The sequence below is a fragment of the Onychostoma macrolepis genome, chromosome 05 (genome assembly GCF_012432095.1).
Source record: "Onychostoma macrolepis isolate SWU-2019 chromosome 05, ASM1243209v1, whole genome shotgun sequence".
NCBI classification, from domain to species: Eukaryota; Metazoa; Chordata; class Actinopteri; order Cypriniformes; family Cyprinidae; genus Onychostoma; species Onychostoma macrolepis.
Genome location: NC_081159.1, coordinates 6,648,985 through 6,775,818, shown reverse-complemented (window position 1 = coordinate 6,775,818; position 126,834 = coordinate 6,648,985). Strand labels below are relative to the sequence as shown.

The 126,834-nt window shown below is 36.1% G+C and overlaps 7 protein-coding genes across 19 annotated transcripts; 3 read left to right on the top strand and 4 right to left on the bottom strand.

The window, feature by feature from the left end:
• The first annotated feature begins 18,975 nt into the window (after window positions 1–18,975).
• On the top strand, window positions 18,976–81,838 carry rxrab (retinoid x receptor, alpha b). Of its 2 annotated transcripts, XM_058777542.1 has the most exons (11): window positions 18,976–19,196; window positions 38,092–38,223; window positions 58,329–58,594; window positions 65,732–65,882; window positions 66,442–66,621; window positions 68,626–68,789; window positions 72,629–72,758; window positions 73,435–73,567; window positions 77,625–77,716; window positions 78,666–78,771; window positions 79,583–81,838. In XM_058777542.1, the coding sequence occupies exons 1-11, from the start codon at window positions 19,169–19,171 to the stop codon at window positions 79,728–79,730; spliced, it is 1,530 nt and encodes a 509-aa protein (XP_058633525.1). In that variant the 5' UTR covers window positions 18,976–19,168; the 3' UTR covers window positions 79,731–81,838. The 2 variants fall into 2 exon arrangements, with proteins under 2 accessions (XP_058633525.1, XP_058633526.1); XM_058777543.1 differs by lacking the exons at window positions 77,625–77,716; window positions 78,666–78,771; window positions 79,583–81,838 and adding an exon at window positions 77,015–77,190.
• Window positions 81,839–82,037: 199 nt separating this feature from the next.
• LOC131541651 (WD repeat-containing protein 5-like) lies at window positions 82,038–88,759 on the bottom strand. 3 transcript variants are annotated; one of them, XM_058777545.1, is made up of 14 exons: window positions 88,627–88,759; window positions 87,057–87,161; window positions 86,857–86,965; window positions 86,700–86,773; window positions 85,086–85,175; window positions 84,902–84,991; window positions 84,707–84,790; window positions 84,566–84,621; window positions 84,262–84,308; window positions 83,968–84,043; window positions 83,805–83,838; window positions 83,005–83,079; window positions 82,814–82,901; window positions 82,039–82,723 (listed from the first exon to the last, which is right to left on the bottom strand). In XM_058777545.1, exons 2-14 carry the CDS (start codon window positions 87,126–87,128, stop codon window positions 82,623–82,625), a joined length of 996 nt encoding a protein of 331 aa, XP_058633528.1. In that variant the 5' UTR covers window positions 87,129–87,161; window positions 88,627–88,759; the 3' UTR covers window positions 82,039–82,622. The 3 variants fall into 3 exon arrangements, with proteins under 3 accessions (XP_058633530.1, XP_058633528.1, XP_058633527.1); XM_058777544.1 differs by lacking the exon at window positions 88,627–88,759 and adding an exon at window positions 87,569–87,886 and having other exon boundaries at window positions 82,042–82,723; XM_058777547.1 differs by lacking the exons at window positions 86,700–86,773; window positions 86,857–86,965; window positions 88,627–88,759 and adding an exon at window positions 87,569–87,889 and having other exon boundaries at window positions 82,038–82,723.
• On the top strand, window positions 88,441–110,440 carry brd3b (bromodomain containing 3b). Of its 10 annotated transcripts, none has more exons than XM_058777535.1 (13): window positions 88,441–88,599; window positions 89,794–90,128; window positions 91,166–91,303; window positions 91,408–91,552; window positions 91,656–91,834; window positions 92,832–93,200; window positions 97,170–97,298; window positions 97,379–97,567; window positions 97,989–98,057; window positions 99,844–100,076; window positions 102,778–103,067; window positions 105,611–105,736; window positions 108,063–110,440. In XM_058777535.1, the coding sequence occupies exons 2-13, from the start codon at window positions 89,928–89,930 to the stop codon at window positions 108,182–108,184; spliced, it is 2,190 nt and encodes a 729-aa protein (XP_058633518.1). In that variant the 5' UTR covers window positions 88,441–88,599; window positions 89,794–89,927; the 3' UTR covers window positions 108,185–110,440. The 10 variants fall into 10 exon arrangements, with proteins under 10 accessions (XP_058633518.1, XP_058633519.1, XP_058633515.1 ...); XM_058777536.1 differs by having other exon boundaries at window positions 92,829–93,200; window positions 108,066–110,440; XM_058777532.1 differs by having other exon boundaries at window positions 92,829–93,200.
• Window positions 110,441–110,446: 6 nt separating this feature from the next.
• LOC131541653 (putative uncharacterized protein BRD3OS) lies at window positions 110,447–112,087 on the bottom strand. The gene has a single exon (XM_058777549.1). The coding sequence runs from the start codon at window positions 111,621–111,623 to the stop codon at window positions 111,369–111,371; it is 255 nt and encodes an 84-aa protein (XP_058633532.1). The 5' UTR covers window positions 111,624–112,087; the 3' UTR covers window positions 110,447–111,368.
• A 148-nt stretch (window positions 112,088–112,235) lies between these two features.
• edf1 (endothelial differentiation-related factor 1) lies at window positions 112,236–114,327 on the bottom strand. The gene is made up of 5 exons (XM_058777548.1): window positions 114,141–114,327; window positions 113,834–113,885; window positions 113,594–113,754; window positions 113,411–113,504; window positions 112,236–112,558 (listed from the first exon to the last, which is right to left on the bottom strand). Exons 1-5 carry the CDS (start codon window positions 114,213–114,215, stop codon window positions 112,497–112,499), a joined length of 444 nt encoding a protein of 147 aa, XP_058633531.1. The 5' UTR covers window positions 114,216–114,327; the 3' UTR covers window positions 112,236–112,496.
• A 1,550-nt stretch (window positions 114,328–115,877) lies between these two features.
• plpp7a (phospholipid phosphatase 7a (inactive)) lies at window positions 115,878–120,049 on the bottom strand. The gene is given in 3 exon segments (XM_058776500.1): window positions 115,878–117,283; window positions 119,340–119,702; window positions 119,705–120,049. Coding segments are annotated over 3 exon segments (858 nt in total). The 5' UTR covers window positions 119,811–120,049; the 3' UTR covers window positions 115,878–116,894.
• A 602-nt stretch (window positions 120,050–120,651) lies between these two features.
• Window positions 120,652–124,722, top strand: fam78aa (family with sequence similarity 78 member Aa). The gene is made up of 2 exons (XM_058776436.1): window positions 120,652–121,646; window positions 123,296–124,722. Exons 1-2 carry the CDS (start codon window positions 121,387–121,389, stop codon window positions 123,822–123,824), a joined length of 789 nt encoding a protein of 262 aa, XP_058632419.1. The 5' UTR covers window positions 120,652–121,386; the 3' UTR covers window positions 123,825–124,722.
• The last annotated feature ends 2,112 nt before the right edge of the window (window positions 124,723–126,834 follow it).

Here is a 126,834-nt window from a genome sequence, read left to right as displayed (position 1 = left end):
CTGTTCTGAGCGCATTCACGACAGCCGGCGTGTGATCTGTCGCGTCTATATGTCACTCATTGTTTACATCATCACGTGCCGGCCGACCAAAGCCGTGGGTCCCATTGACTGCCATTATATGACTGACAGACTGCAACGGTTTGAGTTAAAAATCTTCGTTTGTGTTCTACTGAAGAAACAAAGTCACCTACATCTTGGATGCCCTTGGGCTAATCAGATAAACATCAAATTTTCATTTTTGGGTGAACTATCCCTTTAAGGCTTCTTTCTATTCCTCTCGCAGCTTTGTGAATAGGTTTTAAGAGAAAACTCTTCGCTAAAAACTTTTACTGCTATTTAGGAGAACTCTTAGTGTTAAGATAAAATGTTTTGTGAATACAGGCCCTGGTTATTGAGTGAGTGGGTGCGTTTGTAACTAACTCAAATCTTTGGCTGGCGTTTACATTGGCGGTTCTAAATGACACTCATGCTTATCCACTAACAAATAACCAATTGTCAAAATAAAGAAACTTCAAAAAGTCTCCAATCAAGAAGGAGAATGTAACAGATTCAGTGCCAAGCAGGATCCGAAACACGAGGCAGATATGGAACTTTATTTTCGATTATAAGTTTACTTAATGTCAGAAGTGCCGAAACAACCGACCGAAAAAAATTCCATGCATCATTTTGTAAAATGATATTCCTCAAGTATTTGCAAGTTTATGTTTCCAATTGTATGGCGGTTTTTGCCTTTATTAGGGGTTGTGGCTAGAAGGAATACAGCTCCGACCGGGAACTAACAATAAAATAAAATTTTCTACCTATTAGATTGTGTTTTATTAACGTCTACACCTACCCCAACCCTAAACCTGCCCCTTACAATTATGCAAAAATTAGTAATTGTTGTACAGTGTGACAAAAATTACGCTATATTGATGTGTGCATGCCCAGTAGCCGCAGCTGTATCCCTTCTAGTTTATTAGGACAGGACAGTATTTTAGGCAGGAAGCGAAGTGGGAGAGAGAGGGGGGATGGGATCGGGAGAGGTCCGCAGGCCGACTCGAACTCGGGACACCTGAAGCGCAAAGGCTCTATATGTCGACAAGTGGTGCTTTAAACGTGTTGTTTGAAAAGTGTACCTTGCAAAAAGTGTGCTATCCTTCAACATACAATACATAAAATATATTTAGCCCTATAAATATCAATGTGATATTTTTCTCATCTAATGCAGTGACATTCATACATTTAAACTTCAATGAACTACAAAACTTGTGATGATTACTTCAAGAAAAGATGCCTAAGATATCATTTCATTTAATACCAATTAGTTTTCAGTTAGATCATTTTGGTATTCTCCAATTTCAACTTTTTTCCTAATCATAAATACAAGGTTTCTTTCAGCTGTTTGTTTCAACTAGAGTTTTGCTCAAACTAGATTTCAATTTCACAATTTTGTAGCTAGTCCAGATGACAGTACTGTATAATTGCTGATCCATGGGAATTCTTGGCTGAGAAGTGAAAGTCTATCTCTAAATGATGCCTAAATAGGGCTCAGAGCTACAGGAGATGGCAGTGTTTCACAATCTCTTGACACAGGCATAAATGTTCAACCTGACAGAATCTCTGACACAACAGAGATCGTGTAGTGCTCAGTCCACTGTGTATTCATTGTAATTAGAGCCATGAAACATGCCTGACTAGTGCAATATTTTATTAGGATTCATTCTTTGTTAGAAATCATGTTTATAATATGTAGCAATTCTTCACGTGGGTCCTTTGAAGATTTTGAAGAACATTATAAGAGCAATGGCCTGTCTTATGGTGAAAGCTCTTATGAAAATAAACGGGAAGAGATCCACGGACGCTCATGGCTTGTTTTGATTTGTTTAATCCAGCCTTTGAGAAAACACAGGCAGTGAGAGCCATCTCTCACAGAGTGGAGGAAGAAGTGTTTCATCTTTTAACTCTCCTCATGATTCATCCAGAAATTAGCAGAGAGAGATTGCGGAGACAGGTTTGAGGGCTGGCGTGTGAAATAAGACTGTGCGCTGTCTCTGAGCTAATGAGCGCTGAAGCACAAGCTGTACTCACCGTGCAGCACCTGAACTCTCTCCTGTCTTTAACTTCTGCTGTCACATGCCTCTGACACTGAAAGGACTGCTTTCACAGGCGTTTTGAAAAATGGTCTGTTGATTGCACTGAATTTGGTGAGAATCTAGAATCCATTTGGTGCTTTTGAGTGGATTTGTTTCAGTTTGTTCAATATTTGTCAATGTCAGGCCACAGTTGATGCCATGGCATGAAATTCATTCATTTGTCATAAGTCAATGTTTGTCTATTTAAAAAACAAAATGCTTTTTAAATTTCACTGTGTATGACTGAGGTACGAAACCCATGCTATGATGCTATGGTGTTCTGGCTGGTTGCCAGGTCATTGTTGTGTGATTGCTAAGGAGTTCTAGGGTGGTTTTTTTTACTGGCCTAAAGCTGTAGTTACTAGACCTTTGGCCACTGCAACAGACATGGTATGATGACACACTCTGCAGTGTCTTTTTAAAAAATATTATTCAACAAATATAACAAATAATGATAAATCAAAATTTAAACCATTAGGTCATCTAAAAATTCAGTTTTATTGCTCACTAATGTCATTCCAAACCTATAACACTTTCATTCAACTTAGAAATGCAAATGAAGATATTTTTAACGAAACCTGAAACATTTCTGTTCCTTCAAAGAAAGTACCAAAACTTTGATGCTTCAATATACAGTGGGGCAAAAAAGTATTTAGTCAGCCACCAGTTGTGCAAGTTCTCCCACTTAAAAAGATGAGAGAGGCCTGTAATTTTCATCATAGGTATACCTCAACTATGAGAGACAAAATGAGAAAAAAAATCCAGAAAATCACATTGTAGGATTTTTAAAGAATTAATTGGTAAATTCCTCGGTAAAATAAGTATTTGGTCACCTACAAACAAGCGAGATTTCTGGCTCTCACAGACCTGTAACTTCTTCTTTAAGAGGCTCCTCTGTCCTCCACTCGTTACCTGTATTAATGGCATCTGTTTGAACTCGTTATCAGTATAAAAGACACCTGTCCACAACCTCAAACAGTCCAACTCCAAACTCCACCATGGCCAAGACCAAAGAGCTGTCAAGGACACCAGAAACAAAATTGTAGACCTGCACCAGGCTGGGAAGACTGAATCTGCAATAGGTAAGCAGCTTGGTGTGAAGAAATCAACTGTGGGAGCAATTATTAGAAAATGGAAGACATACAAGACCACTGATAATCTCCCTCGATCTGGGGCTCACGCAAGATCTCACCCGTGGGGTCAAAATGATCACAAGAACTGTGAGCAAAATCCCAGAACCACAGGGGACCTAGTGAATGACCTGCAGAGAGCTGGGACCAAAGTAACAAAGGCTACCATCAGTAACACACTGCGCCAGGGACTCAAATCCTGCAGTGCCAGGCGTGTCCCCTGCTTAAGCCAGTACATGTCCGGCCCGTCTGAAGTTTGCTAGAGAGCATTTGGATGATCCAGAAGAGGATTGGGAGAATGTCATATGGTCAGATGAAACCAAAATAGAACTTTTGGTAAAAACTCAACTTGTCGTGTTTGGAGGAGAAAGAATGCTGAGTTGCATCCAAAGAACACCATACCTACTGTGAAGCATGGGGTGGAAACATCATGCTTTGGGGCTGTTTTTCTGCAAAGGGACCAGGACGACTGATCCGTGTAAGCGAAAGAATGAATGGGGCCATGTATCGTGAGATTTTGGTGAAAACCTCCTTCCATCAGCAAGGGCATTGAAGATGAAAGCGTGGCTGGGTCTTTCAGCATGACAATGATCCCAAACACACCGCCAGAACAGCGAAGGAGTGGCTTCGTAAGAAGCATTTCAAGGTCCTGGAGTGGCCTAGCCAGTCTCCAGATCTCAACCCCATCGAAAATCTTTGGAGTCCGTGTTGCCCAACGACAGCCCTAAAACATTACTGCTCTAGAGGAGATCTGCATGGAGGAATGGGCCAAAATACCAGCAACAGTGTGTGAAAACCTTGTGAAGACTTACAGAAAACGTTTGACCTCTGTCATTGCCAACAAAGGGTATATAACAAAGTATTGAGATGAAATTTTGTTATTGACCAAATACTTATTTTCCACCATAATTTGCAAATAAATTCTTTAAAAATCCTACAATGTGATTTTCTGGATTTTTTTTTTCTTTCTCATTTTGTCTCTCATAGTTGAGGTATACCTATGATGAAAATTACAGGCCTCTCTCATCTTTTTAAGTGGGAGAACTTGCACAATTGGTGGCTGACTAAATACTTTTTTGCCCCACTGTATCACATATAAACATTGATCAACGTACAAACGGAAACTAAAACAAAATGAACATGTCCCTTCAGAACTTGTATTAAACTGCTCTATTCATATGGATTTCTGGATTCATATGGAACTTTTGAAGTTTTGGCAGAATGGACATCAAATGGAGAGACAGAAATCTCTCAGATTTCACTAAAATATCTTCAATTGTGTTTTGAAAATGAACAAAGGTCTAATGGGTTTGGAATGACATTAGGGTAAATAATAACAAAATTAAAATTTTAAGGTGAACTATCCCTTTAATTCAGTTTGGAGTTCAATGAGTAACATTAAGATTCTCTGTTGGTCACCCTTTTTCTTCTCATCTGAATTTACAGGTCAGAGTTTACCAAACTTGAGCTTTCAAATGCACCTAAATGCAAAACTTCTTCCCATCAGAAAGTGCTTACAGTCTCCTGAATTTGTGTGAATGACTCTACTTTATGGTACTATATGGAGTGAAAAATCTAATGTGACCACCTTTTTAGTCACAAGAGTCCATAGAGTCCAGTCTATGCTGTTGCTTTGCATGAGTTTTGAGAGTCGCAGCCTCAGTTTATGATAAACAACAAGTATTTATGCTGTAAAGAATTATCCTGTCAGTCTACCTTATTTGTTATTACATATGAATCTCAGAGCTATCACAAACAGCAGCAGTAGGTGCTGGCAGAAAACAGACACTACAGATTAATGGCAAATTAGGGCAGATTGAAATTTTGTCACAACCTAGAGGAGGCAAACCCATGATGGCTTATATAAGCTATATTTTCATTGATTTATTTTTCCAAGGATGCCTTTTTTAAGTTGACAAGGCAAACCATTGCATAGAACAGCCAATACTATACAAATTTGATCCAACTGTTGGTGAAATATTGGCAGTTACATCATAAGATATCATGGCTTTTAATGTGGAGCAGGAGTACACTTATCTTGTCATTTGTTTTTATGGAATAACGTGTCAACCCATAACACAATTCACCTCACACAATCTTATATCCCGCAGATTCAGTGTGTACCCTCATTATATTCACAATGTGTGACTAACCTGGGCATCGCAAAAAAAATTGCGATGAAACTGAAGAAGCTAAAGATCAGTTGTTCTGCATTGTGATATACATCCGAGTCAAACTAGGCTGCAGCAGCACACTAAACCAACAAACATCAATTGTATATACAGATATTTGTATATGGTATATATGATATGATGTTTGTTGATTTGGTGTGCTGCTGCAGCCTAGTTTGACTCTGATGTAGGTCACAATGCATCAGAACAGATATATACATATATACAACAGTTTGTTCTGGTCCTCGAGTCTGATTGGCTGATAAGAGTGTGATATTCTAGTGATAACAGAACTCCAACCGTTTCACTGTTTGTATCACTCCGCTTGCATTATTTCTCACAGGGAGTGTCATGGCGGAAATCCAAATCCACACTGTAAAAAAAAAAAAGGTTGAGCGAATTAAAAAAAAACATTTTTTTACCAGCTTCAGCAGATTTTGGAGTTTGCTCAACTTATTTTTGTGGGAGATTCTAACATTTTTGTTGTATAAACTTAAAATGAGAAGTTGAGAAAACTCAAAAATCTGCTGAAGCTGGTTGCCTTAAAATTTTAAGTTGGCTCAACTTTTTTTTTTTTACAGTGTACTATAATTTTTAAAATAAAACTGTTTTTGTGTCACAAAATATAGTTTTAAGATTTTGTTAGGAGACAATGTACTTTGGAATGTACTTTAATGTAGACTTTAAATATGCAGTTTGTTAATAAAGTTTTTACCTATGTAATATTGCTCATATATACATAAACCAGGCTGTCAGTTAATCATTATGCATTTGAAAGAAACATCTGCTCCTCAATTTATTTTTTATCTTATTTTATTTTAGATTTCATACCTTCTCCATATGCCTTTTTCTATCTTCCCTTTTGATTTTCCACTGTTGTTTTTTATCTGAATGAACTAAACGAACTGAATTTGGGCAAAACCATGAAAAGATGAGAAAACGGTAATATCTTACTCTCTTCCTTTTTTCTTGCTCTCTACTTTCTCCCTTAAATGGTTCTTGTAATCACACAGCTTTTTTGATGGTCCAGTTAAAGCACTTTAAAAACACTGCGTTCTTCGGGAAAATGGTGCGTGCACATTCAGTAAACAAGGCTGTCAGAATAAATGGCATGGTTTATACCTTATATCAAAAAAAAAAAAAAAAAAATAGGAGTTGCTATGGTGATTGAATGTTGAGCTCTAGAAAGTATCAGTTAGCTCTAAACTGATGCAGAGGCATTTGGTTTTCTCTGAATGCGTTATATGATTAGGATCTTTCTATCAATAAACAAACACAAGAAAGTTACACTTCCTCACCACTGCTGTTAACAATTACGTTGTCTTTTGAAACATATGCTGGGTACAACAATTGTTTCATTGTACATCATGACTTGGCTCAATCAAACATATTCAGAGCAGCGTTTCAACCATAATGGGTAATTTTCTCCATTCTTCCCCTCCTACTCGTCTACCACAAATCTGACAGTGCTTTAGTGTTCTCAACCACTAATTGCTACATATGGTTTTATAGAATGTGGAACAACAGGGCATTCAGCTTTACATGAGAGCACATCATGGCCGTCAACTGATTGCATCCCATTTTTCAGTTTGCAAAGATCCAAACAGCAGGCTGAGTTCATACTGAGACTGTTTATCGTTGTCATTACTACATGAGTGCTCTGTTATATGGTTAAGAGGCCATCGAAAACAAGATTGTTTGATGTTATTGGATGGGAGAAGTGTGGGAACAGTTGAAGAAGTGTTTCTGTATGTCCGACACATTGTATGGGCATCGTCTCCAGGGCACGATGCCAGATAATGCTACACGACTGTAAGTACACCAGTGTAGACTTTCTGCTGCATTAAAGAGACTGTAAACGTGAAGGATCATGACAAAGTCAGGCATCTGTGCTCTGAGGTAATTTCTGTAGGGTTCATAATAGGTTCACTGAGCATTATGCAATTCTGTAGGCTTCCTTGCAGCTGAGAGCGGCCGCCACACCACATACCTACTGCATTACAGCTCAAGCACTGACTGTGTGTTGGAAAGTATATGGCAAAACTGTGATACATGCATAATAAATGGTATAGCCTTGTATTATTGTTTCATGATGTCATTTATAGATTATTATAACCTCTGCTGTCTCCTGTTTGAATGACACTTCTTTATTTACCATTTTTATTACTCTTTTAGACTTTTTGAAATTTTATATACTCTACCATTCGAAATTTTGAGTTTGAAGTCAGCTAAAATGGGCCAAATAAGGTTGCAGCATCATATCTCTTTAAATTTATACAGAAAATCACAATAACTTATCTTGCATTGTTGCTTCAACAGTTGTTGACATGTAACAATAATTTTTATTGGTCTGAGTTTTTTAAGGCGGGCAGGGCAGAGTGTTACATGAAGCTTGTCAGAGAAATTGTAAGGTAATTGAGCCTGACATAGAAAATTTCATTAATCACTAATAAAGCAATTATAAGCTTACCAACAAAACAAAGGTGTGTGAACAATGTTTTGACATGCTCTTTCAAATAAAAAAAGTTTAATTTATAAAAGAAACTTTTATTTTTGTGAAAAAGGTCATTTTAGGTAGAAACGGCTGGTTAAGCTAAAATGGGCCACAATTTCAGCTAAAATGGGATGCATTCACACACACACTTTTAGACAGAAATTGAGGGTGAACAGGTTTATAGGCCTAGATATGCATCCATACAAAATCTTAACAGTCTTTTAAAAAAAATCGCATTGCAGACCTACACACACACACCTATACAACATGATCAGTTCATTTTTAATTGCAGTTTAATTAAATATTCATTCAACTTTCTATTTAATGAAATACATTTATGGTGTTGCTATGGCACACTAAAGACAATAGTGTCAATTTACTGTTAAAAATAAAATGATTTAAGTTTAAATGACCTGTGTGGTTCTCTTATTATATTGGCCCATTTTAACCGAATGTTGTGCCGTGGCTCAAGAAGGTACCTGCTGATACTCTAACTCTCATTATTTTAAAACTTTTATACTTTTTCACATTTAAAAAATATAAATATATTTAAGAGACCCATGCTAATATATAAGAATATCATTAGATCTCATGCATAGCATATTTGATGGTATTATAAGTCATTTACCAAAACGTGGCCCATTTTAGCTGACTTCACGCTATATATATATAGATATATATATATTATACAGCAGTTTGTTCTGGTTCTCGAATCTGATTGGCTGAGAGGAGTGTGATATTCAAGTGATATCAGAGCTCCAACCGTTTTACCGGTATTTTTCACAGTGAGTGTCATGGTGAACACCCACAAAATCCACTAAAATTTTATAAATAATACTGTTTTTGTGTCACGGAATGTAGTTTTAAGAGTTTTTTAGGTGAGAATGTACTTGTTTAGACTTCAAATATGCGGTTTGCTAATAAAGATAACGTCTATTTGAAAATTTGCTTCGATGTTATCAGACATGTGTGCTCCAGGGCGTCATGAACCAGCCGAGAGCAGCCTCACCTCAGCCAGATCTTCTGGAATTTGCTACTGGCCGATGTCTCTATAGTGGTTAATCATGAGATATAATTCGTTATGGGCAATCTAACGGACAGTCTTTGGTCTCATTAATCTATTAAAAGTTCCAGAGTAAATAGTTTTGGCCGAGGGCAAAATCTCATCATGTTATATTTTGTGCAACCTCAAATTAGAATGCTGCCTTTGTACTTTTGACTGAACTGCCAAGCAACTTTTATGATGGCTGTTGTTGTTTATTAAATATTATTATTCAATAAATAAGATTTTATATAAATAATAGTAGTATTTAATAGTAGTATTTAGTAGTGCGAAACGGTCACAATATATACTTTTATATATTTTATTGAAGTATTAATTTGAAGTATTTCATTTTGATTAATCTAAGAGTAATACAAATGAATGATAACTCCATTAATTCAGAATTGGATGATAAATATTTGCATTCATATTGAAATTTCCTTAGCAAATTGGAGCACAGTTTGAGAAATTAAACTAAGAATTCAAGTTGGAGACTTAAAGGTCATTATGTTGTAAAGAATTATCAGTTTCTTCTTCAGACCAATCATTTCGCTTTATAAGATCTCAATATATCGTCAAGAGCCAGGGGTATTCATGTTCCTTGATATGATTTTTTTATTTTTTTATTCTCAAAAACCGGTAGCCGCTGATTTGCATTTTACGTTTTTTTTTTTTTCATTTTTGCAGAGTTTATATTACAGAATTGCATAATTTGCATGTTGACTTACATTTTTGGGTGAACTATATTGATGAAATCTTATTTGTGTTTTTTTTTCTTTCTTTCTTTCTACACTGATCAAAATCACAGACCTTTGAGGAAAGCTCATGTGTCTTTCTTTTTCTCTGTTTTGTATTAGTTTGAGCCGAGCCTGAGGCTGTTGACACAGGACGTAATTAACAGAAGAACTCAATAGGATCATTGGTAATGTCTGGTCTCTGTAATGGTCAGAATGATATAAGGCCAATGGCATTTGAATGACCTGCAAACAGTGTCTTGACAGTATGCCTTCAGCTCAGATGAGAAGACTTTTGGACTTCATCAAGACTGCTTTAGAAGGACTTGATGGCCAATTCTCAGAAGAAGAATATATGCTTTAAGTAAACAACTTATTTTGCGTCATTTGCAGCCTACAGGATTACAGTCACTAAAACTGTAAGTATCTGATCTGATTGTTAATTGTGGCTGTAAATATGAAAAAATGTAGGGTTTAAAATTCTGCAAATAACTCAATATCTTAATCTTTGTTATCTCTGTATCTGTTCTACTCATTTTTAACACATCCAGTTTTCCAGTTCCTCTCTTTCAACCGTCCTCTAGGACTATCAAGACTGTTGAGACGTACCCTTTGGTGTCAGTAACATGAGCTGTGAAGAAAAACCTTGCGGCTTTCTGTGCCAGAAATGGGAGAGGAGATTGGTAGGCTGTAGGTGCTGGCTAATGGCTTGTGTCATTGTAATTTAGTGGATTGTGTGGCAGGGTGGAATTAAGATCAAATGACAATGTCTGGTCAGCACTTCACCAGGGACTCTTTCAAAACACAGTTTGTATTATTATTAATACATATTAGTCATAAAAGTGAAAATCAAGGTTACGGTAAGACATTTTATAAAAGCTTTTACATTAATTCTTCTGATAAAACTTATTTGTATTATGTGAGCTGTAAAACTATTAATAATCTTTGCAGTTGTTGTAGTGTTTGTGATGTTATATGGTCATGCCAAAAGGCTATAGGTTTTTTCACACTAAAATCATATTAACACATGTTGTTTACTTTTTGTGGTGATATTAGCAAAACAATGATTATTTTAACAGTTAAAAAATTTTTTTTTTAAAGGGGCAACTAATTCAAATTAATTTATATTTTATTACTTGTATCTAATATAATATAAAATGTAGATGCCGCAAATACTGTCAAATGAGCTTAACTTGTAATGAGCTCAGAATATTTTGATACACTCAAGAATTACTTAGGATTTGACAACTTGTCCAACACTTCACTTGGTATCTGATGTTGGTATAGATTATAGCCAATGCAACATATGTTTTTGCTGATTGTTTCGTGCTTCTCCTTTATCATATTGTGATGACATTTGATTCTTCTCTCCGGGTTTCATTTTTCCAAAGCATTTGAGTCCCAAATGCCAGATAGACACAAAAGTCATGTGATCAGAACGATGACATCATGATGTGTGTTATTCTGAGCTGCTTTGACGTTGGGATCTGGGTGAGCAGTGATGTGTATGGGGTGTAAAAGGGAAGAAGAAGTGTCTTCCTAAGCAACAGCAGCAGCAGCGCTGCAGTGACAGTCACACTCGCATTATGACATCTGTGTCTCTCACATAAGGATGATCACTCTGTTACAAAGCACAATTTGTACAGACGCACTTCCTCACATACTAGAGATGTATGAGTCAACAATAGTCACAAGGAGCCAAATTTGAGTTTCACACTGAGCATTTTTGCACTAAAAAAAAAAAAGATCTATATTTGACTGTTCCGCTTGGTTAATACAAGGACTGGCCTCTATTTATATTTTTGATCAGTCATATTTCAGTAAAAGCACATATCAAAGCAAAACTGTGTGTGTGTGTGCGTGCATGCGGTTTGCTAGAGGTGTGAGGCTGGTAAGGTGGAAAGACTGTGATTTCCAGTTTTTTGGTGGATGACTTTGAAATTGTGCATCTCCAGAGATATCTGGCAAAGTTATAATCACAGCATCTGTGCCTCTGATCATTCATCATAGGGAATGTTATTTGGACACAGAGAGCGGACGTGTGTGAGAGAGAAGACACTCTCATTGTACAGTTTATTGCCATCCCTGACGAATAAGATGGCATTTGTATATGTGGTTGTTGGATGAACAGCAGAATTTCCTCTAAAAATAAAACAATTCAAGTTCAATGAAACACTTAACTGTATATCTCATGAATTACCACATTGAAACTATATTAAATATTGTTTATACAGTATATTTATGCTTACATTTTAGCATAAAAAAAGCCTTCAAAGGTCAAGGGTGTAATTCTTTTATCAGTATGCCATCACAAATCTACCAAAATCTCGCTCATATACTTCTTCCTGCTGAATTAAGTGTGCGTATCATCCACAAGTCATAAAATCACATACATTTTTTCATTGCTTTCCTTTTATATTGGGGCTTGAAGAATCTGGACACTCTTTTTATATTTCATTCACAGCAGAAGGGATACTGCAGTAGAAAAAACACAACGGCATGCAGTATTCTGGAAAAACAACAGAGGCAAGACAGAAGGCTGTAGGCTTCTTTTTTTTTTTTTTTTTTCAGCAAAGACTATATACTATACAGATGTTTTGGACACTTTAAAATGCACGAATGTCATTGTATTTTACATACATTTTAGGAAATAGTTCGTGCAAAAATGAAAATTTCCTGGAAATATACTTAGATTAGGCTGTTTCTTCATCCCAACAGATTTGGATAAATTTAGCATTACATCAATTACTAAGCAATGGATCCTCTGCAGTGAATGGGTGCCGACAGAATGAGATCATGACAGAATAACATCAAAATAAGTACAAGTAATCCACATGACTCCAGTCCATCAATTAATGTCAGATGTTTTGACTCTCATTCTGATGGCACCTATTCACTGCAGAGGAGTGATGTAATGCTAAATTTCTCCAAATCTGTTCTGATGAAGAAACACACTCATCTACATCTAAGATGGCCTGAGGGTGAGTAAATCTTCAGCAAATTTTCATTTTTGGATGACCTATTCCTTTAAAGCAAGTATTACAGAAAGAAATCAGGGAGATTAAGGAGACATTTCAATAGCTCGGAAGTGTCACAAAATATTGATAGAGCACATTATTGAAAAACAATAGCATCCATCACAACTAAATTTAAATATAATGTAACAAATTGCTATTCACATGCATTCAGGTTCAGGCTGTATTGATCTAGACAGTTAAAAATAGCAGCAATTCACTGTCAGAATGAAGAGTTTAACGGTCAAAACTGCACCCATCGCATATGAACTTTTCTTTTCATGTTTAAAATACAGATGTTCATCCAATTGTACTTGGAGTAACACCTTCACTTAAGCAGCAGACCGCACCAATAGTCCACCGTTAAGCTCCAAATGGCTCCAATTGAGTCTAATGAGCATGTTCATTGGAGGGGGCATGTGAGGGTGAGGGGTCACACCAGACTCTTGGCCTGATGATGGTAGAGTGCCTGTGTGTTGACCTGACTCTGACCCACTCTCTAGTGAAGTTCGCCTGACTGTGGCCTCTCCACACCATTACAAAATGGCAGAATCTGAGTGTGAGGGGCCGTCTAGGGGAGACTGTGATGGCCGACATACTGTAAGCAGCTGTAAATCAACCGTGGACTTGGGAAAGCTTTAAATGATAAATGTAAGACTGTGGTAAACAAGGACAATAAATGCTTTGTTGCTTCTTTTTAATTCAAATTCTCTTCCATAAATTAAAAATGAAGAAAAACAACAAAATATATGTAAGTAACAAAATACAGTATATTCAACAGCACCAAAACATTCAAACACTTAATTGTGGACACTTAAGATGTATATACATTTTACTGCGTTAGATATAAAATACCAGTGTTATTTTAGTGTCACTGAGATACTGTTTTATTTTTCTATTTTTAGTTGAAGTTTTGTTAATTGAAAAAAGTATGGTTTTAGTTTTATTCAAAATATAATAACTCTCCTTCTAATACATTAAACCATCTGGTCTCATAATTTTTAGTGGATGTATAAAGATGTTGAAAGTTGATCTTGAAAGTTGTCTTCAAGTTCAAGCAGATGTAGTTCATCACATTAATTATAAACATGATCCACAAACGTTTGACAATCAGAAGTGTCACAATGCATTTTATATCAGTTTTGAAAAGTTTATCTATAGTTTTATCATTTTAAATCTAAACTTCTTTTATGGTGAAAAGCTTGAAATTCCACTTGGTTTAGAATTTGTTTTAAAATACATTTTGTGATTTTTAAGTGTGTCCAAATACTTTTAAGAGCTCAGTTTGTCATCATTTTAAAAATGTTCCTTTTCATTTATTATCATTGTTGGCATGTTACATTTGGTTAAGAGAGTTTAAGGTGAGTCTCGCCCACTGGTCGCATCTATACCTTAAGTATTTAAGGACAGGTCGTTCACATTACAGACTTGGCACTCATATCATAGAGCCAGGTGGTTTTCTAAGCACCCTCTCCATATGGTGCCCTTTTGTTTGCCTCTGTCCCTCTGTCTCTCTTTCTCTCACTCTCTCTCTGCCTTTTACATCTTGAGAAAGTCCTAACTGTTGACAGCTCTTTGAGCAACAGCAGGCTGTTGTTGTGAATGTATATAGAGCGAGCGAGTGAGCGGGAGACAGAGAGGGAGCGTGTGTGTGCTGGATGCTAATGAAAAGCAGATGTTGGGTCAGTGTCGGAGCCTGTGGTTGTGTATATGTGTGTGTGTGTGTGTGTGTGTGTGTGGGTCCACACTCATGCACACTTGTCTGTGTGCATATGTGTGCGTGTTTACATGTTTGCCCCCCTACTGTCTCCTAACCGCTGAGTGCTCTTGGTGTCCCAGCACCTGATAGGACGGCAGTTATTGATAAATAATATGCAGGCTGCATGGTGTAGCTAGCCCAGGGAGTTCATAGTGAGTTGACCATCTGGATACACTGGTGGAGATGCAAACAGGGAGAGAGTGTGCCAAGTATCTAGGGCTATGGAGAAGTCAGCCACACTTCACTTACTAATTATTCACAGCAGTAAATCTTTCGCCTCATACTGAAGCTCATACAGCGGAACTGGGCCTCAGCACTTTGAACAATGTATTTCAGTACTATGTATTTTCGTTTCACTTTGTGTTGTGCTCTGCTGGCAAATACACACCCCTTGTCAATTTTGGATGTGGGTTTTGAATAAAACATGAATCTTATAGCATTTCTTGAAGCAAGAAAAAGAGACCTGGTAATCTAGCTGAGAGATGGATTTGGTCAAACGTAACTTTAAGCCCAAAGTTTAAGGAATACTTGAGCCAAAATATTTAAAATGACATTTAGAAATAGTATACATAATGTAAATGCTATGTTATTTTTTAAATTAGTACTATTATTCAGCAAGGATGCATTACATTTATCAAAACTGACAATGAAGACATTTGAAATGTTATGTAAAATTCCTATTTTAAAAAAGCTGTTCTTTTTCACATTCTATTCATCAAAGAATCCTGAAAATTTTTTTATCATAGTTCTCAGAAAAATATTAAGCAGCACAACTGTTTTCATTGATAATAAGAAATGTTTCTAGAGCACAAAATCAGCAAATTTGATATACAGTATATTTAAAAAATACTAATAATATTTTTAGTGTCATTTGGATAATATTATAGTTTTTATTAATATTTTGAATCAGTTTTTATTTTCTATTTTCATGTACTTTTTTAATAATAACGTTTTAATAACTTTGTTGTTTACACACACATCACACACACTTTTGTTTTAGTTGTAGTTATTTTAGTTCATCAAGTTAAACTAAAAGAAAATGAGAAAGTTTTTATAAAAATGGGACATTAAAAAAAAAGTAAAAAAAAAGAAAGAAAAGGAAACATTTCTCCTTTCCAGATAACACTGGCTGTGAAGTACCCCCCCCCCCCCCCCACACACACACACACACACACACACATAAAAGTTTGATTCGTACACTCTGTGACTTAAATTATATCCCAAGTCTTCTTGAAATGCTACTTTTGTGTGCAATTGGAAAACTAACTGCATATGGGTTTGAAATGACATGAGGGTAAATAAATAATTACAGAATGTTTATTTTTCCATGAGCTATTCCTTTAATTGCAGCCTTTTCTGTAATGCTTTCATACATTCAGCAGTTCAAACTGTTTTATATTTAGTTCATGACACTTTTTTTTCCAGAACTCTCATGATGGATGCATCGAAGAGACATGAAATGACTGATTACTTGCTGCTGTGTTGGACTTCAGCCGGTTTGTCTAAGTGTGAGTGTGTGTGTGTGTGTCCGGGGGCAAACAGGTTTAATGGGCTGTGTACGAGGGGGTTGGGGGGTATTTCTCTTGAACTGGTGATGGTGGGAGGAAGTGTAGAGATTTATGACGAGGCTGATTGCCCCTCTCTTTCCTCCACAGTGGCTGACCAGCGGAGAGAGCGAGACGCACTAAATCACTCCTGCCACTGAGCCCCTGCACTTGGCGTTGATCCTTAAGAGATCAGTCAGTCAGACACATCTCAATTTGTCTCCCCGAGAAAGTCACACTGCACAAGGATTTTGGTTTTCTATGACTAACCCCTGATAATACCACTGTTTGATGGAGTTGCTCCTGTTTTGAGGGGTGTGGTGTGCTCATTTCAGCGGTGCTGTGTGTTGGCCTGCATCATCACTGTTAGTAAATCTCTATAGGAAAGCATACTTCCTGAGAGTATAGACTTATTCTGACAGAGTAATTACAAAACCTGTAACAGCCAAGTGAAAAAGAGGCTAGGAAAACAATCATTTATCTCTCTCCCTTTCTTTGTTTTTGTTTTTTTTTAAATAAATAATCTAAATAATGAATTATGTAATTGTATTTATTTATTTATTTATATTTTTCCTTTATTTTATTTATTATCCTTTATTTTTATTTTTATTATAACTTATAAGCCTTTCTGTCTCTCTCTTATTTTTGAAGTTAACAGGACAGACTGACCTCAGGGCTGTTTCTAGCTCCTGATCGATAGTGAGGAATGTGAACCTAAGACTTCCAATGACCAAACTCAGTTCTACTGTCATACACACAGGAATGAGAAAACCCTGTGCTTGCCTCATTTTTTTCTTCTTCTGAAACTAGTTGAAATTATAGCAGTTTAAACAAGCAATTTAAACAATTTAACATTCTTGTAGAAAAATAACACGAACATAAAAACATGTTTAAAAGGATTTTTCCATACTATAGGCACCAGTGGCTACCATAAACTGTTTGGTTACCTATATTCATCAAAATATGTTTTTGTGTTCAACTGAAGAAAGAAACTCATACAAGTTTAGAACAACATGAAAGTGAGCAAAACCTGATAAAATGATATTTTTGGGTGAACTATCCCTTTAATTTCAGTGATTCATTAAAATAAAAAGGGACTGCATTCTAAAACCAAACTTATCCTTATATTGCAATTTACTAGTGATATTGATATCATATTAAAAATGAACCACATTTAGATTTATTAAGCTGGATACATTCTTTCTGTAAGGGTGCTTGAACTGAGGAAGAATTGCATTCATTCTTGGAAAGCCATTTTGGTCTCCTCAGAATAAGATGCTGTTTGAAAAGTGAGTATGCTCTCCCAATCTCACCAGCTGTTATTGTAACCTATGACTCTGTCCTCATTCGTTTTTACAGCTATGAGTTGCAGTATAGCTAGAACTCAGGAGCTGAACTGTGCCATTTGCTTTGAAAAGCTATTTGACCTCTAAACTTACAATTTAATTAGATCTGAGGCAGCATTTTCTTTGCTCAGACAAGCACTATTGGAGAGGTGTCAAGTTTGCATTGAAATAGTACAGTATAATGTGGACCAACAGGATAGAAATTTCAAGCCATTTAAACAAGCATCAAATCTGATCACACAGCTAATTACAGCTTCAAATAACGCCTATCTATAGAGCTCCAAACTATCAAAACCTACTTTTTTTCTCTCTCTGTGTCAACCTTGTGTAAAAGCTCGCTGACATCTTCACAAAGGGAAGCTCATGACACTGACCTGCGTGAAGAGATTGCATGAGTATGAGCAACATGATAATCAATTTCAAAGATCCCAGTTGCTCTGTTCAGGTTAATAAATGGACTTACTGAACATAAATAATCTAAGTATTTACATATACATGTGGATGCATTTATAGATTCATTCTTATCGCAAAACCTTTATAGATACTGTTTTTCACTTTGCAACCACACTTTCTTTATATTTCTCTTAATAGCCAACTGTCCATTTATGTCAGGTTTTAATATACCCTGCCATGAAGATGATATTAATATTATATAGCTGTTAGAAAGTGATCTCCACCTGACATCATAATTAATTCCCCCTTTGCATTGAGTAATCCCTCAATCTATATTAATCTATGCATATTCATTTAAATACTTGTTTCATAATGCTAATGAATAGTTTTTAATAAATGAAGAAGTGACACACACACACATTTAGATTTTCTATAGATAGTCAACACTGAGGTTGTCTGTTCTGTACAAACAAGAAAGAGAAAAAGTCCCGATAAATTTGATTCAGTGTAAAACAGGATTGTTTTAATTTCTCCATAAAGATAAACTAAATAATAGCTGTCAAAAATGACATAATCTAGGACCTTTATCCACCTTATTTTGCAATGCAGAAGTAAGATATTTCTCTGTGAATGTGCAAGACTTTCAAGTCATTAGCCATTAAAAAAACTAAGAACAACAAAGTTCGGTAAATGGTAAAACTATTTTCACTAAAAACCAGTTTGTTTATGAATGCGATAATAAATAAAAAAATAATTTGATAAGAAATAGCCTATCAGTTTGCAATGTCGAGCATCAAAACAGACTGGGGTTTTTTTTTAGAGCTAAAATATCTGGTTAAGGCAAGAAGGGATAGCTAATAATTTTTATCACACTTTGTGACACCAGAAGCTTTGCACATGCAAATTACAAATGACCGCGCCCTCTGTTATATTAAAAATAAGGTGTGCCATTGAAAACCATTGTATCCCTCACAGCCTCGTTTTCATTCAGTTGAATATGAGGTCTAAAGGAATAAGGGCTATTGTCATACCAGCGGGCCTATAAAAATCGCTAAATACATATTTTAATGGAATGATCTTATAGTGAAGGGGTGTTTGCAAGAGTACCGGTACCGCATTGAAAAAAAGGTAGAAGTGGCTTGTCGCTGCAAAAGTGCTGGTGGTTAGAGTCCCCCTCGGTAGGGTCCCTATGGTGAGGCAGTGCTTGATCGCTGAAGGAATACTGGGAGTGAGTGAGTGAGCGCTCTCGCGGAGTTACAAACTGGATGGAGCCGATTGAAGTAGGCTAGATACTTTAGTTATAATAAGTGGATTTTGACAGCGGATCTCTGGCTTCAGTCTGACGACGTTTCCTACTGGATCTTATAGCGTGCCCACTGGGGAAAATAAATCATTATCTGCAAGAAACATAGCTGGCATGCGCTAATATGGAAACCAAACCATTCTTGTCTCTAGGTGAGTTGGACTCTAGGGAAATGTGGTTTCTATTATGTTAACTATAATGTCATGCAGAGGTACAGACATCTACCAGTTTCTGCTGAAGTGCTGAACGAAACGAAACTCTGCATGTTTACTTTCGTATGTGTATGAGTGCCTTAAACATGTCTTCCTCAAAATAATAGCATTTCTTCATTTTTCTTGGGCAGGTAATGGGAATGAAATAGAAGTTATACGCAAGCGAGCTAATAGAGTTAATAAAATGACGATGAGCGAGATTGTCATAATTATTGTAAGTTTATATCTATGATGTAGCTATATGTTATCATCACTATACTAATTGTAATAAGATAATATTAGGTCAGTTAAGGTGTGTGACTAATAATTCATGAAGAGCAGACTCGATGACTTCAGTCAAACAGTTAATGTTAACAGTTTATTGAAGCGCGCTCATTCTTCAGTTGTGCGCTGTCACATTTATCACTCTAAAAGCTTATGGCAAGCTGGTTTAACAATTGTTTCTGTAAACTAACGAGTGTTTCTTTCTACGTCTGTAGTACCTTATGCGTTCAATGATTTATTTGCTTGTAGGCACTGTATTAACAATGACAACTAGTAGCTAACGATTCCATTGTTACTGGTAATAAGTCGAAATTTTGTCATTTAATTCAATGGGAATCTCGGGTTCAAATTTAAACTATGCACTTTAGACTAGTATTCCAGTTGTTATTGGTTGACCTAGCTATTGCAATTTTACTAGTAATTTATCTGGTGCTAGGAAGCTACTTCTAACTATTGAAATTATTGTTATTGTATTTATCCATTCCAGTTTTCTTAGTACTAATTTAATAGACACTTCTACTTATTTATTAACTGTACTTTGTATTCTTGTTGTTACTGGTAATATTTGAATCTTACCATAAAGTGACCACAAAGTAGCAATTCTGTCTAGTCTTCACATATAGCAAGGAAAAAAAGCAACTTAGTGGGATAATTGCTATTGTAGCAAATGGGATAAATACTAGTGTCTTGTGAAATATGTAAAGCTGAAATAGATAGGTTTTAATTTGAATATTTACAAATAATTCTTATATATAATGGAATAAATATGGCTATTAGTCAGAAGTGAACAGTTGATATCTGAACTACAGATCCCATTAGAATTCAATGGCAAAATGGCAACAAAATAGTTACTTTGCACTACTGGAGTATAGCAACTAGTAACAAAGGACTAGCAAAGGACAAAGTACTGTCTTAAACAAGTTAGATGCCATATTGAATTTAACAGGAATGAAAACTAGCCTGTGAGGGATAAACTTAGAGTCTTTACAATAGCAAGATGTATCATCATTAAAATTTCTGGCAAACACTTTATTTACATGGATTTACTATAGTAATAACATTAAATGATGCATAATTACAAGCAACTAACCTTAAACCAAACCCTAACCCTAATTCTATAGTAAGTACAGGTTGTTAATTAATATTACTCAGTACTTATTTGTGTATTTACGCAATTAGTAATATAAGGATTATGTATTAGTAATATGAAAGTAGTCCATTTAAAGAATTAAATGTTAAAATGACTTGCCATAAAAGCTCAACAAATCAATGCCAGGACACTTCAGTAGTTATCTCAACCACTTCAAAGGCTGGTACACCAAGCTCTGAGTCCAGATGAGAATTGAAAATTTAACTAGATCTCTCGGATTTATCAAGGTCTTTCTTTTCTTTGGTTTGCTTGGTAATTATGTGCTGCCTCATGATAGAGTGCGTTAGTAGTCTGTTCTTACCTGAGCTTCTCCTACACCACATCAGCCTCTTTTAACTCTCTGTCTCTCAAATTAGATGACGTGTGCACGATTGGAAAATCATAGTTTGACTGTAGCCATTGAGATTTAGAAAGTAATAACTCATGACATATGTGATGGTACAGAGCTTGTTGTGTAAACTTGCACTGAAATTGTATTGCAACAATATTCATTTTCCAAGCCACCTATTTATACATTCCTTCTGCATGTTGGAGTCCCACTGTAAACAGCGAGATTTGAGGCTTAATGTGCGCAACTTTACTGGCATTTTAAAAGTTTGCTCTCTATAGGTCTCTGGGGGCCACAACCTTTCCCTGGAGCGTCCCAAGTCCATGAGCGTTATTAAGAAATAGAGGGTCCCATTGTAAGAAGGCCCGTCTGTGGTAGTGAGGGGGGTGTATACGGGATGCCGGACCACCCCAATAAAAGAGAACCAGTTTGGTTTATGGCAGAGCAGTTTTGTGTTTCTGAAGAGGTGATTGGACCTTTGTGAATGTCTGCAGCTGTCAGTTTTATAAGAGCGGCTTTAAAGGGAAAGTTAATTGCTTAAAGTGACAGCGTCTCTCAGACACCCTCCAGCCACTGTCTGTGTCCAAATCAAAAGCAGTGTGGGCTGTTTCTAGACAGAATTACACAGAAGGCCAAACTGCACTTGAGAAAGTTTGTCTGAAGTGTCAGGTGATACACACACTTTGGAGGGGGAGCGTGTGTTTAGATCTCTTGTTTCTCTGTTGTACAAACTGTTGCAATTTAAGCATCAGCTCTTAAAGCCTTTTGAAAGTGATGAGTGATGGCAGAGGGGGTATATTTGATCGGCTGCCCTGTTAATCATTTGCTCTATGCAGTGTATGCATGACTCCTTGATAAAGGCAACTCTGCACCTTGTACTGTGGACCTTGTTTGGTTGCATACATTTAGAGTAAGTTGACAGTGTAAGTGGGCACCAAAAGTCAAATTGAAAATCTGGATTTTTTTTTTTTTTTAATTTTTAACCTAGAAATAAAAAGTGTTTAGGATTTTGAAACATTAAAAACGAAGAAGCATTATTAAGTTGAATAAATACTATGGAAGCCATTTTTGCCACAGAATTAAAAAAAAGAAAAAATAAGAAAGGTCTTATCTTATCTCACAATTCAGATTTTTCTCATAATTCTGACTTTTTTGAGAAAAAGAATTTGCATGAGTTTGTATCTCACAGTTCTGTTTCCAACACAGAATAAAAAAATAAAAAGGTAAATGCAACTTTATATCCCACAATTTTCTAGCAATCGTGAGTTTATATTTCACAGTTCAGGCTTTTCTCTTCAGAATTGCAAGTTTATATCTTTCAATTCTGAGTTTATATCTTGCCATTCTGTAAACAACTACAACAACAAAAACCCTCAGAATTGTAAGAAAAAAATCTGAATGGTGAGACTTTTTTGTGGCATTGAATATATGAGTCCTTGTGGAGTTCAGCTTGAGTGCTTCTTTAATTAAAGCACAAGAAGGACAAACCAATTACTAAAACAGTGATGAACATTTGTCCTTTTATGAGTTCAGCTTTTCACTTTGATTGATTCATAAAATAAAATAAAAGTGTTGTCACTAGAGGATTCAAAACATTTGGACTGCACTGTATATGTTTGTGTGTGTGTGTGTGGTTTACTGGTTTAACTAATTAACCAAATGTCCTCACTACGTATATTATGAAATACTTTAACAGCCCACTAGTGAGGACATTTGACTGGTCCTCACTAGTTAAAGAGGCTTATAAATCAGCCAAAATATGTTTTGATGTAAATCCAGTGTTCTGCACATGTTTCTGTGGTGGGTAAGTTTAGGGGTTGGGTTAGCTGATAGAACATATCATTAACCTGATAGAAAATCTATACGATCTATACAAAGTCTATACAATGTCCTCACTAAGAAGTGAAACGAACATGTGTGTGTGAATGTGTATTTGATTTGTAAAAGATTTATGAAGATGGATTATGTCATCAGCACCAAACCTCAGTCAAATTGAAAATAGCAGGCATTAACAACTTCTTTAAGAGAGTGTTTTAGGCCAGTAAAGTTCCTTTTCCTCTGGTGCGGCGTTAATGGGATTACACTTGACCTTATGCATGGCAATTCAGTTTAAGTTAATGGATTTGGAGAATCTAAAGAATGTACAATACCTTTTCCATCCCCACTTTCCATCTTTATGGCAGCATAAGTACCATGTCATTTAGAGTGTGAAGGATGTGTGTGTGTGTGTGTGTGTGTGTGTGTAGACTGTAGACTCGTCTGACTTAAATGCTGAACATTGTCTAGAGGCAGGTCACCGCCAATGTAATTATCTAATATGTTTAAGTCTGTGTCTATCTTTGTTTTTGCGTGCTGCAACAGACAAGTTAATGAGAGGTCCAGCTGTCTAATTACCAGGTGCAAACTTTTGAGGTCAACTTCTTCAGTGCACATGACACTGATATTTACAAACTGATCTCTGTCTGTGGCTGAGCTGAGTATAGTGCAAGGCCTGTTTCAGGCTGCACACACAAGCAGTATGTAAGCAAAGCAGCAGTAACATGCCAAGCTTTCATGCTGTCCTCAAAATAGTGATATGTATTCACATTCAGTCCAAATACTTTTACCAATACTTTTATTCAGCAAGGACACATTACACTTAATCAAAGAGATATTATAAAAGACATGGATACAACATATTTCTACTTCAAATGAATGCTGTTCTTTCAAACTTTCTATTCATCAAAGAATTTTGAAAAAAATATCACAGATTCCTTAGAAATAACTGTTGTCAACATTCATAACCAAATCAGCATTTTAGAATGATTTCTGAAGGATCCTATGACACTTAAGACTGAAAATGTAAAATATAGGAGTCAACATTTGAAGTGGATCAAAACCTTTCATCAAAGTTGTCCTAAAACCTAAAACCAAAAGGCGTTTTTGTCTTAGCACAACTTTGAATAACTTGCATGTATATTAAAATAGAGTTATTTTAAGCTGTAATTGTATTTTATCAAATTACTGTTTTTATTGTATTCATTAAATAAATGCAGGCTTGGTGAGAATAAGAGACTTTCAAAAACATTAAAATAACGTCTCTCTCATTTTTTTCCCGTCAGTTATGTTAAGTTAAGCTCACCCTCTGCATATGCTTTAATGCTTTCATCTGGTTTATGTGTTTTGTTCCAGACAGCACATTCTACAAAGTGCAAGTCAGAACATATCGTAACTTAAACCTCTACTGACTGTAAATACTGTCCATAAAAAGCTACTATGTCTGCTTAAGGTATCCTTTCCTCCCTTTTTGCCTTTCACTGCTCTTTTCGTCTCCTCGTCCTGTACACACTCCAGCTCTTTTGAAGGATATGTTACAGGCCGAATGCAGAACAGTCAGTAATTCAGATAAGATCTGATGGAGATATGGATCTTGCATTTCTTCTCCCATGAGAGCAGCATATTATACACACCAAAAAATTCCATTAAACAGTAACGGGGCCCCCAAACTACTGTTCATGTGATACTCGAACAGGTGTTATTTGCTGCACTTACACCCTACGGGACAGACGGATCCAATTTGCACCCTGGAGAAGACGGCAATTTGAAAGGAAGTTCAGTTCCTCTGAGTCACTGGCTTGTTTTAGAATCTTTGATAATTAGTTAAATCATTGCTACTTATTTTAGAAGAGACAGTGTGACCTTTATGATGCAAAAAGGGTGTTTTCTTGAATATACATTTGCTTTAATTTAAAGGGACAGTTCACCCAAAAAATAAAAATGCTGTCATTATTTACTCACCCTCATGTTGTTTTCAAACCTCTATGACTTTCTTTCATCTGTGGAACATAAGTTAAGATATTCTGAAGTATGTTTCAGTTGTTGATGACAACTGAGGACAGAATTTTCCATTTTCGGCGAACTGTCCCTTAAAATGACAGCAAAACTGCTTATCCACAGACTAAAGGTAAAGAATGAAGAGCAGATTAGTTATGGCAACTCAGGTCTCACCCAAATTATCGTTCCTGCTGGGCATGTTGGGAATATTTTTATGTTTAGGTCCATGCAAGCTTGAGCTTCTGTCCTCCTTCAAGCTCCATGCATGATCTCTGTTGACAGGAGACACACTTGTGCTATATGTGCCTTTAGTTCTATTACCATCATAGTAATAAGCGTCTGCCACCACATGTGTTTGCTAAATCACTTTTTCTGACATTAAAGAATGTTGAAGGCTGTTCAGACCACTTTGAAAGCTCAGTACTGATGCGACGCATGGATTTAAACATTTTGGTTGCCTTCCCTTCATGCCCATGCAAATACATCTAATATAGACCCTTTTCAAGTTTTCATGTGAGGTTGCCTCTATAGTTTTCATTATGAACTTGATATATTTCATAACACAGGCTAGGAATACACTGAAAAAAAAAAAAATTAAGGTAAGTGGTCGCAAACAATTTATTTTAGCTACATTTAATTAAAAAAAATATGTTGAAAGTTAGTCAACTAAATTTGTTTATTTAAATGTAGCTAAAATAAATTGATTGCAACCACTTACCTTAAAAAAAAATTGAGTAAATTCAATGAATTTTTTTCAGTGTAGCTTATATATTAAAGGACCTGCTAGGGGATGTAATGTAAATTGCATTAAATGGAGACCGGAGCTTTCAAGCTTAGAATAGCACACCATAAAAGTATCATAAATGTTGTCCAGATGTCTTCTTTATATTTAAAGTCTTTTAAAGCCATTTCAGTATATATACAGTTTATTATAGTATTTATTCATATTTTTAATTCACTTTTATTTTACCGTTTTCATTTAAATTATAGTTTAAGCCATTTTATTATATGCTTTTATAATTTCATTTATTCATTATTTTTGTTTAGCTTTTCTATTTATTTTTATTTCACTTTTAGTACTACAACTTAAACATACGGTTTTTGAATGTTTTCGAACGTATATTGAGATTTTGAATAGTTCAGTTCAGTTTTAGTTTAGTTACACTGAGCCGTAGATAACTTTGTGATAACCAGACGTCACAAAAAATTTTGACATCTTCTCTAGCTCTGTATGGTGTGAGAGAAGCAGTTATGTCTGATTCACGAATGATTTTTTTTTTTTTTGGTTTGAATGATTCATTTAGTAAAATATATGCACTGTTTTTACACCAAAGTATTGTTTTTTTAAACAAACAGTGGTTTAAAATACTTGTTACATTTACATGGGTAGCTAAGTGCTAAATCAAATAAATGTAATACCTTTTTGATTAAATTTGTCCTTCTACAGCTAAAGTTTACATTAATGCTCACTTATAAAGGACATATTTTCATTATAAAAGTGAGGACAAGATTTGCTTTTACATTCTCCTTTTTATATTCAGGAGCAAAATTCTTTCCTAAGTTTTCATTAAACTTTGCACTGTCGGAGAACATAAAAGAATCATTACAACAGCACTGAAAAGCGGTACTATTTTTCTCCACTTCTGTGCTGCACTGGTAATTGCACCAAATGCTGATTGCGTAAATGTGCCAGCACCATTTTGTACCTAATAACATAATTGAGTCATGACTCATGTGGCTAGATTGGTCCAATGGCTGTTGCATAACCATTTAAAAAGAGAAAAACAATGTGTTTTCCCTTCATATGGTTTTTACATTAAGTGTTTACAAAATTACATTAAAACATGCTGGACCTTTTTAAAATCAGTACTTAATGTGAGTTTTTAATGAGAAATGGAATGGCACTTGCACTGTATTCTCAACAGTGGTAGCTGTAGGTGTCACTTCACTTTAAAATGATGTGCGGCTTTGACACCTTCTCATGTACATGTAAAGTGCATGTTCGTTTGTATGTACTATGTGTTCGCCCCAAGGCTGACACGCTTTCTCTGAAAGAGAACTGGAGGTGCACCCCAAATTCACATTCAATCCAACCACTTTCTTGTTTGCCTAATTAATTAGCTTGCCCAAGTAAACTCATTAAAACAGATCCTGAAGGGCACTGCGATCTGTCCATCTTTTCTCCAGTAGGTCATACAATACTTTTTTACATTATGCATTCAGTACAATCTGTTTTTAGAGTGTGATTAGGATGTGTGATTCCCAACATGTCTGTTACTTCTCGCCAAGTCCCTACAGCATTGCGTCTTTCAAATGAAATCATGTCATCGCTTTTTGATTTCATTTGAGATGATTGTTTCCACTCAATGAGAGATGCTTTGTCCTCTTCGTCCTTGCTTTAAAACACAACTTATGTGTGGTTGGAGTGTGTTTTGTGTATGATATCATCGTAGATTGGATATAGGTTTTTGTTTTTCCTTGGGCGTGAAAGATAAGACTGAATTGTGCTATATATTTCTTTCGGCTCCTTTACGCTTGTACGTTTCCTTCCAGACTGATTTAGATGTCTCTGGGGTGAAGTTGCACTAGAGTTGCACTTTAAAGAATGTTTAGGAACGAATGAACCTTTCACCTTTGCCCTCTTCCGGTCAGATGATTTTCCAAGCCATCAGACCCGTCCGATTTAATTGTTTTGTAACGTGATACAGTATCATGACATAATGTTTATGGAATGATGTGATATTCCATCATTCTTTTCGCTGTAGTTTTCCTGTCAGAGCTTTTCCGTGTGATGCAACCAATGGCATGTTTTGCAGGATAGGACATGAAGCGTTCGCTGTCTTCTTTTTACACTTTTTTTCACTTGCCGTTATTTTCTCCCAGAGTTGTTTACATTGGTGAGTGTGTGATTTGGTACAGCAGGAAGTCATAAGAGAACAATGAGGAGGCGAGGAACAGGATGTCAGAGCGATGTGTGTGACTGGAAGGGGGGCTATTTACCTGCTGGAGACACGGCTCTAATCGACTCCTGAGATGAGAACATGCATAAACGCACGCTAATTAATGCATAACAGTTGTCTGCTTTCATGTCAAATAGCCATTTGCTATAGAATAAATAGGGCTCTAGTGTGTACGTGTTTATGAAGGAGTGTATTACAAGAGATTAGAGGTAATTGTAACTGAGACTAAATTGAAGCTGAAAATGTTGTGATTAAATGTAAGTAGCGACAGATTTTCTTTTGTATTGTATAAGTATAATGGAATGTTGGGTCCCACTTTATATTAGGTGGCCTTAACTACTATGTACTTACATAAAAAAATAAGTATAATGTACTTATTGTGTTCATATTGTATTGCAAAACACTTTTGCTGCTATTGAGGTGGGATATGGGTAAGGTTAGGGACAGGTTTGGTGGTATGGGTAGGTTTAACGGTGGGTTAAGCTGTAAGGGATGGGTCAACAGTGTAATTATAAATGTAATTACAGAAATCAATTACAGATGTAATTACATATAGGTATTTTTAAAAATATAAGTACATTGTACCAAATGATTAATTTAAATGTAAGTACATAGCAATTAAGTCCACCTAATATAAAGTGGGACCGAATGTTGAAAAATAAATAAATGTAGGAAAGGGACTTGGTTCTTTGCATCAGTTGTTTATTGGATTTTGATATGTCGGCATTGCTCAAAAATGGCTTGCAGCCAAACATCTGAAAACGCTTAAATCACTTTGCTGCATATGCGTAAAATGTCATAGACTCTCGCTGAGATGATACTGAGAGACCAGACTTAATATTATTCTTACACTATTTTTCAGGTATCATCATCTTTGTTGAAAAATATCCCACCTAGGTCGGGAGGTGCATCTAGGTCGCACTCAAAATTGTCGTTTCGTGTAGGGTTGAAAACACCACTGTCAACATTTCAAATGCAAGTAATTATTCGGTAATCTTTGCAGATTGTGCGAAGTAGTATTAGTCCTTAGCAACACTGTGAAAATGATTAGCAACCATAGATATATGGGTACAATATGAGTCACATGAGTAAACACGAGTCATTGCTTTCAAATACCTCTGTTTTCACAGTCCACACTACAATGGAAATACAGCGTTTTCAAATTGATCCACTTGGTAGACCGTCTTCAAAAGCCCCTTTTTATATTGAACAAAACGGCCACTCATTGTGGACAAAAGGCCAAAATGTAGAGAAAAAAATGTGTATTCATATTTATGAATATGTTTTTGTAAAAACTGAATTATATACACAGATGAATCATTCACAGTAAGATCTATAACATGCATTTAAAAAAAATAGATAGATTGATGTGAATTTTCATATCATGCCAAAAATCTCCTGTGCTTTGAAAGAGCAATCTCTGAGAATTAAATTTCATTTGGAGGTTTAGAGAGAGATTGTGTTGAGCAGCTTTTCCACCACACTTAACTTTCCTTCATTCTCCCTGTCAGATCTGCTCTGATGATCTACTGTATATAAAATACACCTCTATTTCTTGTAAATAATAATTATAACATCTTCTGAGGAATTTATCCGATTATTTCCAATCCGTGGTTTCCAAAACCTTTAGTGTTTCTCTCCTTCAATCCTCTGGATGTTTCCAGTTTTCCAAATTGCCCTAAATAATTCTTCCCCACTACATAATTAATGTTATGATTGCAAGTGAGCCAAATATTTCCTAAAATTTATTCTTGGTATAGCCAACATACTTTCCAAATGAACTCAACTCACAGGCCCTCATGTGTCTTACACCAGGGATATATGGACCTCATATTTTACACATCGCTAGCGAATCAGGCAGACTGAAAAAAAAAGGATGGCACATCCTGTAGCCAGCCAATCATATATCTAGAAAAACTTGTGTGCATGTGTTTACACATGTGCATGCTGGTTATTTTGAGTGCGAGCGGTCAAATGTTCAAGACTGAATTTGTTGCTCTGTATTGATGATGTCAATTATTAAAAGCCTCTCCACAGTATTTTTCCACATAATTTCGTTGAACCATTGCTGTTGAGAGGCAGACTGGTGTGTATCTATGGATAGATTAATGGACAGGATGCTCCAACAGCCATAAACACTCCATGCTGTTCCTTCCATAGGAAATAGAAAAAAATGGGCTGATGAAAATATTGGAGTAGATTTCAATAAGCTGGATGTTTTTGCCATTGGTCTGAAAGCTGTTCTCTGGTTAAACTTATTTCACTTTCTCTCCCTATTTTTCCATTTCCTCTCTCATAATTGGATTTGAGTGATCATGTTTTCAGGAAATTTCTTAGACCAGGAACTCTAAATTGGAAATGTTTAAAAACCTTATTTTCAGACTTCCCAAAATCCTTCCCATGAAATCATTTGACAAGCACACATTGAAGGACTTGTCCCTTATGTTAATAGCCAATGGCCTTAAAATGACTTTGATTTGCTACTGTACTTTAAAATCTTTTGCACGTGATGTTACATTCTATTCTTGTACTCGAGAGCATTTGATAGTACAACAATCTGTGTAACATGATGCCATTAATTGGATAGATTAACCAAAATATCTAAGTTTGAGTTCAACCAAAGAAAGAAACTCAAGTGGAGGGTGAGTAACTGATGACAGAATTTTCATTTTTGGGTGAGTTATACTTTTTATTTTTGTATGTTTTTGCAGAAGATGAGGACCTCATAATTATAATAATTTAAAAGCTCAATTAGCTGTCTTTTTTTTTTTTATTAAAGGCTCTGATTTTCACCGTGACCCACCATGCATCTTAACTGAGATACTAATGACATTAGCTCAACCTTCTCCTGAACAAGGCAAATACTATGAAGTTCAAAATTTTGATTTCCTGCATCAAAGTAAAAGCAGCTAAGTAGCTCATAAGAGATGCTTTTAGAAGGGAAGAGCAAGACCGTGAGCTGGAGTTGTTTGATGTAAAAGACCTTGAGTGCCATTAATCTATTTGTGCTTTATCAGTGTATCACATATATATATATATATATATATATATATATATACAGTGGTGTGAAGTTTTTTTTCCCTCCTTCCTGTTTTTTTTATTTTTTGCATATTTGAGTAAATATACCTGAGTAAATAAATACAAAATGCAGTTTTGAAATAATGATTTCATTTATTAAGGGAATAAAGCTGTCCAAACCTGCCTGGCCCTACGTGAAAAAGTAATTGCCCCCTAAATCTAATAACTGGTTGTGCCACCCTTTGCAGCAACAACTGCAATCAAGCATTTGCGATAACTGGCAATGAGTCTTTCACATCGCTGTGGAGGAATTTTGGCCCACTCTTCTTTGCAGAATTTTTTTAATTCAGCCACACTGGAGGGTTTTCAAGCATGAAAGACTTTGACTTGGCCCCTCCAAAACCTTAATTTAGTTTTTCTTGAGCCATTCAGAGGTGGACTTGCTGGTGTGTTTGGAATCATTGTCTTGCTGCATAACCCAAGTGCGCTTGAGCTTGAGGTCACAAACTGATGGCCGGACATTCTCCTTCAGGATTTTCTGATAGAGTGCAGAATTCATGGTTCCATCAATTATAGCAAGTCATCCAGGTCCTGAAGCTGCAAAGCAGCCTCAGACCATCACACTACCACCACCATGTTTGACTGTTGGTATGATATCATTTCTTTTTATGAAATGCTGTGTCGGTTTTATGCCAGATGTGACGGGACATGCACCTTCCAAAAAGTTCAACTTTTGTCTCATCAGTCCACAGAATATTTGCCCAAAAGTCTTGGGGATAATCAAGATATTTTTTGGCAAATGTGAGACGAGCCTTTGTGTCTTTGAGTTCTTTTTGGTCAGCAATGGCTTTTGCCTTGGAACTCTCCCATGGATGCTGTTTTTGCCCAGTTTCTTTCTTATCGCTGAATCATGAACACTGACCTTAATTGAGGCAAGTGAGGCCTGCAGTTCTTTAGATGTTGTTCTGGGTTCTTTTATGACCTCCTGGATGAGTCGTTTTGTGCTCTTGGAGTAATTTTGGTAGGCCGGCCACTCCTGGGAAGGTTCACCACTGTTACAAGCTTTCTCCATTTGTGGATAATGGCTCTGACCGTGGTTCGCTGGAGTCCCAAAGCCTTAGAAATGGCTTTATAACCCTTTCCAGACTGATACATGCAAACTATTTTGTTTCTCATCTGTTTATGAATTTCTTAAGATCGCGGAATGATGTGTTGCTCTTTAAACATGCTTCACTTTGTCAGACAGGTTATATTTAAGTGAATTCTTGATTCAACAGGTCTGGCAGTAATCATTTTATTTTGATTACTGCCAGACCTTTAACTTTAACTCCGCTTTCTAAAGTAATGTGGTTAATCACAGTTCTTTCATGATTTAATAGGAGGGGGCAATTAATTTTTCACTTAGGGCCAGGTAGGTTTGGACAGCTTTTTTTCCCTTAATAAATTTAATCATCATTTTAAAACTGCATTTTGTATTTACTTGCATTATCTTTGTGTAATATTAAAATTAGTTTGATGATCTGAATCTTTTAAGTGTGACAAATATGCAAAAAAACTAAAAAACAGGAAGGGGGCAAAAACCTTTTCCCGGGACTATATATATATAAAATATATATATTAGTGCTGTCAAAAGATTAATAGCGATTAATCACAGCCAAAATAAAAGTTTTTTTTAACATATTTACATAATGTATGTGTGTGTATTGTGTATATATAAATACATTATACATAATACATTATTATGTATATATAAATTGAAATAAATACATGTACTGTATGTATTTAAGAAAAATAAGTTATGTTTATATTTTAATATATATATATATATATATATATATTAGGGGTGTCAACGTTAACGCGTTAATGCATGCGACTAATCAAAACATTTTAACACGTTAATATTTTTTTTACGCCAATTAATCGCTTGATAAGTTTTGACCCCAACTTCTTCCCGTCATCGCAGCGCGGAAGGTTATCTATCATTGTGTGATTAAGGTACAGTGGAGCAGTGTTGCCAGGGTGAAGGCACAAGTGGGCTATTTTGATAATTCAGTCACGGGAAAAATTACAGAGCCGTTTTGGGCTACTTTTTTAAAGTACCGCGGCTGCCCAAGGTGTATATAGACAAATAAAAATTAATAAGATCCTTTTACTAATGTGTATTATACTTGGAATGTATCCCTGTCAACTTAAGAACGGAGAGGCGGTTGTAACATCAAACAACATGAGTTTCAGCAGAGCAGGAGAAATAAACATGACAACAGCCACTATAGATTATATAAGATAATAAACACACGATTACGATAGGATATCTGAATTGCTAATTTGTACCGAGATATAAAAGGCTATAAATAGCAAATTTTAACAACAGTAAACGACCAAATTCCACATGTGATCGCAAAAGGAATTTATTACAAACACTCGATGGTGGTTTGAAGTGAGTTCTGAGTAAAAGTGCACTATTAATCTCATAAATTGTCTTATGAAGCATGATGCTAATATTAGCTCTAATGCAGTTGCAGAACAGGTCCAATTCTTCTTCATAATGCATTTTGTCATAATACTTCATGTAAGGTTGCAAGAGATGTTTTGTTGTATTTATTTAGAAAAACTTTTGATAATAGTTGGGTAAATGTATACTGGGATTGTAGCGATGTGGCTTGGTAAACGTTTTATTGCCAGTTTAAAGGCGGATAATGGCTGAATAAAAACAAAAGAATAATGATAAAAGAATAATAAGGATTATGTCTCATACCTGGCGGAAGTGTGAAAGGTTCTGTTTCCTTAAACTAGTTAGTCATGCATTTCTTTATTTCAACACATTTACAGGTAAATCCTAGTATTTTAAATTTGCGATTAATCACAGTGATTAACGCGATTAATTTTTTTAATCGATTGACAGCACTAATATATAATAATATAAATTATATGAATATAAATATATACATGTAAATATATGTAAATATTTTTGAAATGTATACTGTATGTGTAGGTATTTATATATACATAATAAATGTAAACAGTACACACACATATATGAACAAAAACTGTTATTTTGGATGCGATTAATCGTGATTAATTGTTTGACAGCACTAATATATATATACAGTGGGTACGGAAAGTATTCAGACCCCTTTAAATTTTTCACTCTTTGTTATATTGCAGCTATTTGCTAAAATCATTTAAGTTCATTTTTTTCCCTCATGTACACACAGCACCCCATATTGACAGAAAAACACAGAATTGTTGACATTTTTGCAGATTTATTAAAAAAGAAAAACTGAAATATCACATGGTCCTAAGTATTCAGACCCTTTGCTCAGTATTTAGTAGAAGCACCCTTTTGATCTAATACAGCCATGAGTCTTTTTGGCAAAGATGCAACAAGTTTTTCACACCTGGATTTGAGGATCCTCTGCCATTCCTCTTTGCAGATCCTCTCCAGTTCTGTCAGGTTGGATGGTAAACGTTGGTGGACAGCCATTTTTAGGTCTCTCCAGAGATGCTCAATTGGGTTTAAGTCAGGGCTCTGGCTGGGCCATTCAAGAACAGTCACGGAGTTGTTGTGAAGCCACTCCTTCGTTATTTTAGCTGTGTGCTTAGGGTCTTGTTGTGTCTTGTTGGAAGGTAAACCTTCGGCCCAGTCTGAGGTCCCGAGCACTCTGGAGAAGGTTTTCGTCCAGGATATCCCTGTACTTGGCCGCATTCATCTTTCCCTCGATTGCAACCAGTCGTCCTGTCCCTGCAGCTGAAAAACACCCCCACAGCATGATGCTGCCACCACCATGCTTCACTGTTGGGACTGTATTGGACAGGTGATGAGCAGTGCCTGGTTTTCTCCACACATACCGCTTGGAATTAAGGCCAAAAAGTTCTATCTTGGTCTCATCAGACCAGAGAATCTTATTTCTCACCATCTTGGAGTCCTTCAGGTGTTTTTTAGCAAACTCCATGCAGGCTTTCATGTGTCTTGCACTGAGGAGAGGCTTCCGTCGGGCCACTCTGCCATAAAGCCCCGACTGGTGGAGGGCTGCAGTGATGGTTGACTTTCTACAGCTTTCTCCCATCTCCCGACTGCATCTCTGGAGCTCAGCCACAGTGATCTTTGGGTTCTTCTTTACCTCTCTCACCAAGGCTCTTCTCCCCCGATAGCTCGGCCGGACGGCCAGCTCTAGGAAGGGTTCTGGTCGTCCCAAACGTCTTCCATTTAAGGATTATGGAGGCCACTGTGCTCTTAGGAACCTTAAGTGCAGCAGAATTTTTTTTGTAACCTTGGCCAGATTTGTGCTCTTCAGGCAGTTCCTTTGACCTCATGATTCTCATTTGCTCTGACATGCACTGTGAGCTGTAAGGTCTTATATAGACAGGTGTGTGGCTTTCCTAATCAAGTCCAATCAGTATAATCAAACACAGCTAGACTCAAATGAAGGTGTAGAACCATCTCAAGGATGATCAGAAGAAATGGACAGCACCTGAGTTAAATATATGAGTGTCACAGCAAAGGGTCTGAATACTTAGGACCATGTGATATTTCAGTTTTTCTTTTTTAATAAATCTGCAAAAATGTCAACAATTCTGTGTTTTTCTGTCAATATGGGGTGCTGTGTGTACATTAATGAGGAAAAAAAAAGAACTTAAAAATGATTTTAGCAAATGGCTGTAATACAACAAAGAGTGAAAAATTTAAGGGGGTCTGAATACTTTCCATACCCACTGTATATATATATATATATATATATATATAACCTCAATCTTTTCAGATCCTTTTGAAACCTTATATATAGATAGATAGATAGATAGATAGATAGATAGATAGATATAACACAATATCATTACTAAGAAGTTGGCACATGTGTTTCGTAGATGTTATTGTGTCATTGACCCATTTTCCTACAGCTCTGCTTTTCCTGTCTGTGTCTCGTAAAGATTGTGTCTATGTTTATGTGTGCAGCTATAAGGAGGATGGTTGGAATTCTGCAGCTATTTAAAAGCCTTTCTTAGTTTAGACTGCTTCTCTCTCCATCCATCGTAACATCTCTGTGTCTCTTCCTGGCAGCGTCTCATGAAAGGTTATGGATCAGACCTTTTGTTCCAGCATACTATCTTGACTATTTCAAAGCATTGCCAAAGAAGTTATTCTCATTCCCATTTGCTGACAGGATATGAGACAGCACAACCTAAAAACAGCCTCAGGCAGTCATTATTATATCTCATCCCAGTGTTAGTGTCTTTTAAAAAATATTCTGGTTGCCTTATTGTGAATAATACCACATATGTGACCCTGGACCACAAATCCAGTCTTAAGTCGCTGGGGTATATTTGTAGCAATAGCCAAAAATACACTGTATGGGTCAAAATGATCGATTTTCATTTTATGCCAAAAATCATTAGGATATTAAGTAAAGATCATGTTCCATGAAGATATTTTGTAAATTTCTTACCATAAATATATCAAATCTTCATTTTTGATTAGTAATATGCATTGCTAAGAACTTCATTTGGACAACTTTAAAGGCGATTTTCTCAATATTTAGATTTTTTTGAACCCTCAGATTCCAGATTTTCAAATAGTTGTATCTCGGCTAAATATTGTTTGATCCTAACAACCCATACATCAATGGAAAGCTTATTTATTCAGTATTGTTAAATCCCAATTTACACTTAAGACTGGTTTTATGGTCTAGGGTCACATATGTGGCAGGTCTTCATTATTCTGACAGTCAAATCCAGCCATTGATCTTTAGCAGAAGCATCTTAGTATCCAGAACTCATTGCAAATGCTGTCGTCAAATCACACATTTTAATCAATCACAAAGAAAATAAGAAGGTGTTAAACTGAAACCCCTCGACCTCTATGCATCTCTAATGCAGCTTTCAAGGCTACTAAAAGGCAATTGAAGGTTGTCTAATGATCACATGGCTAAGGCAACAACTTCTGTCTGTGCTGTGGTCCATCCCTCAATCCCCTTTCTAAGAAGCTAATCAAGAACCTTTGAAAGAGATTTTTATGACGTTCATGATGAATTGAATTGCAGGTTTGATCTTTGACCTTGAGCTTGATTGTCTTAGAGATGAGATGGAAACCTTGAAAAAAAGAATCTCCTTTTTGTGGCATGGCCTCTCATCAAGGTCTCGTAAATGAGGTCTTTGAAAGGAGCAAATATCCCGGGTCTCATAAAGAGAGCCTGCATATTTTGCCTTTAGTCTGTGTTTGTGTGTGTGTGTGACTAGGTGTCCTTTGTTGCTCAAGGTCATAGTGAGTCGAGAGTATTGGGTGGTCTGAAAGTTCATATTCAGAGATGGATGAAAATGAGGCACTTGCAGTTTTACTAGCAAACAAATAAAACATCTTGAGGTCAAGTTATTTCCATATCAATCAGAGATATGTAGCACGGGCCACACACATTCAGTCACAAACACTCATGGGTCTTTCTCATAAAAATAATTTCCGGTTTTACATGACACTCCACAATTGTTGAAATGTTGAAAAGTTTTATTTGCATAGGACACTTGTTAATTTTAGATGTTTCAAGTACAAGTATGGAAGCCCAGTTTCCCTCCATTGAAGTTCATTCCACCAAAACTTTGACACTTAAAATTGCTTATAAAAAGAAAATGGAATCCATATGAATTAAATGTTTTAACCCAAGTTTTCTGAGGAGACACAATCACTTTATATGATGAACAGATGTCAAATGTGCTTAATTGACACAAGAGACAAACCTCATTGGTAAAAAATAAAGTAATTGTGAACTTTAAAATAAGAAATTAAATTGCAATTGTTAGAAATAAAGTCACAAATTCTTTTTTTTTTCTTTTAGGCGAAAATAGATTTGCCAGAAAACTAAAGTATACAAATAAAAGTCAATGTGAAGTTAACCATTTCTAATCAATTTCTTCCCAAATTGTTCCTTAATTTCCTAAGAGAAACATCTGAGATGTTAACCGATATCTAAACTGTAAAAATGAATTTTTGATTATGGGAGTATGTTTGACAAAAAAAGTACTATTTCAGTCTTTCTACTTCAAAATTTCACATTTAATTCAATGTGTTACTGCCCATTGATTATTTGTGAAATATATGATCAATTTCTGAGTAAAAATTGTTTCAAATGGAGACTGTATTTTCTTTTGTACTGTCATGTAAGTTAAAGCACTGCATATTGAAGACTCATCTGAGATCCATCCACAACAGTTTTGAGGAAAGTGTAGTGTGTCCTTTCACATATTGGTCTGAAATCCTCACCTGATTGCAGTGGAATTGAGTGACTCTCACCCACTTCTCTTGTGTCACACACACAGGGCTCCTGAAAAACCCCTGCTCAGTAGCACCGCCATGTTTGCGGAGCCGGCCGGGCGACGCTGGCAGTTCGCCCAATGGCTGCTCTGGCTTCATGGGTACATACCCGCTACAACAGCGCAGGATATCCACAGGTATAAAACACACGTTCACATGCACAAACACATCAGAGCACCTGCGCTTGCCACATAGACACATTCGATCAGTATTTTAATTCAGAGGAAAGGCATCTGGTTTCTGTTGAACTGACTTTGCCCTACAGTGCTGGATCATCCACGCATAACGTCAGTGATTCAACGCTGTAGGGCAAAATCAGTCTTCATTCCAAGTGTAGGATGTCTTGTCCTGTCATTCCCAAACAGAGCTCAAGGTACAGTTTCACTCATGAGAAATAGTTTCTGGTTCAAACATGTTACAACAAAGCCCATATAGAGAGCATCTCCCCTGGCCCCTGCGTTAATGGACACGTTTCACTGGTCTTATTCCTGCATGTGATGTTTCAACATGATGTATTGTCATACTGTAGGGCTCTTTGTTTTCAGTTGGTTTTCAGCTGTGATACAGCGAGTTTGTTTTTCCCCAGGTTTGTTGATTCTTCAAAGTCAGTTGTCACTTGAGGTTAATTGGCAACACTTTACAATACAGTCACATTAGTTAATGTTAACATCAATAATGAGTATTACATTTGTTACAGTATTTATTTATCTTTGTTAACATTAGTTAATAAAAACACAACTTTTCATTGCCAGTTCATGTCAGCTCAGGTCCATTAAAGGGTTAGTTCACCCAAAAATGAAAATTCTGTCATTAATTACTTACCTTGTGTCGTTCCAAAGCCGTAAGACCTTCGTTCATCTTTAGAACACAAATTAAGACATTTTTGATGATATCCGAGAGCTTTCTAACCATCCATAAACAGCAAGGGTCCTACCACGGTCAAGGCACAGAAAGGTAGTAAGAACATTGTTAAAATAGTCCATGTAACATCAGTGGTTCAACCTTAATTTTACGAAGCTACGAGAATACTTTTTGTGCGCAAAGAATACAAAAATAGTGATTTTATTCAACAAATCTTCTCCTCCGTGTCATCATTGGCGCAATTAATGAGAGTACCATGACGCAGGAGGAGAAGAATTGTTGAATAAAGTTGTTATTTTTGTTTTCTTTGCACACAAAAAGTACAAAATAAAGTACAAAATGATTGTGGTGATACCATTGCTGTCTATACAGGGTCAGAAAGCTCTCGGATCTTAATTTGTGTTCCGAAGATGAAAGAAGGTCTTACGGGTTTGGAATGAGGGTGAGTAATTATTGACAGAATTTTCAAATATTCTTAACAGATGCAAGTTTTGAGTTTGTTGATGTAGTAGTAAATGTTAAAGTCCTGCAGTCACTAATTTTATCCCTTAAAACTCATATTTGATCATCAAAATGATTTTCCCAGTGAAAATATTGTTTTCATGCCTTAAAATTGCTTGAATATGACTCTACATCCTTCATTTTTTATATGTTGAACCATGAATTTGGAATATGGAAATTAGTCCCCGCCTTTCACTTGTTATGTTTGAATATATGTTTGAATCAGAAACTGATTCCAAAGTAGAAGAGGAAAAGCAAATTATACAGGGTTGTCTGCAAGTCAGTGTATTAGCTAATGCATTTTCACTCTCTACAACGTCAGACACACAACAGTAATTCATATCATTATGACTATGTTATTAAACAGCTAATAATGTGTTGCTAATGTTACACAAACCATGTTACACACCCGCTCGCCATCTCAGACAGCTACCTTCTAGAAATCAACATCCTTAGGCGGATGTTTGCTAATGATATGAAAAGCCCCAAGCCGTAAATTGATGGGATTGGTTGCGTATTTGTGACTGCAATGGTGTTGACTGATGAATTTGCATGTTTGTTTTTGAGCATATTTAACACTGGATAGACATGTTAAAAAAAATAACATTAAAAACTTATGACATTAAAAAATTAACATTAACTAAGATTAATAAGCTATTTTTCATTGTTAGTTCATGTTACCATTTGTAGTTCATTAATGATAACGAATGGAATTTTACTGTAAAGTGTTCCTGGTTAATATGTAGCTTATTAAAGAAAGCTAGTCTTCAGTGCGATCGCTCAACGGCATGTTTAGGCGGGATTGTGTATCTCAGGCGTTTAACATGAGGACTTGTGTAAATATTGTGGTTCAGAATGCATGAAATGTGTGAGTTGCATCAAAACGACCATCCCAGAAGTTCGCAGCAGCTGTCATTTCCACAGCTGGCATAAATCTAAACAGGTTCCTGTAACTCCTAGCGAGCAGCCGCATTTGAAGTGTGAGAGAATGCTATAATACGACAATTTCTCTCTGGTTTGTGCCCGCCATAATTACAGCCTTTTGTTGCAAGTTCAGAGAGAGCGAGCAGAACAAAGAACGGGATGCTGGGAAAAGTAGGCGAAGCTCCAGAAGCAAACATAGCTCAGCTTCTCTCCAGAACCTTTGTGATGTGGTGATGGCCCTAATTCGGAGGCTTCATATTACTAGCTTGCTGTAGAAAATAACTTTACTGGAAGGTGCAGGGAGAGCTGGGAACGAAGGCCGATATGTATTTCAGCTCCATACGGTTCACTTAAAACACACTGACTGAGTCAGAAAGCGCTAGTGAAGAGGCTACACAAAGCCAGCCTTGTGCTGTAGATGCGCTTTGAGTAAAACAGGCTGAGTATGAGAGGGAGAAAGACAAGAGAGTGGAGGGATGGAAAAGATTATCCATTGGAATGTCTGGGCTGACCTCAAATGGAGCGGATGGACCCGGCAGCCAATAAGATCGTGCTGCTTAGTGCTTCGGCTAATTTCTTCCTGATGATCGAGGCAGTTGTCTCCATAAAGCAGACGGAGGTGCTGCAGCGGGCTGAGCTAACATCACATGTGTAATGTGTTGGATGACTCAAGTGACAGATGCTTGTGAGGGAAAACGAAATATTTTGCTGCATTTGAGATTTGCCAAAAAAAAAAGTTGTAGTCGATGATGAGCTGAGCCGTACTCTCACTGACATGAAAATAGTTCAACACGGCGTTGATCATTTATAATTGGGTGTTTCTTCAGCTATGGGCACTTTTGTGCTTGGGAACTTTTAGGAAATGATGTCTCTTGAAACTTTTCACACTCACACCAGTTTTTTTTGTCTACTCACAATAATAGACTTAGATCATAAGACAATTCATTTTTGCCTTTTTCTTTTCTAAAAGTCATGGTCATTTCCACCATACAATTTTTTGCCCAAACCTTATTTAGTTTCTGAGACTCGCTGGTACTGCCGTGCGAGCGCGAGGTCTTGCTGTCCCAGTGTGCACGCACACACCTCTCTCTCTCTGTCTGTGTGTGTCTGCTCTGTTCAGCGAGCGGCGGAGAGGAGCAGCGCTTTCAGTTAAACACAGATATTATGTTGCTTCTCTAATTTTACATGCAAGTATAGCCGAAATCACAGCACAGCTATTGTCATTATCTTATGTGTATTTGATTTCATCAGACGACAGCTCGATTATAAGGGTTTTTGTGCAGATTAACGTCTTGGAAGGGAGAGCTGTTATAGTCTTAATGGGTCGCGTTTCAGTCACTATTTCATATTCATTCCGTTGTCTGACGACAGAAACAGTAAAATATACCAATGAAAACCAGTGGGCACAGAGAGGCAAACAAATCTAATAATAAATAATAAATGTACATTTTGCATTTTCAGAAGAAGTGAGCTGCCCTGTCATGCAAAAATGTAAACAGGTTTGTGTCAGTAAATTGCTCAGTGCAAAGAAAGAGAAGTAATGGGAACCTGATATTTCTATTTTCTTTTTTCATGTGTCTAATAGACATGAACAAGTTCTTTGAAAAACATCTATGACCTTTGAAACATGTCTAGTCTTCATGCTCTATGTTGACTATGGTTTCAATAATAATAAACATACATTTGCATAAAGCATCCACATTTGTCCATGCCCATGTTGATTAGAGTATTAAAAACTTGAAAAGTATTAAGTTAAGGTACATCTAGAACAAATAAAAATGTGCGATTAAGTCGATTGACAGCCCTAATGTGTGTGTATATATATATATATATATATATATATATATATATATATATATATATATATATATATATATATATATGAAGAGTTCAGATGCAAAAGCCTCTAAATGCCGCTTGAAATTTTATTATAAATTAAGCATTTTCTCAGACTCCTATGTGAAGGTTCAGTAATTTCGCTTTAATGGCAAATGAATAGGTTCTTTTCTTTGCCATTAAAGTGAAATAACTGAACATAAACATAGGAGCCTGAGAAAATGCTAATCTTCATATGTGTGTGTATATATATATATAAATATATATATATATATATATACATATGTGACCCGTTCTGGCGAAATGAGTCGGAAGTCGCAACGTTCCATTTTAAGATAATGTGGAAAAACAATGAAAAAATCTATTTTTCTTTTTTTAGCTAATATCAAAGAACAGACAAAAGTTCCCAAAGTTTCGTAGTCCAGATAATTGAGTAAAGGTATTTAAATGACTATTAAAATTGACTTAAAGTTTTACTAAATTCGCTGGAAATGAACATTGCTTTTATCAACTATTGCTTTTATTTCCCTATATTCCGGGTATCCCCTGAAACAAAACTATCTCTGCTCTCCAAATATGGTGTTAAAAGTTGTATAAAACCAATCAAAAAGCTTAGAAATGTACACAAACAGTGACATAAACACTGATCATTTGTCAATGGGAAGCCCCATTTCGACTGACCGGCACGCGATTGGTCCAGCCATCATCCTGTCAGACTAGCAGCGCTCTGTGTAAACAAGCTAGCAGATCTCCTCAGAAAGATAGTTCAATACTGTGTAGTGTAGTATAGTGTAGTGTAGTATACTGTGTGTAGTTCTGTTTATTAATTTGAGAAATGTCGCTGTCAAAAGAGAGCAAAGTCGCCAAAGCGTTAAACTCACTCACTCATTTACTCTCTCACTCAACCACTCTCTCACATGCTTTCTCTCTGTGACTGCGTGCACATGTGCGTGTACGCGCGAGGTGACAGTCAAGGATGCAGACACACACACACACACACACATACACAGACACCGACACACACACACACACACCTCTCTCTCAAGCATCCTCCCTCTCTCTGTAGCACCTCTGTTCAATCTTTCTGATTTTAGTAAATCTGTGTAAAAGTGCCTTTTAAAATAATATTTATTCAAATAAATACTTTAAAATAATTTGAGCTTCAGCCTGGTTTAATAGCATTTATATATATATATATATATATACAAAGGTTTTTGGTCAAATTAAGCTGTAAAATAAATAGTTTATTCCTTCAAATGCAATGGAAAAACGGGCAAAAAACTTTAAAAGCGATTTTCTCAGGTTTTCAATTGGAAAAAGAAGGCAGACGACCATAATTCAAATGGGTATATCTTTAAAACCATTCAAGGTATGACTTTGACTAGGATATCATTTTAAAGCTTATGGTCTCCATTTATACCAAAATCTCAATTTTGAAATTTGGGTCACTGTGACTCATTTTGCTGGATCAGGTCACGTATATACATATACAGTATATATATATATACACACACCTCCGCCTGGTATGAGACATAATCCTTATTATTCTTTTATCATTATTATTTTGTTTTTATTCAGCCATTATCAGCCTTTATACTGGCAATAAAATGTTTACCAAGCCACATCGCTTCAATCCCAGAATACATTTACCCAACTATTATCAAAAGTATTTCTAAATAAATACAACAAAACATTTTCTTGCTACCCTTCGTGAAGTATTATGACAAAATGCATTATGAAGAAGAATTGGACCTGTTCTGCAGATGCATTAGAGCTGATATTAGCTATAAGACAATTTATGAGATTAATAGTACACTTTTACTCAGAACTCACTTCAAACCACCATTGAGTGTTTGTAATAACTTCCTTTTACGATCACATGTGGAATTTGGTCGTTTACTGTTGTTAAAATAAGCTATTTATAGCCTTTTATATCGCTGCACAAATTAGCATTTCAGATGTAAAATCACAAGAATCACAAGAAAATCACATACAAATATCCTATCGTAATCGTGTGTTTATTATCTTATATAATCTATAGTGGCTGTTGTCATGTTTATTTCTGCTGTGTAAAAGCCTTAACATATGCTCTGGCTGAAACTCACGTTGTTTGTGATGTTACAACCACCTCTCCATTCTTAAGTTGCCAGGGATGCATTCCAAGTATAATACACATTAGTAAAAGGATCTATTTAAATTTTTATTTGTCTATATACACCTTGGGCGTCCGTGGTACATTATAAAAGTAGCCCAAAAAAAACCCCGCAACCCACGGCTCTGTAAGTTTTCCCGTGACTGTATTTTCAAAATAGCCCACTTGTGCCGCTACCCTGGCAACACTGGCTAGCTGTACCCTCATCACACAATGATAGATAACCTTCCGCGCTGCGATGACGGGAAGAAGTTGGGGTCAAACCTTATCAAACGATTAATTTGCGTTAAAAAATATTAACGTTGACACCTCTAATATATACAGTATATATATATATATATATATATATATATATATATATAAATATGTGTGTGTGTGTGTGTGTGTATTAGGGGTGTCCCCGACTAAGGATTTTCACAGTCGAATCGGAATTTTCGAATCTTGCCTATAGTCGACTGATACTCGAATCATATGTTTGTGGGCGGGGGGCAAAATACATTACCAAGAGTCAAGTCAGACATTGGACAGTATAATTATTGACTTTAACATGCAGGGAAAATATGTAACGGACGCCTCACAGACAGTGGCACCTCCAAGGGGGGGCCAGGGGGGGCCACGGCCACCCCTAAAATGACACTGGCCACCCCATACAGAAAGAGTGGAGTTTTTTTTAGAATAATATATATTTTTTTTACATAAATTAACACGGACATTGACGAAACACTACATTAAAAATAAATATAATAAACTTCTATTATGTGTACCGTAGAATTCGCTCTCAACCCCTCCCCCTCTTTACCTGCGTTGCGGCGAGAGACTTTGCGCGCTCACACAGCCGCACTATCGAAGCATACTGCAGCACATGGTCTGTTCAAGTTCGAGAGATGCAATCAACGCGGGAGAGGAAACTTACAAGTAAAACTTTGTTTTCGTATGTTATATAAAACTTAGTTTATTCTGTCAAACTCACATAATACAATACTGTTTGGCTATAGATTAGGCATTAATTACAAACTGATCTAAGTTTTTATTAGATTAATATTACTCGGGGCTCTACAGTGCGACCATTTCAGTTGCATTTGAGGCTGAAAACTAGGCTACTGCGTGCGACTATGAAAAAAAATATTTAGGAGAAACGTGCAACTGACTCAAATCAGCATATTTGAGTTTGCGCTGAAGGAGCTTCAAAGGTTGCTAACGTACTCACAACATGTTTGGCTGCGTTGAGTAATGTAGCCTATCACTTACAGACATATCCACTCATTATAACAAACAACGCGAAGACAGACTGTAAATTAGAGATTCACTGTGCAGTGTAAGGAGCTGATTATAATAGAGTTTTGTGAGATCGCAAACTAAGATGAGTGACAGCTTTTAATGATTATTAAGGGAGTTTGCAAATGTGATGGATTTAATACAACAGTTCATTAAACAAGAAGTTAATATTAATTTAAGTGACATATATTTTCTGACTACAACAGTATTGCCTTATTTTGCTCTATTTCGTCAACGAAAATAGTTTCCGACAAAGTAACAGCTGAGCCGCTGCGCATCTCCATTCAAACACAACAGCTGCGTTTTTAAACGAATCTAATGTCAATAAAGACAGTCATGTACTTCGTTCCTGAATGAATCAGCCGTTCAAAGGAATCAAATAAATGAATGATTCAGTGATAAAATCAGTGACATGCTGCCACCTGCTGGCAGTTTTAGTTTAATTTTTAAAGTGTATTTCCTCTTATTTAAATCATTTAATATTTCTATATTCAAAATTTTATATTTAAAACATTAACCTCAACATGAATTTAATTGCACTCTCAGCTTCATTAAACACTTGAAAATACACCTACAAGCCACTTGTGTGGTCTTCTGTGCCACCTCTGTAGAACAAATTTATCCTTAAATACAGATTGCATTTGATTGATAACTTATTGTTATTCTACTTTTTATTCTGTTGTTTCAATTAGAAATGTTAAAAAGCTTATACATTTTTGAAAATGCCATTACAAAGGTAAAAACAAAATTCCCTGTAAATCACTTTAAGGAGTCAAATATCACCTCATAATGGGATTTTTAATTATTGATTAGAAGGTGCTCCTAAATTTTTGACCGTATTCCTAAAAAGAAAAGTAAGCGTAGAGCTCTGTTACTCCATGAGTTGATCTGTAAATTATTGCAGATTTGGGCAACATTTAATGCACTATCTTTGGCTCTTAAAGTCACATATGTAGAACAGTTTTTGTTACCCAGACAGACGAGTAGTATTTTATTAATTTATGTCTGACAACAGAAACAGAAAATATTTAAATTAAGCACTGACAGCATATTTCCACAAAAAATGTAGGGTTTATGATAAATAATCGAAATGAAGAGGAAAGCAGTCAACATCCACCTTCTTCAGCAAAAGGCCTGTAAATTCTGAGAACATTTAGGGCTTAATTTACTGCAACAGTCAGTGTACCAATTGTTTTGATGAAGTGATGGGTTAAACATCTATGCTTCTTGTTTACTTTTACTCTCATTTGAAATGAATTTGCACTCCAAATAAATATGGGTACTTGCAGTTGAATTGCAGAGCTACTTTTTTTCTATTTTGCTCTATACAGATTTTTTACATTTTGCTCTGTATAGTAATAGCCTACTGAACTTTATATGCTCCCAGAATTAATGGTAACACTAAAAAGTATTGTCTGCCATTAGATTTAGGCATGCAACACTTTTTTGTATTGTGCCACCCTAACATTTTATACTGGCCCCTTTCGGCCACCCTATAAAAAAAATCCTGGAGGCGCCACTGCTCACAGATAAAAAAATAATGTTTTATGTTTTGATTAAAAGATAGTTAACATTATAAACGTCAGCAAAACCCTAAGAATTCACAATATTTTTTACAATAGTGCTCTCATTACAACGTTATGTATATGACATTTATTAATGTTCTGGATTTCTGTTTTGAGCTGTGCGCGCTGAGTATGACCAGTAGAATGAAGCATTTGAAAGCAGGTTTTTAATCAATGGTATTTAACTCATGATTTATCTCATGTAGAATATGCTTCGTTATTTATACAACATAACGTTAATATTACGACTTATAGGCTATCTGCACAAAATGCCCCGAATGCATGAACGTCTGCATGGCTCTGAATGAACTCTTGTTGTGGACGCGTTCTTCACACAACAACACGCAGAAACACGGCAACTAAACTCTAAAAATTCACAGCGCTTTATTATAATAGTGTTTTCGTTATAATGTTATGTATATGACAGTCCCAGTCATTATTAATATTCTGCATTGTTGTTTGTCCTGCTCGCGCTGCACGCTGAAGAGCTGTACTACAATGAAGCGCATTACTGCAACTCAACCAAATGCATCTTGTACGAGATAAATAATACACGATATATATAAACCAGCTGAAATGTTTTGAAATCACTTATACCCTACCTGATCGAAAAAATCCAGTCTTTCACTCTGCCTGTGTCAGTTTGAGTCTTGTTAAAGATTTACATCCCTTCCACCAAGATGCTCCTCTGTCGGTCACGGATTATGGAAAGTGAAACTTAAATCTATAGGGGTGGTTGGATTTATTCACGCACGTTAAAATATTTATCTAAAGATTATTTATTTTCAGATTCTTATTTACAGTATTATCTTAATAGGCTGTATATTAACTTATTGGGAGAAAACGGGTAGTTCTATGTGAAATCAGACATTGAGCACCCCATATAGCCAAAATGGCATGATCATAACACCCCGCGAATATTCAACTGTGAGATCGGTAGTCGAATCAGTCTCCTCCTATCGAAGCATCGAATCTTCAACTATTTGGGGTCATCCTTAATATATATATATATATATACACACATATACTGTATACACACACACAAACATACATATATATATATATATATATATATATATATATATACTGTATATAGTTATTTCGTTTTTTTATCAAGTTTTAATTTTTAGTTTTAGTTTATTTATTTTTAGTAAACGAAAATGAAAAAATGTTGCCTTTATATTTGGAACAATGAAAAAAGTTTTTTTAGTTTTAGTTATTGATAATAACCTTGCATGAAGCACAGTCATAATTTGCATTGAAATTATATGAAATTATAAATTATATTATGTTTATTTCATTCTCATTGTTGATTATCATAGTTTGAAATATGTAATAATGTTTTCTATTTAACGTTTGAAAGTGATTGAAAAACAAGAATAAAACAATAACAATTCATACATAAATTTGAAAATAAATTATGATAGAATAATAAAATAAGACAACAAAAATCGTCACACAAAAATGGTCACACTTTATATTAGGTGACCTTAACTACTATGCACTTACATCAAAAAAATAAGTACAATGCACTTATCGTGTTCATATTGTATTGCAAAACACTTTTGCTGCTATTGAGGTGGGATATGTGTAGGTTTAAGGGTGGGTTAAGCTGTAAGGGATGGGTCAACAGTGTAATTATAAATGTAATTACAGAACTTAATTACAGATGTAATTACATATAGGTATTTTTAAAAATATAAGTACAGTGTAAAAACATGTATGTACACAATAAGTGCATTGTACCAAATGATTAATTTAAATGTAAGTACATAGTAGTTAAAGCCACCTAATATAAAGTGGGACCAAAAAATCATAAAAGTATGGCTAGTTAGAAGAAATACATGAATCTACTCAAAAGCAGCAGTTTCCATTTAGTGCAAATCTCAATGAGTCAGAATTATGGAATTAGATAGAATATCCAATCTAATTTCATAATTCTGACTTGTGGATATGGTGCACACATGGTATTGAGAGGAGCGGCTAACGGCACAGAAGCTGGAGGGAAGCTATCAGTCCTTGAGCTGTATCAGCATTAATCAGCTCCTGAGGTCTCACTGAGCTCTTTATGTCTCTGGCACAGTCACAATGAAATATTATCTAATTTCTGACATCCTACTATTAAACTGCACCTATCAATTTTTTTAAACTTCAGTCAAAAGGAAGAGATTGAGAAAATTAACATTATCGGCAATACATATCACTCATCTGTATCAAAACATTATCGTTTTTCATTGTGAATTCTTGCTCTTTTTGCTTTGAGAATCGGAATAGATTCTCTTGATCTTTTAACAAGAGCAATGTGACAAAGGCTTTTTTTTCAGAAGACTCTTTAGCGACTGAGGTTTATATTGGCCTTTTCACAGGACATTGATGGTCTATGAAAATGAAATGAAATGCACATGCCTCCCCCCAAAAACAGCTTGTTGGGCTCAGATTGGCAGACACACAGTATAAGCTCCAGTTCTCAGGGCACCAGGCCAGACAACCAGTCCCACCGGTGATTGTGCAATAGTGTTTCTGTGTGTGTGTGTGTGTGTGTGTGTGTGTGTGTGTGTGTGTGTGTGTGTGTGTGTGTGTGTGTGTGTGTGTGTGCGTGCACGCGTTTGAAACCTAAAAGTGGGGCAGCCTGCAATCTTACTGCAGGGATACACTGAGAGAGAATGACAGGATATCTACTGTCCCGATTTAAAGCAGAAAGAGAAAAAAGAGATCTGATTGTCAGGCATGGAGTCATAATCTACAGCACATTTCAAATCAGCAGACATGAATCTTTTATTTGTTGGTGATGGAAGTCATTCGTTATACTCAAACCTTAGGCTGTATGTGTTTTTTTTTTTATTCTTCATTTGTTCTTCTGTCTATTGGTTAATTTGATATAATGCAAGCATTGAGAGTTAATTAAATTTCAGTCTTTTAGAGATAAAATATTATTGTAAATGTAGTGTAAAATTTAAATTATTATTTAAATAATATTGCACACATTATTGTTATTTAAGTATCATTCATATAATATTTTAGATTTAATTTAATTTTTATATTTTATGTTTTCATTTTAGTTAATGTTTTATTAATTTTGTTGTCATTTTTCCATCATTTTTTTTATGTCTATATAGTTTTTATTAGGTTTTAATTTTTAGTTTCTTAAGTTGTACACTTGAAGAAAAAATATTTTTGACAGACTTTTCTGAGAGTGTAGTTATTTTCGTATTTCAAGTCAACTAAATGAAAATGAGCAATATTGTCATGGCATCTATCTGAAATAAAATAAGTTTTAGGGTTTGCACACACACACACACACACACACACACACACACACACACACACACACACACTTTAATTTATTAATTTAATTTATTTACAATTTTAATTTAATTGAATTTATTTATTTAAATACACTAATTATGATTGGACATTTTAACAGTATCTTATTTTATAAAATTCTTCAACCAGTCATATTTAAAATCAGTCATTCATGAATCAGTCATTAAAGCATTGAGTTCAAAGCATGTCAGGTCTGTGATCTATTCAGACACGTTGCCACTGTATGATAACCGTGTCAATTCGACTAATACAATGCTCTCTCACTGGCCTCTGGAGTCCTGCGAGCAGTTCTCTCCATACCGGCAGTTCATATCTGTCCATCTCTGTGCAAACACGTGTAGCCGAGTGTGTCAGATAGCGCTGGCTCAATCTCACAGGTGGCTTATAGAGAGCGAGCTTTCTCCCTGCGCTACAGAGACGCTTATCTGATTGTCTCATTCACTCTAGTCTTGTAGTGGAAACTGATAACATTTGAGTTTCAGGGACCAGCTTCCCATGCCCTGAAATCACACAGACATTGGAGCTATGCTGTGCCTGTAGCCCTTGCATTAGCATGGTTAGCATGAAGTGTGCGTTTCTGCAGATAATATAAAGAAAATGTTTCGTTTAACTTGCCAACACCATAAGGACAGCAGATGCTTGGCCTGATATCTGACACAGTCAGCAAGAGCTTTAAACAGGTGCATCACCTTGGGCTCTGCTGCTTATATTAGCTCAACTAAAACTATCTGCTCCGACTTCAAAAATGTGCGGCAGCTTCCTGGATCTACATCCTTGGTGGTACTGGGACAATAATTCTTTCAACTAATCTGATTTCAGGACTTGGGCAGAGTCATGAACACAGTTCCCACACAGTTTGTGCTATGAACATTTTTGATGAAATCCAAGAGCTTTCTGACCCTTCATAGATAGCAAGGGTACTACCATGTTCAAGGCCTAGAAAGGTAGTAAGGGCGTTGTTATAATACAATAATCCATGTGACATCAGTGGTTCAACTGTAATTTTATGAAGCTACGAGAATACTTTTTGTGTGCAAAAAAAAAAAAAAAAAAAAAAGTAAAAAAATAAAAACACATTTCCTTGATAATTTAAAGGGATAGTTCACCCAAAAATGAAAATTCTGTCATTAATTACTCAACATCATGTCATTCCAAACCTGTATGACATTATCTCCTCTGATAAAGATACTTTAAAGGTTATTGGGAACCAAACAGTTTTGGTGGTCATTGACTTCCATTATATGTAAAAATAAAAAAAACATAAGATATTTATCAAAATATCTTATTTCATGTTTGACAGAAGAAAGAAAGTTATACAATCTTGGAATGACACGAGGGTCAGTAAATGTTGACAGAATTTTCATTTTTAGGAGAACTATCCCTTTAAGTCATTGAAAAGAATGTACCTGAAGTTTTACTTAAACCAGTAGATATTTTAATATTTACTAACATGTACTTTTAAAAATAACAGTTCATGTAAAAAAAAAAAAAAAGAAAAGAAAAGATTAAAAGAATGACATGGGATAACTTTTAAGAAAGTATTTTTTTTTTTCTTTCTGTAAAGACTCTTTTTATGTCTACAGGTTTTGTGGATATCAATAAAGTCAAAGTGAAGTCTCAAGTCAATTGCTTATGAGTCAAATTTTTTGGACTACCAGACTTAAGTCACCATCTCTGCCAACAAAAGTTGTAAAATCTTGGGAATCACTGTGGGAACTTTCCGTCTTTTGAGATGCTGATTGCTATTAGTCATTCACATATGAAATTTCTCAGTGATGCTAAATCAGATGAAAGCAGTAAGATTTATATCAAGCATCCAGTTGAACTTGTTCATGAAACATTTTTAGGCTGACCACTTTGTCATATATGTGATGTACTGCCTCTGTCTGTCAGTTCTAGATAAAAGCTTGTTTAAAATGAATTCTCTCTGGAACTGAGATTGAAACATTATGGCGGTCGTTTCAAATGAAAACCCAGAGGGGGAAAGAGGATCATGAATATTTCAGATATCTCAGTGGCTGCCTGTGGTTTATACCACCAGACAAAAAGAAAAATGCAAATGCTGATGCATAGAGATCATCAGATCATTTTTCATTTTCTTCTGTGAACAGGATGAGAAGTCTAGTAAATCGTGGGTCCTGTTTTTAATTTCAGAGCAAGTCATCACAATTTTGGCATTCGTCATGAAATAATTTGCCTGAAGAATGAATTCAAAAGATTCTGATTAAACCTGTAGAGGATGTTCAGTTTCAAAAATATTTATCCTGTCTTTGTTCAAGGTTTTAATTAAAAGTGACAGCTGGAGATGAATCATATAGATTAGTTACTATGCTTTCTGTTATTCACCAAACTGCTTATTTTGCACTATTCACTGCATATTTATTTTCCTGATTATTTGGTGATTTTGAAACGGTCAGATGAATCTTTAGTCCAGACTTGCACAGTATGTCACCAAATTGGCTGTGCAATTAATTCTCAGTGGGTTGGATAGTCTGGTAGTTTGTCTGCAGCATATGTATGTGTGTGCGTATGAATATATGAAAGCGTATGTGAGCGTATATGTGTGTGGGAGTGAGAAATGGTGTGAGTGAGCATGTAATTAGTATTACTGTATGTTGACTAAATGTCCTTCCTGGACCTGATGGCCACATACTGTGTGGTACAAGCCTATGTTTGAGTAGATTTGTGAAGATCCATGAAGGAAGACGAAACAGAGAGGAAAAATAAGGTGCTCAGGAAGCGTCAGACTAAACACACTAGCGAGGGTTTGATTTAAACACTCTGTGCTGATTGAATGTAGGAAGCCACGAAACCACTCTCTTCCTCTATATTCAAATGACTCTGCAGCACTGCCAAGCACAGAGTGAATTGAAAACAGACTCATCTGGGTTGTTTATGACTGATTCACCACGCTTTTAGCTCAAGTGTCTTGTTTTTTACCTGTTTAAAGAGATCAGTCCGTAATCATCTTTGGAGTTACCGAGTGTTGACCTCATCGGCAATACTGAGTCAATAATTACTCATCACCATGCTTTTTTATTAATAGGTCTCATATGCAGGAATATGGATTTAAGCAAACTCATAACCCATAGTACTACATTGGCAGATGACGAGCTGATGATAAAACAGGTGAATAAATCCCATATGGGCTTGCATTTAAGAAGCCACCAAGATGTCATAGAGAACACAGAGAAATGCTCCAGAACAACCCTCCATAACTACATAGCAGCACATTAAAAAACACTCAGTATGTCTTAGCAACAACCTGGAAATACGCCCTTCATTGCAGTGGTGAGTATACAACCCCCACACACACACACACACAAAACATAACATTTTCTTAAGGAAATATCAAGAAATAAATAATGCTAAAATACAACATAAAGTAAAATGAAATAGGTAAGGTTTTTATATTGTACATAAATAATAAATAGTAATAATAAATAATACATAGTGGTAATTCAAAGTGTTTTACATAAAACTGATTAAAATAATAATAAATATAAAATAATAATAATATGAAGAAAAATAATAAAAGGTTCATATGAAATAAAAAATAACAGTGAAGTCAGTAAATACACAACTGTGTTTTTAATCCGGATTTGTAGAATAGAATAGAATAGAATAGAATAGAATAGAATAGAATAAAATAAAATAAAATGTAAAAAAAATTAGAAGGTTAAAAAATTCTCACTCTTACTGTGCTTCAAATTCAGTAGCATTGTGAATTGTGATCTTGTGATTGTGTGTCCATGCGGTTCAGCAGTGTGTCAACGCTCTGCTCTGCCTTCACATCATCCCTCATCCTCTGACTAATCAGGCCTGTGCTCCGCTTCTCGCCGCCTCATTAGCGAACTGTAACAATGTTTTGCTCAAATACATTTTGCTTAGGCTGGCGGTATATCCTTATCCCCTAGTCTGTTTATCTCCCACCCTTGATTTACATTTCGGTGAGTAGGTGTTTGTGGTGATTGAATAAACATTTTGTGTGGCAGTATTTATACAGCGGTCGAGTCAAGATTGTTGTGTTTACGTGATAAGACCAGATCATTTTCTTAATTGACACAGAGAGTCTACTGCTTGTCTATATTAAAATAAAACAGAGCCAAAACTCAGGGTTGAGATAGTAATGACGAGATTGTGTATTCCAAGGGTTTAGCTTTGAAACTGGCTAATTACTGGCTAATAACTGGAAATTATTAGGGTGTGTTTTACAAGAAAACACTGTTTCAGTCTTTCAAATTTTCATGTTTAATTAAATGTGTTACTTGCCATTTCTTTTGTTGTTTGTTACATTTACAGTAATAGCATGTTTCTGAGTGAAAATCATTTCGAAGTAAACCCTAGACCAGATTTTGTAGACCAATGTTTGTAAGTCATACTTATGCTGCAGTTCTCAGAGAAAGAATTTGAGCTGCAAATCTTGCTGTCAGCATGTGGTCATCTAAGGGAGAAAACCACAATTTTCTGTTCCTCAGAATAGCACCGATTCTCATTCAGAATTAGTTTTGTGGTGTGTAAGTGTGTGAGCATGTGTGTGTGTGGGGGATACACTTTGAGCCGTCTAATGATCTTCCTACACACCTGATTTATGATCTGAAATGTTCTTCCAGTGCTCTGGGAATGTGTGTATAGGTGTGTGTTGATGTTCTATGTGAATGTACTGTGCATGCCTGTATGTACCTGTGCACACAAGTTGTGTAAATCTGTGGGCTGTTATATGTTGCGTTCATGCGTGTGGTGTGTCATCAGAGACGCATATTGTCTGTCGTCATTTGTTGCAGACTCTTACTCTGTCATGTAGATGGGGATGGAAACCAGATCAAAACCCATTGAAACTGTCCAGTGAGGGCTTTCAGCCAGATCTTTGAAAGGAAACATGAGTGTGTGTGAGGTTTCTGCTCAGTTTTATTTTTTTTTTGTACTATTCAACATGTCCATTCACCACTTTTGAGTCTTCTCATGGACAAATGCTGCTGACAGTCTGCAGGGCTGGTTTGGGTTGGCGGAAAGAATTCTTGGCGTAAATCCAACCTGACAAATCTTAAACTTACTGTAGCTTCTCAGAACCTTCAGTGGTTTGGTTTCACATTGTTATGTGCATCATTAAAGGAATAGTTCAGCCAAAATGCATCATTTAATCACCTTCATGTGTTCCTAAACTGTATCACTTTATTTCTTAAGTGAAACATAAAATAAGATATATCTCAGTGTTTGTTTGTTTTTTTCCAGTGGTGACTGTTTGGCTACCAACATTTTTTAAAAAATAGCTTCTTTTGTGTAGAAAAGAAGGAGGTTTGGAATGACATGAGGAACGTAAATGATGACAGAAATATCATTTTTAAGTATAAATCTTTTTATAAATCTTTTCTAGGAGGATTTTGATATCATGGTAACAGAATCAGGCCTTTTGATAATCCAGTGAATTAAATATTTTGCAAATTAAAGATTCTCATTTTCTCCTTTTATTTAGAACTTATTTAGAACAACTGAAGTCTGTCCTAAATACAAAAACAGCTTCATTATTTTACATTTAAGTGGAAAGCAAGAAACGAAAGTCAAACTAATATTATAAAACAGATTGTACAGACTCTAATATTCAATGTACATGCACATGTTCACACATTCTTGAATTCTGCATTAATACAGCAAGTTTTGTCTTATCTGGGACCCATCCCACTGTTTTTTTTGTTTGTTTTTTTCTCACATTTTTACATGTCTTTGCCATTCTAACTTGTTAATAACTACAAGCTGATAACAGCACACGTGTATTTACCCTAGTATTTATATAAAAATGTATTAATGCCTGTACCTGTAGGTCATATATGCCTATAATGCCTGTGTATAATGCCTGTAAATCATATATATATATATATATATATATCATCATATAGCCCAGCACTATTCAGTCCATATGCATATTCTATAAACTTAAACTCACTGTAAACTTGTTTTAAGGTAACATCTGTACACAGTAGTTTCCATTTGAGTGGACTTTTCTGTAGACTTGTTAGGACGTGTGATATAAAAGACCCTGGCTGATTTCAATAGAATAACTTGATTGTGTTAATGCTTTTTCAATAGGCATGGATAAAAATCATATTACAGACTTTCTTTTTCTAGAGAAACACACTGAGTGACTAATGGCCTTCAGAAAGTTTCACAATAGACAGAGTGAGAAAATAAGCTGGTGTGAGGATAATGTTTCAATATGATATTTGCTATGACACTTGAACATTGACCTTTTCCTGAGATGTGCTGCTGCATGTATAGAAAGATTGATATTGTTTTCATTTCACTCAAGGTCTTGTAGCTGTGGGGGGAAAACAAGGATGAGTAATTAAGCCCTCTGTGTTTTCTCAGCATGTGTTTACTGTCTCTGTAAAGGGAAGGCAAGTTGTGGCTGAAGTCCACTGTGTTATTATCAGAGCAAACAGTGTCAACAAAACAACTGACTGTACTGTATATAAGTGCATATGGATACACAAACACAGAGACACACACACAAACAGATGTACAAAGAGCATAAAGAGTGTGTAAGAGTCCTCACACATAATTAGCCTGATTATACTTCATCTTAAATAGTGCTGTCAAACGAATAATTGTAATTAATGGCATCCAAAATAAAAGTTTTTGTTTACATAATATATGTGTGTGTGTGTGTGTGTTGTGTATATTTATTATGTATGTATAAATACACACACATACAGCATATATTTTATACATTTCGAAAATATTTGCATGTATGTATTTATATTAATATAATTTATATCATGTATAAATATATGTAATATATAAACGTAACATATTTTTCTTAAATATATACATGCATGTGTGTGTATTTATATACACTTGATAAATATACACAGTACACACACATTTATTATGTAAACAAAATCTTTTATTTTGGATGCGATTAATTGTTTGACAGCACTATACTTATATATGTTTTGGGAAAGAAGTCTCTTATGGCTATATTTATTTGATCAAAACTACAGTAAAAACAGTAATATTGTGAAATATTATTACAATTTAAAATAACTGTTTTCTAATGTCTTCAGTTCACTGTTTTACTGCTATCTTCAGTGTCACATGATCCTTTATAAATCAAAATCACGGTAATATTCTGTGGCTAAAGAAACATATTTTTATTATCAATGTTGAAAACAGTTGTGCTGCTTAATATTTTTGTGAAAACCTTGAGACTTTTTTTCAGATTTTTTTGATAAATAAAAAGTTTAAATGAACAATTTATTTGAAAAGCTGCTTGCAGCTGATCAATTTTTATTTATTTATTTTTGGATTAAAAAATACAAGTTTTTACTCATTTCATTATTTCCGTGAATAACTGTGATATATTTCATTTATTATCTATTTATTTGTATTATTTTCAGTATTCATTATCTTATAATATAGTTTAATATAATATAACTATGTTATTTGTCATAGTTTACCCTTTCCCTGACACCGCCGCACAGTTTGAAAAACAAAAACAAAATAATTTTTGCTGTTTAGTTTCAATATGTGGTCTTTTTGGACTAGAGTGGAAGTTTGTAGAGCGGAAGAAATATTTACATTGTACATTAAACTCTTTTGTTTCTAAAGTGATAAGAAATTTTAAAATGAACAGGTATTTGTACATTACTTTCACATTCTTAAACTTTTTTCCACATTAGTCATCCATTCAGCGGTTCTGTAAAAAGACCGAACAAAAACACAATGCCATTGTTTACCTCACAAAGCAAAATATTCCTGAAATTTCCTGTGTGGGTTAACTCTTTTTTTTCCTCTCACCATCCTGCAGACTCCTCTGGTCAGCTCTCGTCGTCTCCTCTGAGCTCCTCCACAGGTCACCGAGGCTTCAGTAACCATCCTCTCCACCCACCCCTGCTCAGCCAGTCCGCCATGAACTCCAGCCCGGGTCAGATGCATTCGCCCATCAGCACCCTTAGCTCACCCATCAACGGCCTGCCCTCGCCGTTCCCCATCATCAGCTCACCCATGGGCCACCCCTCCATGAGCGGCCCGTCCTCCACTAGCATGACCTTCAGACCCAGCCTGAGCCCACAGGTAAGATGTCACAGCGTTTACTGTGGACTTATTTAACAGCTTCAGCATGAACTCCTGTGGGCAGCAGCACCGAGTCCTATTGCAGATTCTTTCAGAGGCTTGCAGCTGATCAATATTTTTTTCTTGGGTATGCTGGGGCTGAACTTGAACTGAATTTTCCTGCTGAATTGGCTAAACTTGACCTGAACTCTGCTGGAAATTAAAGATCTATTTTCCAGAGTCTGATTGCTGAAATCAGGTTGATTGCACGAGTATGTGATGCACAAAATCACACAGAGGGACATAAACATTTATTCGAATCATTACCTGCATTATTTAATCAATCAGACAATTTAGTAGGGTTTTGAAAAATTGCTTTTAATGGGTTTTTCTTGCTACAGTGAGACATGATCATCTGCTTGTTCATTGCAAATGTAATTGATTTGGCAGTAGTGGCGAAGGCTGTCTGCATAACTCAGAGCTCAAAAATCTCTGCTAAAGTTTCTCAGCGGTGAAAAATGGCAGCAATTATAAAGTTTGGACATTCAAGGTCTTTAGAAATGCATAAATACTTTCACTACATTTTCCATATGGCGCACACATGCATATGCACACTGTTTACCTCATTAATTTTAGCAATCAAGAGTTTAGTGATGTTTTGAAAAATCACCTCAAATGAGCTTTTCTCGCACACTGCAGTCTTCTGCTAATTCACAGGAAATCTAATCAATTCAGCATCAGTGCGATTGGGTTTTTATTTAATAACACATAGTTTAAAAGGCTTTGCTGAAGCAGCGTTTCATTGGTGGAAAATGCAGCTAATTTTGTGGTGTTATTGGATTTCTGTTAAATCCCTCCCAATATGAGCTGGGTTTTATGAGACATCATACAAGAAATATTACAGTTTCCAAGTGATGTAATTCCACTTTTTTATTATTATTGTCTACATTTGGTTTCCAGGAAACTAGCTTGGTTTAATCTGTTTTATTTAAGCATATCTGTAGGTGGTTCAGGTTTTTGTTGTTGTTTTTTTTTTTTACTTTTCATGGGTACATAGATAATAAATAAACAGATAAACACTTAAAGTATGAATTTGTGCTCAAATATTTAGGGAAGAACTTTCTTTTGTACAGTTGAGTAAAACGAAAAAATGATTAGAGTGAATGCAGATGGAATTCTTTCTGATCGTGTTCTTTGTAACATTTAGCTTCGTCAAGAGTAAACTTCTTGCTGGATTTTAATAATTGTAGAATATACAAATGAACATAAAGATTATTCAATTGAAATGTTAAATTTAAAATGACTTCTTAAGATTTGAACACCAACCCTGGTGGTTTTGTACTTTGCAGAACTTTGCATACTCTCATTAACTACAGGAAAAAAATAAATAAAAAAATTAGAAAGTAAATGATTCAGATGTAATTTTTCTCATTACGATACTATCTAATATCAACGTTTAAAGGTTTGATTTTAGAAGAATTATGGAAAGATAATTCTGAATGTTTGAATACGTGTATGTTTTTCTTTTAGCATAAATATTTCCTGTTTTACCTTTTTATAGAATATGTCACGTCATATTACATTTTTGGTTGCTTGTCTTTGCAGTTAAATACAAGAAAGTAAATTAAATACTTTTTATAGTAGCCACTTGTCATTTGATGACAATATTTTGGCAGTGTAAAGTGAGGAACATCAGGGCATGTTTTATAGCAATGATAATATAATTGACTGAACACTACATTTTTTCATTGCACTGGATTTATAGAAATGCTTTATATGAGTGTGTTTGCATTACAAATGTGATCATTAACATATAACTTTAAATCTGTAGAGATAAGCGAGATGGATTTGAGTCAGACTTTGGCACAGTGAAATCAGTGCCTGCCAGAGTCATTGGAGAATCAGAAAAACCATTTAGTGTAACTCAAGTCATATCAAATAACAGCCTTTTATAAATTAATTTGAAGACCATGGGGTTTTATCAGACACCAGATGGTATATGAGAACTGAAATCCCTGCAACACAGTTCAAGATAAACCACACGCTATACTCATTATGAACATGTTATTGTGAAGGGTTTCGTCTGAACATTTTTTACCTCATATCGCCTCCCTCCCACTACCAGTAGTAAAGCGTTCAGTCGTTACTGTTGTACCCCGAAATGGAAACAAGTTCCCATTAACAACAAGTTTGGGTTGGCATAAACACAATGTACTTCATTTTGTCTTCCTCCCACCTAAGTTTCATGTCAGAGAGCTTTAATTTTGCTACTAAATGGAGAAGGGGGAGTTTCACATTAATAGTGTTGCCTTAAGTAATGGCGTATGGGCTTAAGGAGAGGCGTCTTGGAGGTGCCCTGGCCCCCATTCATCCTCATTAGCCCCGTCAGAGTGCTTGATCTCTGACCGCATGGTGTCAAACACAGCCTTAGTGTGCCACATGGGCTTTCTACTTTTTATTGGCATGCTAAATGGGTTCAGAAGAGGCCCGGTTGGGGCCTGGTCAGGGCCCAATCGCACGGGAAATGAGCTGGCTTGTTAAAAACTGCAGCTTAGCCATGTGGTGTGTGTCAGAATGAAACTCTTTTAACACCCGGCCAGTTCACTCTTTTCATACACACAAAGACAGATACACAAATGACCAGTACACTACTGTTCTGCATTTAGGCTGCATTTATTTGATAAAAAATATAGTAAAACAGTAATATTGTAAAATATTATTACAATTTAAAATAACTATAATGAAATATATATATTAACATGTCATTTATTCCTGTGATGGCAAAGCTGAATTTTCAGCATCATTACTCCGGTCTTCAGTGTCACATGATTCTTCAGAAATCATTCTGATATGCTGATTTGCAGTTCATGAAACATTTTTATTATTATCAATGTTGAAATCATTGCTTTGTATTTTAGTTGAAACTGTGATACTTTTTTTTCAGGATGAGAAAGAATAGAAAGTTGAAACGTTGAAATTTATTTGAAATGTCTTTTGTAATATTTCGTAAGTATTTACGATGTGGCTAATTCATACGACCTCACGCATTCGTTTTTGTACGTTTTCCGTCAGGGGTAGGTTTAGGGGTTCGGGGTGGTCATTCGTACGAATTTGCCACCTCGTAAAATATGCATGGTTTTTCCCAAAACCTACAGATTTGTACAAGACAGGTCATACGAAATAAAATCAAATGTAACGAACGAAAATGTAAATATGATAAACAGAGTTTTAATAACATGCTGTGACAGCCACTTTCTGTACGTGTGCTTCGGATGTGTGCACTCAGAAAACCGTATATCAGAAGTTTAAACTAATATGGTTTAAAACGCATGATTTCAGCGCAATAAACATGATAATCAGAACCAAAACAGATGTTTTTTAGCAGGTACGAGCTGTAATGGTGCAGCTCTATTCTGGAAAAGGGGGCGGGGAGCAGAAGCTCATTTGCATTTAAAGAGACAGGCACGAAAAACAGCGTGTTTCTGCTTCCGCTCAAAATAGGCATTTTCAAAATGATATAACAAATGATCTGTGGGGTATTTTGAGCTGAAACTTCACAGACACATTCTGGGGACACCTGAGACTTATATTACATATTGTAAAAAAGGGCATAAATATATAAATATTCCTGCATCATATAAATAAATGTTTGTAGCATGATTCAGAGCACAGATGATATTTTAGGGATGTTTATGGTCAGACTCTAATGTGCAAAGCATCTCATGACTGTGCAAAGAAGCAACACTAATTCATGTACAATTTAACAATTCTGAAAGCTCTACACTCAAAGCAGCAGGCATGAGATGATCACATGGCACATGTGATCTGTCTTGTAATAGCTCCTGTGGACTCTACAGTGTAAGGCACAATAATAAAACTTATTTTCTCCCTGTTCATTATGTCTGTCTCCACTCTCTGGACATGCTACTTATTTTCATTTGGACGTCATAGATGGTTCTCATGGTTATGGAAATGTCAGTTATTCACTCTTTCCACAGGACTATAAAAGAGAGTGTATTTTCCCAGCCTGATTTGGCATATGTTGTATTAAAAGTTGCACCACTTCCTAATTATTTCTACCAGAAGCGTCATGTCCACATTTTTTTCACATAACACAAAAGGGAGTTATTATGGAAATGTCAAAACTGATCTTTTCCATACAATATTTTCTGTGAAGTTCAGTTCACTGCAGAAGAAAAAAATTAGTCTGCATTTGAAACTATATTATTTACAATATAAAATGTGGTTTTGTTTTTTTTGTTTTGTTTTTTGTTTTGTGTTGGCTTGGTTTGTTTCATTTTGTTTTACTTCGTTTTGTTTTGTTTTATTTCGTTTCGTTTTACTTCTTGTTTTGTTTTGTTTTTTTGTAGGTTTTTGTCTCATTTTTTTTTTTGTTTTCTTTTGTTTTCTGCTTTGTTTATTGGTCATGCTTTTCCCCTGCCACAATGTGAGGAATTCCACTGGTTTCACGTCAGTTTAAACATATTTATGTTGCACCTCCAATTCCTACATTTACACATTTGACAGATGCTGTTATCCACTGTAATCAACCCCATAACCTTGGTGTTTCTAGAGCCATGCTTTACTTTTTAAGCTACTTTTGTGTAGATGTTTCTTATTTTATCTGGCTGGTAGCTTTTTTTATACATTTTTAGGGATGGTTCATGATTACTGATCCTGGAGTGCATGAATGAGGGGATCTGAGACTCTATTTCAGGGCTTAAAGTTAAGACTGTTAATCTGCTCTCTGTCTCTGTTCTAAATCTAGAAGCTACTATCCCATGGCACTGGCACACAGAGAATCCAGGAACATATTGAATTACAGTTTACCCAAAATAGTGGGGGGGATGTATGTGTGTGTACGCTCACATGCCCCACCAGGATTTGACAAGAGCCCCCTTAAGATAGATTATGCCATTGAACAGGACATGTCAAAAGCGCCATGCCTGCATGTGAAACGAAGCAGACGGCAGCAGGTAGATCTGTTTGTGTGCATGTGTGTGTGCAGGTGCATGTGACTGTAAACCTATGTGCAGGTGTGTGCATTTTGGTATGTATCTGAGTTCCTGCCACTCCTTTACTATCACAATTGCATCGGTAGCTCTTTTGTTTTCGATATGTATATACACGGCACAGTTTGCAAAGTACTTTTGAATTTGCATTTAGATTCATTGAATTGTTTTGTTGGAACATTATAGATTAATTCTTGACTCATAAAGTAAGCTGTCAGGATCTCATTAAACAAATTTAGGTCACATTTATATGTTATGCCTACCTTTATGAGTAGGAATTCAGGATTAAAAGCTTCATGTTAATGCATCACATTATGTAATGCTATGTCAGTAGTCTGTATGCAGGACATTGATGTAATTTAGTATCTACGCCAATAGTACTACTGACCACAGGTGCAGGCATGTGTTGTAAACCAGAAACATTTATCATGAGTCAGATTTTCTTTGATACTGCGAACAAAATAACACTGACACAATTTAAGGTGTGGAGATGCCAGGAGAGGGTTTTTGTTCAAATGAACACAGTAGTTTCTAATTCTCCATGAAGCAAATCGTCATGCTGTCTGACTGTCTCTAAATGTTTTGACATTTCAACACTGTTGGATATGTGAACTCTTGACTCATATGTCATGCACTTTTTTTGACAAAAACTATAATTATTGTTATGTTCAGTTAGGATGAATCATTTGCACTTTCTTTGGTGAATCATTTGTATGTTTTCCTCACTCCAGGAAGCTGTAAAGTTCCATTTATCTGCCTCTCAAGAATTACCAAAGAAAAACATAGCGAACATTCTTTCATCATAATGTTTCCTGTAGGTGTGTCTGTCGTGTCTTTCACAGGTCCGCTCATCTGTCATCACAGTTTTTGTGACTTCAGTGGGGCGCGGGAAGATGTTTTAGGTTCTTTTAGGTACACTAAGTAAAAATAGCAGTATTTTTTAGTGATATGCTATTTACACAGTGCAAATAGCTTTAGATTCTATTTATTCTATGTTAAAATAGCAGGATATTCTGATAATTACTTATTGCAAATAGTGGCAATTATCTGCACCTCTGCATTGTAATACATTATAAAAAAGTATGCAATAACTTATTGAGTGTAATTTTTAATTTTATTTCAAATTATTAAATGGATGCCACCTTATTGGGACAAAACCCTACCCTAACCCTACCTGATACTTTATTTTCAACTTTTTGATTATTTCCTTCATTTTTATTAAAAAATAATTGCTTTTCTGATGTGACTTGAAATTTGAAAAGGGAGAAAAAAAGTTCGCCAAAAGGCAGATTCGAACCCCGGGCGATCGTGTCAAAAGGAGTGTGACACACACTGTACCATCTGCGCCACTGAATCTAACGACTGATAATCGTCTTTTGCAAATTTGACTATCCCAATCATACGTTTGTGGGTGGAGTTAGTGTAAATAGCCTCTGCCAACAACCGGGCTATTTGCAGTTAAATAGACAATCCAATTTTTTTTTTGAAACAGTTGCCCACAGAAGAGGGTGCCCCCACTTCCCGCACGTCTGGGAGTTCTGGATAATTAAGAATAAATGCCATGTGTGTGTATTATACCATTATACCATTCATGTTTGGGGTCAGAAAGTTTTTTTTTTTTTTCTATTTCAAACAAATGCTGGCCTTTTGTAGTTTCTATTCATCAAAACATCCTTAAAAAAAAACTTTCACGGTTTCCACAAAAATACTAAGGTGCTGTTTTCAACACTGATAATAAGAAGAATTGTTTCATGAGCAGCAAATCAGCATATTAGAATGATTTCACGTGACACTGAAGACACTGAATAGCTGCTGAAAATTCAGCTTCGCCATCACAAGTGAATTACAGTTTATCATATTAAAACAGAAAACAAAAATTGATGAGCATTAGAGACTTCTTGTTTAAAATATTTAAAAAATCAAACCAGCCCCAAACTTTTGAACAGTAGCGTATGCAAAAAATCTGGAATTTGTCTTTTTATGTCATATATAAATTATGAGAGTTACACAATCACAGTGTGTTTGATTACAGGCAGTAATGATCTAAGGGAATGTGATACTCCCATTTCTAACAGTCCATTAATTCAGTTATTAACTTCATAATGGTTTGTTATCTTTTTTTATTTTTTATTTTTTATTTTTTTAGCTCAGCTCACCCATGAATGCAGTCAGTAGTTCAGAGGACATTAAACCCCCTCTGGGTCTGAACGGGGTGATGAAGGTCCCAGCGCAGCCCACAGGCACATGCCTCTCCCTCATTAAACACATCTGTGCCATTTGCGGAGACCGTTCATCAGGTGACACACACACACACACACACACACACACACACATTGGAACACACATACCTAGATGATTTAAAAATAATAATAATAATAATACTCTATGTAGTTTCTGTATGTTACTACAGAACAAAATAGCTAAATTATCACAATAACCTATGAGAAGCATTACTTTATAATAATAAATAAATAATAAGAAGTATTTATATTTCCCATCTACTTACCAAAGGAAAAAAAAATAAACCACATAAAATATTAATTTGACTGAAAATAGTATAGCATTAGTTTATTATATGAGAAGAAAGAGCCCACAGATTGATATAAGATGAACAACCATACACAATACTGTATAACCACAGAATGCTCAAACTGACCAATCAGAATCAAGTATTCCAGAGAGCTGTTGAACTTGTTAAACTGCAGTCATGAAATTGGACTATATATTCATAGTCTACTACTTCTTTCAGAGTAGTGTGTGACAAAAACAGATGTGGTGCTGTTGAATTATTGATATTAAATGCCAATTAAAGATAACCCTGCTGGGAAGAATACTAAAGCATGTGTCTGCTGGCAGGTAAACACTACGGGGTGTACAGCTGTGAGGGCTGTAAGGGCTTCTTCAAGAGAACGGTGAGAAAGGATTTGACGTACACTTGCCGAGACAACAAGGACTGTCTAATTGACAAACGCCAACGCAACCGCTGCCAGTACTGCCGTTATCAGAAGTGCTTAGCCATGGGAATGAAGAGAGAAGGTGTGTTGTTTCTTTCTTTTAGTGATTGAGCACATTTACATGCACACGCCAATACCAAATAATATCAGAATTCTGATTATGGATCGGTCATTAATTCATTAACATGAACAAACAGAGCAAATATTCAAGTGTTTTGACATTATCTTATTCTGAATATCTAATGTTCATTTTTCTCTGCCTATGTCCAAATTAAAAGTAATCATCAACGCTTTGAGACACAGGCAGTTTTGAAAAGTAACACATTTTTGGAGGCGACAGATTCTTTTTAAAGAAATAAACATGAATCAATTCACAGTACAGATGGTTGAAAGCACTAATGACCTACCATTTGCAGTTCATTGCGCTCCTGTGTGCTGTTGTCAAGAAAATGAAGGAGACTGATTAATGTGTTGATTCAATTACACATTTTAAAGTCTAGAATCATCTAAAAGTAATTACATTAAATTGCAAGAGATTGTATTTCCACTGTTTCCACCAGAAAATACTGGAAATAGAATATACATGTTTTCATTTAGAATATTCCAGCAGCTGGGAAGAATGTAAACTATTTATTTATTTCTAGAATATAATTTACACTTAAACATTTAGCAGATACTTTTATCCAAAGCAACTTACAAATAATACTCATAATACTATGAGTTCATAATACTATCCCTCATGTTCTGTTTTTTTTTTTTTATTGGGGTCCCAGTCAATGATGCAAGTGTGAAATATAAATTTTTAAAAACCTGTCTCTTCAAACTCTTTTAATATGTTCTTCTGACCTAGTTAAGGCCAGAAAATATTAAAGCTTTATGCATGCGCATTTCAGAAATAAGACTAATATTGATTCTAGTAATATGGTTTCCATCCAGGCACCACAAAATAACACACTGTAAAAAAATTATAATAATAATGCACAAGTAGAAAACACAGTACACAACCAGCAGCTGTGTATACACCAGTAAAACAAGTTTAGCATGTAGAAATTGATATATTCATTATTTATATCTAACATGTTGCATTAATGGAGGACAGTTGTTTCCAAGTTCTTTATTTTGTGCTATCAATTTAGTTTGTAATCTGTTCTCAAAAGAGCAGAAAAAAGTCATGAAGAATAAGCCCGATATGAATATGTTAGGTCTATTTTTCAAGCTATTAAAATAGTCTAGAGAACAAGGCTAGACCCCCTATACTGAGGCCTCTGAGAAAGAGGTAACCTGACACACTTCTCCCCCACGAGTCACTCTCTCTGTCTTTCTGTTTCTGAGGACAATAAAGCTAAAATAATTTCCTTGTGCCTCTCTCCTCACCTCTCAGTAACTCCTGGAGTAAAGCTTTATCCTTCAGCTGACCTCCACGGCTCCCACTCAAGAATTCCCCTCATGATCTGCTAGCGGTTTCTGTCGAACAGAAAGAGAGTCATAAAACAAGGCTTTTTACAGACAGAAGGGAAAGCTGAAAAGTTCCACAGCCTGACGGCAAGGCAGACGGGGCTCATTTCCACCAGGTCCAGACCACAGTAGACCGACTATGTGGTTTAGACTTGGCTCCCCCTCTGAACCAGGCCAAACATGCACACAGTATATGCTGTGTACACAACTCACTAAAATTCATGTACACACACACACAGACCAATACATTGTCAACCTGAGTAACCAATCATTTGACCGAGGGACGGTTTTATGGCCCGTGACTTTGTCCGTAGACTGAATAGAAGCGCTGGATTGCACCCAAATACAATATACATATTTTAAAGAGCCGAATACATATTACTAATAACGTCACTACAAACGTAGACTGACCTCCTCAACTTGCAGTCCTCTGAAGTCAGTGAATAATGGTCTGGATGCACATGCAGCTCGATGAAAAACAGCCTGAGCTGTTTTTGTGGAAACGTGTAGATTAAGAGCAAACCAAAAGCAGCTGTGTGTTATTGTGCGCAAGGTCACGGTTTTGTTTGTGTATGTAACTGTACGTATCACACATGTGAGCCGTTCTAATTTTGTTCCTGCACGTGTGCAGCTGTTCAGGAGGAGCGGCAGCGGGCGAAGGAGCGGAGCGAGAGTGAGTTCGGCAGCTGTGCCAACGAGGACATGCCCGTGGAGAAGATTCTGGAAGCCGAACTGGCAGTGGAACCAAAGACGGAGACCTACGTGGAGGCCAACCTGAGTGCGCCTGCCAATTCTGTAAGCCAATCTCTCCCTCTAAATCACACTCGGTGACATTCAACTTATGGAGAACATTTGGCTCATCTGAAATGTGCTGTTTCAGAGTTACACTTCACAATTGCTCCTCAGTGAGCGAGCCGGGTTTGATCGTTTTCTGAATGTCAAGTCTGAAGAAAGGTTCCAGCCTGCCTGCAGATGTACAAAAAGACAGGTTTAAGAGTTTTGCAGCTGTCCAAGAAAGAGTCAGATGCAGATTTGAGTATTTCTGTTTGTGAATAAGAAGGGCTATTTTTACAGTCCCACTCCCAGTGGATGGATTCGGCTGCATAGCAGTGCACTTTGACATTAAAGGCCTCTATACAGACCCCTGGAGAGGGGACATACTGCAGAAGAAGCACATTGTCATGTCACTAGATAAGAGCTTCAGCCATTAAGCATGTCAGTTAGACACACGGAGGCTAGCGCTGTGTGTATATTTATGCCTTGTGCACATTTGTCCTCTGTTTTGTGCAGCTGTAAGCTCTAAATCAGGTAGAGGTCAGGGAGAAAGAGGCATATGCTTTGTCTTCCCTACTTTGTATTTTCAGATTGTTTGTTTCCCCCACAGTTGTTTTTTTAATGGCTGTTTGTGCGTTTGTCCTTGAGCCCTGGGGAAGGTCCTGGTACATGAATAGGGCTCTAATGAATTTGAGTTCCTCTTGGGCTGATTGGAGAACTGTTAAGACATGACGATCTGAACTGAAAGATGTGTAGATTAAGAGACTTTCAAGAAAGATGTTTATCTTCTTCTCGTTATGATATTTCAGTCTGTGGGTGATATGAACTCATGATAAAGAAGTGCTTTTAAAGGGATAGTTCACTTAAAAATGAAATTCTGTTATCATTTACTCACTCTCATGTCGTTTCTAACGTGTATGACTTTTTTTTTTTCTGCTGAACACAAATAAAGATATTTTAAAGGGGTCATCGGATGCAAAATTGACTTTTGCGTGTTGTTTGAACATAAATGTGTGTTGGCAGTGTGTGTACACATCCACCCTATAATGATAATAATCCACCCAGTGTTTTTTTTATAATTCACATAAATCTTGACCCCTCATATCTCATATCAAGCCAATCTCAAGATTCTTGGCAGAGTGACGTTGTTCTGCACAGGCCCCTCCCACGATTGTTGATTGACCCTGGCGTTTTTCCTTAGACCCGCCCTGAGTGAGCTGTCATCAGTCCGCCATTGTTTCGACGCCGGAGGAGATGGAGATAAGAATGTCTCCTAAGCGATTGAGGTGTTTTGTTGTTGGATGTAATAATGAACATGGCAATTGTCATTTACTCCCGACATCTGAGCCGCTGAAGACGCAGTGGATTACGTTTATTTTTGAAGGGAATGCACCCCCGATCTACCTAAATGCATCTATGTTTGCGCAAATCATTCATGATCCAGCCTCACCTACAGAAGAAGTGAGTATTAAGGTTTTTTATGAATCTTTGCAAATTGCCTTTCCTAACAATGTGCTTGTTAGCAAGTTTCGCAGTATGGCCCGTCACCCCGAGGAAGAGAGGGGCGGGGTGAGCAGAGCTCATTAGCATTTAAAGAGACATGCAACAAAACGAGTTGCTGTGAAAAGAGCTGTTTTGACAAGGGAAAAGGGGTGTTGTTTTACACTACCATTGAGAAATTTTAATGTTATGTATGTTATAGAATTTTCATTAAGAATCATATCAACCTTTGGAAAATGGGCATCCGATGACCCCTTTAAGTTCTATCATGACAACTCTCAGAAGATTTTATCCTGCTAATGGATATGACAATGTTAATATATTTGATCTTGGCAGAATTAGTGCTTTCCTACGCTGTTGCTGCTGAATTTCTGCTGCTGTTGGTTATTGCTGTTGTTGTAGATTATTGCTGCTGCTGCAAAGCAAATACAGGCACTGGCTACTGCCAATACATACGCTGATACAGTGCTGTGAGTATTTAACACACACACAAAATAACCCGTAGCAGATCTATACAGGTGGAGCTGGGGAAGGTGGAGGGTTTCAGAAGAACTATAAAAGCCAGATATTTAAATGTAAAGCAGCAAGCTACTCATCAGTGCTGTTTCTAATACTGAGACTGTCTAACTGTTTCCCCTCCTAATCTCATCCATATCGCTATAAAATATAGCATTCTGTGTAGAATTCAAATGGGCCTGATACATTTTATGATCTGCACAACTCGCGCGCATGTGTACTATATAGTGCACTACATGCCATTCACCATACAGAGAGTGCTAATTCTGTGAACAATTGACCAATTTCAGCTTCAGTGTGTATTTATAGTATATGGGGCAGGACGCTTCAGATTCTAGAGAGCATTTGATTGGACAGAAAGTTTGATGAGCTTATAAAGCTTATAGATGACTTTAAGACTAACATATTCATACTAAAAGCCAATAAACTTCCATTTTGATTTCATGGGGACTTTAAGTATAATGTGTTAAAGTATATTATTTCTGTTATATGTGCTCTTTGTAAAAGAGTGATAAAGTCTACTTTTCCACAAGGGTATGTTACTACTAAAATAAAAGCGCTTTTCGCTCTGGGTGGATGATGATGATGATGTTTCAGTGATGATGTGATTTCAGGATCCTACTGGGACAGAATTTGCTCCATGACAACAGCAGAACAGGCTGCTGGTTCATGAGTGCTTGTTCTGATTGATTCTGGGCTGGACAGTTTGGGTTACTCAAGCAGAAGGAACGGCTTTTAGAGAGCAAGAGTTAAACCGAAAATAAAAATATTCCATTAGGGGCAAATGACAGGAATGATTTCCACAAGACTTCCCACAAGATATCTGCTCATTTTCCACTCACATCACTGAGTTTGACAGCCGAGTTTCTCTTGGTGATATCTATGCTGAATGCAAATAACATGAAGTAACATGTCATTTTGTTATTATTCCAGGCAGCATTGTTTGTTATTGTCTCTCATTAAAAGTTTTATATGTCCAAAAGCATATTTGTGTAGAAATACACTACTGCTCAAAAGTTTGGGGTTAAAAGATTGTTGTGTAATGTGTTTGAAATAATTTTCTTATGCTTACCAAAGCTGCATTTATTTGGTTAAAAATACAGTAAAACAATAATATTATGGAATATTACTACATTTAAAATAAATGTTTTGCGTTTAAATATATTTTAAAGTTTAATTTATTCCAGTGATGGCAAAGCTGGATGTTAAAAACAGCTTTTTCTTGATATTCTGATGAATAAAAAGTTGAAAAGAACAGCATTTATTTAAAATAGAAAATGTATTTGCTGTCACTTTTGATCAATTTAATACATCCTTTCTGAATGAAAGTATTAATTTCTTTAAAAAAAAAATATAAGTGCTTAAATAATATGTTTGTTAACCAATACAATGGCTTCCCCTTTCTCACAAAAGTTGTTACATTTTAATGAAAATTTACAACAACTAACTTTCTTATTTCTTTACAATATTGTATACTATGAGAGATTAAGTATCACATTTTTCTAAGAAATTTCTCCTAAATGAAATGAATGTGGATAGCATAATTTAGTTTAATTTGAGAAATGTTTGTTTGTTCATATAGAGGCTTTCTGCATATGCTGGTATCTTGGCATTATGAGACATAGCTGATATCTTTTCTGAAATTAGGAGATCGCTAGGGTCTTTTTCCAAGGAGAAAATCGGAGAATAAGGAGACAAAAGCAAAAGTTTGCTCTCCGTTAGCTGTCTAGAAGAAACAGCTGACAAAAGAGGACTTGTTTGTATTTTTTTTTTCTTTTGTGTATATCCATGAAAGCTATATAGCCAAAGAGTTCACCCCGCTTTCTCTTTCTCTTTCTCTCCAGCCTAACGACCCTGTAACAAACATCTGCCAAGCAGCTGACAAGCAACTCTTTACCTTAGTGGAGTGGGCCAAGCGGATACCTCACTTTTCTGATCTCCCGCTGGACGATCAAGTCATCCTCCTGAGAGCAGGTGCGTCACTAAAAAAAACACAGACCACTTTTGTTTGAGTCCTGCAGACATCAGCCTGATGTGACCCATGTGCTTTACATCTAGTCTTCCAGCGATGGAGTTACAGCTCAAAACAGCATCAACTAATGAAATGATTATGTTTACGGTTATGTGACATTATAGTCTATTCCAGAAGCATTTATATGGTTTCAGAGATACATTTGATCCAGCCTCGGGCCACAGCATCGATTAAAGAAGGAATTCCATCTCATTATCTTGGAGTGAGAGTCCTTATTCTGTTAAGGATGATGGCTTCAGCATAGACAGAGGGAGAATAAGAGGCTGGATTGTTCTCGCCGTTCACATGTTGCATTTATTTCATTAGGCTGTAGGTTGCCTGAGGACAATCAAACTCTATTCAGTGCATTTTATTCAGAGCCTCTGAAATGGGATCGCAGCGTATGAAACTGTGACGACGTATTAAACGACTTGTAATGTCCTCATTAAAACTCAATATTGTTTAAGAAAATACAACTTACAGTAAGTTGATATTGATCTAGAAGAGTAAACAAACGCAACAGACAAAGCCACCACGTGCATACAAACAGATACAGATACACGTTGCTCTCTTTCCTGTTACCTTTGTTTGTTTGTTCGGTTATCAATGTGCTTTTGTGCTTCTGTCCTCTGTTGCTAGGGTGGAATGAACTCCTGATCGCCTCTTTTTCACATCGTTCTATAGCTGTGAAAGATGGGATATTATTAGCCACAGGCCTTCACGTCCATAGAAACAGTGCACACACTGCCGGTGTGGGAGCCATCTTTGACAGGTTAGTAAGTGTTAAGAGTTTTCAGAGAAAAAGCCTGAGTTTGTATGAATATCTTTTTTCTGAGGAACACAAAAGGTGATTTTCTGAAGAGTATCTTGGCTGTTCTTTTTACTGGAATGAAAGTAAATGGGGAGAGGGACTGTCAGTGTTACAAATGACAAAAATACCATATTAAGGCTCCAAAAAGTAAACAAGTAAAAGTATCAGAGGTAAAAAATTCCATTCGTTTTCTTCCTAGGGGAACTGATTTTTAACTACAGTGGGGCAAAAAAGTATTTAGTCAGCCACCAATTGTGCAAGTTCTCCCACTTAAAAAGAAAACTTATATCATAGGTATACCTCAACTATGAGAGACAAAATGAGAAAAAGAAATCCAGAAAATCACATTGTAGGATTTTTAAAGAATTAATTGGTAAATTCCTCGGTAAAATAAGTATTTGGTCACCTACAAACAAGCAAGATGTCTGGCTCTCACAGACCTGTAACAACTTCTTTAAGAGGCTCCTCTGTCCTCCACTCTTTACCTGTATTAATGGCATCTGTTTGAACTCGTTATCAGTATAAAAGACACCTGTCCAAAACCTCAAACAGTCCAACTCCAAACTCCACCATGACCAAGACCAAAGATCTGGCAAAGGACACCAGAAACAAAATTGTAGACCTGCACCAGGCTGGGAAGACTGAATCTGCAATAGCTAAGCAGCTTGGTGTGAAGAAATCAACTGTGGGAGCAATTATTAGAAAATGGAAGACATACAAGACCACTGATAATCTCCCTCGATCTGGGGCTCCACGCAAGATCTCACCCGTGGGGTCAAAATGATCACAAGAACTGTGAGCAAAATCCCAGAACCACGGGGGACCTAGTGAATGACCTGCAGAGAGCTGGGACCAAAGTAACAAAGGCTACCATCAGTAACACACTGCACCGCCAGGGACTCAAATCCTGCAGTGCCAGACGTGTCCCCCTGCTTAAGCCAGTACATGTCCGGCCCGTCTGAAGTTTGCTAGAGAGCATTTGGATGATCCAGAAGAGGATTGGGAGAATGTCATATGGTCAGATGAAACCAAAATAGAACTTTTTGGTAAAAACTCAAAGAATGCTGAGTTGCATCCAAAGAACACCATACCTACTGTGAAGCATGGGGGTGGAAACATCATGCTTTGGGGCTGTTTTTCTGCAAAGGGACCAGGACGACTGATCCGTGTAAACGAAAGAATGAATGGGGCCATGTATCGTGAGATTTTGAGTGAAAACCTCCTTCCATCAGCAAGGGCATTGAAGATGAAACGTGGCTGGGTCTTTCAGCATGACAATGATCCCAAACACACCACCCGGGCAACGAAGGAATGGCTTCGTAAGAAGCATTTCAAGGTCCTGGAGTGGCCTAGCCAGTCTCCAGATCTCAACCCCATCGAAAATGTTTGGAGGGAGTTGAAAGTCCGTGTTGCCCACCGACAGCCCCAAAACATTATTGCTCTAGAGGAGATCTGCATGGAGGAATGGGCCAAAATACCAGCAACAGTGTGTGAAAACCTTGTGAAGACTTGCAGAAAACGTTTGACCTCTGTCATTGCCAACAAAGGATATATAACAAAGTATTGAGATGAAATTTTGTTATTGACCATAATTTGCAAATAAATTCTTTAAAAATCCTACAATGTGATTTTCTGGATTTTTTTTTCTCATTTTTGTCTCTCATAGTTGAGGTATACCTATCATGAAAATTACAGGCCTCTCTCATCTTTTTAAGTGGGAGAACTTGCACAATTGGTGGCTGACTAAATACTTTTTTGCCCCACTGTATAACTTGTAAACCGTTTAAGACAGACTGGATGTGAGCTACGAGGTTGTTAACCGATCGCATATGCTTTTCTTGAAGCCATTAGTTGATTTTATTTCAACATTTTAAATAATTGTGTTTCACAGCTGAATTCCTGTTATAAAACTATATATTACCTACATTACCCATGATTTTGTAGAGAAACCTCCATAAATCAGAGAACCGAAACAAGCAAATTGCACCAAAAATATCAGTTTACATTTCCAAACATTCATTTTGTAATAATCCAGTGAGATTTTTGTTTGCACAAGGATTGTATTTATCAGTTAACTTCTATTAACTCAATTAAATCAACATTTTGTGTGACCATCCTTTGCGTTTAAAGCGGCTTTTGTCCTAGGTGCACTTGCACATAGTTTCTCAAGTAGCTTTGTAGGTAGGTTTCTCGAAGCATCTTGGAGACGTTGCCACAGTTCTTCTGGATTTAGTCTGTCTCAGTTTCTTCATGTCATTCCCAGTGTTGGGGGTAACGCATTACAAGTAATGCAAGTTACGTAATCAGATTACTTTTTTCCAAGTAACTAGTAAAGTAACGCATTACTTTTTAATTTACAAGAAAATATCTGAATTACTTTTAAAAAAATGTAACACCAGTTACTTTGTTTTCCCATTTATTGACTGACAAGTCTCCTGTCCCCATGTTGGGAGAAATCGGAAGTGCAGAGGCGTTGTATGATGTTACTGTAGTTCTAGACTAAATGTGAATGTGCATTAATTCATCTCGCTCGCAAAAAAAAAACAAAAACAGATTTAGTATTCATCAAAATGAATTAAAACATTGAAATGCAAACTCAGAATATGACGCAAACCTGCAATAAATAAATGTTAAATGACACAAATGTGTCTAATCCCATTTTATTAACCAATGTCTTTGCTGCTGACCTTTGATGATCCAGTTCAACCATACTAATAAGCAAAAATGACTTTAGATAAACTAACAATTGCGCTTCATTGTGTTGAACCTTCTTCTCCTGCGTTCTACTGTACAGACGTGAATTTACTTTTCCTCGTGAAAGGGCTTTTACATTTGCTATAAATAGAACTTCTTATATTAAAAACAATCAATCCCTGCTTATATTTAAAAAGTAACGCGAAAGTAACGCAAAAGTAACGTAACGCATTACTTTCCATAAAAAGTAACTAAGTTACGCAGTGAGTTACTTTTTTTGGGAGTAACGCAATATTGTAATGCATTACTTTTAAAAGTAACTTTCCCCAACACTGGTCATTCCAGACAGACTGGATGATGATGAGATCAGACCTCTGTGTGGAGCTCTGGCTGCTGTCAGACTCATTGTGCAAACAAATTATTACAATTAATGGCAAAATGAATGTTTGGAAATGTAAACTATTATTACCTACTGCCACACTACAGCAAAAGATAGAAGTAACTTTCTGTCTTTTTCACACACAAAACTTTTTTTAAGGGCTTTATAAGATGTGGATTATAGTGTGTGAGTGTTATTAATAACTTTTATGATACTTTCATGATACTTCCCTTTGTCATTTTGGGGCTTGATAGCTCCAGACCCCCATTCACTTTAATTATATGGAAAAGAGCAGCCAAAACATACTCCTAAACATCTGCTTTTGTGTTCCACAGAAAAGAGAAGTCATACAGGTTTGGAACGACATAACTGATGATCGAATTTTCACTTTGGGTGAACTATCCTTACTAAATTCAATGTCAGCATTCAGTTTATGGAGGGTATGGTCTTGTGATCTTCTAGGAGACCCTTCAGTGTCCTCATGGTACACCGTGTGGAAGATTTGTGACAGCCGTAGGTCATGCACACATGAATTTTTGAAAATAACCTCCATAATGATATTAGACGCTGCATCATGCAAGTGTCCTCCACATCTTACTCTTGATTGATGTCATTTTTACATTAAGCCATATGGCAGTTTTATGTAGCGCTGTGATAATGTTTCACTGGCGGTGTGAGATATGCTGGTGTCCTCACTAATGAAATATATGCTGCCCGGTCCATCGGCAGTAGAGATGAATGTGTCTTATAAGACATAATGACTTTGATTTTCAAGGCGATATGAAAACTAAATATAAAGGAGGAGCGTTGACTCACTGGGCATGTTTAATATGTTGCAGAATATTTCCTGACATTTTTAGGGGTATATTGGAGAAAATGAATTTGCAATTAATCAGCTTGGTCGTGTTGCCTGTGAACGTAAAGATTTTTGCCCTTTTTTTACAGAGTGCTGACGGAGCTTGTGTCAAAGATGAGAGACATGCAAATGGACAAGACTGAACTTGGATGCCTGCGGGCCATTGTTCTGTTCAATCCAGGTACAGTAATGTATACTTAGACAAACACATGTGCACACAGCACTCTTATGCAAGTGCGTTTAAAATGCCACTTCAGTTTGATTAACCTACCTTGCTATTTGTTTTGGCAAATTCCTAAAAAATGTGTTGGAACGAAGCCAGAAAGAGTAAATGAGATTCCTATGACTTTAAACTGCAGTATAGTGAGCTTATAGAAAGCAGTATCATACTTAAAAATAAAAATAAAACAATAAATCAATGAAACGTTATGACAACATCATGTGATCTCAATGTCAAAATAGTCATTTTGGTGTGTAAAAATGTTGGCAGTCCAGTCAGATAATGAGTATAGAAAAAGAGAAAGTTAAAAATCACAGTCGATTTTCCATTTGATCATACTGGAAACTATACTGAAAGCTGAGTTCAAAGGCATTGCATAGAGATACACTATATGGACAAAAGTATTGGGTCACCCCCTTCTAATGAACAGGTTTGACTACTTTAGTAATTTCCATGAGTACAAATCTTAATGTTAAAGCATATAATGATATTCTAGGGAATTGTGTGCTTCTAATTTTATAGCAACAGTTTGGACAGGACCCTTTTCTATTCTAACATGACAATGCCTCTGTGTATAAGGCAAGATTCAAAAAGAAATGATTGATTGAGTCAGTGTGAAAGAATTTGACTGGTCTGCAGAAAGCCAAGTCCTAATCCCAGCTGAACACCTCTGGTGTGACTTTAAATGCAAACCTTCAGCCAAAAACTCGTCACCAAACACCAACTATACACATGAGCTGGACATAAGTATCGGGACACCCCCTTCTTTAAAACAGAAAAAGGCACTTCCAAAACTGTGGCAACAAAGATGGAAACATAATTCATGTATTTAAAAACTGTATTTCCATCTCTGTCTCTATCTGCCCATGTTCATTCTTTAATCCACCTTTTGTGTTTTATCAACTCTTAGATTCAAAAGGACTGTCTAATCCATCAGAGGTGGAGGCATTAAGGGAAAGAGTGTATGCATCTCTAGAGGCCTACTGTAAACACAAATATCCTGATCAGCCTGGAAGGTACACACACACACACACACACACACACACTTTTCTTTCACCTCACGTCTGTTTATGTATCCTTAATTATTTCACTTGCATATGAAAATGAAAGTAATGGCACAAAACAAAATGAATGCTACAGAGATTTAACAGAGGTCTACCTGGATTCACAGTGAACATGAGATATTTTTCAATTTCATTTGAAGTCAGCAACATTTACAACCCATTTTCGTACACATAGTAAAAGTCAGTTTTGCCTACAGTAAATACACGTTTATTAGATCTCTTTTACACTACCGTTCAGACTCTTTAAAGACGCTCTTCAGAGACGCTCATTAAAGCTGCATTTATTTGATTAAAATACAGAAAAAACGTTGATTGAGAAATGTTATATTGATTTTAGGTATTTGTTTTCTAATTTAATATTTTAAAATATAATTTATTCTTGTGATTGCGAAGCTTCATTTTCAGCATCCATTACGCCAATCTATGCCAGCGTCACACGATCCTTTAGAAATCATTCTGATATGCTGATTTGCTGCTCCAAAAACATTTTGTGGAAACTTTGATACATTTTTCCAGGATTCTTTGATTAGCATAAAGTTCAAAAGAACAGTATTTATTTGAAACAGAAATGTAACATTGTAACATTATAAATGTCTGTACTGTCACTTTTAATCAACATCATGTTTCCTTGCTGAATACAAGTATTAATTTCTTTTAAAAAAACTTACTGACCTCAAACTTTATTATTATATAAAAAAAAAAAAACTGCTGAAGTATTACACTGTGCTCATCCAAACACTGACATCCATTGTTTCACGGACAGATTTGCCAAGCTGTTACTGCGTCTGCCTGCCCTGCGGTCCATCGGCCTGAAGTGTCTTGAACATCTCTTCTTTTTCAAGTTAATCGGAGACACACCCATCGACACTTTCCTAATGGAAATGCTCGAAGCGCCACACCAAATGACATAAGGGAATGATTTTATTTCTGACAATGGGTGCAGCTCATGTACAGAACACTACAGGAGGCCACAGGACACATCTCTGATCTCACAGGAGAGGACTGAACTCAAGAGTAATTCTACCTTGGCGTTTCATCAGAAACATTGCGCAATCCACAAAATACTGTGTAACCGTTCATTACGGAATAACACGTAGGATGGATTAAGTGAGTTTTTTTCTGGTTTGCATGCACGTTTGGGAAGTCTCACGGAGTTCTGGAGTTTTTGGTTTCTCATTTCTTCTGCCTTACAGAGGTCTACCTCTGCTTTTGTACACAGCCAAACCGCCTCATCTCTGAACTCCCAATCATTTTGCTGTGAATTTTCAGATTTCATGAGAGGAAACAAAATACCTCATATGCACTTCTTCATGCAGCTGTCCTTAAAAAACACATTACTGTATCTACCATTGAAACAGTGAACAGGACCACAGTAAAAAAAAATTCCCCCCCAGGCACTTAGAAATTGCTTCTTTAAGCGGTATTGTTATACGTCAGGATTCTTCAAGTCCATCTCCATGAGGAAGAAACTGCACGCAGTTTGGCTTCAAGTCCTTTTCTTTTTGGAAGATATATGGGCTCATGAATAACAGAATGGTCTAAAAAGAATGAAAAGCAGGTGTACTCCTGGCTGAACTCGCGCTGGATGAAAATACAATGATTCATTGTTAGAATTGTGTAAAAAAAAAAAATAATAATAATAATAATTATTGAAGATTTTTCATGATGTTTTGCCTGTATAATTCAGCATAAACATGTATCAAGTATTTCCAAAGATTTTCAATAATGTTTATATATATATATATATATATATATATATGTATGTATGTATATAATCTGATAATTCCCAGCAAGTGGGTGTTTGTGATTTGAAAATATGCAAGGAGTTAAAGGAATCCAGATGATAGTCTGGCCTCAGGGAATTGCAAGGTTTGGGAAGTGCCATGCCTGTCCCCTATTGGAAAAGTTGTGACATTGCAGCTGTACTCATTTGCTATTACATGAAGTTGGGTTTTACTATTTTACCATTTGCTATTACAACAGTTGGGTTTTTACAGAATGCTTGGCAAACATTGCAAAATAGCCTCAGGTTGATTCAAATGCAATTATTTTTTTTTGGTTCTGTTGTGCAGTCTTATCTGTGTAATAAGGAAGAAACTGTAATAACAATAGATTTCGTAACATTTGTATTGACGCATCAAACCTCAATTGCAGATTGAGCCAATCTGAACCACTGTTTTCATGATGACGATTAATTTTAATAACTATTATTGGAATTCGGGAAGTTGTCAGTAGCAGACATAGTGCAAAAGACCTACTGATTTAGACGACACATTCTCCCAAATGATAACCCCAGGCCTCACAGCACATGAGTATTCAGTCTGATATACACATAAACAGCATATACTGTCTATGTGATTGTTATACACAACCTGAAGTTCTAGTGGTCATGTTTGTAAGCTTCGACCAGGGTGAAATTTGAATCGGTGTCAGGGAAGATCAGTGGATCTTTTGTTTGTTCTGTCATTGGACATCTTTGGCCTTTCATTACTCCAAAACCAGCATATTTAGAATGTGCAGACAAGAACTAAAGACCCCTTTGCTGAGGTATAGACAAAACACAGACATTGTAAGCGCTCTTAGATTCACACTGTGTCAAACAGGGTGTGTTAAACCATCAGGAGTCGGGCACATTTGATCTGATATCAGCTACAATCCTGATGTGCCACTATCAGACATCTGTAATATTTCCCTGTGAGACATCAATTCATCACAGGACATGTCAGCAAAACACGAAAGAGATGCATTTTAAGAGAATGATCTATTTTTGTACAAAGTGTAATTTTTTTCTCTACGTCATTATTTTGTCTGTTCTATATTGTACACATTGTTGGTGTAAATATTCATTTTTAAGTGGAGCCGTGCCCTCAAACCTGGACTGAGAGAAAGGTTAACGTGCAAAGGCTTCTCTGTTTCTCTGCCATTTGTTTTCATGGTACCCTCACCTGAGAACTGAGGACGGTGTATTGTGTATTGTCCTATTATATTATGTCTGTTCAAAGGACTATTAAATTTCAAATTGTAAAAAAGACTGTTATATTATCTTCAGCAAACAAAAGAACTATTTGAGTTATGAATAAATGGTGTTATACAAGATATCAGATACACACACACACACACACATTATATATATATATATATTAAATAAGATTAACATTTTCATAAAGCAGAATATTGCTGCAATAACATTTATATAGATTTCCATATTCCCCCCAAAAAAAAAGAAAAAAAAAAAGGAAACGTTATGGAAATTTACCTACTGCTCCAATGGACCAAATCCATGAATACAAATTTATGCCTTCAAATTCAAAGCTTAAATATTGGAAAATAATGTTTAGAAACAATTTAAGGATCCTAAGCACATTGGTAATTCACGGATCAATATTAATGATTGCAAAATACTAAACGAAAAGCAAAAAAAGACAATCATTTGATGGCAAAAAAGACCTGAAAATTCTCTTGCTTAAAAACATTTATAAATCCATTTTTGGTATGTCTACCATAAGCACACCCATATTTACCCATCCAGATCAATAAAACAACTGAATCCATGATTTGATAGAAAACATTTGTTCTTCAGTAATAAATTAAAATGAACTGAAAACATTACAGTAGATCATTAGAGTATATTAAGGGGAAAAAGGCTCGAGTGAGATTGTCCCTATTCTGAGCAGACAGGACCTGCCCATCTCTCAGATAATAACCCTGCGCTAAGAGCCATCAAACCATTATAAAAGACAGACACTACTGGAAGTCGTCATTCTGAAGTTTCTACTAAAGCCTCTGAAGTGCAGTGCTTTAACTTAACAATCACTTTTCCACAGTTTGATGGTTTTGTCGTTCTCCAGGGCTGCAGAGGCAATGATGTTCTCTGTAGGGTGACAAGCTGTCGAGATCACTACATCTAAGGACAAAAATACATCATACTTATGTTAACAAAATCAAAGAGACTGCCGTGTGTTTGAGTCTGGGAGGTGTAGCAAATGTCACATACCTGTGTGCCCTTGCAACTTCTGAACAATTTCTTTGGTCTGCAAGTTCCAGATATACACCATGTTGTCTTCAGAGCCTGAGACGATCCACTGAATGAGAGCAAAACAGATTCAGGTTATTTAATAACTGGTCGAAGTAACTATATACCTATGTATTAAAACAGATACTTCGACAAAGTCCTACTGAGCCTACCTTTCCTCCAGTCACAGAAAAATTGGCAAACACACAATACTTTTCATTCTGATGTCCAGTATATGTCTTGAGACACTAAAAAAACAAAAAAAACAAAACAGGAAAGCTCAGTTAAAGCATGAACATTACCTACACACATTAACTTAATATTTCATAGACTTGTATTGTTTATATACAACTAATTATAAATACTTTAACATAACCCAAACAAAAACAACAACAACAAAACCTTTACATTAAAAAACACTTTATTTTTACACAGTTTTTACAAGGGAGGACACCCCCAAAATGAGGTTTTGTCAGATTTATTTCACTTCTGGGTACAAATTCATCCACCAAAATATGATTAAGTAGGTACACACAAATTTTTTGAATATATTGGATGCATCTAGAATACATCTAATGAACTTCCATTGTTAGTGATATTTTTTAATCACCTAACCTGACCACTAGTCCTATACATAACCGAAACCTGTTCAAAACACTACATTTAAACATAATAAACATGATTTGATTGATTTATAAGCCGTTTTAACTAGTGAGGTCTGGCAGACTAGTTGGTGTTCGTTTCACTAGGTTTCACTATATTAGGGCATTTCTGAATAGCGAGGACATTTGCGACTTAAAGTATGATCAAACCTATATAAATAAACATATACTAGCATAACCAAAATAATCACAAATGAGTTAACATATATAATACCAATATAAAATTTATACTATTAATTGTACTGCATTAAGAAAAAAATGTTTGATCAATATTATTAGCAGTCAAAATTTATGGTAGTTCAATGACATACCTTTCCCTTGCTGTAGTCCCAGAGCTTTAATGTACTGTGAGAAAAAAAAAGAAAAAAAAAAGCATTATTTGCATTGTTGGCAGTTTTTCCAAACTTAATATTGTCTCAGAAACTGCACTGAATGGAAAAAATAAACAGTCACTAGGGGGATGAGTTCACTTACTTGTCCAGTGTCGCAGCTAGAATGTATTTTCCATTTGGAGAAAACTTCACAAATGAGACAGGAGGGTTGTCATCATCTGGAAATAAAACAGAGCAGTTCACCATCAACACACTCTCCTAATTTGCATTTAAATAGGCTACATTTATCCAAATTATGCAGCACACACCATCCTGCCATCTGGCACCACAACAAAACTCAAGATTTAAGACTGAAACTCCAACTATTATAAGAAAACTTGATATCATGCTTTCCAGCTTCTCTAGTACATACAGTAAAGAGAAAACAGTCACATACCTATAAGAGTTCTCAGGCATTGTCCTGACGCAGAGTCCCACAGTCGGCTGAAATACAGATCATAGCTTTAAGAAAAGGTCTTAAAGTCTCATAAGTGAATGGATGCTGACTTAAAGGTGCTGCAAGTAAATGTTTAGTAGTAAAATACAAAACAAAAAAAATGTCTCTTCTAACTGACAGATTTCACTGAAATACATATCCAATCACAGAATGCGCTATGCCACTCTATCTTTTATGTTTTTGGGTTTGTCATCATTCACAGCTAGCAAAAAGCACTTTTAATAGATGGCACTACTCAACTTACCATAAACCATCATAGCTACTGGATACTATTAGAGATCCGTCTCTGTTGAAGTGAACCTGGAAACATTACATTAAACCGACATCAACAAAATCTGCATGCAAACTAACAAAAAAACTAACAAATTTAGTATTTGATGTTTACCGCTGAGACGGGGTCCGAGTGAGCTGGCAGGGTCTTCAGACACTTGCCAGTTTTGACATCCCAAATCCGTACGCTCTCATCAAACTATCAACATGAACCACATCACTTGATCATTAAATGACTTATGAGTACAAACACGGTCTCATATTTATTTTTATTCATTTAAAAAAATTATTAATCTGTTTGTTTGCTTACAGATCCAGAAACAACAAGGTTCGACTGTGGGTTGAAGTTACAACAGAAGACGTAGTTGCTATGGCCTTTCAGTGTCTTCAGACATTTTCCCTTCAAAAGCATGACAGAGAATTAGGGTACAAAACTCAGAAACTGATATGGATGGCACCTACAGCATCAGATACAATTATTTGATAAGTTTTACCGAACTCATATCCCAGATCTTCAGTGATTTGTCATCGGATGCAGACACCAAAAGATTTGAATCTGAAGACCAGGCCACATCTGATATTCCCTGCAATTACATGAGTTGTAAAAGACATCACAGTATGATTAACTTCTGGAACAAGAAGATTCTTAAGACTTTTTATACAATAGCATCTCTTTGATACATCTAGAATACATTTACAGATTGAGTCTTTACATGGTTAATTCACCCAAAAGTAAAATTCTGTCATAATTTACAGACCATGATGTCTTGCCAAACCCATAGAACATTTATCTTCAAAACAAAAATAATCATATTTTTTTTTTAAATAAAACTGTCCATCCACAGAAACATTCTGTGCATGTAAAGTCCATTTCACCAAAACATTTACACTTTAAAAAGTTCATAAACACATTGTAACAGTAATTAATAGAAAGTAAACAATTGTTTTATATGATATTTAATTTTGAGTGTTATTTACATATAACATTGATCAACAAACATACATAGAACTCATCAACTAGGGTCCATGGCAGCTCAACAGTATTATCTTACTTTACAATGTCTTTATGAACTTTTTTAAGCATGAAAGTTGGTGGAATGTATTTTCAATGGAGGGACAGAAATGTCTCAGGTTTCATAAAAATGTCTTAGTTTGTGTTTTGAAGATAAACAAGCTACAAAATGCAGCGGCTAGAGTCCTTACCAGGTCAAGAAAATATGATCATATTACCCCAATTTTACAGTCTCTGCACTGGCTACCTATTAAGTTCCATATCCGTTACAAAATATTACTACTTGCCTATAAGGCCTTTAATGCTTTAATGTCTTCTATCACGCTACAATCCATCCTGCTCCCTAAGGTCGCAAAACTCTGGACTTTTGGTAGTACCTAGGATAGCAAAGTCCACTAAAGGAGGTAGAGCTTTTTCACATCTGGCTCCCAAACTCTGAAACAGCATTCCTGATAGCATTCGGGGTTCAGACACACTCTCTCTGTATAAATCTAGATTAAAGACACCTCTCTTTAGCCAAGCATTCACATAATGCATCTCATAATCTTGTACTGCAGTTATATCTGATCAAATGCACATTATTATTCTTTAGCTTGGGATGAACAAATCATTTTTCTTGGTTGAAACAGCAGCTACGCTAATTATGTATCTATTTGTTTCTCTGTTTCTGCCACTAGGAATTACACAAGCTTCAGTCTGGATCCAGAACACCTGACAAGAGATGATGCCAACCCTGAAACAACATACAGAACTGTACCAAATTTTGCTAGAAGTTTGATTGCAACATACAATCATTGCTGTTAATAGTGTTCATCGTCTGCTTGATTACGTCATTAACTGATTTTTACTGTACATTTCTGCAATATGTACATCAACTTGACAGTCACCACTGATAAACTACTACGAAATATAAATATGTAAAGCTGCTTTGCAATGATTTGTATTGTGAAAAGTCCTATACAAATAAACTTGAATTGAATTGAACCAATGCCTTTTTTTTGACGCAAATTAATGACAGAATTTTCATTTTCCTGTAAATTTTCAGCAAATGTTCATTTTTGGCTGAACTATTCCTTCAACTTAGATTGAAACTCACAAGTTTATGTCCTGCAAGACTCTTCTCAAATTTTCCATCAAAAGCGCCCCATATTTTGATGAGCTTGTCTGCCGCTGAAAATGAGATTGTCATTTCAAAATCTTCAGACATTGGTTTGCTTTCTGTAGATTTTTAGATTATAAAAAGCACTACTTACATGAACTGGCTAACCATTCACCACTAGGGCTAAATTTGACTGATGATACAGCTTTTGTGTGACCTGCGAGGGTGAAGTTCAAGGAGTAGTTTGGCTTCACAGGAGCAGACTTCAGAAAAAGATGTAAACCACATCAACAGAGAAACAACTTAACTCTCTGCATTTAAAAAGGCAAAGTAACCGTAAGGCAGGCTTTCTACCTTGGAGGAGGATGATGATGTTGAATGTGGCTTATGTCTTTCTATGACTGGCTTCTTCTCCTCTGATGCCATCACTGCACCTTATGTGGGTCAAATACAGGGGCTCTTAAAAAAGAGGAGATCATAAAATTGTTAAACAGATTGAAAACATGTACGAGATTCAAACAAATGGCATTTATTTCAATTGTCCATCATGAAAACAAACTTGTGCACTTGACAGCACTGGAGTGTTACAGAATGCACATGGCCTAAAAGAAAAGTCTCGCTAGAATAACATGGCAGCCAAGCATGTTACTCCCTCTTACTAAGTCGAATGTTTATCCAGAACTTTGAATGGTGTAGCGTATATTTTGACTGTCAGACACACATAAATCAGTTACAACAGTAAACATGTTTGTAGTTGCCGCCCGTCACACACTTAGCAAGGCTAACAACAGACCCAGTACTCGCATTCACCTCAGGTCTCCATATCACATAAGCGATGAAACACGAACAAACGAGTAGAAACTTACTGGAGGGTTCTGAAGCAAACTTTTGGTTTCAAACTGTTCGCTCCAAACGACTGTGTTTACAAACTGGTAGAAAACGTGCTTCGGGGCACTTGCTGAGCCAAATAGAAATTACACGCGCGTCACCGCGCATGTGCAGTGTGTCTGACAACTTCAGCTTCTTGTGATGGTGGCTGCTTTTTCTTTATTTTATTCGACGAGTATACTTTTTTTTCACAGCTTTGGTTTCTCAGAATTTTGCAAGTCATTCTATTCAAAATCTTTCCACTAATGGAAAAGAATGGTGTTCATTTCGCTCCAAACAGAGCCGATCTGGGATCAGTCCTACTTTTTTAATGTGCTGTGTTTACTGCTGATCGTTAGTATCGGTTATTATGAGATGGGAAACTTTACCAACATTATTTATTCATGCAATTTTTTTATTTACAAGACATTTAGAAATATATATTCAATTCTTTTCACCGGTGTTGCAAGATAAAACAAGTGCAGCACATTGCCTTTATCAACTGAATTTATTAGATATTATATTAACAACATGAGTATTTTATTAGATAACATATTAATAAAATAATACTAAAACCTACATATCTATCTATCTATCTATCACCTCATTTTACAATGGAATTACATTCGTAAGTATTGAATATTTGTAAACAACGGGTTTGTGATTGACTGACAGACAGACATAGATAGATAGATATAAGCAGTATTGTCAGTTGGTCATCAACCCACAACAAATCCTTTCAAGGTTATTATACATCTTGACTTGCTGACTGTATATTGTAATCATGTCACTTATTTGTAATAAATAAAAACAACGTGTATACTGGACATGAGAACGTTAAAGGCTTAGCGGCGCAGAGAGCGACAGTTATTCATTTACACAACAACAACCACAATACAGTGCGACGCAGCGCGCATGCGCACAACACTACCCAACCAGTGTCGACCCCAGCCATCTATTATGCTTCTTCGCAATAAAAGCTACCCGAAAATCTGCAAGGAAAACGCTACTGGAGCTGCTTGGAGTGAAAGTAATAAAGTATAACATGCATATTTACGTTTAGCGCATTCCGATCGAAGTTTATATTGAGTTTAGGTGATGTATATTGGTCTTTTGGGGGGAAAACACAGCTGAATGTGGCTAGCAGGATCTCCTCTGACAGAGTGGAGCTGATGAGCGGCGCTTTGCAACAATGTAACAAAACCTTCTTTCACGCGCAGCCGTTTCGATCCGTGAACGCAGAGCTTGCTGTAATTGTTTGCGCTGTTTTTTTTTTTCGTTGTATCAAGCGGAAAAACCGGGCTGGAGGATGCATTGTGGGATGATTTCAAATTAGCCCGCTGAGTAGCTAGCTGGCTGAACGGCATGCACACACAATGGTTGTGTTAAAGACATGGTGGGGCTCGATCCTCGGCATTCCTCACTCGATGCCCTGTTTCTCCCGTGCCCGCCATCTTTTCAAGAACTTATATACACACGCCTGATGCAGTTACTTTAACGAGCGATTGCAAATGCGTTTCCAGTCAAATTTACAGTTCGAGAGCTCCTTTTAAGGGCGCGCAGGGGCGCAATTTGCTAGCTGATGTTTTGGTTTAATTCCGACTAAACCTGCAATTTTTCATGACCTCTCATTGGCAAGCGAGATTTTGCTCGCTTTGTTGGTTTTTAAAACTATTGAAAGTATTTCGAATGATAGGCACAAGTTAACAGAATTTTTCAGCTTTTTCCAGGTTTGTTTGTTAGTCATTCATTTGTGTGAAACCCCCGATATTGTAGTTCAGACTTTTAACTAATTTAAGTTACTGTTGAATATTCATGTAACTGGAAAATGTACAATAAATAACCTAAAAGTGATTTAAAATTATTTTCAGTGTGTGAGTGATTATAAATAATAATGAATACAACTACTGTTTTTTAACAACATTGCAAGAGAACTTCCACCATGATAGTGGTCTTGATAAAGTTTTAAATTATATTAAAATGTATATTATAGCAATATATTGCAAAATAATATAGCAGTATAATGTATGGCTGATATGATTCTGAAGTTACATTTCGATTGATGCTATGTGTGTGTGTGCATATGTATATATGTATGTATATGTCTGTGTGAGTGTGTGTATATATATATATATATATATATTAGACATGCACACACTCATAAATATCTATATTTTTCTTTTCGTGTATATTTAATGAGTTATTTCTCCACGTTTATTGGCAGCGTGCTGACACTCAGGTCCTGAGATGGGATGTGTGTGTCAAGGTGGGACTAAGGAGCAGCAAGAGGATCATTGTAACTGAGCTAAGAGACGTACAGACGTCATTCAAGCAACTTCTTCCCCTTAACTGAGCAGTATGTCGGTAGTCACATCCCCTGCCCAGGTGCCTCCACCTATTGTGAACCCTCCCCCTCCTGAGGTCACGAACACCAGTAAGCCTGGCCGAAAAACCAACCAGCTACAATATATGCAGAATGTGGTTGTGAAGACTCTATGGAAGCATCAGTTTGCATGGCCCTTTTACACACCTGTGGATGCCATCAAATTGAATCTGCCAGTGAGTAAAATGTTTTTGGCTTTCATTTCATAAATACACACTTATGTACATGCTATCAGAATAATTGCATTTTTTTTAATGCAGGCAAAGTCTGCATGCATTTGATGAAATACAGTAAAACAGTAATGTTGTGAAATATTGTTGCAATTTGAAATAACTGTTTTCTATTTTAATGTATTTTAAAATTAATTTATTCCTGTTATGGAAAAGCTGAATTTTCAGCAGACATTACTGCAGTCGTTAATGTCATATGATCTTTCAGAAATCATTCTAATATGCTGATTTGCTGCTCAAGAAACATTTATTATTATTACCAATTTTGAAAACAGTTGAGCTCAATATTTTTATGGAAACCATGATACACTAACATAAAAAAAAATGTGGTAAGATTAAAAAACAAAAAATGAAATCAGTACTTTTTTTCAGCAAGTGCACATTAATTGGTCTAAAGTGAGAGTAAACCCATTTATAACATTACAAAATATTTATATTTCAAATAAATGCTGTTCTTTTGAACTTTCTACACATTAAATAATCCTGAAAAATATGTATCAGTTTCCAGCAAAAACTTCAGCATTGATAATGATCAGCTTTGTCATCACAGGAATAAATTACATTTTAAAATAGAAAACCGTTATTTTAAGTTGTAATAATATTTCACAATATTGTTGTTTTTGACTTGAAGGTGGCTAGTGTAATTTCTGTGCCTCTAGTGTTACCAAATGGAATTGCAAAAATATTGACTGTTTTTAAAAGGTCTCCCATCTGCTATTGGTTGGGCAAGCAAATATTCCTGTCCAAATTCATACAGCTAATTGAGTCAGTGTTTTTGAGTAAGAACCTTTTTGTTGTTTTGGGATTATCAAAAAACAAACAAACAAAAAAAGTGTACGTTGTTATTTCTGGGAAATAAAATATGACTTACTAATAGATTTAGTATTTGAACATCTTAAAAAAATAATACATCACCCATAAATGTTTGTTTTATTCCACCTAGTGCATTACAGCTTGTCTATTTTATTATCTTTGTCATATAGGACTACCATAAAATTATCAAGAATCCAATGGACATGGGAACCATAAAGAAGCGCCTTGAAAATAACTATTATTGGACTGCTGGAGAATGCATGCAGGATTTTAACACTATGTTCACAAACTGTTATATCTATAACAAGGTAGATTAAAGTTCTTAATATTTACATATATTCGTATTGGTATAATTTCGTTACCAATTTGTTTTATAATTTGTGAGTTAAATTCCCTTGAAATATTGTCCTAGCCCACAGATGACATTGTTCTCATGGCTCAAGCCTTGGAAAAGATTTTCCTCCAAAAGGTAGCTCAGATGCCCCAGGAGGAGGTGGAACTTTTACCCCCACCACCAAAGGGTAAAGCACGGAAACCTGGAGCACCCCCTGCTTCAGGTAACTGACTGGATGTCACGATTAATAAACCTTTGGAGTTACTAGTGACATGCTGCCAGAAGGAGAGATTCCAGCTGACCTTGTCATTATCATATCCAAACAGAAAACCAACAATCAATAGCACTGACTACTGGTTCGCCATCCTCGTCATGTCCGAGCTCCCCTCCTCAGCTGGCTCAGACTCCTGTAATAGCTGCGACTCCAGTCTCGACCATCACCTCCAATGTCCAAGCTGTGCCCCCTGCCACGTCCATGATCCCAACTGCACAGCCTGTTGTCAAAGTAAGACCAATTCAAATTATGTGGAAGCAGCAGGTTTTATTTGCTCTGTCCTTTTCATTGTTTCTGTCATAGCAGAGTACATTTTGAGGTCATTTGTAGACAAGAGGGAAAAAAATTGTTTTAGGGATGGATCAATATGACTGTTTATTTTTAAATATTTATTTATCTATAAATTATAAGAAATTACCGTATTAACAAACTTATCTATCTATCTACACATAATTTGCTAGGTATTATATTTGTATAAGTTTTTCTTTGCATTGTTATTTACACACAGAGATATTTTAATATTAGTTATTTATTGTATAAATATAATATATGTTTTGCATTACTATATACAGCAACAATTTTTTTTTTTCCGATTTTTAAAAAAATATTTATATAATTGTTTCCTTCATTTTTTATTATTTATATTTTTTTTTGTTCCATCCTTTTTCCTTCCATTTTTTTTTTTAGCTTTAAATATTTTTAGCAGATGCAGCTGCTTTGAGAGGTCTTTAGTTTTCTGACAGCATGCTGTGCTGTAGTGTGTTAACAGTCTAAAAGTAGCTGTAAGATTGTCAGCACACTAAAACCTTTTCTGAGATGTCACATCTCTAAATTCATCTCCTAAAGCACCTCCGTTTCAGCCATCAAAACAGCTTTTGTAACAGATTCACTGCCTTCAGCAATACATTTCACATCGCCTACTGTGAGCAATGTTCCCATTATTATGCATAATCTGTTTTTTTTTTTTTTTGTGAGGACTATGATAGTTTGTGCATTAAAATGGTTTGTAGACTTCTTTGTTTATTCAGTAACTGTCTTTTAGTCTCTGTAAATCTCTAAAGAAAAAAAAAAAAACATGTCTGATGGGTGTCTGATCAATTTGACCCTAAACCAGACCACTTATAAAAGGCTTCCTTAAGTGCAGTCTGTCAGACACCCTACTGATCATCTGTTTGTTTGTTTTTTCATTGTGTTCTAACACACATGCCGATCTAATTTTCCTCAGAAGAAAGGGGTGAAGCGGAAAGCAGACACTACCACACCCACAACCTGCGTGATCACTGCCAGCAGAAGTGAGTCGCCCACTGCGATGTCGGAGTCCAAACACAGTAAAGTCATTTCCAGACGAGAGAGCACAGGTCGACCCATCAAACCTCCCAAAAAGGACCTGGAAGATGGAGATGTCCAACAGCAAGGCAACAAGAAAAGCAAGCTCAACGATCATCTCAAATACTGTGACACTATCCTTAAAGAGATGCTTTCCAAGAAGCATGCGGCCTACGCTTGGCCCTTCTACAAGCCTGTAGATGCAGAGGCACTCGAGCTGCATGACTATCATGAAATCATCAAGCAACCAATGGACCTCAGCACTGTCAAAGTATGGCACACAGTTTCACCTTGTGAAGTCAGAAGTTATTTAAGTATATAATAGTAAATGTTCATATGAATCTAATACATTTATTTACATAAGCTTTATTATTCAAACAAATAGTAAATATTCAAAATAAATGTTACATGGTAAATATTACAATAACAACAATATAACAATTTTTGTATATAAGCTAGTACTATTACATTTCTAGTTATTTTTTATATTCACTAGTACTGTCAATTGATAAAAAAAAATTACGAATTAATCGCACATTTTTTCTGAGATTAATCGTGATTAATCCCACCTAACATTTAAAGTTTTTAAATATACTTTTATATTGCAATAATTTCACATTAAATCTTCAAATGAATATACAAACAACATAAAGACAGTATATTTTTAATATTTGTTTAATGGCATCTTTTTTTATGACTGAAGGCCAGTATCACTGATACCAATACTACTGATGTCTCTATAAAATTGTTTTCCCCCTTAATATTTAACCATTGACTATAGCCATTCAACATTACAGTATAATTGAGAGCTATCAATTTTAACATTTACTAGACTTTAAAAAAAAATTACTTCTAATTTAAGTGAACTTAAAACAAACTTCACATAAGCCCATTATAATACATGTCATATTTATAGATGAATGCTTAAAGCTATATAAAAAGTTATTGATATTTTTTTTTTTTTTTTTTTTTTGTTCTTGACGAACAGACCTCACAGCAGCTGGTTATTAGGTTGTTTTGCCTGTTTTTTCTTTAAGAGCTGCCGCTGCTGAACATAATGGGGATCTGACACGCATCGTATTTTCTCTCAACTCTCTTTACCTTTTCTGACTCACTTCAGGTCTTAAAGTCTCAATAATGAACTGGCGAGTTGAATCGAGTGTGTTAGATGAGGGAGACAGTGCTGGGCTGCTCCAGGACAGTTTTGAAAACCATTTCAGAGACATGTTCTTAATGTGACTCATATAAAATATATTACATGCATGCACAGTTTTAAGGAAGCTTTAATCGAATTTTTGGTAACTGACTACGACATTGCATGCACGCAGATTATTTCGTGCTTTAATATGAAATGATAAAGGCTACAGCGCACGCTAGTGTCTTTGTGCATGCAATTGAAGATCACGCGCTGCGAGAACAGTACCGTTTCCGCGCTCGTTTGACTCGTGCCTGGCGCTGAACTGAAGTTGGAGCGCGCGTCTTGACACGTCTCTCGTTTGATGTGATCGTAAAGACGTTCTGCGACTGATTAAATGCACTTCTTGTCAAGAGAAAAGTGACAGAAACAGCGGTTAACGTGCTAATTTTGACAGCACTAATATTTATATAAGTTTTCTTTGAATTATTATTTCTGCACACAATAGTTTATATTTTATTATTTTAATTATAACGTGTGTATATGTAAACAAATAGTTGTTTTTATATAGATTATAAACTAATTGCAAAATTAGTTACTATAAATATTACAATAACAACAATAAAACAATCTTTGTATATAAGATAGTACTATTACATTTCTGGTTATTTTTATTTTATTATTTGAATAATTACATATGTATGTGTGTATATATGTAGTAAATTTTCCAAAATAAATAACTGTATTTATATAAATTATAAACTAATTGCAAAATTAGTTATGATGTTTATAGATTAAACATTTCTTTCATTTATTACACACACACACATATACAGTGCCCTCCAAAATATTGGAACAGTGAAGACAAAATTGTTCTGTTGGCTGTGGAGTCAAGACATTTGCAAATATGATGAATAGATGAATATGAGACAAAACTACAGAATGTCACATTTTATTATTAGCCGTTTCAACACCTACATGTTTTACCAAATAAAAAGAACAGCACTTTTAGAGTTCATCCCACTCATTGATGTGAGCATAACTATTGGGACAGTTGAGCATAAGGCAGATATAAAAGATTAAAAGCTATTATTTAGTTGCAGATCCCTTGCGCACAATCACAGCAGTGAGTCTGTGACCCATAGACATCACCAGACTCTTCGTCTCATCCTTTGAAATGCTTTTCCCAGCCTTTAATGCAGCCAATTCCAATTGTTGCTTGTTTTGGGGAGTTTCTGCCTTTACTCTCCTCTTCAGCTGGTGAAATTCATGTTCAATCGGATTTAAATCTGGAGATTGACTTGGGCAATCTAAGACTTTCCATTTCTTTGCCCTTATAAATTCCTTGACTGAGCATAAACACAGTTCCAAAACTCTTCTGGCTCACCTTTGTGCTTTTTTGCAAACTCTAATCTTGCCTTTCTATTTTTGGTGCTGGTCAGAGGTTTGTATCTTGCTGTGTAGCATCTGTAATTCTGTGTCAAAGTCTCCTGAGGACAGTAGATTGTCAGAGCATCAGCCCAGCTTTCTGGAAGTTGTTGGTGATTTTACAGACACGTCTTTTAGGGTTTAATTTCACAGCTTTTATGATTTGTCTGTCATCAGCTACTGTTGTTTTCTCAGCCGATCAGGTAGTTGTTGGTCGCTGGTGGTTTCCAAACTCTTGATTTCTCCATGCCCATTGTTTTTGCTATAGCTCTAATTGACTTCCTCTTTTCTTTTAGCATCCAAATTGCTTGCTTTTCTCTCAAAGTCAGCTCCCTCATCTTCATCCTGGTTTGTGTGTGTCATCATCGAATGCAAGATTCCCTGCTTTTAATATCTGAAGATTTAATGCAACAGGACACTGATCACTTAGAAAGACCTGTGAGGCAACTGTTCCAATACTTATGCTCACATCAGATAGAGGGATGAAACTCTAAAAGTGCTGAACGTCTTAGCTGGTAAAACATCTATGTGTTGAATCACCCAATAATAAAATGTGGCATTCTGTAGTTTTGTCTCATATTCATCTTTTAATCATATTTGTAAATGTCTTGACTCCACAGCCAACAGAGCAATTTTGTCTTTACTGTTCCAATACTTTTGGAGGGCACTGTATATATTAGGGCTGCACGATATATCGTTTCAGCATCGAAATCGCGATATGCGCATCCGCATCCACGATAGTCACATCGCAGGATGTGCGATATTTAGGATAGGCAACTGATCGTTACTATACTGATCGTTTTCTTTGCTCACACACAGACACCGTGTCTACACCGGACGCTACAGCTGTCATGTCGCGCCGCGAACAGCTAGAGGTTGTCTACACTGGACGTGACAAAGCGGTAGTTACAAATCATTTGAACTTTGTGTCCGTTCGTCATAAATAGAACGAGGCATCAGTTTACTCTCGGGGATTTGTTGTGTCGCACTGCGCAGTATCCAATTTAGACAGCATCACTGATTATAATGAGTTCTATTGTATTTTGTCACGTCGCGCCGCTCGCGCCCGTTGTGGACATGGCGAGAGCCACTCAGATTCACGTGAACACTGAATTCCTACGTGTGAAATTATGTAAAAATGCATGTCTCTGCAAGTATCTTCGTAAACACATATGCTTATGGCTTAGGTGAAGGTAAACAACTGAGAAAGAAAATGGATGTGTAACAGTATATTGGTTCACGGCAGTTTAATGTTCCTGCTTTCTGTGTCGTGAATGTTAATAAAACAACAAAACAGAAAAATCACTTTTGTAGCTTTAACACAGATTTATTAGATTTATTTATATATATTATTTATATTTATCTATTCAAGTTATCTGGTGATTTTATTTAATTTTTTTCCATATCACAGTATATATCACAGAAAAACTAAATATCGCAATGTGAGTTTTTTCCAATATCGTGCAGCCCTAAAAAAAAAAAAAATATATATATGTATATGTGTGTGTGTGTATATATATATATATATATATATATGTATGTGTATGTATATATATGTATATGTGTGTGTATATAAATCTTAATTCACCTTATATATTTTTATCTATCTTTTTAATTTCCCTTTTTAAAGCTAAACTGTGTCTCATATGATGTCTTTTTTCTTTTCTTTTTTTTCAGAAAAAGATGGACAGTCGAGAATACCAAGACGCCCAAAGTTTCGCAGCAGATATTCGGTTAATGTTCTCAAATTGTTACAAATACAACCCACCCGATCACGAGGTTGTTGCCATGGCAAGAAAACTCCAGGTGCAACACTTGACAGTGAGCCATTGTGCGTTATCATGTGCTTTCAGATCTCACCAATCATATTTGTCCATGTCCTGCAGGATGTGTTTGAGATGAAATTCGCCAAGATGCCCGATGAACCCGCAGAGCCGTCCTCGCCCAGTGCGGTGTCAGCCACAGCAGTGGTGAGCAAGAGCACCGGCAGCAGCGAGAGCAGTGCCGACTCTTCCAGCTCCAGCTCTGACTCGGAGGAGGAACGGGCCACTCGGCTGGCTGAGCTGCAGGAACAGGTGAGTGACAAACAGGTGGGTGTCACCACTTGAGGACCAAGATCCAAACCAAGGGTGGAGAGACCAGGCAGAGGCCACATCCACTCCCCCTCACATTCACCACCTGCTTGTGTCAGAGTCATTTGGACTTTTTTTGTTTTTCCTTAATGTCTCTTGTTTTTTGTAATGTTTTGGAAACGAGTGCCCATTTTCACCCTGGACTGAACGTTTAACCCTCTACCGCCTCTGCAGTTTGTGTTGGCATCTTGGTATACATTGGCTTGCATGCTGTCAAACTTCAGATGAAATTTTTAATCTCTCAGTGTCAAACATATTGGTGTTAATTGTAGTTACTCTGCTCTCATCATGACAGTCTGTTGTTAAAATACATTTTTCAAAATGACTGTTTTGTCCGTTGATTTCACTTTGGCTTTTTTACCAGCAATTCGTTGTGGAGCACCCCAATGGTAACAGGGCGGGGACAAAAAACGGGTGTGCCAAACATTTTCAGGTGAATGATATTTTTACTTCCCGGTCCCCCACCCCACTAACTCCTTCATTTTTCGTAGCTGCTTCTTATGTGAGCGGTAGAGGGTTAAGGTGGTGCTTTATGGGGTGTATTTGAGCTGGGCATCTCCCTCAAGTGAGCTTGCTTTGTCACTCAGCTAGTCTTTCGGCTCTGTCTCCCTCTTTGCTCTGTGAATGACATTGATCGGCATGTTTGTCAGTGAGAATCCAAATTCTTTGTCGGGATGTGGTCTCCAGTGCTTCATGGTAGAGTATTTTTCATTCTGTAAAAGAGGTTTAATGTCACAATGAAATGGATTAGAAATAGAATAGAAATATATATAAAAAAAGAATAGAAATAAAAAAAAAAGATTCTGTTGATTTGGTTGTTGATTGGGTAGAGGCAGATTTTAATGTGAGCTTGCAGTTGATCATAAGAAAGTGGAAAAGTGATAGGAGAAGCCTGCCATGTGTCATCAGAAAGAAGTCTGAAACATGCACAGATGAATCATTCAGATAAATAATTTGCATTTGGAAATAATGGTGAATTAGGGCTGGGTGATATGGCCAAAAGCAGTATCACAATATTTTTTTTTCCATATCATACAAAATCAGTATTTATCACAGTATTCAGGAAATGCTTTCCACATGTTTGTTAGACTTTGAGAATGAATATAAACACATTCATTCTTAAACTCCACGGAGTACCTAATTTAGGGCCCCATGAAATAAATTTGATTTTTACCGAAATTCTGTTTTCCGTTTAATTTTTTCTGGACTCTGTTTTATGATTTAATACAAATTTATCATAAAAAATGGTGACTTAATGAAATTAATACAATTTTAACAATGAATCAGTCTTTTAAAATGTAATCAAATGAAAATATAGCAATTTACAGTAAAACATTTAATTTAAATTTTTTTATCAAAGAAGATGCTGCACAACATAACTCATTGATGAAAAAAGATTATTTGTTTGTATGATATTTGTATGATATTCCCTAAAAAAATATTCTTATTTTTATTATTTTGAAAAGTACATTGTAGTATACAGTAATATATTTCTGTCATAAATTCTTCAAGTTGAACCAAATTTTTGTTTGTCAGGAAGATCTTTAAATTGATGTATGTTTGACAGTTTTAGTTTTTTTATTTTATGAAAAGCTTGTAAAGTGACTCTCAGAACAGCTCTGGAAATTAAATTTGTGTTCATGTCCTTTTATATTGAGATGGCAAACACTAAAAAGACATATTAGCCACGTACACTGACTGCCCGTTGTCACATTCTAATGTGTGATAGACTGCTGGATTAATCCATATCAAGTAAAAAGTTCCAAAAATGTGTTTTCATCATTATCAATTTATTGTTCATCACCCAACTGTATGGTGAAGTTTCATTTCATTTACTTTGAACTGCTTACATGTGGGTTTGTTAGAAATACTGGACTACTAAATGGAGAAAGATGTTGTCTTTGTAGAATTGTTTGATTAATGTGCTGGCATTTTAAAGTAGTTACACATTTTTATGACCATTTTGTTTGCAAAGAATTCAGAAGTGAACAAAGTTTTGCGAGGCTTGGCAAATGTTTCAAAATAAGAGCCCTCTTTTCTGGTAAAAATGGGAGATATGTAGGTGACAAATGTCATTCATTATCCTTCAAACTCTTCCCTTTATCACCAGTCCCATCATTTGTCCCCGCACAGCTAAGATCCTAGTCTTTTACGTTAGCATCGATGCAGCATGCCCCATCCCCCTGCTTGCTAACCATTCCCTCCACCTTCCTCCTCAGCTGAAGGCTGTTCATGAACAGCTAGCCGCTCTGTCACAGGGTCCTGTGAGCAAACCAAAGAAAAAGAAAGAGAAGAAGGAAAAAGAGAAGAAGAAAAAAGACAAGGAGAAGGACAAAGACAAAAACAAGGTCAAGGTGGAAGATGACAAAAAGGCCAAGTCCTCGCAACCGAATAAGCAAACTCAGCAGAAGAAGACCTCTGCGCGGAAACCCAACAGCACATCCACCACGAGGTTAGCTTGTTTTCTACAGTTGGGATGTTTATAGCTAACTGTACGATACATTTTTGATCCCATTTTTAGCATTTTTGATCCAATTCTGTCAGAAAATGCAACACTTCTCTCAGAAAATTGTTCCAATTGCAAATGTTTTGGTATTCACACGCTTATTGTTTTTGTTTGCACTGCAACAACAAAAAAAAACAAGAAAAGTCAAACTTGATCAAATTTCACACAGAACTCAAAAACGGACTGGACAAAATTATTGGCACCTTGTCGAAATTGTAAGAAATAATTGCTTTTCAAGCATGTGATGCTCCTGTAATTTGTATTTAGAAACACCTGTTGCAAGTAACAGGTGTGGGCAATATTAGTAATAGAGTTGTCTGTGGATTTGAGAGAAAAAATTGTGGAAAAACATGGACAATCTCAAGGCTACAAGTCCATCTCCAGAGATCTTAATGTTCCTGTGTCCACTGTGCGCAATATCATCAAGAGGTTTAAAGCCCATGGCACTGTAGCAAACCTCCCTGGACGTGGACGGAAGAGCAAAATTAATGAAAAATTACAACGAATGATTGTTCGAATGGTGGATAAAGAACCCAGATTAACTTCCAAACAAATTCAAGCTGATCTGCAGACACAGTGTACAACAGTGTCAGCTCGCACTATCCGTTGCCATCTGAATGAAAAGGGACACTATGGTAGGAGACCCAGGAGGACACCACTGCTGGCACAAAGGCATAAAAAAGCAAGACTGGAGTTTGACAAAACTTATGTGACAAAACCACAATCCTTCTGGGAGAACGTACTGTGGACAGATGAGACAAAAGTAGAGCTTTTTGGTAAAGGACATCATGGCGCTGTTTACAGAAAAAGAAATGAGGCCTTCAAAGAAAAGAACACAGTCCCTAAAGTCAAACATGGTGGAGGTTCAAAGATGTTTTGGGGTTGCTTTGCTGCTTCTGGCACTGGATACCTTGACTGTATGAACGGTATCATGAAATCTGATGATTACCAAAGAATTTTGGGGCGCAACGTAGTGGCCAGTGTCAGAAAGCTGCGTCTCCACCAGAGGTCATGGGTCAAAACAGCAGTTGGGAGAAGACATCCTTCAAACCTGAATGACCTGGAGCTGTTTGCAAAAGAAGAGTGGTCCAAAATTCCAGTAGAGGTGTAAGAAACTCATTCATGGTTACAGAAAGCGATTGATTTCAGTTATTTTTTCCAAAGCGGATGCTACCAAATATTAAGTTAAGGGTGCCAATAATTTTGTCAAGAGCGTTTTTTGGGTTCTGTGTGGAATTGTATCAGATTTGACTTTTCTTCTGTTTTTTTTTTGTGTGTTGTTCCAATACAAACAAAAAAATAAACGTGAGTACCAAAACATTTGCAACTGCAACAATTTTCTAAGAAGGGTTGCATTTTCTGACAGAATTGCAAGGGTGCCGATATTTTTGGCCATGACTGTATATGTTATCATACCAAATAACTAGCCATTCATTGTAATGCCAGGCAGTATTGTACATTCTATATTTTATTATAGAGGATTTAGGCAATGGGATGTGCAGAAATGCATTTTATTTTACATAATATTGATTCAGAATCCCTCTAAAATATGTGAAAACTATGTTTCCACCTCAGATTAAAAAGGTAACTTGTAATTTCTCATAATTAGGACTTCACACTACCATTCACTTTTTTTTTTTTTTTTTTAATGTTTTTGAAAGAAGTTTCTTATGATTATGCAAGGCTGCATTTATTTGATCAAAATTACAGTAAAAACACTAATATTTTGAAATGCTGTAGCAATTTAAAATACAATTTATATTTTAAAATGAAATAAATTCCTGTGATGGCAAAGCTAAATATTATATATATACTCCAGCCTGCACATGGACTGAGTTTCCCAAAAGCTTTGTAAGTCAAAGTTGATCATAACTCCATTGGTGGCAATGAGTCTACGATGTACTTAGGCTTACGATACTTTTGGGAAACGCCGCCATGATCCTTCAGAAGTCATCCTAATACACTGATTTCCTGCTTTAAAAAATTCTTATTATTATCCATGTTAAAGACAGTTGTGCTCTTAATATTTTTGTGGAAACTGGTAGTTTTCTCAACATTATTTAATGAATAGAAAGTTCAAAAGAATAGCATTTATTTGAAATAGAAATCTTTTGTAACATTGTAAATGCATTTAATTTTAATTGGTCAATTTAATGCATCATTACTCTATGAAAATAACTTCTAACAAAAAAAAAATCTTACAGATACAAAGCTTTTGAAAGGTAGTGTATATCTCATCATAACTTTGTATATCACAATTGTGGCTATCTTTAATCTCTGTGACATTATTTCTTAGTTTAAAGTTTATCTCTTGCTCTATGGGGGGGAAAAAACTAGAAAAAGGCTTGAAAACAAGGCAAACACTTGCCGGTAGGCCAAGCAGGCACAATTATTAACCGAAAATATCAGCTGATTATTTGGCCTGCCTTGTGTATGTGGATCAATACCAGTTTTAAGTTATAATATTGAGATATGACATCAGTGTAAGTCAAAGCAATGCAATAACACACAATGTACCATTTATTGGTAGTAGTGGTGATGTAAGCTAACTGTCCCGTCATTATCTCAATCCCAACATGCCAGTTCAGTTTTATGCGTAGATTTAAGGTTATAAAGCCTTTATGCAAACTACATTTCCAATCCACAGGCAACCGAAAAAAGGGGGCAAACCTAGCTCTGCAAACTACGAGTCTGATGAGGAGGAGTCTCTTCCCATGTCTTATGACGAGAAACGGCAGCTCAGCCTGGATATTAACCGTTTGCCGGGTGAGAAACTGGGCCGCGTGGTCCACATCATCCAGTCGCGTGAGCCGTCGCTGCGAGACTCCAACCCAGACGAGATCGAGATCGACTTCGAAACGCTCAAGCCTTCCACGTTGCGTGAGCTCGAACGATATGTCAAGTCCTGTTTACAGAAAAAGCAACGCAAACCTTTACGTAAGTGACTTTCTTTTCCTTCTCCGCAGATGTTGTGGTGCTAGCCTAGGCTTATTTCAGTATTTCGTAGACACGCAGCGCTCTTTTCTTGCTTGGTCCGTCTGCTCTAAAAGCTGAAATGGGCTGTGCTATTTCCTCCTTTGAGCTGGGAGCACTCACCTTCTCCAATGTGTTGCATGACTTTTGGTGGATTATCTTATATGTGCTTTCCCTGGTATTAATACCTTCAAGTGAAGCTTCAAGGGTTTAAAGAGTACATCAGTATACAATAGAGGACATTTGATTAGACCATGAATTTCCAAATTGTACACAGTGTACATGTAATTAATGTGCACACTGCGCTATTCAAACTTCATAAAGGAATATTCCCGGGTTCATTACAAGTTAAGCTCAGTCAAAAGCATTTTTGGCCTAATGTTGATTACCACAGAAAGCAATTTCCGCTTATCCCTCCTTTTCCAAAAAACAAAAAAGGGGGCAGTTCGTAAAATGTTAAATACACACTGTTGTTTCAGTGGCATGCACACCGTCAAGTGTTCAAGTGCCTTGGTTCCAGAAGAATTTTTCCCATTAGGTTTTTAAAAAAAGTGTTTGTTAAAGAGCTATAAACCATGAACCAAACCAACCAGTTATGAGGTGAATCACATTATTCATCATCAATATGAATCACAAGTTGATGTGAAAATTATTTGAAAATCAGATGAAAAAAGACAATGGTACAAATCTGTGTACTTTTTTTAATGAGGGAAAGAACTACAGGTTACTCTTTATTTTAAGGTGTACTTGTTACAGTGTAATTATACAATTAAGTACTGAGTAATATATATTAACCACATGTACTTACTATAGACCAGTTTTGGTCTTTCGGTCAAACAGCGATGACTCTTTTGTGGGCGGAGCCTATCTGGTGGCAGAAAATCATAGTTGTGTATGGAAGCCATTGAAAAGAGAATAAAAGTTTTGAGTTTATATTTTTGTTTCTCACAATTCCAAGATTATATCTCTCAATTCTGATAAGAAAAATCAACTCATCATTCTCTCTTTTCCCCTCGACTCAGAATCATGAGTTTATATCCCACACATCTGGCTTTTTCCCTCAGAATTGACAAACTCGCAATTGTTGAGATAAATCGAGTTATAAACTCCGAACTACGACATATAAACTTGCATTTGTGAGGAAAAAAAAGTCAGAATTGTGAGAAAATAGGTAAATATTATATAAAATGTTATAGGTTTTAATACTGTTTTATGCTGTAACTGTAGGGCTAATAAAATATGTCCCCTATGAACTGCATATGTGAATATTATTGTTTAAATCAAATTTATGCTTTTAAAGTAAGGTAATCATAGCAGGTTTCATCCATAGTCTGTCCATTTAAATGTCTGCGTTTAGTTTCAAATGGCGTCTTTGATGACAGAACTCTATAAAAAGATTTGCATTCCGATTCTGACATCCAAAGGCACAACTGTACATTATTTTCTCTCATTTCATGGATTTTAGCCATTTCCTTCCGTTTGTTACCAGTGTTTTTCTGCCACCACAATGCACGCACAGCTGCAAGTGACATAACTGACATCTACTCCTAATTGGTCAATAGGGTTAGGGTAGGTTTTGTGTTTCATTTAGGGATAGTTGCTTGTAATAATGCATTTTTTAACTGTTAACGTTTATAAGTACATGTAACACATATAGCAATGACACTGTAAAATAAAGTGTTACCGAACTACAATCCCATGATCTACAAGCAGGCACAATTATTAACTGAAAATAGGGCATTAGTGGATCAACAGTACCAATTTTATGTTGTTTAAAGTTATAAAATTTAATTTGACTTAAAGGGTTACTCCACCCCAAAATGAAAATTTTCTTTAATCACTTACCCCCATGTCGTTCCAAACCCGTAAAAGCTTTGTTTGTCTTCAGAACACAATTTAAGATATTTTGGATGAAAACCGGGAGGCTTGTGACTGTCCCATTGACTGCCAAGTAAATAACACTGCCACGGTCCAGAAAAGTATGAAAGACATCGTCAGAATAGTCCATCTGCCATCAGTAGTTCAACCGTAACGTTATGAAGCGACGAGAATACTTTTTGTGCGGAAAGAAAACAAAAATTTAGATGCGCTGTTTGCATTCAAATCAAAGCATAAAACACGTAGAAGACATATCCTTGTGTCGTGGCTGACACAGAAGAGCGTACACTATTTGCGTGCAGCGATACTCTCCAAAATGGCGCTACGGTGCCGAATTCGTTGAATAAAGTCATTTTCATTGAAAAAACTGTCCCCATTCACTTCCATTGTTAGTGCCTAAATGGAACCTTGATTTTTGAGGGACGAAGCTAAATTAATTTTTATGGTAATAAACAAATGCTGCCATTTGGGCTTAACTTGCATTGAACCCGATAGATTTCTTTAACATAAATTTGTCGTCATGGAGTTAAAAACCAGTGTAGTAGAGTGCTTTTTGCTGCTTGTTGCCACGGCGGTGGGCTACGAGGGCAACCCGTTACTCACCGGTCACCGCTGTGTGTCTCCTGCAGCGGGCACTGGGAAAAAGAGTGCCAAGTCTAAAGAGGAACTGGTTCAGGAAAAGAAGAAAGAGTTAGAAAAGAGGCTACAGGACGTGAGCGGACAACTGAACAACAACAAGAAACCACCCAAAAAAGGTACCTGTGTGGTAATGTGCAGATGTGAGCAGACAGGTGACCAAACTGGGTTAGCTAGATCTAGGAGGGTAGGATAAGAAAACAGAGATAAGGATAGGCTTTTTGCTTCACTAATTTGACTAACTTGTTCGAAGGGCCTCTGTCAGACCTTCATATGTAATGTTACTCACACAATGAAAAGGGTTTACAGGGCTCAACGACAAGGATGGACCACTGGACCCAGTTTTGGACCAATTGATGGGACTCTCTCTTGCCCTATATTTAGGGTCAGCCCTATATTTTGCTTTTTCTTTAAAGATTTGCAAGCAAATTCTGCTTGTCAACTTCAACATGTTAAAGACTAGATTAAATCTCTTGTTTAAATTTGAATAATATTTAATGGTCTATGACTTTTAATAGTCTTTAAACTTATTTAAACTTATAGTTGTCTTGGAGTTACTGTATGATTATAATAACTGTCTATATGATGTTTATTATAAATTTGCGGTCAGTAATTTATTTATTTATTTTTGTTGTTGTTTTTATATATATATATATACTTTTATTCAGCAAGAATGCATTATATAAATGATCCAAAGTAACAAAGATTTTAAAGGGATAGTTCACCCCAAAATGAAAATTCTGTCATTAATTACTCACCCTCATGTCGTTCCAAAGACCTTCGTTCATCTTCGGAACACAAATTAAGATATTTTTGATGAAATCTGAGAGCTCTCTGACCCTCCATAGACAGCAATACAACTGTAATGTTCCCAGTCCCAGAAACGTAGCAAGGACATCAGTAAAACAGTAGGAGACTTCTTTCATAAAGATAAAAAAAAATCTTACTGACTGTAGACTTTGTAACAGTAGTGTGTATAGGTCTTTTGTACTTATTCAATTAAAAATGTAAAATTAGAATTTCAAAGTTCTACGGGTAAATATTAAATGATTCATTTAATATTAATTTTAATTAAAACATCAAGGTTTTTTGGTGTAGGGGCCAGTGAAAGTATTGACATAAGAATTATAAATCTGGGCCCGTATTCACAAAACATCAAAACAACTCGCCATTTTAGATTTTAGATTATAAAAATAATGGGCGTGTCAATCCTAAATTTAGGACTCCTAAATTTTTGCTCTAAGAGTATTTCACAAAGTGTTTTAGCGCTAAAACTAGCTCCTAAATCTGTGAAACGTTAGGAGTAGTGAAGATGATTCCTAAGTCACTAAGACCAAGCCACAAACTATCCTAAAATGGCTGTTGCAGGCAAACTGCCTCTGAACGTAAACATTTTAGAAACATTTGATGAAAATAACCTTTTAAAAAGGTATCACCTTTGGTTTTGGAGGTTACCCCAACTCCAAATTTTCCTTTGATTATATCCTTGTTTTCATTAACAAGTTGAGCAAAAAGTAACAGCTGTTCTTGCAACCAGTTTGTTTGTTTTGGGGTTTTTACGTTTGCATGTATTATTATCAGCCATGATTATTCTACTCCATTAATTAAAAGGCTGTTTATATGCATATCTGCTAATTGTTTTTGAGAAGCAGGCATGTAAGAGGCTGACAATTAGCTGAACATATACTTGTTCAATTAGTGACACTTATCCTTCATTTTAAAATCTTTATTTGAATGTGGCAATTAAATTTTTTTACATTTTTAAACCTTCATTTGAATACGGCAACATAATATTGCTCTCTACAATATTTCTATGAATAAATCTCTGACAGAGACTATCGGCCAATCACTGTGTGCATAGATAGTAAGCATGCTGACATAATCCATAGCAACAAGGTCAACCCCGCCCCCTTACTCTGAGCTTAAGACTTCTCTCTGTTCCTTAGTAAAAGTTTGTCTCAGCAGCTTTGTGAATAGGTTTTAAGGGAAAACTCTTAGCTAAGAACTTTTACTGCTATTTAGGAGAACTCTTAGTGGTCAAATAAAATGTTTTGTGAATGCGGGCCCAGAACTACTGATAGAAAAAAAATCCTTGCTGTTGAGCCCTGCTTTGGACAAAGCATAAAATTTGGTTAAACCTGCTAGAGAGGCTAATAACTGATGAAAGTGGTTGTGTATGTGCTGTAACTAACTGACTTCACTTGATATCAGCTGCTTTGGTGGGCACATAATATATTCTGTCCTTTCGAGATCAGTTCTTTGCTTTCTTTGTGCATGTCTCTGCTTTATCGTAATACACAGGTGTAGGTGTGGGTAAAGCCCTTTAAGAAAACAATATAGGGACAAAGGTCTTAACGGAAATGAATTGCAGAAAATATGTACATTCAGTGTTTGTTTTCCTCGCACATATTGAACCTTGCAATCACTTCTCTTCCCTGTTCCCAGCAGAGAAGGCGGGGTCAGCGCAGGGGGGCGGGCCATCTCGGCTGAGTGGCAGCAGCAGTTCTTCAGATTCGGGCAGCAGCAGCTCCAGCGGCTCCAGCTCCGAGAGCAGTGACTCAGACTGAACTCCAATCGGCGCGTCACATACTTCAACCTCCTCTATTTTCTAACGAGTAGTGTGTGTTGTCATGATAGTATCTCTCTGAAGGCCCATTTTATAAAGAGCTAGACGCACTGCAGATGGCAGAGGATATTTTAAAATAGTTTGTAGGATGCTCTTGGCTCAGACAAAGAGGAGAGTTGGAATAGTTTAAGCAGTTTTAAGGTTCTCGCTGGCCCTCAAAGGGAAACGCCTGGTATCACCAGAGGAAAAAAAAGACAAAAAAAAAAAAGATATTTTTTTGAAAATACGTCAGTTGTGGAGGTGAAACGGTTTTGTGTGTCCGTTGTTTTTTCTTCTTCTTTTTTAGGTTGCTGCTCGTTAGATCCATATGGAAAACATGCATTAGTGGAAAAACTGACAAATGCCTGGCTGCATTTTACTGATCGAGTAGCTACACACAGTCTGAAGGAACAAACAATGAATTATCGGCTCTCTCACTCTGGTGTGGTTCTGTCATGTTGGCATGACTTTTCAGCTCATTCCACATTTCTTTTGCTGACTATGATAATACTCGTCATTGTTACCATTTTTAAGAGAATCTATTTATTTTTTTTAATCCAAAAAGGCACAAAGTTATGCGTGTTTTCAACAGAAATGTTTCCAGTTGACCAAATTTGGCTCAACATAACTCACTCATACTCTAGATCGCATCTGGGAACTATCAGTATCATTATTAAACCGTTTTCAGAAGCTTCGCAATCATTTTTGGCTGTCAGCTCAGTATTTGATGTAGAATTATGTCTGAATTTTTTTTGTTTGTTCGTTTTTAATCTATATCATACACTCATTTCTTTTTTCTATTTGGATTGTCATCTTCCTACTTTTTTTTTTTTTTTTTTACTATTAATTTGTAGGCGCCCTGAGTATCTAATTTCCTACTTTCTATCTGATAAGTCCACTCATAGGACAATCAAAGTTGTGATTTAAGTTCAGTATAGATGGGGGTATATTTTTCAAAAATGATGGCAAAAATACATTCACAAGTTTAAAAATGCCCATAAGGCTGCAGATTGGAATGAATCAGCCTCTATGTAACTCCTCCAAGGGAAAACCAAGTGAATACTAGCTCTCTTGGACAAATAGCCACTTAGAAGAGATCTCCGTTAAGAAAAGACAAAATTGGACAGTTCTCTTTGACAAGATTTCAAGCAGCTGTGCTAGATGTCATTTCAGAAGGATATGTGTTTGACAATAGTTCTTTTTAGTTGAAAGTATTACAACTAATGTATGTTGTCAATTTTAATAACTTTATTTTACTTTAGTTTTTCTCAAATGGTGTATTGAAATGCTTTCAATGGTACCTAGACACTTCTTGCCATGTATCCAGAATAGTTTGGAAATGGACCATGATTGATAATCTTTATAAAAAAACATGAATGTATTAGAGATTATTTTTTCATTTTCTTCTTGTGGCTGCAGTAATGCCACTCATTCACTGGGTTTGTAGCATTGGCAAGGTTTTATTTTTTATTTAACAGCCTTGAATTAAACTCTGAACCCCTCAAAATCATTGGATGTGCTCTTGTTGCCTTAAGTTTAGTTGGCACACTAAAATAAAGTCAGATTGGTCCGGTATAACTGATCAAGTTGAAGCCAATGTGTATAGTTTTTTTTTTTTAAATCATGAAAACACATAAAAAAAACGCGATGTAAAGTGACTTCATTGGTTTTCTTATATGTAGGATGCTTTTAATTATGGTTTGATTTTATTCATTATACCACTGTATTGCATTACATGTTCCTTGTGACTATAACCCACCTTGTCTCTAAGATGATTTCTGTTACAGCTCCTCTTCCTCAATTCCTCCAGCAGAGCCCAGTAAATAAAACTGAGCTTCATGATGCAGACAGAGATATAAAGATACATAGGATATATAATTACAGATATAAATGTATATTCACTACTTATTCGTCAACTCTGTCTTGGGTCTAAGTATTTTAGTTCTTTTTTTATGAGAGAGAGAGAGAGAGAGAGAACATTTGTGTATTGCATGCCAATTTACAGTATATTTCTTAAACTTTTTGAGCAGTTTATAACATGTAAATGTCATTCTTTCGAGTAAAATTTTAAAATTGGTAGTGCTGCATATGTTAAGTTCAGCAAGTTGACAAGTATGTTTTGGCACAGACTTACATGGTAATAATATCTGATGTATAAGCTAATCTGAGATTTGGACACTGAGCCCCTCGTTTTTCGTAAATAAATCACAAAAACCCATAGGAGTGTCTTTTTACTATCTAGATACATTTATTTGAGTGCACTTAATGTTTTTATATATATATATTTCTTTCGTTTTAGAAGACATTAAAACGCAAGAATAAAATGAAAAATGCTGTCTGAGCAGTGTAAGAAGGTCAAGCTGTCAAAATGTACAAACTTAAGTTTGTAAACCTCATTTAAATCTTGATTTAACAAACATTTTTGGAGGCATCAAAGCTCCATACAAGGAAACATGAAAAACATACATAATACTTAAAGGGTTAAAAGGGCACTGTTAAAGTTGCTCTGTCGCAAATAAATATACAACATTTTAAGTGAGAAAACTTAAGTAATTCACATTACGAAATTGTGGATGTTTCTATATTAAATGAAACAAAGTAACAGTATCCCCACACCCACACATACCCCCCACTGTAATGTATACGAGATATATTTTAAGTGAGGAATACATATTCGATACATATCTCGTTTATTTACACTGTGTCAGTCGTATAATACAGTGCCTTCGGATCTTTAGTAATAAAAATGTTTCTTTTGCAACGAAATAAATAATATTGCTACCAAAGATCACATACTTCAACTTGAAAAGAGTATATGGAATTTGTTAAATTGGGGCATCCAACTTTATAAATTGTGTGTTCACTTTTAATTTGGTTAAAATTTAGATTTTCAATTGGTTAAATTGGGTTTTGGTATTCGTTAGTCTCTTAACTATAATAAACAGGTAATGTTCCTCCAACGATACTGCTGTTGCATTGTATAAATGTTAAAAATAGCGTTAAGTTACTTTATATAAAGAAGCTCAGTGTAAACATGAGCACCCGACCGTCTTGAGTTACGATATGTGGACAGATCACAAATACTTTAAACTTGACAGTAACACTCAAATGTGTTGCGAATGATCAGTCACAGCAAGAATACCGGATCACATAACAGCACAAATCCGGGACTGTCCAGTGCTATCGGAGTCTTTCTGTCTTGTTTTGTCCCGTATCACAACCGCCTGGTTGCCGTACTGGCTGTACCAGGAGCTCTGGCTGCGGCTCAGGTAGTTGGTGGGAGGCGCCCTCTCCAGCTCCAGCTGCTGCTGCTGCCAGATGAGCAGCGAGGTGTCCTTGAAGCGCAGCCGCGCGAAGCCCTCCGACAGCGCCTTCTCGGCTAAAGGACAGCGCTCCGTCATTGCGAGGAACGATGAAGGGCGGGCAGACGGCTGGCTAGATCTCTCATGACGGCGGACATCTCAAACGCCGTCTCGGTTTTGATCATGCCGTTAGAAAAATGTCCCGAGGCAGCAGGTTTGATGAAGGGAGAACAGCGACTTCAAACGCTAGTCTTCACCAGTTGTGCGAAAGCAAAACGAGGCTTCAATGATACTAATCCTCTCTGCATTTTGCTGGCTTTGTTTAGTGCATTTAGCAATGAACGACCCCCTGATAGTTGAAATATCGAAATAAAGTAGTTTTATGAGAACCTGGTCTTCTGTCGTATTCAGATTTGATCAACCGTTCATGGTTTCCTCGTGTGGTAATTCGAGAAAAAACAGCAGCTTATTGAAACAACGCCAGCGGCTGCCTGTGGCAACAACGTCCGCTTAAATAAGAGTCCGACTGCAACCATGAGACGTTTAATGGTTCCGAGTGCAAGTTCATTTGCATAGTACATCATTTTTATATATATATATATATATATATATATATATATATTATAGTAAAGCGTTTAACAAAACGAGATTCCCAATACTTCAAATAATGAGTTATTGAAATAGCGCAGAATCATGTATAAGACAACTTAATCAGACATAGAAATAAGTTTTTATTTCAAAGCAGTGAGCAAGCTAAAAAATAATAATAATAATTATTAATCCAAGTCTTCATCATCTGACATAAAACGTTAGATAATAAGCCTTTTGTGTAGGTGGCAATATGAGCGTGTCTGATCCACCATTGAATCGAGAAAATATGAAGTAATGCAGCAATTAATAAAGATTAACTGTAAAGATCATACAAGTACTGAAAGGTTTCAGTGAATGGTGGATCTTTCGAGGATTTTGTACTCATTTCTTCTTAGGGACAGGATCAAGAGGCAACCCAATATCCTTTCCTCGCAACTTAAGGCCTAAAAACGAAAAAAAATATACATTTAAACAATGAAGAAAAACAAAAGGAATGAAATTCCTTTGAATCAAAATAATGTTGAATTAAAAATTAATTAAGATAATGTTTGTTCTGCTCAAAAGGAATGCAGTACTTTTTTTTTTTTTTTATATATAAAATACACGAAAGTAATACTAGTTCTTTTAACAAATGTTTAAAATGATCTATACTACAGTTTAAAGTTTGGGGTCAGTAAGATTGTTTTGTTTTTTTTGGAATAATTAAAATGAATAAATTCAACTTAAAAAAAAAAAACATTTCAAATAAACGTTGTTCTTTTGAACATTCTATTCATAAAAAAAAAAGTATCAGTTTCCACAAAAATATTAAGCAGCACAACTGCTTTCAACACTGACAATGAGAAATGTTTCATGAGCAGCAAATCAGCATATTAGAGTGTTTTCTGAAGGATCTTGTGACACTGTAGACTGGAACATCAGCTGCTGAAAATGGTTTCGCCAGCACAGGAGTAAGTGACATTTTAAAATAAAAAGAAAACATCTGAAACCAAAATGACACTTAAATAATTTCACTGCATTTTTCATGCAGCCCTAAGGAGTATAAGAGACTCATGTTTAAAAAAAATAAATAAGTCTTACTGACCCCACTGATTTTATTCCATAAAGAGATCACTACAGGCCAAACACCAAATCAACTTTATCTTGGGATTCCCATTATCAGAAACTTGATGATTGCAGAATATATTTCAAGTGACACTTAGGCCTACAAATAGGGCATTTCTACAATGACCCTCCCTGGTATTAAAAGTATGAGAGACAGTCAATGAGATAGTTCAGTAAAATCTAAATCCTACCAATGGCTCGCTCAATCTTCCCCATGACTTGGTTATTGGGAATGGCCTTCCCAGATTCATACTCTGCAATGATTTGTGGCTTCTCATTGATTTTCTGCAAGAAACACATGACTACATTTAAATAACTACACATGAGCGGTGAAATTAGAGATGAATCATACAGTAAATCTGTAAAATACTCACAGTAGCCAGATCTTTCTGGGTGAGGCCTTTATTCTGCCGGCCCTGTTGGATCACCTTCCCTACTTCCAGAGGCACTCTCTGATGGCTGAGCTCCTCTGTCTCTCTGTCCAGCTTGGCTGTGTTCTTGGTCACAACATGCTGTTTGTTTTGTCCAGCAGCCCCTTCGAAAATGAAATGATTCATTTAATTCCAGTTGGAAAACACATGGAATATGTACTAAAAGGTTTTAAGTGTTCTTACATTTCTTCGAGGTTTCGACGGATTCTCCTTTCCTCTGAGCAGTAATTATAGCCTGAAACAGAAGTACTGTGTGTGTTATGTAAAGCGAAACTCCGTGAACTGCTTTTATTAGGCTTCCACGACGTTTCGTACCCTGACTAATTCGACGATAATATTTCTGCTGTATTTATTCCCAGATCGATATTTTAAACGTTGACGAATTAAAGGCATTTTGCGCATTATTCGAGGCGAAACATTTGAAAGCTGGTCACAGCAGCAATGTGTTTGTCAGCAAACTATGTAACGTTAGCAGATGGCGGTGAAATACCTGCTTCGACTTTGACTGTGCAGCCGATCCCTTCTTCCTCAAAACAGTCACGGTATCCCAGTCACTCTCTGCCATATTGTCGACAATTATTTGCAGAAGTGTTTGATTTTTAGACAATAACGGTGCGTTCAACTTGTCGGGCACGTCCCTGCTCTTTATGCTAGTGAACTAAACCGGATATACGTCATGGTATAAGGCGCATGTCAACAAGCCCCTGTATCGTGTTGTGTGTATGTGTTTTTTTTTTTTTTTTTATAAATACATAAAAAGATGAAAAAGCAATTGTGAAAGCAAATTGTGTTTTAATCTGTCTTAAGTTCAGTTGTTCAATAAACTGCGTTATGAATTGTCAAAGCTTTTAATTTGCCCTGCATGGCATCTGACGCAATAACATAATGGAATGACAAGTTTTTTTTTGTTTTTTTTTTGTTTTTTATACAAATTATACTTAAATTATATGAAAAAAAAAAAAGTATTTATTTATTTGTTTGTTTGAGAATGGACCAAAGAGCATATTTTGCTTCAATGGATCTATCTATCTATCTATCTATTTGGCCAAAAGGTCAGTGGTCACAACACATGGTCAATGTCAAAAAGTACTTTTTTTTTTCAGTAAAGTTTTTTATGCTCTTAAAACTCTTTCTTTTCAGGTGACAGTATGTTCTTTGTCTCATGCTTAGTCAATAAATATATCTTTAGAATGTAGGGATTCAGTTACATTTGTAAATTAGTTGGTTTGGGCAAACATTACATTTAGATAATGGTCCAATATATTTAATAATAATTATATTAATACTTGTCAATTAATATGCAGAGTTTACACTTAATGTAGGCTAATCTTCAGTGAGAGGGTTTGATTTTGGCCTGTGTCCTCTCTGTAAATAATAGGTGAAAATAAAGTCTAATAATAAAATAGATAAAGGCATGTCTACTGGAGTTGTATTTATTACTTTGCCTGAACCTATACATTTACAGTTGAATTGAATCCTTTTATTACATTCCAAAGATATATTTATTGACTATGAAACTAGACAAAGAACATGAAAACAGTTCATTTTAAACTACAGATCAATATGTATTTCCTTTTACTCCTATTTATTTTGTTTATTCGTTCGTTCATTCATTTATTCATCAGTTTTTCATCATGTGTTAAGGTTGTGTAATTGTTCTTAAAGAACAATAGTATTTTTGTTTGACCGAATTTGACTTTAATACCTTTAAGAATTTTGCTCAATCTGCAATGGAATTTTGCTTAAAGAAACTCTATAAAATGACCAGGATCTTCATATGGTTTTTCAATAGCGTATGAAGCTGATTAAACCAAAATCAACTCTATGTCAATAGTGAACAGTCTTCACATGTGTGTATGTAGGTCACAAGAGCATTGCTGGGTTTCTAATAGTCGGTAGCATGAACATGGACTCAGAGACTGACCCCTGCTGGTATTTATAGACTGCTGAGTCAGGGTCAGGAACTGGCAGATCACTGCTATAAGCAAAAGAGGGTGGGGAGACTGACATCGACAGCTGCTGAGATATTAAGCAACCATCTCAATAAAAGCTTGATCTCTTCTGTTGCACGTTTATATAAACATTCAGTAATTTTATCACATCAACTTTCAATAAAGTAATGATTTTCTTCATCTCTCTGTCTCTCATTTTCCATCTGCAGATCATAAAAGCTTTTGAGATAATCTTGAGATTGTTTAATGTTATAATGTAAAAAGTTGTCATCATGTTCCATAAAATGTATTTTATTCATATCGCATCCATTGTAAGTATTTATCTCTGCATTTTTAGGCATGAAGAATCCAAACACACACACACTTGCATACATACATATTCACAGTATGTTTTAAGTTGACACAAAATTAATAAATTCTCTTCATAAAAGACGTACAACTGATTTATGTATCTTTTTTTTCTTCCCCCCAATCTGTACAACTCTACAAGATGTTTGGATTACAATAATCATGTATAAAGTTCATTGAAGGGATTCATTTATTTCCAGAAGGCCCATACCATACATAACACTGCTGTGGAAATCATACAAAATGGCACATCTGGGGCTGCAGCGATTGGAATTAAACAACATACAATTATATAAACAACATTGCAATTTTTGGTAATAGTGAAAAAATGTGCTTGAAATGTTCAGTTTGAATGCTTAAGTAGTTATATTCATATAAATGTGATGCAGTCAGAGTATCATGAAAAGTCAGTACAATCGTATTTCAACTCCAGATACCCAAAAAATCCAAAATAATCTGTGGTGGTTTCATTTACAACTTTTTCTCAAATGCATTGTAAATAGTTTGAAAATTATATACAATTCCAAGAAAATAGAAATCTGAAATGACTCGTTATGCTGCTTGATATAGTCCCTGAGCAAATGTTTCGCTCACTTACTGTGATCAATAAAATCCATCAGCCGATTGATATAAATATCACATACTGATTTGGCCTTCATCAATGTTAGCAATGAAAACATCCTTTCTTTTAAAGCGAAAGGAAAAACTGTGCACCTGATGCTTTTCCAAAGTGTTTCTCCAAACTTTATATTGCTTTGGCAGAAATGGAACAAGAAATGGTCAGATCAAGCTTATGGATGTTTGCTGCTTAGGTTAATGTTTTAGAAAAGTGCACGTTTCTATCATTCGCTTTTTAGAACAGATGTAGGGCACTTAACCTGAACTGGAAAAAAAAAAAAAAAACATACAGCAACTTTTGAAATTCTTCAAAAGACACGTACTGATCAGTAGAGGGGGCTCCAGTTGAATGTTCCTATGGATATTAGAGTCTGGCAAGTGTTGGAAGACAGCCACACCATCTCCACTAAACTGTAATGAAGGAATCCAAAGGCAAAGCCGCATCCGACATCTGTCAGATGGTGGCGACCCAGCAACACACGGGACATGCCAACTAGGACTGCCCATAACACAAGCAAAATACGCAGGGGAACTGCAAGCACCAAGTGTGCCAACAGGAATTTAGATACCATGACCGCTCGGCTTGCATGGGCTGCCGGGAAAGAATAGATGTCCATGGCCAGGTAGTCGAGGAAACTGGGTGCCATTTCCCATGGCCCTTTGCGCTTCACCAACTTCTGCATGCCTGCTATAGTCATCACATCCAGTAAGAGAGCTGTAAAGCAATGACATTTACATTTACGTTATTAAAGCAATAGCAAACTCACAAGAATGTTTATGGCTGTCATGCCACAAGTCATCACACCTGTCATGATGATACACTCATAAAGGAATAAAGGTGCTTCAAAAGGTTCTTCAAGTGATGCCATAGAAGAACCACTTTTGGTTCCACAAAGAACCATTCAGTCAAAGGAACCATCTCTTCCTTATCTTTTTATAATCTGAAGAACCTTCTTTCACCACAAAGAACCTTTTGTGAAACAGAAAGGTTCTTCAGATGTTAAAGGTTCTTTATGGAACCATTTAGACAAAAAGGTTCTTCTATGGCATCGTGAAGCACCTTTATTTTTAAGAGTGTATACAGCTATAACAAGCTCTTGCAAGTCTTATATTGCTTTTAAATAACAAATAAGTAGAAATAGGCTATCAAGGAATGTTCCAAAGTCCCTCTACTTTCTTATGTCACAGATTCAAATTTGTTGTTGCTAGTTCAAAAGCTGTGTCCATTTTTTTGCAAAACTTTATCTATGCAATGAATAGCTCACATAAAGTCACTTTAAAACCAAGATGCTTTTTGTTGATCAATGTGGCAAATTCAAGAAAACTTAAAACCGTGGCAAAATCTGCATGAGGAAATCTTTCACCCTCACTTGAAATTCCTGATCACATGGATTCATATTGTAATGAATAGATTCAGCTCATGAAAAATTTTTGCAGATGTCAATGGAGGACAAACTAGTATGGTGAATAAATTGTTTTTGAGAGGAAAAATCTTAGCCTATCTCTTAATAAATATATTTGCCATTAAACATTTGTTTGAACATTGATTAAGCCAGTTTTAGGCTTTACGGAAAATAAAAAAATCAATAAAAAAATAGCCAGATTCAGCGTTTCTATGGGATCTGCAAACAGCGATTTACTGAATGCTCAATGATATCCAGGCTATAATTTGATTGGTTATCAAAGCACATAATCCAAGCTTACCTTTAAGCTTTCTCCGTGGTAGAGCTCAAGAGGTTGGTATCATCCCATAATAATAGGAACATCTCTGGCAAGACTGATATTTCAAGGTTTATATTTCACACATGCGCAGAGCACAAGACTGCACTAGTAAATGTAATCAAGCTTAAAAAATTGTGATCACCAAAAAGACTGCTATAAAATAAAGATGCACAACCCAAAACTTACTCAATCACTTCAGAGAAATGGATTAAACCAATGGAACACTTTTACATTACAATTATGAGCTTTTTGGAGCTTCAAAGTTTTGGTCACCATTTACTTGCATTATGGACCTACCATTCTGAAATATTTTACTTCAGATGTTTTTTGAGAGCAAATAAATTCATACATCTGGGATGGCATGAGGGTGAGTAAATAATGAGAGAATAATAATTTTGGGGTTTCAGTTTCAATTCAGTTGCGTTAAAAGAAAGCCAAATTAAAGGAGTAATGAAAATAATAAATTCTAGAGTAGCTTTTCATGTTTGAGTTTAATGAAGTATTCACATGTCTGTCAGTCAGAACACATATCCTTGTATTCCCTCATCCACTGACCTACAAACCCAATAGCATCCTCATAAGCTGCAAAAAACCCTGCGATTTCAAATTCATCAAAATCATCTGTGATTTTCCTAATCACCATTGCAGTTTTACTCAGTCATTCTCATATTTTCATTCTCAATGATGTAGCCTACGTGATTGATTTGAATGTCATTTTAATCAAATAATTCATATGTACAGTGGGACAAAAAAAATCTACATTGCATTTAAATCCAAGCCCACCTTTCAGATAGAACTGTTCAAATACAAATAAAGTCAACATTGCACTGAAATGATTCTGAATTTATTAATTTACATTGTCCTAAAAATGATCCTAAAGTCAAGTATATAAAACGAGAATATACTCTCTCTGTCACACACTCGGTCTATGGTGGTTTACATTTCTCAATCAGCCTATATGTGTGACCAAAATAGTGATGTTTATATAGCCACACACATTTTCAGAATAACCAGTGTGCACTCCTTATCAGAAATGCGCTAAAACTCACCAAGCAGCAAATTGACCAAAACCTCTTGACCGGCCAACGTGTTGCTTCTCGTGAGACACAAAATTGTGCCGAAGATCCACGGGATGCCATGGCCAGTGAGCGCGAGGAGCTTGATCATGGAGCGCACGCTTCCCCACGACGATGTGCTGTGCGCGCACACACCGAGCCGTTTAGACATGCAGATATCAATGGCCAGAAGAGAGTTCATAGCGATGCCTTTGAATGAGGGGTTTAGCTGCATGCAGTCTTCTTCTGGTAATTCCTTCTTTTCCTTATTGTTCTCGGGCGACTCGTTCTGCGCGTTTGCGCCTGCTGGTTTTGACTTTGCTGGTGTCTCTGCGACGGCCTCCGTGCAGCGCCGCGAGCTTCAGCGCTACCGCTCTTCAGAGGCTGATTTAGAGACATAAACTCGGGTCTGTTCAGCACATTGCTTCGCTCCCTCGCCCTGGATCGAGTCTGGTTCGCAGGCATTTTGATTTTCTACGGACCTTCCAGCCTAAATGTGTTTTACTGTCCTGTTCTTCACACAGAGAGGCAGTGAACGGTCTACCATGTCCATTCCCAGATCATGTCTTGCTCTGTTCTAAGTGTTGCGACTTCTATTCCAGTTATACTAAAAATAGACATTCCAGCCGCCTGGATACATGAGACGCATCCACATGCTGCCGAAAATCTAGATAAACAAATGGCACTCAGCTAAGATAATCACCTTGTCCTTGCTTAAATAAATAAATAGACTAAATGATTGTAGCCTATTTATCTATCTGTTTTTTGTTGTTGTTTGTTTGTTTGTTTTTTTTGTTTTTTGTTTGTTTTGGGGTTTTTTTGCATTGCACTGCATAGCTGCAACGAGTCTGCGCTATAACATTATTCGCTTTAAATATATATATATATACATATAAAAATTAAATTTTCAAAAAAAGGTCCTTTTTGAGAACGTTAAAAGCATTTAAAACAAATAGGCTATTCCAAAAAACCCTATTAGGCTACTCCATGTAGGTTATATCTCACCCCATTTATTTGCCGTTTTATTATTTTCGGAGAAGAGCGTCTATAAAATTGTAAACATGAAAACTTATTTGTATACTGAATTTAATAGTTCCACTGAGCCTACAATATCTAGGCCTATACAGTGTGCCCGATAAGCTTTATAAATAACAGTCATCCACTGCAGTCTTTTATGCTTCTCATAAAATGGTTCATCATCTGTTTCATTTGCAACAAACAAACAAACAAAAATCTGAATCAAAACTACATTACCCAGGATGCAAAACGTCGCCAAGAAGGGAAGTCTAATTCTAAGCCGCTTGGATAAAAAAAGACCAACAGCTGAAGTATTGTATTACACCAGAGGAACCTGACTAGCCTATAACAGGACTAGGGCGACACAAAGTAACCCGACTGGTCAAGCTCTTTATATCTCTCAGATATGACGCGGAAATTAAGAGCACCGACATTTGGTTTGCCATTAGAAATTTTGGTCTCAAGTCATGCCAGAAGACACAGCGTGAAGTTCGACCTGTAACGGGACTGTGGATTTAAACTTCAAGTAATGTTGCTTGTTCTTCTTGTCATCATGAAGGACCTTTTTAATTATGAAGCGACTCGATGGCTTAAGACTGTTGACTGGAGCGCAGCGTAACAGGTCGTAATGCCGCACTATTGGACGGTACCTGTCAGGTGCTACTTATTAGATACTTCTGCTTTTAAATCAAAGGCACGTATGAGCTGACATGTATTTTAACCAGCCAGCACGATATAGTTATTTATTAATTTAAATTTAAATTTATTATAATAGCTATAAGATTGAATATGTAAGGTTTATATTGTTATATATAGCTTGACTGAAGGAAGGGAAAGACCTGGGATTTATTAATGCTGTATTAAGAGATTAAGACATGTGAAATGATTCATTATGCTGACATGCCAGGAATCATGTCATAGCACTGTGACCACAGACTTGAGCCCCTTTTCTCTCATCATGAATGTTACTGCTTCATCTGGTTACTGATGGGTGTTTGTGCTGCCAGTCTAAAGAGGCTCCACCATGGGATGTGTACAGAGTGTAAAACTCAAGCCAAGTTTTCATGAGAACATCACAGTCCTGGAACTGCAAGCCTCCATTGATCCCAGTCCGACTGTTATCGATGAGTCATCTAATGTGGTTCTGCGATACCGCACGCCTTACTTCAGGGCATCAGCTCAGGTGCAGGTGCCACCCATGCTTTGCAAAGAGATCTGGACCGTCGGCTGGATCCAGGCTTGCAATCAAATGGATTTCTTCAATATATATGGGAATGAAGGAGCGTAAGTGTGTTCGCTATACGAAAAGATACACCTAGCTACTAAATACTTTATTGATTTGGGCCCTGGGAATCTAGAGGCTGATATTCAGATTACCTAAAATCATTTTTAAAAATAAAGGTTTATTATTCACATCTACGGTTCCAGGAACAACATTTAGCATCCATGGAACTTTTCCACTGCACAAAAGTTTCTATATAGTGAAAAGTGTTCTTCACAGTATTATAATATTCTTCACAAGAATCACAGAAAGCTTCTTTGTGGAACTCAAAATGGTCCTGCATTTCTACAACCTTTATTTTCAAGTGAACCCATAAATGGCACACATTATGGGTCTCTAAAGATTTGCACCCAGCAATATTCATTGGTAAAATATGTTATTTAATGTATTGTTTGGATGATTACTCTTAACTGCTATTTAAGCATTAACTTTATAAATAATAACCACTCATTCTCAGGTGAAAAGGCGCACTTTAAAAATCAAAACGAAAATGACAATAAATTTGCACCTATAAGTTGCAAAATTATTTTGTCTAAAAGTAATAATAATATTATTAATAATATGCATTTATTATGCATATTATGATGCATATTAAGCAGAAATAAAACAAAAACACAGTTTTGCATATCCGTATCAGAAACTACCATCATTTGGTTTACAGGGCAGTAAAATACCATTGAAATATTGTTAAAATGAACTGAACAAACTCTTTTTTTGTGTGTGTAGTTAGGTGGCATGATGCTGCTGAGGAAATATGTAAAAACGATTTTTCAGGATGTTAGTGATGTTTATGGTGCAATTTCCTGAGATTGTTTCCTCAAAAGCAGCAAAGCTGAACACACCCCTAACAGGACAAAAGGCTTGTCCTTTACCAGCATCAGTCCTAGGAAAACTAGCTGAGCCTTTATTTCTACCAAAATTAATCACAACATTAATTCTCTAGGAAATTATGGGGTTGTTAATTAAGAAGATCTTATGTAGTCCTTATAACTTTCTTGATTTGAAACTTAAACAAACAAATGCTCTTTACTGTTTTACTGTTAAAGGCTAGTTTACCCAAAAATGAATTTGCTTACTCTCAGTCCATCCAAGACGTGAATGAGTTTGTTTCTTCTTCAGAACAGATTTGGAGAAGTTTAGCGTTACGTCACTTGCTCTCCAAAGGATCCTCAGCAGTGAATGGATGCCGTCAGAACACAGCTGATAAAAGCATCACTGAGAAAGCAATATTATAGATAGAGGTCTCAACGGAACAGTCTGAATTAAAAACTTGTCTAATTGATGGACTAGAGTTATGAATGACTTGTGGATTATTGTGATGTTTTTATCAGCTGTTTGGACTCTCATTCTGACGGCACCCATTCACTGCAGAGTACACTCTAAAAAATGCTGGGTTAAATACAACCCAGTGCTGGGTAAATATTGGACAGAACACATGCTGGGTTGTTTTCAACCAACAGTTGGGTTAAATGTTTAACCCAACTGCTGGGTCTAAACAACCCAATCGCTGGGTTCGTCCATACTTTACCCAGCGCTGGGTTAAATTATTTAAGTATTTAGGGAACATCGCCGATGCAAGAGTGTATTAACTATTAAGAGTGTTCATCATAAGAACAACATCTGAGAAAGAAGTTTCATCTTCCCTCTTTAGATCCAGCTGGGAGCTCCCAGAGCTGAAATGTGGGCAGATCCAGGCCATTAGTGATTCAGATGGTGTGAATTACCCCTGGTACGGCTGCACCACTGAGATGTACACAATAGTGGGTCCCACTAAGAAGAACACCAAACTCACCGTCAGCATGAATGACAACTTCTGCCCAAGTGTGACGTGGAGTGTCCCAGTGGGCACCACCAGCAGTCCCCCTCTCCTGAGCTCCATCCAAAGGGACCAGCGCTTCACCACATGGCTTGTGGCCATGAACGAAACCACAGCTGAGATGGTGCTACTCCGAACCATCCGCTGGAGGGTGCAGCTCTGCATTAAAGTGGATCCACTGAAGCCTCTGGGTCAAAGAGCCACAGTTGTGGAGCCACTGATCCAGGAACAGCCTCAAGTCCTAGTTAAAAATGAACCCATCCCAACAAACGCCTTGCTTAAGCCTAATGCCAATGATGCCCAGGTTCTAATGTGGCGGCCTAGAAATGGGGAGCCCATTGTGGTTATACCCCCAAAATACTGATCCCATGAAGGATATTTTCTTCCAATTTGAATTGAAATGATTCAGTAATGCTCGGTTAAATGAAAAATGGCATGGAGTGAGTGAGAATAACAGTCAACAGGATTACTGATTTAACGTTTTAAAGGAACAAATGTATTATTTGTGTATTTAGGCTGTTTGAAAGGATAGTCAACCTAAAAATGAAAATTATCTCATCATTTCCTCAACCTCAAGTTATTCCAAACCTGTATGACATTTCTTTTGTGCATACAAAAGAAGATATTTTGAAAAATGCTGGTAACCATGCAGTTTTGAGTCCCATTGACTTCCATAGTATTTATTTATTTTTTATCCATGAAACCATTTGGTTACCAACATGCTTCAATAACTTTTGCTTTCCATAGAAGAAAGACAATGCATACAGGTTCGGAACAACACGAGGAACATCATTTTTGGGTGGACTGTCCCTTTAAGGGCACACATTTATCATATTGTGTATTGTTTTGTTTTTAAATATTTTTAATATTTGTAATTTGTAAGACAAAACTGTGTGTGGCCTTTGCATACTTGGCTATGGACTGAAATGTGGCCTTATGAAACCTACTATAAACAAGACTGAAATCGATCGTTCACACAGTATGAATCGATCATTAAATGTATAGTGGAGGTATATTTATTTTTAATCTGGCGTGGCCAATGTTTTACAAACAAATGTTGCCTTTTATTTTGTGCAATTACAGGAAACACATTTGAAAACGTAACTTGTGTCCGTGGCATCTTACAGGATGTTCTGTGAACTAGAACTGTGAATAATTTAGTTGTCTTCTCATGTTTTAAGAGGCAGCTTTTACTTCATCTCATTTTTAGACTGGGAGAACCTTAAGGAAACTCTACAATAAAATCAGTGTGTAACAATAAATGTACTTTACTGTGTTTTTTGAGTTTTATTATCTTTGAAAATCAAAGCTTAACTAAAAAGCAGACAGATATACTGACTTTGTCAGTTTAAATAAGATCTAAAATTATCGTACAAGTAAAATTTGCTTTAAAACAGCATTTGAACTTAATAGCCCTGATTTATTTGATAACTATGACCAATAATTGTATCAGAATCACACAAACTTTGTTCTTTGTTTGAGAGCATCCTCTCAACAGGGACCATATGACCTGATTCTAAAATACTCCAAGTTGTCCTATTTTGTACTCTTATGAATTCATTTAAATCTCAAAAGTCTTGTATCTACAGAGACTCTGTGGGCATCCTTATTTGTCACATTGTTTAGCAATATTACTGTAAATATAAATGAAAAATCTGACTGTGTGATTTTTTTATTTTTTATTTCATTTCAACTTCCAACAAGAACATCCCCCAAGATTTATTGGCATCTGTAAAGATAACTTCTTACAGGAACGACAGAAGAGACTGTGCATTTGTGTATATAGTAGTCAACATTTAAGAAAAGAATGCATTTTGGTTTTAGGCTTTAGGACAACTTTTTGTTGAAAGGTTTTGATCTGCTTCAAATGTTGACTAGTGTACATACCTGTAAGTAATCAAGTTTTCATTTTGATGTAAATATACGAATGAACTTGCTGCTTTTAAAATTAACAGTACATTTTCTGATAATAGCAGTGGGACTTTCAGCTGGGTCCAAAAGTCTAAAACCACTGGTGAAAATGAATTTTAATAATTGAATTACAATTAATGAAAAATTATGATACAAGCATGTTTTGCTTTAAAAACAGCAGCACTGGAGTTGCATGAACTACGTAAATATGTGAAAATTCTGAGGTTCAAAATGTACTGACAATCAAAGAGTCTTCTTCTTTATTCATTCATTCATTTATATATATTTTTAAATCCTAAAACATGTTTATTTGCAGGTTTAAATTTGATCCTATTTTTTTTTTTTGTACTCCAGTGTTCTCCAAACATCTGTTTGGATTAGTATTTTTGTGGATTGTTGATTGCTGTTTTTGTATTATATTAAATATCTACAGCAATTAATCTATCTATCTATAAATAAATACATACATACATATAGTATGTATGTTTCTTAATTGTTTAAACTGCTAAAGAGATAAGATGCTTCAAATAAGAAAGCTCATGATATAGAGCTGTAAGAAAAGTGTGTTTAAATGCTTAGATGACCCATTGAATTATACATGAGTTTAGTGATTCTTCGTGCTCTTGCACTGTGACTGCCCCTCCCTCATACTTTCTATTGTTATGAGGCCCACAAACACACACACACACACACACCTGGAGAAAACACTGGAGATCACTCTGGTGAGCAGGTAGTCCAAATGACATTTTCCGACCACCTAGCTTTACAAATGATTCCTGAATGGAAAAAGCAATATATGAGCTATGAGGTAAGTTTGGGTTCTTGTTCCTGGATACATTCTTTATGTTTTAAAATTTCAGGTTTTATAGACTGTAATAGTTGTATTCGTTACTTAACATGATTACTTAACCAAACAAAGGACAGTAATATGTTGTTTTTCAGACCCTGAAATCTCTGTTAAACAAGGAAGATAGGCATAACCTCATGTGTTATGGTAAGAGCATAAACACATTGGTTCGTTTTCACTGCTGAATTCTAGTTATATGAGAGTATTCCACTATTATGCCGCCCACAGTTGGAACCAGCTTCCAGAAGAGAACAGATGTGCTAAAACATTAGCCACATTTAAATCCAGACTCAAAACTCATCTGTTTAGCTGTGCATTTGTTGAATGAGCACTGTGCTACGTCCGAACTGATTGCACTATGTATAATCATTTTCTATTCTTAAATGTTTTAAATTCTTTTTAAATCAAGTTTTAAATCACTTTGTTTTTATTGCTGTGATTATTATTATTTTTAATTCCTTAATGACTATTTCACTTCCTTTTATGTAAAGCACTTTGAATTACCACTGTGTATGAAATGTGCTATATAAATAAAGTTGCCTTGACTTGCCTTGCCTATTAAAATAATGTATCATAGTCATTTGCATATTTGCAAGATTTTTACACTGTTAAAAGA

Bases quoted from the DNA above. Each gene is read 5' to 3' on its own strand.
- fam78aa (XM_058776436.1), top strand. From the start codon at position 121,387: ATGGGATGTGTACAGAGTGTAAAACTCAAGCCAAGTTTTCATGAGAAC. The intron at 121,647-123,295 runs GTAAGTGTGTTC...TTCCCTCTTTAG, and splicing joins ATATATGGGAATGAAGGAGC to ATCCAGCTGGGAGCTCCCAG.
- brd3b (XM_058777532.1), top strand. From the start codon at position 89,928: ATGTCGGTAGTCACATCCCCTGCCCAGGTGCCTCCACCTATTGTGAAC. The intron at 91,304-91,407 runs GTAGATTAAAGT...ATATTGTCCTAG, and splicing joins ACTGTTATATCTATAACAAG to CCCACAGATGACATTGTTCT. The intron at 100,077-102,777 runs GTTAGCTTGTTT...TCCAATCCACAG, and splicing joins AACAGCACATCCACCACGAG to GCAACCGAAAAAAGGGGGCA.
- edf1 (XM_058777548.1), bottom strand. From the start codon at position 114,215: ATGGCAGAGAGTGACTGGGATACCGTGACTGTTTTGAGGAAGAAGGGA. The intron at 113,505-113,593 runs GTGAGTATTTTA...TGTTTCTTGCAG, and splicing joins CCCAGAAAGATCTGGCTACT to AAAATCAATGAGAAGCCACA. The intron at 112,559-113,410 runs GTAGGATTTAGA...TTTCGTTTTTAG, and splicing joins GAAGATTGAGCGAGCCATTG to GCCTTAAGTTGCGAGGAAAG.
- rxrab (XM_058777542.1), top strand. From the start codon at position 19,169: ATGGAAACCAAACCATTCTTGTCTCTAG. The intron at 38,224-58,328 runs GTATAAAACACA...ACCATCCTGCAG, and splicing joins ACAGCGCAGGATATCCACAG to ACTCCTCTGGTCAGCTCTCG. The intron at 78,772-79,582 runs GTACACACACAC...TTTCACGGACAG, and splicing joins TATCCTGATCAGCCTGGAAG to ATTTGCCAAGCTGTTACTGC.
- LOC131541653 (XM_058777549.1), bottom strand. From the start codon at position 111,623: ATGACGGAGCGCTGTCCTTTAGCCGAGAAGGCGCTGTCGGAGGGCTTC.
- LOC131541651 (XM_058777545.1), bottom strand. From the start codon at position 87,128: ATGGCATCAGAGGAGAAGAAGCCAGTCATAGAAAGACATAAGCCACAT. The intron at 84,309-84,565 runs GTAAGTTGAGTA...TCTGTATTTCAG, and splicing joins AGTAGCTATGATGGTTTATG to CCGACTGTGGGACTCTGCGT. The intron at 84,044-84,261 runs GTATGTGACTGT...TTTTATTTCCAG, and splicing joins ATGCCTGAGAACTCTTATAG to ATGATGACAACCCTCCTGTC.